The 109,588-nt window shown below is 44.4% G+C and overlaps 2 protein-coding genes across 4 annotated transcripts; one reads left to right on the forward strand and one right to left on the reverse strand.

Annotated features, from left to right (window-relative positions):
• Window positions 1–46,083: 46,083 nt before the first annotated feature.
• Window positions 46,084–98,345, forward strand: Lin9 (lin-9 DREAM MuvB core complex component). Of its 3 annotated transcripts, none has more exons than XM_006974188.4 (15): window positions 46,084–46,238; window positions 53,163–53,195; window positions 55,876–55,970; window positions 56,861–56,965; window positions 65,415–65,548; window positions 67,272–67,397; window positions 71,713–71,870; window positions 76,203–76,336; window positions 77,460–77,579; window positions 77,828–77,929; window positions 83,601–83,681; window positions 90,877–91,002; window positions 95,935–96,114; window positions 96,239–96,336; window positions 96,929–98,345. In XM_006974188.4, exons 1-15 carry the CDS (start codon window positions 46,160–46,162, stop codon window positions 97,032–97,034), a joined length of 1,677 nt encoding a protein of 558 aa, XP_006974250.1. In that variant the 5' UTR covers window positions 46,084–46,159; the 3' UTR covers window positions 97,035–98,345. The 3 variants fall into 3 exon arrangements, with proteins under 3 accessions (XP_006974250.1, XP_015848479.1, XP_042114655.1); XM_042258721.2 differs by lacking the exon at window positions 46,084–46,238 and adding an exon at window positions 46,866–46,944; XM_015992993.3 differs by lacking the exon at window positions 55,876–55,970 and having other exon boundaries at window positions 46,159–46,238.
• A 5,379-nt stretch (window positions 98,346–103,724) lies between these two features.
• Mixl1 (Mix paired-like homeobox) lies at window positions 103,725–106,398 on the reverse strand. Its single transcript, XM_006974187.2, has 2 exons — window positions 106,006–106,398; window positions 103,725–104,250 (listed from the first exon to the last, which is right to left on the reverse strand). The coding sequence occupies exons 1-2, from the start codon at window positions 106,396–106,398 to the stop codon at window positions 103,945–103,947; spliced, it is 699 nt and encodes a 232-aa protein (XP_006974249.1). The 3' UTR covers window positions 103,725–103,944.
• Window positions 106,399–109,588: the final 3,190 nt, after the last annotated feature.

The following is a 109,588-nucleotide window of genomic DNA, read 5'->3' on the forward strand; positions in this document are numbered from 1 at the left end:
GCCTGAATTGGGATTCTCATACTCGCACAACCCTGATGGGGCTGCACGCACCCGTAATCCCAGCACTGGGGTTTGGACATGAGGGATGGTAAATTAGGTTCAGTAAAAGACCCTGTCCAAAAAAATAAGGTGGGAAAGGGGATACCCAAAGTTGACCTCTGGTCTTGACACATGCGTACACAGGCACACCTGCATATACCACACAAAGGCTTTAATATATTATTGGAGAAGGGATAAGAGGATACATGATGGTGAATACAAAGTAGATTACATGTATAGAATGTCACCATGAAATCCATTACTTTGTGCAATGAATAGGTGCTAATACCCCCAAACGGTGATTTTATAGGGCTGGGGGTGTGGCTCAGTGATCAGCACTTGCCTAGCATGTACAAGGGTTCTATTGCCAGCACCGTTTAAAGGGGTAGAGAGCAGAACTGAAGCTGCAGCTCAAGAGAAACATTTGCTCTCGCAGAGGATCCAGGTTTGGATCGGCACCCGCATAGTGGTTCACAACCATTTAGATTTCCAGTTCCAGGGGATCCAACACCCTTTTCTGACTTCTGCTGGCCCCAGGCACACATGTGCACATACGTGCAGGCAGGCAAAAAGTACTCATACAGATAAAAAGTTTAAAAATCAAGTATGAGCTGGACCATGAAAGAGGAGGGGTAAGTACCAATTACAGAGGTAAGGCTGGGGCACCCACTCGGGGGCATCCACTGTGGTTCTTAGTCAAAGAGCGAAATACCAGAGGAGGCGTCCTGGTGACCAGTGACTATTGAGTATATATATAAAGAGAACTCTGCAGGATCCCGCTCCTCTCTGGTGGCAGAAATGGAGATGGGGGGCCGCCGGGGGCCTTCAACTCCACGGTCATCGGAGCCAGAGTCTCCGACGTGAACGTTACACTCTTCTAAGTCAGCCAGACCTGGCATCCATCTGAGTTGTCTTGAGAATATGAACACTGATCCCTGTGAAGTGTTCAACTCCTCATCTATGACAAGGACTGAACACTTAAAGACCATTACTGCCGAGGCCCAGAGAATGGTATTGTCCGTGTCTGAATGCAAACAGGAAGCTCCAGGTAAGAAAGAAACTAGAAAATAGGACCTGGATCTAGCTGCGCATTTCCAGTCTCCATGAACCCCACCATGACCCTGGCTTTCCTTCCAGAATTGCTGGCTGATCTGTCTCCCCTCTTGACCACGAAGCAGCAGGCCTCTGGCTCTTCCCCTGAGAGGCCCAGCCCCACATCCAGGCAGGCTCTCTGGGGCTTAGAATAGCCCAGCTGCTGTTTCAGCAGATGGCCAGGCTAATTTTAGCCATGTGCTGCTACTCACCCAGGGACCGGGCTGGGCTGTCTAGATTTGAATAAGCCAGCATGCAACTTTGGTTTACAGCCAGCAATAGAGCTTTGAGTTGTGATCTGTCTGCCTAGCAGTTGATAGGAATTTCAGAAACATCATTTTTCAGGATTTTGTTCTGAACTAAGAGTTCAAGCTATGAAGCCAGCAGATGGTCAGATCAGTAGAGTGCTAATGGATGGTAAGCAGCGGTGACCACCTGGTGCTGCCTTCCTGGTGGTATCAACATCCCAAGGACACCCGGTGCTCGTTGCTCTCCTGATGAAAATGAAAAAGGAGCCAGCCATCCTGAACTGTCCACTGGGCGGCTTCTGGATGAGCCACATCTGGAAGCTTCGGAAAGACTACCATCCCATAAGACATTGGAGCTCTCACAGGTGGTGCTTGTGGCAACCTAACATGGAGTTGGCAGATCCAGACGTTTAGACTTGGTAACAGGCTGGATCGGAAGAGTTAGTTGAGAACTTGTATTTCCCAAAGTGCTTTTTTTTTTTTTTTTTTTCATTCTTGTCACTATTTATCTTAGGGCTTCTGTTGCTGTGAAGAGACATTATAACCATGGCAACTTTATTTTGTTGGGGTTTTTTTGTTTGAGTTTTTTCTTTGTGTGTTTGTTTTCAAGACAGGGTTTCTCTATGTAACTGCCCTGGTTGTCCTGGAACTAGCTCTGTGGACCAGGCTGGCCTCAAACTCAGAGACCCACCTGCCTCTGCCTCCTGAGTGCTTGAGATGAAAGGCCTATGCCACAATGCTCTGTAACGGTAACTCTTACAAAGGAAAACATTTAACTGTGGCTCACTTACAGTTCAGAGGTTCAGTCCATTATCGTCATAGTGGGAAGCAAGGCAGCGTGCAGGCAGACACGGTGCTGGAGAAGGAACTGAGAGTTTTACATCTTGACCTGCAGGCAACAGGAAGTGGTCTAAGTAACACACTGAGCGAAGCTTGAGCAAAGGAGATCTCCAAGTCCACCCCACCCCCACCCCCGTGACACACTTCCTCCAACAAGGCCACACCTACCCCAACAAAGTCACACCTCCTAATAGTGCACTCCCTTTAGGGGACATTTTCTTTCAAACCACCACACCCCTGTCTTTCTTACTTTTCTTTACTGTGACAAAACATGCTGGTACCAGCAACTGGAGGGGGGCACGGGTGAGGAGTGAGTCAAACTTGGTTCCTCCACAAGAACCAGGACTCTTGTCTTGAACCATCTCGGCAGCCCCAGAAAGGGTTTATTTTAAGGTTCAGTCTGTCAAGGCAGCAGGAGCCTGAAGCAGCTGGCCACATTGCATCTGCAATCAGGAAGAAGAGATCAGTGAGTACCTGTGCTCAGCTCAGTTTTTGTACAGTTCAGGATCTTAGCCCAGGGAATGGTGCCATCCACGGTAGTCTTCCCAGCTCAGTTAACTTGTCAGGATAATCCCTAACAGGCATAACCAGAGGTCTGTCTTCTCAGTTATTCCAGATCAGTGGTTCTCAGTGTGTGAGTCGCAACCCACTGAGGTTGAAAGATCATTTCACAGGGGTCGCCTAAGACCACCAGAAAATAGATATTTACATTATGATTCATAACAGCAAAATTAGATGAAGCAGCAATGATAATTTTCTGGGGGGTCACCATAACATGAGGAACTGTATTAAGGGGTCTCAGCATTATGAAGGTTGAGAACCACAGGTCTACATCTATCTCATTAATTGTGGAGGCCCAAATTACTCAGGGTTCGAGAATCTGAGCTTGCTTTACCCAACAGGGCTGCATAAGGGGATGATTTGACCATGGGCATGGTTACCAGGTGTTTGGAAGGGTCTACATGTGGCTGTGCAGTATGCTTTGATCTAGCAAGGGAGAGGTCTTTTGCCCCTCCCCCTTGGCATTGTTATAAAAAAAAAAGCCCTTTTGAATAAACAGAAGAGGCTGTTGGGTATTGACTTGGACTGTTATACAGACTTCAGGGTGGCTAACAAGCCAGGCCCTGATCTTGGGCTGTCAGTTGAACTTTGGGACTGGTATTAGAACTGACTTTTTGAACTTTTGCAAACCTCAGAAATGGGACAGTTTTGATTTCACCTATGTATTCTATCAACTGTGATGAATTGTTTTGTGTATGCATATATGCTTTATTAACTGTTGTGGTTCATGAATTGTTTTGTGTAAAAAATGGTCCGGGTGGTGGTGGCACATGCCTTTAATCCCAGCACTCGGGAGGCAGAGGCAGGTGGATCTCTGTGAGTTTGAGGCCAGCCTGGTCTACAGAGTGAGTTCCAGGAAAGGTGCAAAGCTACACAGAGAAACCGTGTCTTGAAAATAAAATGGAACTGTTTTGTGTAGAAATGGAGAAGTTTGGGCTTTTTCTAACCAGGCTCAAGATGAACCTTAAAAAAATTATAAAGAAAAGGGAGAATTAATATTCATGTCTCTTTAAATTCTTTAAAAAGAAATATATTTTCTTGTCCCTTGAGTGGATTAATGTTAACTTGTGATAATGTACCTTAGGTTTTGTTAGTAAGAAATGCAAAAAGTTCTATTAAGAAATTGCTTTTGGATATTTGTTGAAGTTTATAAAGTGAAAATAGTTCTATTGAGAGTTTGCTTTGGGATGTAAGTTTGTAAGAATTGTAATTGTGTATAATAATATTCATGCTAAAATTATGTTAACCTGATGATATTGATAAACCATGGTTTGGTGATACTAAGGGAGTTTTTAGGTTTGACGCAGTTGCATCAGGAGTTTACTGATTTATTTGATGCAGTTGCATCAAGAGTTTATTGATTTAAAAAATAGCTTGGTGCAGCTGAGGCTGCTATAGACATCTTAGACTTATTCAAAAAGGACATTCCATCTTGGTCATCCTCTATTCCTTTACTGGGGGATGTGACAGCCATAGAGATTGCTGTGCTTGTTCCAGCTACTTGCAAGCTGATTCAGAGCTGCAGAGACTTAAGCTCTGTACTCCCACTTGAGATTTATATTATTAAGAAGGGGGAATTTGTGGAGGCCCAAATTATTCAGGGTCTGAGGATCTGAGCTTGCTTTACCCAGCAGGGCGGTATAAGGGGGTGATTTGACCACGGGCATGGTTACCAGGTGTTTGGAAGGGTCCTCACTTGGCTGTATGGTGTGCTTTGATCTTGCAAGGGGAGGTCTTTTGTCCCACCCCTTGGCATTGTTATAAAAAGCCCTTTTGAATAAACAGAAGAGGCCGTTGGTCCAGGTCCTCCTAAAGCTATCCCATGTTTCTTTCTTCTCATCGGCTAGATCTCTCTTTCTATCTAATACTGTCTTATCCCCCCTTTCCTTCTCCTAAGAACCCTAAAAAATGGGGGAAAGGTAGGAGCTGGACTCCCACAGTCCCCCATAATCAAGTTGACAACTGAGATTAGCTATCACACCCCCTGATCCATAACTTTTCCTGGGAAGGGTGTGAACAGACAACTATTCGTCCCAGATAGGGTACCATCAGTAGACCAAAGAAACCACCCACGCCTCGCTTAGTGAACAGCTTAGGTCACTCACAGTAGTATAAGGGGTTACTAAGGAGAAAAGGCAGCTGCATCACCAACCCCCACCCCCCACAGCATGGGCGACAGCCCATGACAGCTGCATCCCAGAAGCTCTACTCACAGCTTGCAGGCTGTTGGCCCTCATAGCAAAAAATTGCCACTTATAACCCTGGGGGTGGAAGGGGACTGGTGAATCTGACCACTTTCAGCAAGTTCTAGGTGTCATACGTTTCCTTCATTGCCTGAGTCTTATGGATCTGCCTCCAGGAAGGAATCTTTCAATTCAGAGGAAATAGGTATACAACATCGCACGCACGCACGCACGCACGCTAAAAGAAGACAGCAATTCACACAGTCCCTTCGCAGAAAAAGGGCAGCCCATCTTGGTTTGACCTGCTATTGGCATTTCTTTGCACTGATTGGTCATGAAGAGAAGCTCAGGACCAGAGAGAAGGCACAGTAAGGTACTTAGGCTTCCTAAAAAGAGTCTGTGAACCTTAGATGGTGCCTATGTGGCCTTCAGAGAGCCAACCTGTTAACTGTGCTACTTTCTGCTGCTGTCAGGAAGCCCAGCTAACACCTGCTTTAGCAGGACACATAGCCTCCCTCTGTCAAGGAGACAACTGCAGGACTTGTTAATGATGCTTCTCTGTGTTCCTCCCATCATGGCTGCAGACTCCCAGCACCACCATCCCGAGGCAGGTAGCTATCTACTAATCCACACACACCTCCTGGTCCCCTTGACTAAGGTTGGGACCACAGGCTGTGCTCCATCTATAGAGAGTGCCTAGCATTTCCAGCCTGATTAGAGGAGGTGGCTGTCTCAGCAAAAAGCCGGACGTGGAGAGGGGCAGCCTGTGCCATGCTCCGGGGAGAATGCAGAAGCTGAGCAATGCATGCTCTTCCCATGGGATCCTTAGCGCTCTGCCCGACCCTTGGTGTCCATGAGCTCAAGGACTTGACGGCCACAGCTGCAGATCATTGCTAAGCCTCCTTAGCCGCTCCACTCTTCTGTGACTTTGTGGAGAAAGATGTAAACCAGTACTGAAATAGAAGCTGTTGCCCAGAATAGTTTAAATGGCAGCTCTTAGTGCTAATCTCACAGGCCCGGTCACGCCTCCGTGACTGCAGAGGTCACGTTGGGCACACAGGACAGCCAAGCTTCTGCCTTCCTCTTCCTCTTGTGTTTCCACTGTGGATTTGTGTCTTTGTCCAAAGGTCGGTTCTAACCTTGCTTCTCTGGGGATAAATGACTTGTCTGGGCAGTTACAGGACTTCATTGATCCTGGCAGTGACCCCATGGCTTCTTCACGTGAGCAGCCACAGTGGCACTCAGGACCCGAGGACCTGCCACAACTGGTAGTGACGATCTGTGATGTGATTTCCCCACAGACAACAGCCAAGGTCACCTCTCAACGGGTCTGATTAGTGGAAATACATAAACTATCTCAACCAAAGAGACAGAGACCTGACAACATGTCCTGTCTGCGTTGTATTGAACAAGCACACATCTCACACCAGTCTTTAGAATTAGCAATTAAACTTTTGTCCTGCCACCAGAAGGAAACTAAAAGCCTTTAATTCTTCCCCTTGGTTCCCCACGGTGACCCTTCTAAGACTCAACTCAAGCCCAGTGTCACCCCCTCGACAATTTAAATGTTTATTCCAGAGAGCTTATCTATTTAATGGCTGTTGTGGTGGGGGTGAGCAGGATTTGATTGGTTGGATGGTTGGTTGGTTGGTTGGTTGGTTGGTTAGTTGGTTAGTTGGTTTGAGAAAGGGTCTAATACAGTGGTTCTCGACCTTCCTAATGCTGCTACTGTTTAATACAGCTCATGTTGTGGTGATTCCCCCCAGCATACAATTATTTCATTGCTACTTCAGAACTGTAGTGTTGCTATTGTTATGAATTGTGATGCCAATGTCTGATAGGCAGGATATCTGATATGTGACCCCCAGGTTTAGAACCACGAGTCTAATGTATCCCAGGATGACCCCAAACTCATTGTGCAGCCAATGACGACCTGAGGCCCCTGCTCCTCCTGCCTGTACCTCCCAAGTGCTGGGATTTCAGGCCCATTTGTGCCACGCTGGGAGTCAAACCCAGGGCCTCGTGCATGTGAGGCAGCCACTCGACACCCCATCTTCAGCACTCTGATTGGCATTGCCATCTCTCCCTTCACAGGCTAGATGCCAGAGTCACTGGCTTACCCAGGGTCCTGCCCTTCCCCACTGTTGGAAAAAGAGACAGTTTCCTTCTTTAATTCTCAGCCTCTCTTCCCGTGGTATTCAGCTTTCCATCCCCGTGACAAATTTCTGTGGCATAAAACCAAAATATTTTGCCTCACAGTTTTAAGGGTCTCAGACCCAATTTGAGTGACCTGTTTTTCTGAGCCTCTGGTGAAGGCCAGCACGGTCACGGCGTGTGGCACACCGCTTACTACATGGGCCCCAGAAAGCAAGAAAATGACAATGGGAAGAGCAAGAGCAGAGGCCTGCGGCCCCATGAAGGGCACGTCTTGCCATGACCTAAGGAACTCCCACTGTGCCACCACGCCTGGTGGAACCCACCTCTTAAGGATCCACAAGCTCCCAGCATCACCAGCTGGCGAGTGGGTCTTCCCTCTGGGAGCCTTTGGAGACGTGGTCCATGCTCTCACCATAGCACTAAGGCTGGAGAGCAGGCTCAGTGGTTGGGAGCACTGGCTGCTCTCCAGAAGACCTGGCTTTGATTCCCAGCACTGACTTGGCAGTTCTCAACTGTCTTAGTTAGGGTTTCTATTGCTTCGATGAAACGCCATGACCAAAGAACAAGCTGGGGAGGAAAGGGTTTATTAGGCTTACACTTCAGCATTTCTGTTCACCACTGAAGGAGTCAGGACAGGAACTCAAAACAGGGCAGGATCCTGGAGGCAGGAGCTGATGCAGAGGCCATGAATGGCTTGCTTTTTTTTTTTTTTTTTTTTTTGGTTTTTCGAGACAGGGTTTCTCTGTGTAGCTTTGGTGCCTGTCCTGGAACTCACTCTGTAGACCAGGCTGGCCTTGAACTCACAGAGATCTGCCTGTCTCTGCCTCCCGAGTGCTGGGATTAAAGGTGTGCGCCACCACCCTGCTCAGCCTGCTTTCTTATAAAACCCAGGACCAGCAGCTCAGAAATGGTACCACTCACAATGGGCTGGACCCTCCCCCATTGATCACTAATTGAGAAATTGCCTTACGGCTGGATCTCATGGAGGTATTTCCTCACCTGAAGCTCCTTCCTCTGATGACTCTAGCTTGTGTCAAGTTGACACACAAAACCAGCCAGTACAACAACCATCTGTAACTCTAGTTCCACAAGACCCAGTTCCCTTCCGTCGTCAACAGGCACCAGACACACATGTGGTTCATAGACACACATGCAGGCAAAATACTCATATCCATAAAATAACAAATATTTTTTAAAGGATTAAGGAAAAGCAGAAGAATGAGGTGTGTGGACAGCAGAGGGTGAACAAACAGAGGACTCTGCGTGGGGACAACAACCAGGTCAGGCTAGAGGTCACCACCGAGGAACCGCAAGCCCAAACGGGAAGATGAAAAGGTTCAGGCCTCTCAGTGATCCCAGCTGGAAGGTTGCTGGAGCGTGTTACAGTCTGAGGCCCAAGGAGGCCCTGGGAGGCCAGCTGGACGCAGTTCTTCCTGGAATGAGTATGGAGAGAGCAAGTCTCAGAAGCTGTGGGGCCCAGAGAACAGAAAACAGTCAATCCCTGAGTGAGAACAAATTCCACCTGCAGCCAGAGCTTGGAGCCCTGTGCTGGGCCCTCACTCGACCCCTCTCTACTCTCCTGCGGCTCGCTCACAGCTCACAGTGGTCTATAGGAGTGCTGTGGTTCTCGTGAGTGTACCCAGTGGGGGCACACTCATTACTTTGAGATGACATGCCCTTTAAGGGTAAGGTAAAGCCTTGTGGCACTTTGAATGACCCCCATAGATCTCATAGATTTAAATACTTGGTTACCAGGGAGTGGCACTATTTGAAAGGATTAGGGGGTGTGGCTTTGTTTGGAGGAAGGCTGTCACTAGGGGTGGGTTTTGAAGTTTCAAAAACTCCATTCCGGGCTGGAGAGGTGGCTCAGAGGTTAAGATCACTGGCTGTTCTTCCAGAGGTCCTGAGTTCAATTCCCAGCAACCATATGGTGGCTCACAACCATCTGTAATGAGATCTGGTGCCCTCTTCTGGCCTGAAGTCATACATGCTGCATACATAATAAATAAATAAATCTTTAAAAAAAAAAAAAAACTCCATTCCAAGCCCAGTCTCTGCCAGGCAGTGGTGGCGCACACCTTTAATCCCAGCACTTGGGAGGCAGAGGCAGGCAGATCTCTGTGAGTTTGAAGCCAGCCTGAGCTACAGAGTGAGTTCCAGAGCAGCCATAGCTACGCAGAGAAACCTTGTTAAAAGAACAAACAAACCAAGCCCAGACTCCTCCTCTTCCTGCTGCCTGGGGATCTGGCTGTAGAACGGTCAGCTCCTCCCCCAGCACCATGGCTGCCTGCATGCCGCCATTTTCCCCGATATAATGACAATGGACTAAACCTCTAAACTGTAAGCCAGCCCTAATGAAATGCTTTCCTTTATAAGAGTTGCCATGGTCATGGTGTCTCTTCACAATACTAGAACACAGACCAAGACAAGCCTAGATGAGAGAATTTAGACCACTGGAGACATGTCCTAGAAAGGCTATTGGGCCTTTTGGTACTACTCCCCAGAAACCCCAGCTTTCTCTCCATCTCTGCCACCCCGAGGTGAGCAGCTCCATGGCCACATTCTCTCATGGCAATACCCTGTTTTATCGCAGACCAAAAAACAATGAGGCCAATGGACTGAAACCAACGGCCAAAATAAACCTTTCTCTTTTTTTTAGCATTTATTTTTGTGTCTGTGTCTGTGTGGGGGCATATGCATACGTTTGCATGGGTGCCTGCAGAATCTAGAAGAGGGCATTGCATCCACTGGAGCTGAAGTTAAAGGCAGTTATGAGCTGTCTGATGTGGCTTCTGGGAATTGAACCCAGGTCCTCTGGAAGAGCCATAAGTGCTCTTAACCACCTCTCCAGCCCTGAAATTTCCGGATTATACTCCATTTCAGATATCTTGGTAATGGAAAGCTGGCTAGCACGTCTCTTGTCCTGGCCATCTCTGGGAGTTCCCACACCAGCGTGGCTCTGTTCTAACTTCTCCTTACAAAGCATGTTGACTGCCATGCCTTTGCCTGGGCCCCTGGATCACCAGCTGAGGTATCAAATGAATTGAATTAAATGTTTTAGATAGATGCAGCTTATTGAACAAATTATACTTCGATTAAGTTCATTGGGAGCGGGGGTAGGGGTACAACCCAAGACCTCAGACATGCTAAACACTTTCTACCAAGCTACATCTTGGCCTCAGTAAAGTGGTCTGGAGATAATACCTAAGCAAGGCTCTTCACATGCTAGGGAGGTGCTCTGCCCCTGAGCTACACCCCAGCTCCGAATGAAGTTAATTTTAAATGCCAATCAAAGCAGGAAGGAAGGAAGGGAGGAAGGAAGGAAGGAAAGAAAGAAACTTGCCTCTCGGTGATAAAAGCCAGAGCTACAATGTCCTGGAGACTGAGTTGGATTCTGAAAAGTGAGTTAACAGAAGTCTATTGGAGAAATTATTTTGGCCACTCCACGTAGTTAAAAGGATATTTATTTAATGGCGTAACTCACAAATTAAGTAATGGGTAGGTCGCAGGGTCTGGGGAAGGTGTTATGCAGTCCAGCGGTGTTCTCCGGAGCTCTGCACAGTCCACCTTCACCATTCAGCGTCCCAGCACCGAGAGAGCGCACAGAGAGAACGCTGGCCCATCCAGCACTCGGGTCCCCAGGCGCCTCCCCTCGCCCTGCCTCGTAGGCGTGACAGTTGCCAGAGTCTCAATGGGGGTTGGAACTTCCAGATCCAAGCTGGAATGGCTACCCACTACAGAAATCAGTCATTAAAAGAAAGGAACCCAGCAGGTTTCCAGGGAAGCCAAGAGAAGACTCTGCATGCCCTACTCCCTTCCAGGAAGAACAGGACAGATATTTTATCACCTGCCTTTTAGTTTGTTTACTTTTTCAAAATTACATTTGTTTGTGTGTGTGTGTGATGGGCACGCATGCCATGGCGCACAAGTGGAGGTCAGAGGTAACTTGCTGGAGTCCGTTCTCCCCTTCCACTGTGCGAGTGGAGGATCGGATTCAGGTCAGGACGGGCAGCAAGCGCCTTCACCTGCTGAGCCACCCCACAGACCCCAGCACTGGCCTTTCTGCTTCCCACAGAATCTGGCCTTTCCTGTTTCTTGTCTTTGGATTCCCAACATGTCTACAAGTTGGTCCTAAAACTTCCAGTCGCAGGGTGGTCTGATAACCAATCAAGAGCCCATCACAGCACGTGCGGCCTGAGGACCCACGTCATGCTCTCCATCTGAAATCCTGTCCCATTTCTGCTGGGTAGGAAGATGGATGTGCTGCTGGACCTTTGGGGACCCTGTGTATATGAGGGATCACTTGACAAGCTCACCTTCCACCCCTGCTCACTGGCTCCAGGAAAGGGACAGTGACCGATGGAATATATGATGACCGTCCGAGATCAGACCACAGCCTCTGCAGATAGGCGACTGCCTAGAGAAAAGCAATGGAGTACCCACAGATGAGCCTGAAGCGAGCACCTGATTCCACTCTGTGAATCCAGGCAAGTAGGACGGCCCCAGATGCCTCTGCCAAGCAAGCCCAGGGCTGGCACAAACTAAGAAGATCGCAGTGACTCTCCTTACTCCTTGCTGTAATTTGGATCCAGAGTGGTCCCCAAAGGCCCATATGCCAAAGATGTGAAGTGTAATCCCCTATTGGTGGGGCCGTGGGGGTGGGGGTGGAGCCTTAAGGAACTGGGACCTGCTGAAAGGAAGTATGTCACTGCAGGTACCCTTGAAAGAGGATCATGGTCCTTGGCATGCCTTGTGTGCCCTCATGCTCTCTCTGTCTCTGTCTCTATGTCTCTGACTCTCTGTCTCTGTCTCTCTCTGTCTCTGTGTCTCTCTCTGTGTATGTGTGTGTGTGTGTGTGTGTGTTAGTTTGAATGAGAATAACCCCCATAGGCTCATGTTTGAATGATTGGTCCTCAGTTGGTGGAACTGTTTGGGAAGATTTCAGAGGTATGGCCTTGTTGGAAGGGGTGTGTCATTGGTAGTGGTGGGCTGTTGTGGAATATTATTTTAACTAGGCAAAGATCTGTTCCATTTGTTTCTGCTGCATTTGTTTAATTGTGTAAAGGTGTATTGCATCTGTTTCATCTTGCCTGCCTAAGGCACCTGATTGGTCTAATAAAAAGCTGAATGGCCAATAGCTGAGCAGAGAAAGGATGGGCAGGGCTGGCAAGGAGAGAGGATAAATAGAAGGAGAAAGCTAGGGTCGGGAGAAGAAAGGAGGAGGAGAAACGAGAGAAGGAGGAGGAGAGAAGGAGGGAGATGCCCAGGGCCAGAAGCCAGGCAGCCGTCAGCCAACCAGATAGAGAGACAGCAAGAAAGTAAGAAAAGGTAAAAAGCCCTGAGGCAAAAGGTAGATAAAGAGAAACAGGTTAATTTAAGTTAAAAGAGCTAGCCAGAAACGTGCCTAAGCTAGGCCAAGCATTCAAAACTACTAAGTCTCCCTGTCATGATTTGGGAGCTGGCTGGTGGCCTAAAGAAAAAGCCTGGCACAGTGGGCTCTGAGGTTTAAAAATCACGGTTTCCGGTTATCTTGCTCCTTCTCTGCCGCATGCTTGTGAATCAGATGTGAGCTCTCGGCGACTGCTTCAGCCCCGTGCCTGCCTGCTGCCACGGCCCGCACCACGATCACCAACCCCCTGAACGGTAAGCCAACCCCCAATCAACGCTCTCTTCTCTAAGTTATGTGAAGAGACACCACCTCGGTTATGGTGTGGCTTCACAGCAGCAGGAAAGTACCTCAGGCCCTCACGCTCTCCTTCCTGGCTGCCGTGAAGTGAACCAGTGTCTGCCACATTCCCCAAGTACAGTTTCTCTGTCAGGGCTGAAAGCCTGAGGTATCTGGGAAGAGGGAACCCCCGTTGACAAAAATGCTTCCCTTAGACTGGCCTGTGGGGGTCTGTGGAGCGTTTTCCTGGTTAATGATTGATGGAGGAGGGCCCGGGCCACTGTGGGTAGTGTAAAGGAGCAGGCCGGGTGAGCCATGGAGAGCAAGCCAGTAGGCAGCATTATTCTCTGGTTCTGCTCCAGTTCTGGCCTCCAGGCTCTGCCTTGAGTTCCTGCCTTGGCTTTCTTCAAGATGAAATAAACCCTTCCTTCCTCCAGCTAATTTTGGTCAATGTTTTGTCAAAGCAACAGAAAGCAAACTAGGACCTTGCCTGTCGTTACTTTTACAGCAGCTGTGAGGAGAAAGACAGAGGGAAAGAAGGAAAAAGGAGGAGGGAAAAGGAAGAAAGATGTCGCCACAGCAGTGCCTGGCAGGAAGCCTAACAGTGAGCCAAATCAAACTCTCTTCCTCTTCCTCCCCTCCTCCTCTTCCTTCCTCTCCTCCTCCCCCTCCCCCTCTCCCTCTTCCTCCTCCTCCTTTTCTTCTTCCTCCCTCTCCTCCCTCTCTTCCTCCTCTTCCTCCTCTGCCCTCCTCACCCACCTCCTCCGTTTTCTTCATTTTCTTTTTTTTTTTTTTTCTGAGACAGGGCTTCTCTGTGTAGCCCTAGCTGTCCTGGAACTCACTCTGTAGATCAGGCTGGCCTCGAAATCAGAGATCCCCCTGCCTCTGCCTCTCAAGTGCTGGGATTGAAGGCGTGCGCCACCATGCCCAGCTCAAACTTTTCTTCTTTTTCAGTTGACTGTCTCAGGTATTTTGTTACAATAACAACAACAAAACCCTGTTTAATATTCTCCCTTGTAGTTTGAAGTTCAGGGACCCTGTATGGCTGGGAAAGTGAACAGGAGCCGGACTGCAGGGACATGCATAATGGCTTTTCCGATTGTGAAGCCTTGGACATCTTGCTGGACCTCTCTGTGTTTCATGGTCTCCATCTGTAAAATGGGAACAACAAATGGTACATGATTAGTAAGCAGCTCTGAATACTTAAAAGATAGAGTTTATCTTGGTGGGTTTCTTTTTTTCTTATTTAATAGATGTGAAGTACTTAGATTAGTTACTAACTTATTCTACCACAATGGCAAAGGTTCATGCCTTGGAAAGTCCGACCAGCAGCACTAAGATGTCCTCTGCCCCTTCCCAAACATTCAGCTTGTGCTGTTGTCCTGGCCAGCCTGACAAGCTCTCCCCTGAGCTGCCTCAAACTGGTTTAACCTTTAAGCTTTTATGTTTATTTATTTTGAAGCACTGGGAATTGAATCTAGAGTCTCACACATGAGTATTTTACTGCTGAGCTACACACCCAACCCCTTTTAAAGATTTATTTTTATTTCATATGTATGAGAGTGATTTGCGTGTGTGTGTGTGTGTGTGTGTGTGTGTGTGTGTGTGTGTACACATATATTCCACATGCATGCAGTGCCCAAGGAGGCCAGAAGAGGGCATCAGATGCCTTGGAATTGGAGTTACTGACAGTTATGAGCCACCATGTAGGTGCTCAGGACAGACCACGAAGAACAGCCACTAAGCGGCCATTCTCCAGCCCCAGCTCCCAGGTCACTTGGTTGCTGCTGTTTCACATGCATTACAAGACAGACTCTCACTAAGTGCACAGGCTGGCCTCGAAGTAAGCTTATAGCTCAGGCTGCCCTAACCTTTCAAACACTGCACTTAACAGTTAACAAACACTGTTACACAAACTGACCTGATTAAAATTGAAGGCTTAGAATCGGTTCAATAGAGTGTATTCTAAGAAAGTCTGGCACTGAGGAAGTGGCTTGGTGGTTAAAAGTATGTACTGTTCCTCAAGGGACACATGTGAGTTCAGTTTCCACCATCCACATCAGGCGGTTCACAACTGCCTGTAACTCCAGCTCCTGGGGGACCTCACTCCTCTGGTCTCTGAGGGTACCTGCACTCATATGCACAGATCTACACACACTTAAAACTAATCAAAATCATAAAAAAAAAAACCTGGAGCTAGATAGGATGATACACATGTATAATCTTAGCACATAGAAGGCTGAGACAAGGGGATTGCTATGAGGTCCAGTGCAGCCTGTCTAAAAAATAAATAACTAGATAGATAGATAGATAGATAGATAGATAGATAGATAGATAGATAGATAGATAGATAAATCCTGGGACCAGCAAGATGTCTCAGGTGCTTACCCACAAGTCTGGCAAGATGAGTTCAATCCCCAGGACCACATGGGAGAGGGAGAGAATGAACTCCAGAGAGTTGTTCTCAAATCTCTCTCTCTCCCTCTCTCTCTCTCTCTCTCTCTCTCTCTCTCTCTCTCTCTCTCTCTCGTAGATGTAACCAATCGTATTATTAAAATAAGAAACACAGAGCCAAGGTAAAAGAGAAAAGCCGAGAGGTCAGAGCTCAGAGATAAAATCTTACCTCCTGCAGTGCTCCTAGCTTCCCCGAGAGAGGGAGGTACTTCCTGTGTCCCTGTTTAAATAATCTTTCTGTTCTGCCTTCTCATTGGTTGTAAACCCAACCACATGACTGCTTCATCACTGCCTGTAAGTACCGCCCTCCAGGTCTTAAAGGCGTATGTCTCCAATACTGGCTGTATCCCTGAACACACAGAAATCTACCTAGCTCTTCTAACCACCACGCTCTCACTATGGCTCTAATAGCTCTGACCCCAGGGCAACTTTATTTATTAACATAAAATTAAAATAACATTTCAGTACAAATAAAATATCACCACATTTCCCCTTTTCTATTTTAATAAAAAGAAAAAAGGCAAAAGGTTATAACTAACAAAAGAAAAACTATATACAAAAGTACAATAACTATATACAATATATACAAGTAACAAATACCTAAACGATGTCTAGTCCATTTGTATTTGACAAATCAGAGAAAATAATTCCCTTATCTATCCTATTTTAGTAAGTCCAAAATGTATCTAATTCACTTTCTATCCTAATTAATCTTCAACTATAATTAACTAATCTTCAACTCCCTCAGAGACCCAAGAAGGAAATATTAGCTAACAAAAATAAAAACAGGAAGTGCACAAAAGCAACTTCCAAAAATTTTGTGAGTTGACAGAAACAGCCAGCTGCCTGGACAGTCACCTGAGGTTTCTCCACAGTGTTGGGGCATCATCTTCAGCCTATAGGCTTAGCGTATCTGACAGACTCATTTGTGAAGTAGGTTGTACACAAGGTCAACAGTTCAACCTCACACTGGGTGAGAGCAGTCCACGTACCAGAAACACCTGAATTCCACTAGTGTCCTGTCATGATTCAGGATTTTAAATTCTGGAAATTGTTGACAGTTTTTTAATTCAGCTGTCCATTCTTCTTGGCTGTGTATATATGGCTTCATCTAAGCATGCCCTTCTCCACATCCCTCTATTAAATGCCAGTCTACTATTGAGAGGCGTGAGCTTTCAGTTGCTGTTCCATTGCACAACAGAAGCCATCGGCCCACTGCCTGTTCAGCTGCCTTCAAAGAAAAGGGCACTGTACCTTTTCCAGATTGTGAAGGCCACTTCAGGGATGGTGCCATATTGTCCTGGCCTCAGAAGATGCCTTCTGATAAAGCCATAACCATACTTGTTTTGGCAGGAATCGGTAGTCCTTTGTTTCGTGTTCTGTCTGTCCATTTTGTCCTGTTGATTTGAGGATACTTTGTTGTCCAGTGGCTAACTTTTGCCACAATGAAAATTAACTCCATATGCAGTTTCTTCAATGCCCATATTTTCTCTGAAGTAGATTGGTACTGCCAGGAGCTGACATGTCTCAAAAAAGAAAAATTTCTAAGTTATTAAAATATTTTAAATGCCATATTCGTTAGATCTCTGAAGGGTTTGAAGATGACCTGTCTAAAATATATCTGCTCAATTTTTAAAACATATCTAATATGACTACAATTTCTATTGTAATGTCTAACTACTAACTTTCATTTCTTTATATCCTAATAGTTGGTAATAATGTAAAGTATTTAAAACTAGTAATTGTCTTTTTCTTTTCTTTCTTTTTTTTTTTTTTTAAACAAGAACCTTAAATCTAATCTCCTTTGCTTAGCCTTTTTCCTAACCCTTGACAACAACTTGTAACCAACCCCCCTAAACAATTGAAAATTATCCCAGACCCAAAACCCATTAAAAGAACCAAAAAACCACCCGCCCCACACCACTTCTTTGGCAATGTGGGTGTCATATTCTTAAAATTGCTTCCTGCTGGGTATGGGTGAAGTTATCTTTATCCTGAAAGAAAAATTTAGGTTAATTGTCAAATTCTAGGAAAGGTAACTATATCCTTCATTATTATCCAGTCTGTGTATAAAGCCAAAGTTCAGGGTTTATCTCAAGTCCTTATTCAAGTAGTCTTTGAGACTGGATCATCTCAGCTAGTCATCTCAAAATTGTTCTGAGCACCTTGTAGTTCAAAGCTGATCTGTAGATGATGTTTGTCAGCTTAGTGATATTATTATTGTCCACGTGGAATTGTTGTTGTTGTTGTTGTTGTGGGGCCCCATCTTCTTTCCGGAGACTTCAGTTGATGTTAGGCCTGGCCGTGATTTCCTGCAGAAAACTGATAAGAGACTCGAACACAAAGACATATATATGCAGCTAACTGAAGCCTTTTTTCTAGAATTAGTTAGTACTCTATATGACCATTCATATCTTAACAAAGTTTAAAATGTATATATATATTAATCTTGTAAATTTTGATATAAAATTTATACTTTAAGAAAAGTTTAAAGAATCAGAATAGAATCAAAGAGTTGAGATTAGTAATAGAATAGTCCCTTAATTAATTTGGCTTTTGTCCTGTCCCATAGCAGAAAATGGCTCTTTTATTCTGTCATGATACAGGGAGTTTGTATTTTCATTTTAACAACATGCTTGAGTTTAAAGAAGGAGAGAGCCATTCTCCAACTCCAAAGTCAGCTTTAAATTTTAATTGAACTGGGACTATTAGAAGACCAATAGTGTTAAATCTTTAGAGAAAAGCAGAAACAAACATTTAAGAAGACATAAAATTTTTTAGATAATATATACCCATATGCCATATACTCCCATATACTCTGTTTCCTGGGATAGATGATTTGTCCCTTTTCTTCAGTTGTCTCATTTGTCTTGTGTCCTTCAGATTCCTTAACCTTCATTCTCCTAAAAGACAAAAACAAAAACCTTTCCCCAAGACTAACTTTGGGGATGTTCCCTTTTGGCAAGTTATTATCTGATTAAATGAAAAGGCATGTGTTACTGTACAAGTTAGTTTAAATTGGATGTTCATGCTGATTGATGAACTATCACCTCCTCTAATTAAGAGGTTTTTCTTGTTCAAATCGAACCTTTATCAATTTTGATGGTATCCACAGCTTATCTTCTCCTATAGAAACAAAAGCAAAACCTCGTCCCCAACGTAATACATACCCTGGCTTCCATTCTGAGGTCAGCACATCCTTAAAGTATATAGGCTGATTTAATTCTGTAGTTTTTTCTATTACCCAATGTCTCTCTGCAGCTGTTGTTCCTTTCTCATTGGCATTCAGAAAATTCAAAGTTAATAGAGCATTATGCAGTCTATTTCTGGGGGTTTTTGTTACTCCTTTCTGTTTATTTAGCATATCCTTTAGAGTTCTGTTTGATCTTTCTATAACTGCTTGACCTGTAGGATTATGTGGTATACCTGTAATATGCTTTATATTGTAATAAGCAAAAAACTGTTTCATTTTAACAGAGACATATGATGGAGCATTGTCAGTTTTGATTTGTGCAGGTATACCCATAATGGCCATAACTTCTAGCAAATGAGTGATTACAGAATCAGCTTTTTCAGAACTCAAAGCAGTTGCCCATTGAAATCCTGAATAAGTATCGATAGTGTGGTGTACATATTTCAGTTTTCCAAATTCTGCAAAGTGAAACACGTCCATCTGCCAGATTTCATTCCTCTGAGTACCCTTTGGGTTACATCCTGCTGGTAATGGTGTTTGATTATAGAAGGAACAAGTAGGACATTTCTTTACTATTTCTTTGGCTTGTTGCCAGGTTATGGGAAAATCCTTTTTTAAACCTTTACTATTGACATGATGTTTTTTATGAAAGTCTGAGGCCTCCAGCACATTTCCTATCAATAATTTATCAATCTCATCATTGCCTTGTGCTAGAGGGCCTGGCAGACCAGTATGAGATCGGATGTGAGTTATATATAAAGGATGACTCCTTTTCCTGATTGTATCTTGTAATTGAATAAATAGTGAAGTTAATTCTGAAGCATCAGGGATAAATTCTGCAGTCTCAATATGTAACACCACTCTTTCAGCATACTGAGAGTCAGTTACTATGTTGAGAGGTTCTGAAAAATCCATTAATACCAACAGAATAGCATACAATTCTGATTTTTGCACTGAATTATAAGGACTTTGTACCACTTTACTTAAATTTTCTGATTTATAACCTGCCTTTCCTTGTTTGTTGGCATCTGTATAAAATGTACGAACTCCAGATATGGGTTTTTGCCGTACAATTCGAGGCAAGATCCAATCAGCTCTCTTTATAAAATCAATTCTGTTGCTTTTGGGATATTTGCTGTTAATTTCTCCCAAAAAATTACTGCAAGCTCTTTGCCAAGGTTCACTTTCTGTCCATAATTTTTCAATGTCCTCCTTAGTTAAAGGTACGACAATTTCTGCTGGGTCTATTCCTGCTAATTGACGAAGTCTCAATTTTCCTTTCCAAATCAAGTCAGAGATTTTTTCCCCATAAGTTTTTAATTTTTTATTTGGTTTATTTGGTAAAAATATCCATTCCAATATAATATCTTCCCTCTGCATTAATATTCCAGTAGGGGAATGCCTAGAGGGTAAAATAACCAAAATGCAATCCAGCTTTGGATCAATACGATCCACGTGCCCTTCATGTACTTTCTTTTCTACCAAGGCCAATTCTTTCTCAGCTTCAGGTGATAATTCTCTTGGACTATTTAAGTCCTTGTCACCTTCTAAGGTTTTGAACAAATTAGTCAGTTCATCATTTTTTACCCCAACAATAGTTCGTAGATGAGAAATATCTCCAAATAATCTTTGAAAGTCATTAAGAGTCTGTAGTCTATCTCTCCTAATTTGCACCTTTTGGGGTCTAATTTTTTGTAGCTCTATTTTATATCCTAAATAATTAATAGAATCTCCTCTTTGTATCTTTTCAGGAGCAATTTGTAATCCCCAGCAAGGCAAAATTTTCTTTACTTCTTCAAACATTCTTTCTAAAGTATCTGCATTTGAGTCAGCTAGTAAAATATCATCCATATAATGATAAATTATAGATTTAGGAAATTTTTTACGTATCACTTCCAATGGCTGTTGTACAAAATATTGACACAGAGTTGGGCTATTTAACATTCCCTGTGGGAGGACCCTCCATTGAAATCTTTTAACCGGTTGAGAATTATTATAAGTAGGCACTGTGAAAGCAAATCTTTCTTTGTCCTTTTCTTGTAAGGGTATTGAAAAGAAACAGTCTTTTAAATCAATAACTATGAGAGGCCATCCTTTTGGTAACAGAGTAGCAAAGGAATTCCAGATTGTAGAGAGCCCATCGGCTGAATTACTTTGTTAATTGCTCTAAGGTCTGTTACCATTCTCCATTTACCAGATTTCTTTTTAATAACAAATACAGGAGAATTCCAAGGGCTGGTTGACTGTTCAATATGCTGAGCATTTAACTGTTCTTCTACCAGCTCTTCTAAAGCCTGGAGTTTCTCTGTTGTTAAAGGCCATTGCTGAACCCATACAGGCTTGTCTGTTAACCATTTTAAAGGTAGAGCTGTTGGTATTTTTGGAGGATTATCAGTTGTTGTGCCCTGTTCTTGTATAATATGGATGGCTGGTGACCACTCAAAAGAATGCCTTCTAATATTTCTCTCAGAAACATGTGCTAGTTTATGATTTGTTTCTGAGATTGGAGGGATTTTAATCTGAGTATTCCATTGTTGCAACAAGTCTCGACCCCACAGGTTCATAGCTATGTTAGCGACATATGGTTTTAATTTTCCTCTCTGTCCTTCTGGACCTATACATTCCAGCCATCTTGCACTCTGTTTCACTCCAGATAATGTCCCAATTCCTAACAGTTGAACGTTTACCTCTTGAAGAGGCCAAGCTGGATGCCAAAATTCTGGTGCAATTATGGTAATGTCCGCACCTGTGTCTACCAGACCAGACAACAAAACACCATTTATTTTTATCGTTAATTTTGGTCTCTGTTCATTAATAGAAGTTTGCCAAAAAATTTTCTTTATGTTTTCTCCTGAATTTTCTATTCTCTCTTTTTCATCATCCTGACCAGCCTGATTTATTCCAATAGTCATTTGGTTATTTAATCGCTCAGAGCAGGGATTTCCTCTACAGCTGCAGGAAAGGTTTGAACTGGTTTTGCTATGGGGGCCTGCATGAGGCCCCTCCGGGAGTTTCCCGAAAACTGAGGCAAAGGATTACCCTGTCTGTCCTTTGTTGATCTACATTCGTTGGTCCAGTGTTTTCCCTTACCACACCTTCTGCATACTCCAGAAGGAAGGGGCATTCTGTTGCCATTGTTCCTTGAAGAAACATTGCTTCTAGGATTGACCTGTTTACAGTCCCTTTTAAAATGTCCTTGCTTTCCACACCCAAAACATCTAACACTCCTCAAACCTTTTGAAATTACTTCTCCTACCCACGTATCATGCTCATCAACCTCAACATTAATTGTTTCTCTAATCCAATCTTCCAAAGGTGCAGATCTTGCCCTTAACGGCCTGATTATTCTTTTGCATGCTGCATTCGCATTCTCAAATGCCAAAGCTTCAATTATTGCCTTACTAGCTTCTGATCCTGAGACCATTCTGTTTACTGCTGAAGCCAGTCTTTCTAAAAAATCTGTGAAAGATTCTTTAGGGCCTTGCATAACCTTTGTGAATGACTCATGTTTTTTTCCTGGTTCATCAACTCTGTCCCATGCATTCAAGGCTGCCATTCGACATAAAATTACGGTTTGAACATCATATAAACATTGTGTTTGTATTGAAGCATATTGGCCTTCTCCAATAAGCTGATCCTGACAAACTTGTATTCCTTTATCCCTCCATTGTGTTTCTACGTTTCTAGCTTCCTCCTTAAACCAAGTCAGAAATTGAATTCTCTGGCTGGGTTCCAGAACAGCTTGTGCAAGGTCCCGCCAGTCCTGTGGTATAATCCTATTATATGTTGACCAAGAGTTTAACATTTGCTTTACATATGGGGAATGCATGCCATAAGATACTATTGCCTCCTTAAACCTTTTAAAATCCATCAGTTCAATTGGAGCCCAGATATTTTGTGTAGCCATTTGATCAGGCATCTGCTGTACGGTTACAGGATAAATTAAGGATGATTGTGTGAAAACAGGCTTTCTTTCTGTAACCTTATGATCCAAACTTGAACCAACTTCACTGTTAAAATTAACAGGTTTTTCTAAAGCTGTTATCCTGGCACTTAAATCGACTATCTTTTTAAATAGTAAAATGAGAATAAGCATGGTGATAAACTGCATAATTCCCATAATACTAATCTTTTCATATAGTTGTTCCATTGTCAGACTGCCTAAAATTTCAAACAAAACCCAATTTTCTTCCAATGTACACAGGAAACCCATTTTTTTAAATGTGGAAAAAATTTGTCTTTTAAATAGTTTCCTTTATGACTTACCAAATCTGCGTAGAACAGTAGAAATCCGAGCGAATTTCAAAACAGCCACCTAGAGTCCTAGGTGTAAATCCAGAGAGAGAGAGAGAGAGAGAGAGAGAGAGAGAGAGAGAGAGAGAGAGAGAAACAGAGAGACAGAGAGAAAGCAAGAGAGAAAGCAAAAGCGAAAGTGAAAGTGAAAGTGAAAGCGAAGGGGTAGCCGGCTAAAGCTTAAAGCCAGCCACTTGTTCCCTCTGAGCCGAGTCAAGGCTTGGCTTTACAGCCAGGGGCCCTGTTTAGCAGGGCAGGCCTGAGCTGTTTGTAGCACTGGCTTTAAGCAAGCAGCTCACAGTCCGGCCTGAGCCCAAGCAGACCTGGGCTGGGGCTAGGGAGCCGGCTGCTCCGGCTAGGGAGCCGGCCCCAAGCAGTTTTTAATGGATTCTTGTCACGTTGGGCGCCAGATGTAGATGTAACCAATCGTATTATTAAAATAAGAAACACAGAGCCAAGGTAAAAGAGAAAAGCCGAGAGGTCAGAGCTCAGAGATAAAATCTTACCTCCTGCAGTGCTCCTAGCTTCCCCGAGAGAGGGAGGTACTTCCTGTGTCCCTGTTTAAATAATCTTTCTGTTCTGCCTTCTCATTGGTTGTAAACCCAACCACATGACTGCCTCATCACTGCCTGTAAGTACCGCCCTCCAGGTCTTAAAGGCGTATGTCTCCAATACTGGCTGTATCCCTGAACACACAGAAATCTACCTAGCTCTTCTAACCACCACGCTCTCACTATGGCTCTAATAGCTCTGACCCCAGGGCAACTTTATTTATTAACATAAAATTAAAATAACATTTCAGTACAAATAAAATATCACCACACTCTCTCTCTCTCTCTCTCTCTCACACACACACACACACACACACACACACACACACACAGAGTGACTAGATAGCTAGATAGAATTTTTAATTCTTGGGCTGGAAAGATTGATCAGTAGTTAAGAGCATGTACTGTTTTTTTCCAGAGGACCAGAGTTTGGTTTCTAGCACCCACACTGGGTGTCTCCAAACTGCCTAGAACTCCAGCTCCAGGAGGTGTGATGCCATCTTCTAGACTCCATCTGTGCTCACAGGTGCACAGACACTCCACCCCTGTGCCACATATATACAGAGTTAAAAAGAAAGCAAATCTTTGTTTTGTTTTTTTAAAAAAAGAGTCTATATTGGTACCGGGGATGTGGCTGGGTGCCGAGTGCTTTCCTAGCACGTGTGACACCCTGGTTTTTAATCCCAGTACAAAAAACAAAACAAACAAAACACCACCTCATCCATAATCCCAGCATTGGGGAGGCTGAGGTAGAAAGATGATCTATTCAAAACCAATTTAGGCTACATAATGGAAAAAACCTGTATTATATAGCACAATAAAAATCTGTGAGGAAAAGAAATTGAATATAAATGCACAAAAAGGAAGCCCCAAAATGTATGGCTGCAATCTCATCTCTAGGTTAACTGAAAAGGGATTATTCTTTTTTGTTTGTTTGTTTTTGAGACTGGGTCTTACTATGTAGCCCTGGCTATCCTGGAACTCCCTATGTAGACCAGGCTGGCCTCGAGTTCACAGAAATCCACTTGCCTCTGCCTCCCGAATGCTGGGATTAAAGGTGTGCACCACTAAGCCTGGCCAAGAACGTTATTGTTTAGTTGCTGGGATGAAGTCCACAGCCTTGGACTTGAAGGACACATACTTCCTCTCTGAGCTCCCCTCCCCCCACCCCACCCCCATCTTCTGAGTAATTCTCATTCTTTGGGTTTTCGTATTTTTCCACAATAAGCCCAAATAAGTGGGTGATGAAACAATAAATCTCTGTAGTACAACCGAGAGGCGTTTCCTGCCACACTCCCTGTGCTGGCACTACAGAAAAGCATCGGTCTTGGGTTCCTTCATTGCTTCCTTACTCTTGCCCGGTTACTCCCAGGAATAGGTATGTGTTGGGGAAAGGGCTCCTCGGTCGGGGCTGAGGTGGGCAAGCCTGGTGGGCCCCAATCATCCTCAGGAAGTTCAGAGGCTCTACGCAGAGACGTAGAACTCTTTGCCTGAGAGGATCCTGTTGGCCTCGGTTTCTAAGGACACTGCGTGTGCCTTGTTCCTGATCTGGTATAGTTACTTTTGTCGAGATAAAGGGATACTCGCTCTTCTGCCTGAATCACTTGCAGAAGACGGTATCCTTCCCGACTGGGAAGTTGTGTTTTATGGAGCGAAGTCCAGTTGGCCGGAGGTGGACTGCTAGGGCGGGACGGTGAGTCCTGTGGCTGATTAGAGATGAGGGCGGAGGAATCATGAAGGGCTGAAGAGGCTGCTGTGGCTTCCGGAATGCACAGGGAATGTTTGCTCCGACCTGGCTGCCTGCTCTCTGTGACAATTAGCGGGAAAAGCCTATTGATTTGCTTTTCATAGCAGAAAGAAAGCGGGAAGGGGGTGGGGGGAGCTGGACCTATTCCTCCATCTTCCAGGGGCAGCAGAGAAGGGCGGCCAGGCTCAGAAGCCTCTGCAGTACACAGAGGACTCGGCCTGAGCAGAGGAGCAGTCAGGAGAGTGCCCTTAGCACCACCTACTCATATTACAAATCTTTCATGAGCCCTGAGATGGTTCCCTTACGGCCCAGATCTTCCCTGGAGGCTGTTGTTAAACCCTGTTCACCTACCCTGGCCTGGCGCATGGCCCTGCCATCCCAGCCCTGGCCTTTTTCCAGAAGAAAACTGCAAGATGCCAGTAGGGTGAAAGGTCCGAACCCACTTCCGGGTTTGAAAACCTACCGGAAACCCACCAACCCCTGGGCTCGAAATACCACCGATCCCTGTGCTTGGCTTGAAATCTCACCAGTCTTCACCGTGGAACACACACACACACACACACACACACACACACACACACACACACACACACACACACACACACACACTCCGCCCCAAGAAACTCTACATAAGCCTGTCAGGGCTTAGTTCCATGCTGCTTGTCACCCAAGCAGAGGTAGCCACCCTCTTATCTTGACCAAATAAATCTCTCGTGTGAGGTTGTTCTGCAGTGTGACTGTCGTATGTGGTATTCCTTGGCTTTTTTTTTTTTTTTTTTTTTGAGCTGAGGCTTGAACCCAGGGCCTTGCTAGGCAAGCGCTCTACCGCTGAGCTAAATCCCCAGCCTTCCTTGGCTCTCTAATGCCAGGATACCTTTCCTCTCAGAGCTGTAACCCTTACAGTGCCTGCGCTGCATTTCAGGATTGGGGTGGGGAGGGGTTCACAGTTAATTCCCCACAGCGCCTTCCCGCCACAGGCACGGGCATCACCCCTTCTGAGACGTGGTCAGGAGGGAGGTCCTTAGGAAAGACTGACTGGTAGAGCACCCAGTAAATTCATACCTTGGAGAACAGCATTGACCCAGCCTCGAGGTCACCTGCCAGCCCCTTCTGCTTCCTAAGGTGATGAAAGGGCCCGGGGACTGGAGAGGAAACCTGGCTGGGATATGGCTAGCCCCCAGGTCCTGCCTTTAGAAGTCCTTTGCTCCACTGGTGTTTTGCCTCACAGGCTTGGCTGGGTCCTTGGAACATCGGGGAGTCGGATAAGTGAAGGCATTCTTTACCCCTTCCGTTTGACCAGAGCCCTGAGCTGGAAGCCACTTCACGTGCAGAAGCCTTCCATGCGTTTCCTCGTCTCTGTTGCCCAGGCTGGCCGCCAATTACAGTTCTTCCGATTCTGCCTCCTGAATGCTGTGACTGAAGTCATAGACCACCATGCCTGATCTCTCACTGTGTTTGTTTGTTGGTTGGTTTTCCTCGAGCTGTGCACCAAACCCAGGGCCTTGTTCTTACTTGGCAAGCTTTATGTCTCTGAACTAAATCCTTAAGCACCCCCACACACACTTTTTCTAAGTTTTGATTTGGTTTGGTTTTTTGAGACAGGGTTTCTATGTAACAACCCTGGCTGTCCTGGAACTGGCTCTGTGGCCTCTGTAGACCAGGCTGTCCTCTAACTCACAGAGATCCTCCTGCCCCTGCCTTCTGAGGGCTAGGATTAAAGGTGTGGGCCACCACAACCTACTTTGTTTTGCATGTGTTTCTGCATGGGCATCACATGCATGCAGGAGTACAAGAAGACCAGAAGAGAGCGTCAGATCCCCTAGAACTGGAGCTGCAGGTGGTTGTGAGCCTCCAGGTAGGTGCTGGGAACTGAACCCAGATCTTCTGCAAGAGCAGTAGTTACTCTTAAGCGTTGAGCCATGTCTTTCAGATCCTAGTTTTTCTTTTATATTTTATTTTTATTTATTTTTAATATGCATTGGTGTTTTGCCATGGTGTCCAGTCCCCTGGAACCGGAGTTACAGTCAGTTGTGAGCTGCTCTGTAGATGCTGGGAATTGAACCCAGGTTCTCTGGAAGAGTAGTCAGTGCTCTTAACCATTGAGCCATCTCTCCAGCCCTGTTTTTGTTTTGTTTTGAGACAGGATCTCATTATGTAGTTGTGGCTGTCCTGGAACTCACTATGTAGATCAGGCTGGCCTCAAACTCACAGAGATCCACCTGCTTCTGCTGGAATTAAAGGCATGTACCATTATACCCTGCCTGGACCCTCTCTTTTGTTTTATTTAGATTTATTTATGTGTATGAATGTTTGTGTGTGTGTGTGTGTGTGTGTGTGTGTGTGTGTGTGTGTGTACACCATATATGTGCCCCGTGTCAAGTGAAGGTCAGAAGAGGCCATCAAGCTGGGAGGTGGTGGCACATACCTTTAATCCCAGCACTTGGGAGGCAGAGGCAGGCGGACCTCTGAGAGTTTGAGGCCAGCCTGGTCTACAGAGTGAGTTTCAGGACAGCCAGGGCTACATAGAGAAACCCTGTCTCAGAGGGAAAAAAAAAAAATCTTGGGCCCAATGTCACTGACAAACAAAAACCCAGCTTCTCCTTTTCTTTCTTTCTTTCTCTTTGGTTCTTGGCAAGGTCTTGTGTAGTCCAGGCCGGCTGCAAACTTGTTACGTAGCTGAAAATGACCTTAAGCTCCCGATCCTCTCGGCTCCACCTCCCAAGTTCGGGGTTTACAGGTGTGTTCCACCACACTGAGGTTTTCATTGCTAGTGACTGAACCTAGGGACTCATGCGTGCTAGGCAGGAGCCCAGCTCACGGAGTTAGATCCCTGGCTGGCCCTCAGTGTACTTTCCTTGCCCCCACCCCACCCCCATGCCTCTGTTTCCACAAGTACTAAACAGAACGTCACTGTTTTTCGCTAGCTGACACTTTCAGAGCATCTGACAATCAGCTCTGTCAGGCCCCAGCTCTCGCTCACCCCTCTCTCCCCAAATTCTCAGAGGTCACAAACATGCTTGAAAAGAGTTCTACCTAGTGGTGTTATTGGGAGGTACTGGGCCCTTCAGGGGGATCCAAAGCCCAATTCTACTGCACAGACATACATGCAGGCAATAAACTCAAACACATAAAAGATTTTTTTTTTTTCTGAGACAGGGTTTCTCTGTGTAGCCCTGGCTGTCCTGAACTCACTCTGTAGACCAGGGTGGCCCCAAACTCAGATCTGCCTGCTTCTCTCTCCCTAGTGCTAAGATTAAACCATATTTAAACAAACATATAATTAAAAAAAAAAAAGTTTGAGAGCCTCTGGGGCCAGAGAGATGGTTCAGCGGTTAAGAGCACTGGCTGCTCTTCCGGAGAACCTGGGTTCAATTCCCAGCAATCACATGACCGCTCACAACTGTAACTCCAGTTCCAGGGGATCTGACACCCTCATACAGACATACATACAGGCAAAACACCAATGCACATAAAATAAATAAATTATATTTTTAGGAAGGATGAAAAAGAGGAAGAGAAGCAGAAGAGAAGAAGTTGCTTTAGTAGTGGGACCTCCTGAAAGGCTCTTAGACCACCGAGGGACATGCCCAGAGGGGATCTGGGACCCTGGTCTTTCTGCTCTGGTTGTGAACAGTGTGCTCTGATACTTTCCCATTGCGCCATTGCAAACCTCAGCAGGAACCCAAACTAACAGAACCATCTGACCTTGGATTTGAACCTCTGAACTATGAGCCCAGTGATCTCCTCTTTACTTCCTGAACAGCCTTTGTCAGGTATTTTGTTATAGTGACAGAAAGCCAACACACTGAGGCTAAAGAAATGTTTAGGATTTCCTTCATGGAGTTAGAGGAGTTCCACCCATCCTCATGGACCAGTTCCTTGAAAGGCTCTTCCGTCCCTGCTAAAATCCAGCATCTTTTCATTGTTTCTGGAAACAGGCCCAGCTGTATTCCTTCTAAAGCTAGCCATTGTAGGTCATAACTACTTGCCAGAAACAAATTTTAAAAAATGCAAAAGGAGGACCGCAAAGTGTGGAACCGTCGTCTTTGGCAGAACTTCGCCAAGGAGCATGAACGAAATACTGATTGGCTGTGAAGTCTGTCCCATAGGAGACCCTGTGTGTGCCCATTGACTGGATAGCATTGCTGCTCTTGTTCGCTGAGGATGTGTGTACTAGCTGCACTGTGGGAAGGGGGTAAAGAAAGTTCTTTAACTACTATGAAGAATTAACTGTATATTTAAATTGTTCTTTAATTTTTTTTTAAGATTTATTTATTTATTGTGTATACAATGTTCTGGCATGTATGACTGCAGGCCAGAAGAGGGCGCCAGATCTCATTACAGATGGTTGTGAGCCACCATATGGTTGGTGGGAATTGAACTCAGGAACTCTAGAAGAGCAGCCGATCTCTTAACCTCTGAGCTATCTCTCTCCAGCCCTTAAATTTTTCTTGAATTATATTTGTGTGTATGTGTGTGTACACTCATGTGCCACAGCATGTAGAAATGGTTCTCTATTAGGTGGGTCTCTGGGATCAAGCAGGTCATCAGGCTTGACAGGCAGCGGGAGCTTTTACCCACCAAGTCATCTCACTGGCCAAAAAAAAAAAAAAAAAAAAAATTGTGTAATTTCTTAAAATATATGTTTAGAAGCTGGGAGGTGGTGGCGCACGCCTTTAATCCCAGCACTTGGGAGGCAGAGGCAAGTGGATCTCTGTGAGTTCAAGGCCAGTCTGGTCTACCAAGTGAGTTCCAGGAAAGGCTCAAAAGCTACACAGAGAAACCCTGTCTTGAAAAAAACAAAAAGTTTAGAAACAACCTTATAGATTATCACTATGCTGAATGCCAATATATGAGAGTGTGTATATAATTTGCTCATTTGGTTTGAACATAACTACCAAAATAAAACTATTTGTTTTTTGTCTTCTAAAAAATGATAAAAAGTAATTTTCACAGTTAGGTTTCTATTTCCGTGATAAAACTCCACGACCAAAAGCACCTTGGGGAGGAAAGGGTTTATTTGCCTTACATATCCCAGTCACAGTCTGCTGAAGGAAGTAATTCGGGAACCGAAGCGGAGCCATGGAGGAACGCTGCTTGCTGGCTGGCCCCCATGGGCTTCCACAGCCTGGTTTGTGCATGCCATGCAGGACCACCTGCTCATGGGTGGCACCACCTACGGGAGGCTGGGCCCTTACATCAATCGTTAACCAACGAACTGCCCTACAGGCTTTCCTATAGGCCAATCTGATAGAGGCGTTTTCTCAGTTAATGTTCCCTCTTCCCAGCTATGTCTAGGCTGTGTCAAGGTGACCAAGACCAACCAGGACAGTAATCTAGTGATATAACTTGTCTGTGAGTGTTACCCTTACAACGGGTTTTAAACATCCAAAAATAGTTGTGCAGTTCTTTGTCATTCTTTTGTCCTTTGTTCAGAGTATAACATCCTGACAGGCACAATCCTGTCTATTTTTAAATTCCTCCAGCTTCTGTGTCCACTTAATGAATTCGTGCATTGCAAAATAATGTCCAGCCAAGGGCCAAAATCTGGCTGGCCCCTCCCAAGTCATGCCCTGGGCCTGGCTGCGGTGTGGGATTTCCCTATTTTATCTCAACTATGAAGCTCCGTTTTTCCCTCTTGTTCCCATCTGGACACTGTGGAACCCCACACATTTTTTTTTCAAGGCACCATTTCTCTGCATAGTCTTGACTATCCTGGAACTTGCTCTGGAGCCCAGGCTGGCCTCGGACTCAGAGATCTGCCTGCCTCTGCCTCCCGAGTGCTGGGATTGAAGGTGTGCACCCCAGAATAATGTTCTGATTTTATCTCTGTTGCTGGGATAAAATATCCTGACATGCCCACAGGCCAACTTGATCTAGATAATACTTTTATAGAGACCTCTTCAAGGAGATTCTAGGTTGTGTTAAGTTGATGATTAAAACTAACCAACCTGGGGCTGGAGAGATGGCTCAGTGGTTGGGAGTGCTGGCTGCTCTTCCACAGGATCCGGGTTCAAGTCCCAGCACCCACATGGCAGCTCACGACTATCTATAATTCCTGTTTCTGGGGATCTGATACCCTCCCACAGCCATACATGCAGGCAGAACACCATTGTACATAAAGTACAAATAAATAATTTTAAAAAGTTAGAAAACAAACTAACCAACACAAATACGTGTGACTGATTGCATGATTTTACAAGTGGTAAGAAACTTGTGTATATAGCTAGGCGGTGGTGGCACATGCCTTTAGTCCCAGCCCTCCAGAGGCAGAGGCAGGCAGATCTCTCTGAGTTGGAGGCCAGCCTGGTCTACAGAAGGAGTTCTAGGACAGCCAGGGTTATACAGGGAAACACTGTCTCAAAAAAACAAAAACAAACAAAAAAAAAATCCTAGAGGAGAACATCTTTTGTTTTTTTTTTTGTTTTGTTTCGAGACAGGGTTTCTCTGTGTAGTTTTGGTGCCTGTCCTGGATCTCACTCTGTAGACCAGGCTGGCCTCAAACTCACAGAGATCCACCTGCCTCTGCCTCCTGAGTGCTGGGATGAAAATAACATCTTGTAGGTTTATTTTTTAGATTATTTATTATGTAGACAGTGTTCTGCATGCATATAGGCCTGCATGCCAGAAGAGGGCACCAGATCTCATTATAGATGGATGGGAGCCATCCTGTGGTTGCTGGGAATTGAACTCGGGACCTCTGGAAGGGCAGTCAGTGCTCTTAACCCCTGAGCCATCTCTCCAGCCCCATCTTGTAGATCTTTAATGGCAGCTCTCATCTTCCTTTCAAATATGATTTGATCTTGTTTTTTATTTCTTGTTTTTCTTGTTCAAGGCCTTGGTATCTAACCCAGGCTGAGTTCCAGCTCATGAGTCTCCTGCCCCTGCCTCCCGAGTGGGATTACAGGCATGCATCCCCATGCTCAGCTCTTGCTCTTTGTGTGTGTCTCTGGGGGACAAAGGAAAGTTCCAGTGACTTCATTTGCCCTTTAACCTTCTTATAATCGCTCTAACCCACGGGCCCTTGAAGGAAATTACTCCAACTGCTGAGTTCCACCTGAGGGAATCAGGAAGTGGCCAGCAAGTGTGTCAACAGACCCACAGTGAACCAGACTTTGGTCAAGATTCGAATCATTGTCTTCTTCCTCCACTCCACTCACCCCAGAGCTAATGGGAACTTGTGATGGCTCCAGGTTCATGACTCTTGGTGTCAACTCAGACCTGTGTCCAGCGGTTCTTGAAACATCTTAGGTTTCCCTTTGCTCTAAGTGGGTCCCTCTGGGGAATAACCAGGAATCATTCCAGTGTACGCTGTCACAATGTCACCACAGTCTTTCCTTCTTGGGTCCTGGCTAGCTCTTCAGTGAGTTCCAGATCTGAAAGTTGGCTCAGGTCCCAGAACTGGACACGGGATCATGACTTTTTATTGGGGTGACTGCCCTCGGCCTACTGTTTCTCCACTTTTGCCTCCCCTTGGCGACAGATGTGACAACAGCCTTGCGGCTTCTCCTGTTTCCCCCAGAGACGTCCTGTTCTACTAACCATTTCTGTTTCAAATGTTTCTGTGGATCAATTTCCACTGGCTTTCTCTAAAAGCCTGCAGGCAGATCTCTGTGAGTTCGAGGCCAGCCTCATCTACATAGTAAGTTCCAGGACAGCCAGAGCTACATAGTGAGACCCTGTCTCAAAAAACAACATTATTGTTGTTATTATCATGGCTATGTTTCTGCTGTGCCATACAAGCAGAAGTCAGAGCAGAATCTTTGTGACATCCAAATAGCATATCTTGTGATCCTCCACAGGTAACAAGTTAGCACCCTCTCCTTTAGGAAATCTTCTGTATTACAGAATATGTCCACAACAGCCTGTCCATCTCCCAGAGGCTTTTTATCTTTTCCTTTATCACCTGCACAGAAATTCAAGAATTTCCACTTAGCTTAGCACTGTGGCTCCCACCTGTGATTTTAGCACTTGGGAGTCTGAGGCAGGAGAACTGCCTCAAGTTCAAGGCTAACCTTGAAACCTTGTCTTAAAATTTTTTTTCCCAACTTTATCCATTGGCTGTGGCTTCCTCCAAGCTTTGCGGATTCCCTTGAGATCCTTGTCGGGGCACAGACTCCTATACCCCAAAGAAAGAGTGCAAGCCGGGGGATTCATCCAGTGTTATACTCTTGTCTTTTTGATCAAAAGCCCTGAAGATCTAATCCCAAGTGTACTCTCCTGGTCCTGCCAGTGTTGGCTAGGGGTGTGTGTGTGTGTGCATGCGCGCGTGCACATGTGTACACTTGTATAGGGACAGAGGCCAACCTAGAGCATTGTTCCTCACGTCCTCAGGTGCTTTCTACCTTTCTTTTGAGACAGGGTCTCTCCTGGCCTGGAGTTCACCACCTGGGGAAGGTGGGCTGACCAGTGAGCCCAGGAATTCACTCATCTCTGCCTCCATTGTGCTAGGACTCTGTGGGCACTGGGGTTGGATTCAGGTTCTCATACTTGCATGGGAAACATTTTTATCAGCCGAGCAAACTCCTTAGCCCTCCTAGGGAATTCTTTTTATATGTCCATTTATTTTTAATTATAGTAAGTGTACATGTTTATGGTGTACCTGGTGACATTTCAATGCATGGAATACAGTGTGCAATGGTTGACTCAGGGTCCTTGGCATATCTGTCACCTCAGATATTATCATTTCTTTGTGTTAGGAGTTGTTAACTCTCCTAGTGCTGTGATAAAATACCATGACCCATGAAGCTTCTAGAAGGAAAGACTTGTGAGGGGCTTACAGTCCTCGAGGAACGGGAGTCCATCACCATCATGGGGGGGCGGAGCGTGCCAGCAGGCAGGCATGGCTCTGGAACAGCCACTGAGAGCTCACAAGCAGGAGGCCAAGAGAGTGCACTGGGGATGGTGGGAGGCTTTTGAAGCCTCAAAGCCCACCCCTGTGGTTCACTTCCCCTAATAAGGCCATGCCTCCTAATCCTTCCCAGGCAGTTCTACTCATGGGGACCAAGTATTTAAAAATAGGACCCTACGAGGGGACATTTTCATTTAAACCACCATAGGAATGTTTGAGATCCCCTCTACTAGTCAACTGTTATCAACCACAGATACGGTCTATGGATCTGCACCCTGATCCCATTAGCCAACCCCCTTCCTCCTGATTTTCCTTGTACCCTTCCTTGACTTTGATGACAACTATTCTCTTCTATGAGACCAACTTTTTGTTCTTACATATAAGTGAGAACATGTGGCATTTATCTGTTTGTGCCCAACTACTTCATGTAACGCCAAGTCCAATTCTTTAGGTTTTGCTTTGAGATGGTGTCTTGTTTTGTAGCTTGGGCTATCCTGGAACTCTTTGTGTAGCCTCAGATTCAACTGAGATTACATGTATGCTTCGCATCACTAGGCTATAAGGTAATTCTTGAAGCTGCAGGTCTTATTTATCAGGCCCAACACATCTTCCAGGCAGGTCATGCTGGGATGTAATCCTGGCCATCAGTCTAGTAGCCAAGAGAAGAAGGAGGAGATGCTCCTGAAGGGGACCCCTGCCATTTGTCAGAGCCCCCTTGCAGGGGAAAATATTGGACTTTACACCAACCTCCAGTTCTGCAGGGCTGGATCTATCGGGGGATTTCCCACCCCAGACACTTCCCTCTTCATGAGTCAAGGTCGTAGGGCTTCTAAGCAGGACTCAGCATAGCACACTTGTCTTGACTGAGTACTTACTCAGTTTCTAGATCTCAGTCCTGAGTTTGCTGCTCAGTGGGGACCACTCTTCATGGGGGCAGTAAAGGCCTCCTCATAAAGCTAACAAAGGGATCTTGGCTCTGCGTTCAGGTGCCTTCCTTGTTTCCACATAGGATGCAGATGCTGCTCAGAATGACCTGCTCACCCCTCTGTCCTTTCATTATTATCGTTGTTGTTGTTGTTATTATTATTATTATTATTACTATTATTATTATTATTTTAGGAAAGGATTTCTCTGTGCAATCCTGGAACTCACCCTGTAGACCAGGCTGGTCTTGAATTCAGGGATCTGTCTGCCCCTCCTCCCAGCCCCCAGTGCTGGGATTAAAGGCGTGTGTCACTGGGCCCTGCTATTTTTCTTAATTTCTTTTTTTTTTCTTTTCTTTTTCTTTTCTTTTCTTTCTTTTTTTTTTTTTTTTTTTTTTTTTTTGGTTTTTCAAGACAGGGTTTCTCTGTGTAGCTTTGCGCCTTTCCTGGAACTCACTTTGGAGAACAGGCTGGCCTCGAACTCACAGAGATCCGCCTGCCTCTGCCTCCCGAGTGCTGGGATTAAAGGCGTGTGCCACCACCGCCCGGGCCTTAATTTCTTAATCTTATTATTTTAATGTAAATAAATGTCCTGCCTTGCATGTCTGCCTGTGCGCCATGTGCATGGCTGGTACCTATGGAGGTCAGAAGAAAGTGTTAGATCCTCCTTGACTAGAGTTACAGACGATCATGAGCCTCCCTGTGGGTGCTGGGAATCAAACCCAGGTCCTCTACAAGAGCAGCAAGTGCTTTTAACCACAGACTAAGCTCTCCAGCCCTCTCCATTGTCCTTTGAAGCACTGTTTCTCTATCTTGCAATGCCTTCCCCTCCCAGGACACCACTATGGAGTATTAGGCAGTCTGTACCAAGCATCCTTGGTCCCCATGTCCTTGCTGGCCAGTATGGAGGTATCAATCCTTTTGGGTCAGTTTCTCTGAGGTGCAGACGGTGAAGGAAACAGACATATAGACAAGTGGAGGTAACACTTCTGGAGGACAGAGCAGATGACAGTCAGACTAGGAAGCAGGCCTGACGCCCGCAGAGGCGATAGGAAGAGGGGCAGAGGGCACCGGCAATGAGGTGCTTCCCAAGGAAGTCCTGCCAGGCAGCTGAGGCTGTTAATCACTCCTTGCTCACCTTTTGTGTTATGCCAAAAGAGCTCACTGGTTTAAATTCCCAGTTCACCTTTTACAGGCGGAGAATCCAGCAGTGATAGCAGAGATTCAGTAATAAAGAGACTGAGGTCTCGGGTACAGGCTCCGCAGTCTCCCTGTGACTGGGTTCCACAGGGAGCATAGTAGTGGCAGATCTTGAACCATCATGGGTGCACATTTGATTCCTGTTTGTCTCCCTTAGGCTGAGCTATGGAATGCGTGGGCATATTCCATCTCCTGAGAGAAGCCTTGCTTGTTGACTGCTTCTGGGCGTCACCAAAGAAACATGTGTTAAACAGTGCTAACAGGCAGATTCATCCTGACCCCAAATGATCCACAGAGTGATGGCCATAGAGCATCATTTGATGTATTCCATAGGGATGGCCCAGGGAGCCATAGATTAGTGTGTAGCCGGTCCAGGTCATGCCGTACAGAAGTCCCGGAGCACAGACTGCCTATCACAACTGTCACTAGAGGCAGGCCTGACTCCATTAGTGTGCTGCTCAGTTACTGGCTCCAGGCAGCCAGGAAGAACATGGCAGGGAGCAGACGGACACTGTGGCAGATTTGACCAGGGTGGGGCATTGGGAGGTGGGCAGCAGTTGGAAGCTAGCAGCTAAATGCATCCCTCACAGCTGGAAATCTCCATGGCTATGGAAACCTATTTCAGCAAAAGCTTTTTAAAAGACCTGCCTCCCATGCTGGGCATGGTGGTGGCTCATGCCTGGTAATCCCAGCTCTTGGAGGAGTAGAAGAGGAGGCTCAGGCATTCAAGGCCACGCCTGAGCTACCTGAGACCCTGCCTCAGAAACAAATAATATACAGCCCGGGGAGAGGGCTCTGTCACTTAAGTGCCTGCTTCACAAGCATAAGGACCTGAGTTTGATTCCCGGAACCCACTGTAAAAAAGAAAAAAAAGATGGGTTCGAGAGACAGCTCAGCTTAAGAGCACTGGCTGCTCTTCCAGAGGTCCTGAGTTCAATTCCCAGCAACCACATGGTGGCTCACAGCCATTTCTAGTGGGATCTGATGTCCTCTTCTGACATGCAGGCATATATGCAGGCAGAGCAAAAGAAAAAGAAAGAGAGAAAGAAGGAAGGAAGGAAAGGAGGAAGGAAGGAAGGAAGGAAGGAAGGAAGGAAGAAAGGAAGGAAGGAAGGAAGGAAAGAAAGAAAAGAAAAGAAAGAAAAAAAAGCTGGGCGTAGTGCCACTCACTTATTCCTGGGGACCTGTGGCCAGCCAGTCTTGCCTAATCATTGAGGTGCAGTCCAATGAGAGGCCGTCTCAAAAAAGAAAATAAATCCACCAAGGTAGATGGCGCCCATGAAGAAAGGACATCACAAGTGGTCCTCCACACACACATGCATATAAGAACATGCACATATGTGTACACACACACATAAAACACCTTGTGGACTTGTGTGGATCTTGTTGCTCCTTCTCGTCTTACCTCTTGCCAGTCCTCGTTTTCAGCTCTCTAGCCACACTCAAGCACTTAAAGTGCCTGGAATGGAAGCCGTGGCCTTCTCACTGCTGGGCCTTGGCATTTGACCCTCTGCCAGTAACATTTCTTTGTCTGCTTCCTCCTGGTCCTTTCTACTTGTCCTTTGTGGTTCAGCTTGAGACCGCTCTCTGGAAAGTCTTACTTGCCCATCCCCCACCACTAATGGAGGTCAGGTCATGTTACCCTCAAATAGGACACCTTTGGCATTGGAGAGCATCGCAGAAACCCTCCCCCCTCTCCCAACCCTTCACCCCAAAGCAGATGACAAGACTTCCATTCTCGAAAGGCTTTTGCTGTCCTCACAGGAAAGGTGTATTCTCATCTCTGAGGATAGGGGACCCAGAGGGAATCAGAACATGGTAGCTTCGAGAGTCCCCTGCCTAGAGTACCACTGGGTCGTGACTGTTTAATCCAATCTTATTTCTTCTCCATCAAACCTCACTTAAAATCCGCACAGGCTACCTGTTTCCTTGGGTCTTCATTTCCTTATGAAGACTTCTATTTATATAAAACTTCAGTGAATTTCTCTTTTGTCTTATTATTCTATTCTTCTCATAGAAGGGACTCTTGTGTTACAGGGGGCCTCGGCCAGGGACCCTGAGAAATGGGAGAAAAAGTTCTTATTTCCACTCCCTGGTGACTGGACTTGAACTACCACTTTGTACATGCCAAGCACATACTCTACTGCTGAGCCATGCTTACAGACCCAGAGAGATACGTTTTCTTCCCTTACATCACCCATTCTATGCTAGTACGGCATCTAGTCCTCAGCCCGGGGCAGTACTGCAATTGCCCGTAGAGTGTGCCTGTCTCAATTGGGCTACGAAGGGCAGGCACTATTTCACACGGTATTCTACAGCCCTAGTACCTGCTGCATGGTAGGTTTTTAACGAGCACTTGCCAACCAACTACTGGGTAATTACATTGAATACTGGGGTTAAAAAGGGACTAAAATTCATGGCTATCCAACTCTTTTTTTTTATTACTTCTGTGAATGTGTACGTGTGTGGATAGCACAGCACACATGTGGAGGTCAGAGGACAACTTTGGAAGTCAATTCTCTTCTTCTTCCATGTGGGTCCCAGGGATTGAACTCGCGTCATCAGGATGGGTAGCAAGCACCTTTACAGGCTGAATCTTCTTGCTGGCCCCATGACTGTCCAACTTTCTTTTTTCTGTTTTTGTTTGTTTGTTGTAAGATTTGAGCTTTTCTGAATGCTTTTTTACATTCCTACCCCTCTTCCCGCCCAGTTGCTCCCTCTGTCTCCTGGTCCATCAAGGTGTGAGACGTCTGAAGCCACACACTCCTGCTGCCATGATTGGCAAGAATTTTGCCATGACTTACCAGCCATGATGGCCTGTACCCTCAAATCCTTCCTGCCTTAGGTTTTATGTGGCCCTGGCTGTCCTGGGACTCACTCTGTAGACCAGGCTAGCCTCAACTCACAGAGATCCTCCTGCTTTCTGCCTCCAGAGTGCTGGGATCAAAGGTCTGCACCACCGTGCGCAGAGATTATCCAGCTCTTAACGATATCTTCTAGGATACTTTCCTCATTGTTGTGACCAAATTTCTGGCAAGGATCAGTTTAAGCAGGAAGGCGTTGAGGGTACAGTCCACACTGGCTGGGAAGCCATGGCAAAATTCTTGCCAGTCCTGGCAGCAGGAGCAGTGTGTGGCTTCAGATGTCCCACGTCTTGGTGGACCAGGAGACCGAGGGAGAGACTGGGCTGGAAGTGAAGCAGGAATGTGAGAACAAAGACCGTTCTTTGGGAATCCACTTCCTCCAGCTCAGCCTTACCTCCTGAAGGTTCCAGTCTCCCAACATGACACAGTCAGCCAGGGCCACGTGTTCAAATACACGAGCCTTACATATCCTGGAGGGAATACCTTGGTGGGTTCAAGTCTACTGTGCTGAACTGTCCAGTCTTTCATTTGGATGAAGACTCTGCCTTGGGTATCTCTCCTGGTATCCTGTCTTCATTAATATACTTTTTTTCTTTTCTTTCTTTCTTTCTTTTTTTTTCTGAGACAGGTTTTCTCTGTGTAGTTTTGGTGTCTGTCCTGGATCTCGCTTTGTAGACCAGCCTGGCCTCGAACTCAGAGATCCACCTGGCTCTGCCTCCTGAGTGCTGGGATTAAAGGTATGTGACACCACCACCCAGCTCACTGATATTCTTTGATGCATTTAGAAATTGACTCAGTGTTGTTTGTGTGTGGCGAGGCTGTCCCTCCACATTCTTTCATACAGAATACCTATCTAACTTTTCACAGTCTATTTATTACCCAGAGTGTATTACCCTGAAGAAAGAGGTTGTGGCTATTCCATGTCTTGGATCCATCATGAAGACAGAAAAACATCCATAATTAACCAAGATGCACCAATGCTAAGAATAATGTTTTTAGAAGCAGTGTCTTGGAAAATGGTACTTCTTCCCTTCTGGGCGCAAGTTAAGAAAGCAGGACATAGGAAAGAGTGGGAGGGAGCTGGGTTGTGAGCCAAGCGTTTTAGATCTCATTTAATTCTCACTCTAGCCCTAGGAGATAGGCTAACACACACTCTCTCTCCGTGTGTGTGTGTGTGTGTGTGTGTGTGTGTGTGTGTGTGTGTATGTACACACACACACACACATCTATTTGATGATCTAGAGTCACTTTTTAAATGACATGAATTCCTATATACCTGTGCTCCTGTGCCACAGCATTCCATGGGGATGAGAGGACAACTTGTGGGATTTGGTTCTCGCCTCCCACCATATGGGTCCTAGGGATTGACTTCGGTTACCAGGTTTGGAGGCAAGTGCCTTTACCTGATGAGTCATCTCACCAGCATTCCTGGAGTCCCAATCATTAAAAAAAAAAAATAGATGTTACGAATCCAGTTTGCCTTCTCCTGTAGCCACTTGGGTCCAACAGGAAAAGCAGCGTCTCATTCCAGCGGGGTTTCCAGACGAGTAAGTGAGGTGTTAGACAGGAGAGACAGGCGGAAAGGAGCAGTTCGATGTCAGCCTTCTGCTGAGCCGTCATCCCACACGGCCCTGGGGAGCGTCTCTTTCGTCTATTATCTTTGCTTTTGGAGAAGACATTTGGTACAACTGACTACCAGAGATTTGAAATTGAGATGCATCCTCAGGTCTGGGCCACTGGATCTTGAGTATTTCCCAAAGAAAGGTCCATTTTGTTAAAGGCTCGATCCTCAGAGTTGCAATACAGCAGTGGTTCTCAATCTGTGGGTCGCGACCCCTTGGCATGTCAAATGACAGAAAGCTGATTAACATGGTGTAGGGGGGGAAGTTTTCCAGTAATAGTTTCATTACTATATAATTCACATAGCATACAATTCACCTACTTAAATAGTCTACCAAATGGTTTTTAGTAGATGTGTGGTTCTGCAGCCATCACAATTTTGGAACTTTTCATCACCTCCAAAGAAATCCTATACCTTTTACTGGTTACTCATTTCCCACTCAGCCCTAGCAGCTGCTGGCCTCTTCTAATCTGCTTTTCTCTTTTTATAGATTTGCCTATTCTGGACATTTCCCACTGATAGAACCACACAATTCATTCTTTTGAGACAGGCTTCTTTCGTTTAGTATATTTTTAATGTTCGTGCACATTGTGGTATTTATCAGTACGTTTCTTTTATAGCTGAACATTATTCCATTTTATAGATATACTGTTGGGGATTTAGCTCAGTGGTAGAGTGCTTGCCTAGTAAGTACAAGGCCCTGGGTTCGGTCCTCAGCTCTGACAAAGAAAAAAAAAAAAAGCCTTTCTTCATAGTTATACTTTTTTTTTTTTTTTGAGATAGATTTTTTTGGAGGGGTCTTATTATGTAGCCCTGCCTTGCCTGGAGCTTACTATGTAGACCAGGCTATCCTAAAACTCAAGAGGTCTGCCTGCCTCTGCCTCCACTCCCATTCCCAATGCTGGGAAGGTGTGAACTACAATGCCCAGCATTGTCTCCTTTTTAAAAATGGTTTTTATTTTTAATTATGTGTATGTGTGAGGGGAAGGATGTGCATGAGTACAGTTGCCCTTGAGGTTAGGAGAGTGTCAAAGTCTCCATAACTGGAGGTACAGGTGATTGTGAGTTGATCGGGGTGCTGGGACATGAACTCAGGTTTTCTGCAAGGGTTCTATGTACTTTTTAACCTTGGAGCTATTTCTCTGGCCCCTTTTGCTCTTGTTCCAGAGGGTCTCAAGTAGCCCAGTAACCTTGAACTTGCTGTGAAGATTGGCCTTGAGCTTTTGATACACTTTCAAGTGTTAGGATTACAGGTGTATGCCACCACCCCTCACCAAGAGACTGTCATCATGCTTGCTTATATTTTAAAGATTTTTTTTTTCTGTAGAAAGGCTGCATATACAGATATAAAGAAAATAAAAACTACTATCTAAAGGTAGCTACTATCTAGAAGCAGCCACTATTATTAACATGCGTGTCTCTTCATTCTGGATATAATCTATGCATATATGCTTGGCAAATGGAATTTTACTTTATGTGAAGGATAGAGGACAATTTGTGGGGGTCAGTTCTCTTTTCCACCATGTGGGTTCTAGGGAACTGATTCAAGTCATTAGTTTTGGCAGCAAGCACGTTTACCTGATGAGCCATCCTGTCAGTTCTATGGTATATTCTTGTGTGTGTATGTGAGTGAGTATGTGTTCATGTTTGTTTTTTTGTAATCCTGGGGATAGAAGCCAGGGACTCACCTATAATTCCCCAGCTTTATCTCGGTGTTTTTGTTTTTTAACGATTTAGTGTGTCACCCCCCCACCCCCCCCACCCCCCCCACCCCCCGCCACATGGGATTAAAGGCATGCGCCACCACCACCCGGCCGATTTAGTGTTCTTATCCAAACTTTACTGGTTTTGTTGTTGTTTGAGACAGGGTCTCACTATGTAGTCATGGCTGGCCTGGAACTCACTATATAGTCCAGATTGGCCTCAAACTCACAAAGATCTGCCTGCCTTTGCCTCCCAAGTGTTGGTGGCAGACTTCTGGGAAGACATGAACAAATCTCTCTTCACCCTAAATAGGGAATAAATGACAGACCAAAGCATGATACCACCAAAGTCCAACTTGGTGAACAACTATGTTTCATTGGAGTTACTTACAGGGGCTTAAATGACTCTGCACACTGATTGTGGAATATTCCTTTACACTATGTGAAGATGTGTCACTGTGGTTGGTTTAATAAAAAGCTAAATGGTCAATAGCTAGGCAGGAGGTATAGACAAGACTTCTGGACAGACAGAGCTCTGGGAAGAAAAAAGCGGTGTCACCAGCCAGACATTGAGGAAGCAGGATGGGCAGTGCCGAGTAAAGGTAACTGAGCCACATAAAAGAATGTAGATGAAGCCGGGCAGTGGTGGCGCACGCCTTTAATCCCAGCACTCGGGAGGCAGAGCCAGGCAGATCTCTGTGAGTTCGAGGCCAGCCTGGGCTACCAAGTGAGTTCCAGGAAAGGTGCAAAGCTACACAGAGAAACCCTGCCTCGAAAAAACCAAAAAAAAAAAAAAAAAAAGATATGGGTTAATTGTTAATTCAAGTTACAAGAGCTAGTGGGACAAACCTAAGCTAAATCCAAGCTTTCATAATTAATAAATCTGTGTCATTTTTTTTTTGTGTGTGTGTGTGTGAGCTGGTGGCCCAAAGAAAAGTCCATGTATAGCACACTGCTCTCTGCAGGCAACCCAACAGGTTGCAGAATCCTTTCCAAGTGGCTCAGTTGGTCTGAGCCTCTTCCAGGCAGCTCAGCTGTCTTTGTTTCTTGTATGCAGTTCATCGGGTCTCTTCCTCCAGGCTGCTCTGGCTGCTCTGTGTCTGCTGGACTTGACTCTGCTTCTTTAAGGCAGCTGGACTTAGCTGAAAGTGACCCTCACAAGTCTTGACTCTTCAGATGCTTTAGGGGAGGGAGCAGTCTAGTGAAGCTAGTCAGTTTCAGGGACTTCCTGAAACTTGTTTTGGTTTTTTGAGACAAGGTTTCTCTGTGTAGCCTTGGCTGTCCTGGATCTCACTCTGTAGACCAGGCTGGCCTGAAACTCAGTGATCCACCTACCTCTGCCTCTCTAGTGCTGGGATTAAAGGTGTGCGCCACCACTATTCAGCTCTGGAACTATTTTGAGTTGGTAACTTCCTTAAGGAGCTTTCCTGCAGTATTTCATCTCCCTGTGGAATCTCCTGTTGTTTCACCTCCCTGAAGACATTTCCCTCTAACGTGGAAGGTCTTACTCTCAGGTAACTGCTACACACAATGGAGTGCTGGGATTAAAGGAGTACACAATCAAGCCCAACGTGTGTGTGTGTGTGTGTGTGTGTGTGTGTATTAAACAACTTATAAAGTCATGTTATTTAAGTTGTAATACACAATTGAAGGCAATTTATCATATGGTTCATGTTCTATGGGTAGAATGATGGTGTCCCCTTCAAAACTCATCAAAATCTAATCCCTCATGCAACACTATTAAGAAGCTCTGGCCCAAGAATGAGATTTGCACCCTTACAGAGTTCGGTGTTGAAGGGGTACTCTTGTTCTCCTGTCTCAGAAAGAGAACACATCCTGCACTCCTGGAGATGTAACAGCAAGGTGGGCATCCTGGAAGGAGAAAGCAGCCCTCACCAATATTAGTACAACCACCTTGAAATTTCCAGAATCCAGAAACACGGGAAATGAATTCCCTTTTTTTTGTTTGTTTGTTTGTTTCTGAGACAGGGTTTCTCTGTGTAGTTTTGGTGCCTGTCCTGGATCTCACTCTGTAAACCAGGCTAACCTCAAACTCAGAGATCTGCCTGGCTCTGCCTCCTGAGTGCTGGGATTAAAGGCATGGGCCACCACTGCCCAGCTGTGAAATAAATTTCTGTTAGAAATTACCAAGTCACAGCCAGGACTGCTTCACAGAGAAGCCCTGTCTCAAAAAACCAAAAAAAAAAAAACCAAAAAAAAAAAAAAAAAAAAAAAAAAAGAAAAGAAAAAGAAAAAAGAAAAAAAAAAAGTTACCAAGCCACAGGCACTTTGTCATAGCAGCATAAACGGATTAAGCTTGACCTCATTTTCAAATTGATGAAGACACCCATGTCCCAAGAAGGACCGGTTTATTCCACCTGTTAGAAACCGACATTCAGAAGGTCAGGTGGGGTCAGGCGACCTAGAAGGCAAGGCTACTTTGTTAAAGCTGGTCTTTTACTTTCTGCCCACCTCCTCTCTCAGTCACCCATGATGCTTCCTCTTCTTCTTCCCAAGTCGTCTTTTCCCTCACTTCTGGAGAGGTGGACTCCAGGATTCCCCTCTCTCCACCCACATTGGTAGTCGGTACCATCCAAAGTGGTGGCCTTAGCAGCTAGCATAACTGTTGGGTGAATGAGCCCTTGTAAGGGCTTTCGACTCATTAAAACAGTTGTTTTTGCCCGCATCTTACAGCGGAGAATTTGAAGTACAAGAAGTAAGCTTGCCTGGGAGGATACAAACAGCAGCCCGAGTTCCACCCTCAACTTCCACAGCCAGCAGAGCAGACACCTGCTGCCCCTTTCCTGACCCAGAAGTCTCCTCTCCATTGGTTCTTTCTCCAGCCTGCCTCTCACGTTTTTGTTCTAGAACAGAAATGAAAATCGGCCATCCCTACTCCCTAAAACCCCACTTTCTGGCTCTTGCCAAGTCCAACTGAGCCTGGGCAGGCCTGTCTAGATCTGTTCTCACCTCACCGCACCATCCTGTAACTTTTCAGTTCTTGGAATTCACCCATCCACCCGGTTTTCCTTGAAATGCTTGCCTGCTCCATTCTCCGAGCACCCCCACCCCTCCTCAGAAAGTCCTGGAGAGCAGCCCCGGGAGCTGGACCACGCTCGTTAAAGGAACTGGCGGAAAAGCAGCCGTGGTTTTAATACTGTCAAGTGTTACAGATGGGAACCGTGGCATCTGAGCCCCGGGCGTCTCCCAGGATGGGAGGAATTCTCCACTTTGATTACATGTGGCTAGTGTCACTCGGATCTTCCCCAAGCATCCTTAGTCACCGTGAGGCTCCCGGCTCGCTCCCGGTCCCGGGGGGTGGACAGGCACCCAAGAGAGGACGCAGGACACTTGGCTAGCCGTCACTTGGCCTACACCAACTTGGTGACCTCTCAAGGTCTCCTCCCGGCCGCTCGCGGCTCGGGGTCCCCGCAAGGATCGCCCGGGACCCCGCGCGGGTCCGGGAGCGGCAGGCGAAGGAAGAAGCGGGCGCCGCGGCCTGGGTGCTTGCGGGGTGGGGCGGGAGGGACGGAGGCGCCCGAGAAACGGCGGCCCGGGGAGCCGCGTGCACACGTTACTTCGGGCAGAGCCCCCTCCGTGCACAGCCACCAGGACACCCGGGTCCCGTCCGCTCACCCGCCCGCCCGTCCGGGCCTCCCTCCCGCTCCCCCCCAGGAAACAAAAACAGCCTGCAGTTCCCGCAGCCGCAGCGCGGGCCGCGCGCCGGGAGCGAGCGCCGGCGAGCGGGCGATCCGGGCTGGCGCCGCGCCCCCCGCGCTCGGCCCTCCGGGGCCTCTCGGCGCGGCCTCCCCTGCCCTCCTCGCAGCCCGGCCCCGGGTGGAGGAGCCGCCCAGCCCCGGAGGGCCCCCCTCCGGGGCAGGCTCGGGCGGAGCCGGGGCGGCCTGGCGGGAGCAGGCGCCGCGGGCCGCGAGCTCCTCATTCGAACCTCCCTCGCAGCCAGTCTCCGCCCCACAATGCACCGGGGCGGGCAGCCTTTGAAAAAGCGGCGCGGCTCGTTCAAGATGGCGGAGCTCGACCAGTTGCCTGACGAGAGTAAGTAGCGCCGCGGAGCAGCCCTCCTTCCCGCCGGCGGCCCGTCCCGAGGTCGCGCCGGCCGCCGGCTCCGGTGGCCGGGCAGGTGGGGTGGTGGATGCCAGCCCACCGCGGTCCCCCCCTCCACCCCCACCCCCCTCCACGGTCTTCCTCCTCGGGCGCTGCTGCTGCCGCCGCCGCGTCGCCGCCTTTGTTATGGTGTCTGTTTCTTGGGGTTGTGCGAGCGCCAGCGCCGGAAACCGAAAGCCCGGGAGTCCAGCCTGTCCCGACGGAGTCGCGGCTGCTCGCCCGGAGCGACTGCGGTCCCCGGCTGAGGTGGGCCCCCCGGTTGCGGGGCGCCGTCCTCACTGCCCGCCCGGTTATGTAACTCGCCGGTCGGGGGCCGGGAGGGCTCGGGCTGGGCACCTGGGACACAGCCCCTCTCCGTGCCCGGGCCTCTGGTCGGATCCTGTGACAGCTCCTGCTTCGGCTGGCACTTGGCGATCGCTCCCCGCACCCCCCGGGTCCATCCTGGAAGTGTTTCCTTCCGTGTCACACCGGGTTGGCCCCTTCCCTTGGGACTACAGGTGGCCGTGGACCTTTCCGGAGATGATCCAGCTTGGCTCCAGGCTTTGAGGTCGCTCCGTTCCCAGACTTGCTTCTTAGTGGATGTGTCTTAAGAGTGTGGGCTGTCTTGACGCGAGGATGTGAGGACCGCGGCATACATGTATGTTCCTCTGCCCGATCCTCACTCCCGTGCTTTGCCTCACTTAACCTTCTTTACTCCACCCCGAAAACAGGATGTTCACCTGTGTGCAGTCAGCAAAAAGCACCAGTTCTGCAACCTAAGGTCAAGGGGAACAATTTTGTAATTTTCATATTGCACAAACTATTAAAAAGACAGATGTTTTATTTACAAAATGCTCTCGAAATCAACACGCTCTATGTGGTGTGTATTTGTAGCACTTGGTCAGAGTATACGACAAAAGATTTGCGGGCGGGGTGGTGCACACCTTTGATCCCAGCATCAGGAGGCAGAGGCAGGTGGATCTCCGAGTTCGAGGCTGGCCTGGTTTAGAGAGCTAGTTCCAGGACAGCCAGGGCTACACAGAGAACCCTTCTCAGAAAAACAAAACAAAACAAAAACAAAACTGAGCAGTCTGTATTTAGAATGACTGTATTATTTTTATAACATAGGATTATTTTGTTTTTAACCGTTTGGAGTTCCCCAACAGGAAGTCAGGACAGAGAAACCCTATCTCAAAAAGCCAAGTAAAAGCTCGATCTCTGTTCAGCGTATCCGTGCACAAGGCAAATACACTTCTAAAGGGGGATCCAAGGTACTCCTGATTTTGTTTTCTTTGAGCTCATGCCTTCCTTAGTATATTGTTGTCAAAAGTTGAGGTTGCCAAGCTGATGAAGACTTGTATTCAAAGTGTTTCTGTTTTAACTTTGGTTTGGACCAGTGCTAAGTCTCAAAAGAACTTTCTCAGTGATGGAATACTCACACTCCTGGTGTCCAGCAGGGTAACCACTGGTCACATGTAGCTATGGAACACTCCACATGTGACCAGAGTGGCAGAGGTGCTGGTTTTTTATTTTTACTTTTTTTTTTTTGTTTGTTTGTTTTTTTGTTTTTTTGAGACAGGGTTTCTCTGTATAGCTTTGCGCCTTTCCCTGGAACTCACTTGGTAGCCCAGGCTGGCCTCGAACTCACAGAGATCCGCCTGGCTCTGCCTCCCGAGTGCTGGGATTAAAGGCGTGCTCCACAACCGCCCGGCTTATTTTTACTTAATCTTGACTTATATTCAAATAGCTGGTGATTACTGTGTTGATAGGCCGTATCTATAGACCATCTAGGAGTTTTATTGTTCTTGTTTGGAGAATATGGTTAATTGTTACTTAGGATGCTTGCAAATCAAGATAAGCCTAATAAGCAGAATGTCACCTTCCATCTGAAGAAATGTTTCTAAGCTGGGCACAGTGACATGTGTGTTACTCTCACACATGTGTGCTGAGACAAAAGGATAGCTCCAAGTTGGAGGCCAGCCTGGGCTGTATTGTCAGGTTTTTCATCTTCAGTGACAAGTGTGATTCCATACCACTGTGTACCTTCTCAGGGACTGTCTCACTTGCAGTCACACATTTGTTGGTGTGATTATTTGGTCAGCAGCCCACCGGAGCAGAGCCACTTAGGTTTTTGTCTCAGGCCTGCTGCGATGGTTAATTTTGATAGCTTGACTGGATTGAGAAATACCTTGGAGACTAGTAAAGCACACTCTAGGTGTGTCTGTGCGCATACCTTCAGGAGAAAAGTTTTCCTATTGTTGTTCTTTGTGCACACTTGAGGCTTATATCGAGGTTCAGATATCAGCTACACAGTTAGACTATGTATAACCTAATCATTTATAGTACCATATAATGTCTGTGGTACTTCGTTGGGGGAGGTGTGTGCACGTGTGTTGTCTTTAGCTAAACTACAGCTTTGTCAAAAGCAGGAATTGCATATTTGATTTGTTATACAATGACACAAACAGACTTAAAGACTTGGCTAAAATGGAACTGAATGAGGAATAATATTATTAACTAAAATAGAGCATGATCTTGGAAAGTGAAAGTAATTTCAGTTTGCTATGAAAAACACAAAGTTGTTTTTTTTTTAAATCCAATTTAGTTAAGAGAGCTATATAGTACATTAGTTAATAGCCCCAGTAACATCAATAATAAAAGCTATCATTTTCTGAGTACTTACTGTGACCAGGTGTTTAAAAAAAAAACCTCTAGCGCTCCTTCTCTCCCTCCCTCCATCCCTCTCTCCTTCCCTCCCTCTCTCCCTCCCTCCCTCTCTTTCCCTCTCCTCTCCCTCTCATATATATATATATACACACACACACACACACACGCGCGCGCGCGCGCGCGTGTGTGTTTGCTTTCTGCTCATTTGATCTTTCTTTCAGTTGATGTAAGTACATGATTTTTACATGTGGGCATAATCTTTGCTGGAAGCTTCTGTTCTTGAACTCTTGCTGTTTCACATCTCCTCTTAGATGTTGCAGAGGGATCATCAGACTTAAAGAGATTCAAAATGTATCTCAGAATTCCACCCTAGCACATAGGTGCTTCCGGTAGCTCCTGTCTTAGAGGATGTCTTAGAAGATGGTTACATTGTGTATTTGTTCCTGTGACTGAGCAGAAACCTAGTTATCTTTTCACTTTTCTTCTCACTTCCCATATTTAAGCATTTACCAAGTCTTGGAGCTTTTACCTCCTGTATGTGTCTCAATTGTTACTTTTTGCCATCGCCTAGCCCAGGCTGTCACCATTTCAGTAACCCACTCCCTCCCCATATATGGAGGTCAGAGGGATCCCTTCAGAGCAGAAGCCTCTTTCTCCTATTATCTTGCATTTTAATCCTGAGGCAGAGTCTCCATATATATTATCTCAGGCTGGCCTGATTCAGTTTGTAGACCATGCTGATCTTGAACTTGGAGCAGTCCTACTTCTGCGTCCTGATTGCTAGGATTGCAGGTCTGTGCCATCATTCCCAGCCATCCTCTTGTTTAAAACTTGTTAGTGGCCAGCTCTAAGACCCCATGTTTCCTGGCTGCTTCCACTTCCCCGTCTATTTTATGCCTCTTATTCTATCTCTGAGTTAGTTGGGCAGTTTTCATCCCTGTGCCGCCAAGCTCCCTTTTCCTCTGGGTCTTTGCATGTGCCCTTCTCCAGACTGCTCCCCTCCCTCCACTCCCAGTTCATTTCTGCTTACTCTTTAGAATGCCTTGTTGAGGTTTTAAACATATATTTATTTTTGTTATTTTTTATTATGTGTATATGTGTGTCTGCATGAGGGTATGTGCACGTGTATGGGATGCATGTAGAAGCCAGAGGCATTGGATGCCCCTGGAGTTGGGGTTTATAAGCATTTGTGGGCCGGCCGCCCAGCGTGGTTGCTAGGAACCAAACTCCAGTCCTCTGAAGAGCAGAAAGTACTCCTAACTGCTGAGCCGTCTCCTCTCCAGCCCCCAATTTAAGATTTTGTGGTTATTTTTTGTCGTCTGTGACAAGTATGTCTTCTTGAAGTGTTTCCATACCACTGTGTAACTTCTCGGGCCCGCTCACTTGCAGTCACACATTTGTTGGTGTGATGATTATTTGGTCAGCAGCCCACCGGAGCAGAGCCACTTAATGCTTTTTCCTCAAGCCTGCTGTGATGGTTAATTTTGATAGCTTGATTGGATTGAGAAATACCTAGGAGCTCAGTAAAGCACACCTGTGTGTCTGTGCGCATACCTTCAAAACCAATTAGATCATGAGGCTCTGACCTAATAAATGGACTCCTCTCTTGGTGGAGTCATATGATAGCATTATTGTAGGTGGGGAAAGGTAGGAGGTGGGGCCTAGTTGGAGAAAGTAGGTGTGTGTGGGGGGTCTGCCTTTGGTAGTTATGTGTTACCCTGGCATCTTCCTGTCTTCCCTTTTCTTCCTGGCCATCACATCAGTCCTCTGCTTTTCCATACCCTCTATACTATGATGAAGTGAACGAACCTTCGGGAACCTCGAGCAAAATCAACCTTCCCAACTTTAAGTTGTTCAGTCAGATATTGCTGTCACAGTAATTGAGAATAACTAGGAATACACCTGCATCCCCCCTCTAAGCAAACCTTGCTTTCCTCTTTCTATTCAACTCCCCTCCCCCAGCACAGTGGCCATTTTCTCCATCAGATACTCAATCTAAACTAATTTCTCTGGGCCTTTTTTTTGGGGGGGGGGGGCTAGGTTTCTTCTGCTTGGCCTCCCATGTTGTGACCTGCTTTTTGGGGTGGTGTGGGGGTTCTTCCTGATTTTATGGCTAGTTCTTTTCAGATGTTGTCCCCCTGGAAGCCTTCCCTAACTCCTGTTTCAGTTCTTTATAGTAACTGTCCTAAGTGTAATTGTTGTTGTATGTAGTTACTTGTTGTGTGTCTCTCTCTACCACAATTCAGACTCGTGCGAGTGGAGGCTTTCGGTGGTGGCCTCAGCTCTCAAACTGCCCATGGCAAGCATTCAGTAAATAGTGGGTGAACGTTGAATAAATGGAACTGGTTAGAGCAGGATTCTAACAGCCATATTCACCTGTAAAATTCATGTTTTTAAACTGATGAGTAATTTGGTCAGTTAATGTAATGTGAGCCCATCTGAAAATTAGCCATATGTTGTATACATTGTCCTAAGCACTTTTGCTTATATTTACTTGTTTTCTCTCTGAAGAAAGAACAGCACAGTGAGCTGAGAACCTTTTGGAAAATAATATAGCAAGGGAATAGCAGAGCTAAGATCTACACAGTAGTCAGACTCAATGTTCTAGACTTAGGCTCTCTGCTTAAAAGATTATTTTTACCTATCTATCGTTCGCTCGTTCATTTGTTTTCTGAAACAGGGTTTCTCTGTGTAGCCCGGGCTGTCCTGGAACTCAGTCTGTTGTCCAGGCTGGCCTCGAATTCACAGAGATCCTCCTGCCTCTGCCTCCTGAGTGCTGGGATTGAAGGCGCGCACCACCATGCCAGGCATAAGATTTATTTTTAAGCGTGGGTTGGGGGAGTACATGCATGTGAATGTAGGTGCTCACAGAAGCCGGAGGCTTCAGATCCCCCTGGAGCTGGAGTCACAGATGACGATGAGCTGCCCAGCCCAGGTGCGGAAACTGAACTCGGTTCCTGTGCGAGAGCAGCGCAGACAGACTCTTAGCTGCACAGCCATCTGCTGTTGCTGCTGTCATACCGCCTCTTAGAACAGTGTAGAGGAAGTCCGAATCCTCAAGGTAGGGTTCCCACCTTTGGGGAAGGAAATGGGTGCCCGTGTGACTTAGACCTCCTTCTCAGGACCTGTTCAAACCCTTTCAGAGGAGCTAGTTCATACAGTTTGTCCTCCCACGCTCCTCCTCCGGTCACCTGCTTCCCTTTGTCTGTGGCTCATTGTCTCCTGGCTGGTACTTGTTTGTCCCCTAACTTCCAGAAGGCGGGGATTTTGACTTAGTTCCTTGCTGTGGTGTCTACTGCCTGAGCAGGAGGCTCAGCACGTTTTATATATATATGTATGTATGTATATATATATCTCCATGTTTTCCTGGCATGGACTGTATTTTCCTTGATGTCTGTCCACCTTACTGTTTCTTGGGTGTATTTCATTTGATGCTTGCTAGTAAAATTTGTATTTGTTTATTTGTGTTACTAGGGATTGAACGTAGTAGGCAAGTACTCACCCCAGCTGTGCCCCCTGCACTTCTAGGGAAGTTTATGGCTTTCTCCCTCTACTCCCTTACCCATGATTAATGGCCTTTGAACATAAATGAGGATGCAAAACCACGCCTGCTCCTACTCCTTTCTTCCTTCCTTCCTTCCTTCCTTTTTTCCCCAGAGCTGGGGACTGAACCCAGGGCCTTGTGCTTGCTAGGCAAGCGCTCTACCACTGAGCTAAGTCCCCAACCCCCTTTTTTTTCTTCTTTTTCTACATTTTTCTCTCATAGAATGACTTCCAGCCGCTGCCACAGTTTCCACAGGCTGGCCGTGTCTCTGAAGCTCTTAGCTGGAGTGCCAGGCTTCTTACTCCTTCTTTTCCCAGATAGGGCCAGGCTGTCCTCTGCCCTCATGGGCTGGGATTTCAGACCTGAGCCCACCCCCAGGCTGGCTTGGCTGCTGGCTTTGCATATCCAGCCATCATGTCGAGCTCAAGATTGCTCAGACCAAGTGGAGCACTCTTATACCTAAACCAAGTTCTTCAACTTTGATTATGAAATATTTATTGATTTGGTTTAGTTTGCTTGTTTTATTGTTGAGACAAGGTCTCACTGTGTAGCCTTGGCTGGCCTGGAACTCACCATATAGACCAGGGTGGCCTGAAATTCACAGAGTTCTACCTTTGAAGGATACATCACCATGCCCAGCTGATTTGTTTTATTTTTAATTTCAGGCTCTTCAGCAAAAGCCCTTGTCAGTTTAAAAGGTAAGAACTATGCTTTTCTAGATATGTGTAACAATTTGGATATATTTTTCTTTTCCTTCTGTTATATGTGACTCATTGCATTGCAAAAGTATTAACTTTTCACTGATAATTTTAAATTCATTTGCTTTTAGAAAATTTATCTTTATTTGCTAGTAATTAAGAAAAATTTTCTACCTGGGCAGTGGTGGAGCACGCCTTTAATCCCAGCACTCAGGAGGCAGAGCCAGGCGGATCTCTGTGAGTTCAAGGCCAGCCTGGGCTACCAAGTGAGTTCCAGGAAAGGCACAAAGCTACACAGACAAACCTTGTCTGGGGGGGGGGGTGCAAAGAAATTTTTCCTAAAAATTTTATTTCCTAAAATTATTGCTTAAAGAATATCTTCTTTTGTGTTTTTTGTTTGTTTGTTTGTTTAGATGCCTTGGCACTCACTATGTAGACCAGGCTGGCCTAGAACTCACAGAGATCCACCTGCCTCTTCTTCCTTTTTAAAGTGACTTGCTTAAAGAATCTCTTAATTAGAGCTGGGTGAAGCTCAGCTGTAGGGTGCTTGTCTGAGCTCTTTGGTATTACTACTGTAAAAACATTCAAGAAACCTGTGCTGAGCCTACGTGAATGTTGATCCCCCCTTCCCCCCCTTTCCTTCCTCCCTTTCTTTTAAGAGTGTTACATGTTCTCTGAACTAAAAGAATGAGATTTTCTGCAAAGGGAGGAGGAGGTGGTGCTGGCAACCTGGACCTTAAGGACCTCCTGCCTCAGCCTCCATCTGACTTACATTTTTGTGGTTTGTTTTTATTTATTTTTGTGGGTTTGTTTTTTGAGACAGGGTCTCACTATATATAGCCCTGACTGACCTAGAACTCAGTATATAGACCAGATTAGCCTCAAACTTGGGTAATCTTGCGTCTGCCTCTCAAGTACTAGGATTATAAGAATGTACCACAATAGCAGGCCTCCTTAGTTAATTTTGTCTTTTGAAACAGGATCTCATAGCCTAGGTTGACCTGAAGATCCTTATGTAGCTGAGGCTGGCCTTGAACTACTAATCCTCCTGCCCCAGGCTTCCTAGCGCTAGGATTACAGAACACCACCACACCTGCTCCAACTAACATATTTCTTAGGGAAAAATTAGAGAAGGCTGGTAAGCAACTATAGGAAAATAAGAACCATTCTATATATATTAATCTCAGTTTTATTGTATCTATATTTAAACATATGTCTGCATCTAAACCTGATTCTTTACAAAAATTAAACTCATTCTTCTTTATTTAATATATCTAATAATTTAATTGATAGGGCTTTTTCTGATTTTTGCACAACTCTAAAGACATTTCTTTGAATTAAGAACAGCCAAGCATAGTAGCTCATGCCTGTAATCCCAGCTATTTTGGAAGCTAAGGCAGGAGGATTGCTGTGACTGAGGTCATTCTGGGCCATAGGAATGTACCATACCATACTAGATTAATTTTTCTATGTCGTGTTTCACATATTGAAGCAAAAATCATTTATAAAAGTCCCCTAGGTGTGTAGCCCATGCTGCAGTCTCAGTGTTGGGACACACAGAGCAAAAGGATCTCTGCAGGTTCAAGGACAACCTTGCTCCACAGTGAATTCCAGGCCACCCAGGGAAACACAGTAAGAGCTTGTCTCAAACAAAACAAACAGAATTAGAAGGTTTTTATTCTTTATTTTCCACTGTCCTACTTTTGGTTAGAATTTTATAAAAAACAATATGAAATTGTTCTTAATAGAGTAAAAGAATTATTAAAAACAAAGCTAAAACCAAATCCTGTATGTTTCATATAGAAATGTAATACTTTTAAGACGCATTGTTTTATCATATTGTTAAAAGAATAGACAGAAAACACAGGTGAGGTTTTTGGTATTGTTTTTTAATTTTGTTTTTAAAAATGTAATTGTATATGGCTGGAGAGATGGCTCAGTGATCAGGAGAACTGGCTGTTTTTCCAGAGGACCCCAGCTTAGCTCCTAGCACCTACATGAGAGCTCAGCAGTCGACTGTAATTCCAGTTCTGAAGGATCTGACGGCCGCCTTTGGCCTCTGCAGGCGCCAGGCATTCTTGTGGTGCATAGAAGTACAGGCAGGCAAAACACCATGCACATCAAAGAATAGGATTTTTAAAAAATGTATGTGTGAGTGTGTCTGTGAGTGTGGATGTGTGCTCCAGAGTGTTGAATGGAGGTCAGAGGACAACTTTCAGGAGTCAGTTGTCTCCTTCCACTGTGGGTTCTAGGGATCGAACTCAGACTCAGGTCGTCAGGTAGCTCTCTGCAAGTGCCTTTCCCCTAAGCGTCTCTCTGGCCTGAGATGTTTCTTTTGTTTCTAGTAAACCAAGATTATTACAGTCACATTGTAACTTTTTCACATTAATATATACTTCATGTAGTTAATTATTTTTCTTTTATTTTATTTGCATTGGTATTTTGCTTACTTGGAGGTCTGTGTGAGGGTGTCAGATCCCCTGGAACTGGAGTTACAGACAGTTGTGAGCTGCCATGTGGGTGTTGGGAATTGAACCCGGGTCTTCTGGAAGAGCAGCCAGTGCTCCATCTCTCCAGCCCCCCATATATTTACTACTACTACTGCTAAAGGGTAGTGTTCATGATAGAAAGTCCTTTGAACTAACCTTAAATTTTTATTAGTATTAATTATTCATTACAGAGGGAAGTTTATCTAACACATGGAATGAAAAGTACAGTTCTTTACAGAAAACGCCTGTTTGGAAAGGCAGGAATGCGGGCCCTGCTGTAGAAATGGTAAGGAGAGCTTTCCTGTAAGCTAGAGGAATTCTCACTGAATTGTATGGTTGTGGTCTATAAGTTCACATTGTACAAAAATATTTTTGCAAGTCCCCCCCCCCAACTATAGGTATTTTCATTTCAACCTGTCATAAGCAGTATCCGATTTGATTTAGATAAATTATTCTGTAACCAGATTATCTGGTCACCGTTAAGCATTTGTAGCACACACGCATGCATACACACATTTTATTTATTATCATCATTATTATATTTTTTTTTACAGACAGTCTGACTATGAGGCCCTGACTGACCCAGTACTCACTATGTAGACCAGATTGGCCTCAGACTCAAGAGAACTGCCTGCCTCTGCCCCTGGCTCCTGAATGCTGGGATAGTATTATATACTTTTGCTACTTAGGGGTTTTTAGTTCTAAAGGTAGTTATCAGTTATCTCATATGTATCATGGATTTTTATTTACAGTTAGAAATCTGATAAACTTTTGACACCAGATCTAGTGTGATACCAAAACCATTTAGGCATGTGCTTCTCAAGTGGTTTAATGCCCTTGTCTAACCCTCTGCAGCAGACATCATGTAATAGCAACTTAATATTAACCAACATAATTTGAGTTGGAATTCCAGAACATACTTTCCTGTCTTCACCATGCAAGGTTGCCAGTGTGCAACAGAGATGTGGGTTCTAGTTTTAGATTTATCATTATTGTAGAAATGTATATTTAAGTACTTTGCTAATTTAAGATGTTTATTTTAGCTTTGTATGCTTTGTGCTACTCATTTATAGTCCTATACTGCTGATAATCTATAGAGTTAGCTGTGTTTTCCAGATCTAATTTGCATTTGAAACAAAAACAAGAAGCATTCATTAAACTAAAATTTTATCATAGCCTTTCAGAAATTCAAAAAGAAGTCGACTCTTTTCTGATGAGGATGACAGACAAATAAATACAAAGTCACCTAAAAGAAACCAGAGAGTCGCAATGATTCCACAGGTATGTGTGTGTTGATGTTTGTTTCATGGGAAGGATGTGAATAATTGTGCAGTGTGATAAAGTTCGTATTTATCTGTTACATATTGAATAGCATTCTTTAAGTCAGTATTGCTTCTCAGCAATTATTTTTACTAACCTAGAAGAGTTAGTGTTTTATTGATTTACTTAAACTGGATGGGAAGCCAGTTGTGATTCTATAAACATGAAGACAGTGGACAGTGACTAAAATAGACTCAGTAATATGCATTCAGTTTTGAGTTTTCTACCACAATAAATGAGAGGGAAATGTCCAACTTTATTAAGAGAGATATGTTGAAGACTTTCCAGAAGAGGAAACAATGTATGAAATAGGATTTCCTTTCTGTATTTTTTATTTATTATTTTTGGGGAGGGGTGCTGTGGATCAAACCTAGGGTGTCTCATATGCTAGGCAAATACTCTTCCACTGAGTTATTTTATTTTGTTTTATTTATCCTGTTTTATTTTTGATGCTTAAAAAGTTCTGGCTGGTGAGATGCTCAGGGTAAAGACTCTTGCCACCAAGCCCGAGAACCTGAGTTCTGTCACTGGAGCTCAGCATGGCAGAAGAAGAGAGCCGACACCTGCAGGTTGTCCTCTGACCTCCATGTGCACAATGGCGCAGCGCACACACTCTCTCTCAAAAAGTAAACAAATGTAATCCAAAAAAATCTAAAGTCACGATGGGCATGTAATAAAGGAATGAGACTTAGCTAAGAAAATGTGACCTTTAGTAGTAATGTGGTTTTTCCCAGACCAGCTTTATAACTTCTGATATAACTCCTGTTATTCTCTCATTATTTCCCCTAAAGTGTTATAAAACAAGATTTCAATACAATGCTTAGAACTCAGCATTTAGCCTAGGCTGGCCTCAGCCTCAATCTTTTTTGCTTCAGACTCCCAAGTACTGGGATTACAGGAGTGTACCACTATGACCAACTTCTTTATGATGATTATAATGATAAAATATCTGTTTTATAGAATGAACAAAATGCATCTTGAACTTTTAAAACTTAAGGACAAATATACATAAGTACCTGATAAGCAAATAAAACATGATTTCATTGAAAGTAAAATGCAATGTGTTGGTTTGGTAGGTGTTAGACACATGTCAATTGGATTAAAAAAAAAAAAAAAGTTAAGGGGGCTCAGTGGTTAAGAGCACTGACTTCTTCCAGAGGACCGATTTCAATTCCCAGCACCCACATGGCAGCTCATACCTATCTGTAACTCCAAGATCTGAGCCTTCACACAGACATACATACAGGCAAAACATCAATGCACATAAAATGAAAATAGTTTGTTTAAAAAAATAGCTAAATATCAGTTGTTAGGCTTTGTTAAAGCTGTGTTACTGTAATGGTCTGGATGAGTCACAAATATTAACAAAAAGTTTGGTCTTTATGATGGAGCTGTCCTGACCCAGCTCTAACCATGCCTGCTTTCCAGGCACATCTTTTTAGGACTGATTTACATCTTTTCCACTTCTGAGCAATTAGAACAAAGAACACTGGACAAATAAAAGATGTGACATCCTTAAATATGTAGAAAGGTTTTATGCCCAAGTTTTCTTCCTTAGTGCTAACAGCCTTAGTGTATCATTGTCATTTATGTGATAAAGCTTATCTCGTTCCCTTTCTAGTCATTGCCTCTAAATCTTCATCTTGTCTGTCTGGTTTTGTTGTTTGGGGCGGGGTGGGGGGTGGGGGGCGTGCCTTTTGTTTTTCTGGTGCTGAGGACTGAACCCAGCAGGGCTTTGTATTCCTAGGCAAGTGCTCTATCACCAAGCTTAGTTTGTCTATGTGTTTACTTAAAGAACACAGTCCACAGCTGAAAAAGTATTAAGATCCAACATTTATTGAGTATTTACTATGTATCAGGTGCTGTCCTAAGCGTTTCATGTGTATGACTTAGATGTAATTTTTAACCTTCATGAAATAGATACAATTATATTACTCCCCATTTTACAGATGAAGGAACAGATATGGAGAAGTTAAATTATCTTGCTCAAAGTCACAGAGCTAGTAAGTACGGCTGACATTTAAATGGTAGGCAGCCTGTCTCCAGTGTCTTGCTTTCTTGAAAAAAGCAGCTTTATTGAGACATAATTTATTTATCTAATTAGCATGTACATTTTAAAAGGCTGGGGGCACAGCTCAGTGGTGGGGCTCTTGCATAGTCTTTTCAAGGCCCTGGGTTGGATCCCCAGCATTATAACAACATAAAACAAAAGTATATACTTCAGTGTTTTGTAATATTTTGTAGTTATATATATGTTCATCACCACAAATTTAGAAGGTTTTTTATTGCTCCTAATTTTGGAATAAACCCTTAGAGGTATAATTGATACAACATAAATATTTACATATAAAATTTAGAACATGCAGCTGGGCAGTGGTGGCACACGCTTTTAATCCTAGCACTTGGGAGGCAGAGGCAAGCAGATCTCTGTGAGTTCAAGACCAGCCTGGTCTACAATGCGAGTTCCAGGCCAGCCTGGACTGTTACACAGAGAAACCCTGTGGAGGGCGGGGAGGAGAAATTGGAACATGCTATATAATCTGTAGGTAAGATTTGTAATAATTTATATTTCCATTAACAGTCTGAATATATTTTTCTCACACTCAAAGAGATTTGTTTTTTTAGATTTATTTTATGTATATGAGCATTCTATCTGCATGGATGCCTTCATGGTAGAAAAGGGCATCAGATCCCACTATAGATGGTTGTGAGCCACCATGTGGTTGTGGGAATTGCAGTCAGGACCTCAGGACAACAGCCAGCGCTCTTGACTTCTGAGCCACCTCTCCAGCCCAAGATCCACCCCCCAAAGAAACAGCAGTTTGTAGTTGGACTTTCTTTTGTGGGACCATCAGCTCCCCAATAATGACATGGAGACTTATTATTAATCATGAAAGCTTGGCCTTTAGCTTAGACTTATTCCCAACTAGCTCTTAAAACGTAAATTAACCTGTTTCTATTCATCTGTGTTCTGCCACATGGCTTTTTAACCTCTCTTCCACTCTGTCATGTCTCGCTGTCATCTTGTGCACTCATATTCTTCTCCAGTTCTCCTCTCTCCCCTGGAAGTCCTGCCCATTCTCTCCTGCCTAAGTATTGGCATTTAGCTCTTTATTAAACCAACCAGAAGGCACCTTGCACACAGTGTGGTCTAATGTCTCACAACAGCAGTTTTTATGATTATTCTTAGGCCAGTGAGATGGCTCAGCAGGTAAATAGTCCAAGTTCAGTCCTTGGATCCCACAGTGGAAAGAGAACCTGACTACTGAGAATGGCCCTCTGGCTTCCATGAACATGCTGTGGCACACGTGCCCACGCTGACATACACAGTGAACATGCTGCGGCACATGTGCCCACGCTGACACACACAATGAACATGCTGCGGCACATGTGCCCACGCTGACATACACAGTGAACATGCTGTGGCACACGTGCCCACGCTGACATACACTGTAGGCATGTGCACAATACAAATGAGTAAATAGCCTTTAAAACATTTTTACATTTGCATTAAAAAATTAATTTTCTCAGGTTAGTATGCTTACATATGCCTGTAATCCCAACACTAGGGAGGCCACAGTAGGAAGTTTGCCACAGGTTCAAGGCCAGCCAGGGCTTTAGAGGTAGATTATTTTCTCCCTCTCTCTCTTAAAAAAAAAAAAAGTTGCGGGGTGGTGGTGGCTCACGCCTTTAATCCCAGCACTCGGGAGGCAGGAGGATCTCTGAGTTCGAGGCCAGCCTGGGTTACCAAGTGAGTTCCAGGAAAAGGCGCAAAGCTACACAAAGAAACCCTGTCTCGAAAAACCAAAAAAAAAGTTAACTTTCTACAGTATTTTATCTTAAATTCTAGAACATAAGAGGATACTAATGAAAAAACTAGTGAAATCCAAAGTCTCTGAGAACCGGTACTGTATTGATTTTGACAAGTACATCTTGGATACCTAAGATGAACTCATCAGGGAAAGCTGGATGAAGAGCATTTGCATTCTTTACTATCTTTGCAACTAGTCTATGGATACATACTTTTTCTAAAATAGAGAGTTTATAGTAGTGCGGTGGCACATGTCTTTAATCTCAACACCTGGGGAGGAGAGGCAAATAGATCTCTGTGGGTTCAAGACCAGCCTCATCTACATAGCAATTTTTAGGTTAGCCATAGTTACATTGAGACTCTCTCTCTCTCTCTCTCTCTCTCTCTCTCTCTCTCTCTCTCTCTCTCTCTCTCTCTCATACACACACACACACACACACACACACACACGCACGCACGCGCACACGCACATGCACACACACATGCACACACACACACACACACACACACACACACACACAGAATTTATAATGAAAAATCTATTTTCACCTTAACTCACTAGTCTACTTTTCTCATCCAGTTAGGGAGACACTATGATTTGTTTGATCATCCTTTTAAAATAGACTTAAAACTTGACATGTGAGATGGCCGAGGAGGTAAGACACCTACTGCCAAGTCTGCCTCCTTGAGTTCAATCCTTAGGACTGATGTAGTGGAGCCAGCTCCCTCAAGGGGACTTCTGAGGGGACTTCTGAGCTCTACACATGTGCCCTTCCCACACATGATAAGTGATTAAGTATAATTTTAAAAGTTAAGAAAATTAACAAATTTATATATTTCATGCCTGCTACCCAAGGACTTGGGAGGCACAGGCAGAAAGATTGCCTTAAGATCAGGGCCAGCCTGATCTCTATACACCAGTTCTAGGCCGCCTGGGACCACATAGCAAGATCCTGTCTCAGAAACAATTCAAAACAGAACTTTAAATGTGTTTATAGAAATAGATAATTTATTAGTGTGGGCTTTTTTCTTTTTACAAGTTTGTGTGTGTTGCTGGGCAGTGGTGGTGCATGCCTTTAATCTCAGCACTTGAGAGGCAGAGGCAGATGAATCTGTCAGGCCAGCCTGGGCTACAGAGTGAGATCCAGGACAGGCTCCAAAAGCTATACATAGAAACACTGTCTTGAAAAACCAAAAAAAGAAGGAAGAAAGAGAGAGAGAGAGAGAGAGAGAGAGAGAGAGAGAGAGAGAGAGAGAGAGAGAGAGAGAGAAAGTAAGTTTGTGTGTGTGGTGTGCTATTGTTACTGGCTAATTAATTTGCTGTGTGTAGTGGTGTGTGCCTTTATTCCTAGGACTCAGGTTGCAGACGGAGGTGGACCTCTTGAGTTCGAGGCCAGTCTTGTCTACATAGTGAGTGCCAGGACAGCCAGAGCTACTTAAATTCCCTTATGTTTATGGTTTTCTCTCTGTGTCTTGTGTGTGTATGTGTGTGTGTTGATCAGAGAACAGTTTGTACACATGGGTTCCCTCCTTCCACCATGTGGGTCCTAGGGATTGAACTCAGGTTGTAAGGCTTGGCAACAGGTTCCTTTACCCAGTGAGCCATCTTGCTAGTTCTTTTCTTTTCAAATAAAGGATACTTAAAGACTCAAATTGGGGGGCACGGTGAGGAGATGGCTCAGTGGGTAAAGCATGAGGACCTCAGTTCAGATCCTCAGCACCTACATAAAAGCCTGGGTATGGCAATGTGTACCTGACCAGCCAGTCTAGCCAGTCATGGTTCCGAGTTCAGTGAGAGACCCTGCCTGAACAACAGAAGAACCTGACATCCATCTCCGTGCACACAAGCATGGGTGCTGGCATATACATACAAAGCCTGTGAATTTTACCCTCAGTACTACATTAACTGTGGTTTAACTTTTAGTGGTTTTGTTTCCCTAGTCATTCATTTGTCCTTTCTTTCTATTCTGTTAAGAGTTGGGGGGGGGTAGGGGGGTGCTGGTCCTCCTGCTGACCAACTCAGCTACCACCAAGGACCAGATCCAGGGTTGAGTTGGTCCACCCCGATATCTATTCCGTCAGTGAATTCTGGAGCACAGGAAGGGGGTGGCCCTGTAGAACCAGAGCCACAAGATCTCCATAACTCTGGGCAACAGCAGGACACCTGAGAGGAGTCTTGGCAAGGGTCCAGTGTTGACGGTGTGACAGAAGCCAGAGCCCTTGAGCCAGACCAACGGCTGGTTGCACTCATTGCCATGAACATTTGCATGGAGAGCTGTTTGGACAAAAGGTGTACCGTGTGACGCACTGCAGCTTCCATTGCCACTAAGGTGAATGAATATGTGATGGAGATGCGGGAACGATGAAGAGCAGAGCGGCGCATGCTCAGGACTGGAGACTCGACAGCTGTGATGGGTAGGAGAGAAGCTGCGGCTGACGGAGGAACAGGTTGTCACCCAGTAGGGTTGACAGGATGGTGTGCAGCAGCCTGGAGCTTGGGCGGACTCGGCCACTGAACAAGCTGCCCCGCTGCATAACTGCCTGGCTCTGAACAGTTACAGGATGTCTAAGGTGAAGAATGGTCCATTTACTGGATTGGACCTCCTCAAAAGACCTCCATGGTCCGTACTTCTCCCAGGGGCCATGCTGGTCCATGACCCGTGTTTCAGCAGGAGGCTGTGTTGACATCCATGGGCTGTGCTCCACCAGAGACCAAGCAGAGGTCCTTGGCATGTGCGGATGCTGAAGACTGCATGGATATTCCTGATCCGTGCTGTTGCTAGAAACCATGTAGAAGCCCAGCATCCATGCTCCCACTGACTGTCAAGGGCAAGGAAGGAACTCTTGCAGTGGCGTCGATGATAGCACACACACAGTGGAGAAAGAAGAACACAGGAGACAACCCCTGTCTCCAGCCAACCCCCCACCCCCAAAAAGAAATTAACAGCCTAAAAAGGAAGCCATTAAAAAGAACTCTTAAAATTTGTGATAGGGAGCCAATCAGTGGTGGCACAGACTTTTAATCCTTGCACTCGGGAAGCAAAGGCAAGTGCATCTCTGTGAGTTCAAGGCCAGCCTGGTCTACAGATTGAGTTCCAGGACTGCTCGGGGTGTCAGAGAGAAACCCTGTCTCAAAAATAAATAAATATTACAATAGAGATGCTGAGGTGTGGCTCTGCACAATTGCTGCCTTCTAGCTGGGGTGCAGGAGGCCTCGGCTTTCCTTAGGGGCTAGCCACTGGGGGTGTGACCATGCTCCAGTGAGTATGTGGACAACACAAAATGAACTGGTGTTTTCTTTCCTTTTTTCCTCTTCTTTTTCTTTGGGGGCAGGGCTCAAAAGGGATGGAGAACAGACATGGGAAATGAGCTTGTTGGGGTATAGGATGTGAAATTCTCAAATAATCAATAAAAATATTAATATTGGGGGAAAAAGAGTTGTAGTGGTTTGTGGTTTTTTTTTTTTGTTTTTTGTTTTTGTTATTTCTGGTAGGCAGGGTATCACTATGTAACTGTGGCTGCCCTGGAACTCACTATGTTGAGAAGTCTGGCCTTGACTCATGCACCTCACCTGACTTTGTTTTGTTCTTAATGGTTATTGTTCTGACTTCTTGCCATCAGCAGAGGCAATCACATGACTTTCCTTGCTGTTCTGGTCATCATGGAGTTATGTTAATAGTCTCCTGGGGGCTGGAGAGATGGCTCAGAGGTTAAGAGCACTGACTGCTCTTCCAGAGGTCCTGAGTTCAATTCCCAGCAACCACATGATGGCTCACAACCATCTGTAACAAGATCTGATGCCCTCTTCTGGCCTGCAGTCATACATGCTGTATACATAATAAATAAATAAATCTTTAAAAAAAAAATAAGGCCGGGCGGTGGTGGCGCACGCCTTTAATCCCAGCACTCGGGAGGCAGAGCCAGGTGGATCTCTGTGAGTTCAAGGCTAGCCTGGGCTACCAAGTGAGTTCCAGGAAAGGCACAAAGCTACACAGAGAAACCCTGTCTCGAAAAAACAAAAAAAAAAAAAAATAATAAAAAAATAAAAAAAAATAAAAATAGATAGTCTCCCAACTCTGGCCCTTTTTGGCTTTCCTACTATGACTTCTGCTGTGTTGTGTTTGACTCTTTCTTTTCTTCCTTCCTTCCTTCCTTCCTTCCTTCCTTCCTTTCTTTCTTTCTTTCACTTGCGTCTGTTTTTCCTCATAACTAAACTGCAATTATATTATAGTTCAAATACAGTAGAGGCAAGTATTTCACTTCCTTCTCAGAATGTAAAACTTGCGGCTTTAACTTTTTTAAGTGTGTGTGTGTGTGTTTGTACACAACTTGTGAGAATCAGTTCTTTCCTTCCACCACCTGCTGACCCATGAGCTCAGGTCACCAGGCTTAGCAGCAAGTGTCTTAACCTGGTGAGCCTCGTTGCCAGACTGAGGTTTTAACTTTGCTATCAGGAGGTTTGATTGTTAACAGATTCCATGTTGAATATTATTGGATCTTTTTGAGTACTTAAATATGCTCTGTCTTTTTATAAATGCATTCAGTATTGCAAATGTTTATTTAATGAAGCTATAATTCAATCTTTTTTTTTTAATGTAGAAATTTACAGCAACAATGTCAACACCAGATAAGAAAGCATCACAGAAGATTGGTTTTCGATTACGGAACCTACTCAAGCTTCCCAAAGCACACAAATGGTGCATATATGAGTGGTTCTATTCAAATATAGACAAGTATGTATCATTGCTCATATCATTAATGTTGCTTGAACTAAAAATTCCCAGTTATAAGCTATCACCTCTTCTGCAAGTCTACTTTGCTCTTTTAAAAAAATATATTTTTATTTACTATGTATATGTATGCGTGCCTGCATGACTTTATGTACTTCATATGTGTATAGGTGCCCACAGAAGTCAGAGGATGTAGGATCCCCTAGAACTGGAGTAATAGGCAGTTGTGAGCGGCCATGTGTGGGAACTGAACCTAGGCCCTCTGCAAGAGCAGTACACGCTCTGAACTGCTGAGCCAGCCTCTAGCCACAGCACCCCACTACCCCTATTTCCTTCCTTTAAATCTTTTGTTGTTTTAGGGATAAGGACAAGGTCTTGGGTTGTTCAGGCTTGTCTTGAACTCTCAGGTTCAAGTCTTTTTTGTTTTGTTTTTTTAAAGCTCTGGCTGGCCTGGGAGAGCAGGCTGGAGATCTGCCCGCCTCCCATCATCCTCTTCCTCAGTCTCCCAAGTAGCTGACACGGGTGTATGCCACCATACCCAATGTAGAGTCCATTCCTCTATTCCTTATTCCAGTTTAATTAATTTCTATTTTTATTACAGTTTTTCTCTCCTTTTCCTGCCCCTGTAAGAAGTTACACATTTTGTGAGTTTTAAATAAAAGCATAATTTCCATATTATAACTAGCAATTACTATAGAATGAAGATACCCTAAATCAAAGCACCACTATTTGCAGCAAATGATATTTGTTTTATAAATCTGGAGAAATAGACAAATCATTTGTAGGAGAGTTATCTTTTCATTTACAGCTAGTATTTAGGCACTTTATACAGGAATTTTGAATAGCACCTGGAGATCGGCTGAAATCCAGTTACTACACAATAGGCTTATTGAAGAGCATCTCTGATTCTAATCTCTTTCCTGTGCCTGGTATTGGCAGTTGCTTGGTTGGCTATTGATCTGTACTTCCCTTCTATCCTCCAAAACCAGTGGGTTGCTCAGAAGCTTGTGAAGTTCATGGATATTCACATTTATGTGTTATTGTTAAAACTGGACCTTTCATTTCTCAAACTCATGAGTAGAATTTTTTGATAGTTTTAGAATTTCTTGGTGTCTTGGTATGATTATTTTGGGAGTCACCAAAACCACCTCAACCCCCTAGAGTGCTCCAGTGTTCTAAGACTTGGTTAATCCCAAGGAGGAGAGGACTCCTAGGTGATGGCTTTTCCTTTGGGGGCAAAGATACTTTGTAGCTAATATTGTTTGTCTTTATCGGATGTAATGCCAGAGCCAGAGGATAGTCCCAGATGGAGATCTGAGCTTTCCATGGTCGTCTGGAGTCTCCCATCTAGACTGCTTTCCTGGGTGACTTAACATTTTAGATATTTTATCTACCAAGTACCCTTTTCAGCCCTTGGAATTCCACCTGCACGATTTAGAAGCAGAAGTTTGGTGCATTGTGACTGGTGTGACTGTGTATTTGGTTTCGGAGGCAGGGTGTCCTGTTATCCGGGTTTTTTCTCAGACTCGCTTAGTCACTCTGTAGCCACAAATAGTGATCTGGCTGAGGCTGGCCTTGCGCTTCTGATTCTCCTGCCTCCTCTGCCCAAGTGCGGGAATTACAGGTGTGGACCACTGTACCCAACTTTGAAAGATGTATTTTAGATTTGATGAGAAAGTAGCACATTAAGTATTAACCAATGGAATAAAATCGTTCTGTTTTATAGGCCACTTTTTGAAGGAGATAATGACTTCTGTGTATGCCTAAAGGAATCTTTTCCTAATTTGAAAACAAGAAAATTAACAAGAGTAGAATGGGGAAAAATCAGGCGACTAATGGGAAAACCACGGAGGTAAAAATAACTTTTCTGTTTAAAGTTAATAAATAGTTGATAGTATCATTACTACTTTGACTCTTTTTTCTTTTTCTTCTTCTTCTTTTTTTTTTTTCTCTTTTTGAGACAGTTCTCACTATGTATCTCTGGCTTGCCTGGAACTCACTATACAGACTAGACTAGCCTTTGAACATACAAAGATCCACCTGCTGTTGCCTCCCAAGTGCTGGGATTGAAAACATACTCAACCACATGCAGTACCTTAACTCTTTAAAGCTTCAAATGACTAGTACCAAAACATAACTTTTCAGAATAATTGACTCAATGTTAAATATATCATATTATTGAACTGTAACATGTGTAAGCTTTGTACACTTAGAATAAAATACACAATTTCATTTTTTCCGATCACAGATTTTTACCATATTACTGTTATAAAGGTTTCTTTTTTTTTTCTTTTTGAAGATTTATTTATTATGTATACACTGTTCTGCCTGCATGCGTGCCTGCACACCAGAAGAGGGCACCAGATCTCATTACAGATGGTTGTGAGCCACCATGTGGTTGCTGGGAATTGAACTCAGGACCTCTGGAAGAGCAGCCAGTGCTCTTAACCACTGAGCCATCTCTCCAGCCTCAAGATTTCTTATTTTAATGTGTATTTTTATTTTTTCTCTCTAGTCCCAATGTTACTGTATTAAATTACCTCTTTCCTTTGTGTCTGTTCCCTCTATTTTATCTATCCATCCAGCCATCCATCTTTCCATCTATTCATCCATCCATCCATCTTTCTGCAGAAAGATATCTTTCTGTATCCCACCCTGGCCTCAGACTCAAACTGGTGTGTATAAGCAAAGGTGACCTTAGACTTCTCATCCTCCTGCCTCTGCCTTCCAAGTGTTGGGATTAGAGGTGTGAAATATTATGCCCAGTTTTGTTAATTCAAGAATTTGTACATGCTGGTCAGGCCCTGTACTAATCGAGCTGTGTTCCCAGTCCACCCCCAAAATACTGTTTACTTGTCCTGGAAAATATTTAAGGAAGCTATAAGGTCTTATGCATATTTTTCACATGTATTAACTTTGTGTCTGTGTACCCACCACACAAGGATGCTATGGTACACTTGTGAAGGTTGGGATAATATGTGGGAGTTGGTTTCAGTTATCTTCTACCATGTAGACCCTGGGGATGAAACTCAAGTGGTCAGACTTGATGGCAAACTCCTTTATTGGCTGAGCCATCTCATCTCATATATTTTTTTATTCTTTGAGAATTTCATACATGTATATAACATGAAGTCTTTGTACATAAAAGTTTGTAAGGTTTTTTTTTCCTTAAGGAAGTCAAATTATAGTACAACTTAGTAATACAGTAAACTTTCAGAAATACCCTAATTTCAAAACTCAACTGAGGGTCTGGAGAGATGGTTCAGTGTGAAGACACAAGACACAGATTTGGTTCTCAGCACTAAATGGTGGCTTATAACAGTCTGTAACTCCAATTCCAGAGGACATGATACCTTCTCTTCTAGATTCCTTGGACACACACTATAATAAATGCATGCATATATGTGTTTATACATATGTACACACACACACACACACACACACACACACACACACTCTCTTAAGGAAAAAAATCAATTGGTATAAACCAGGAAGATGGCTCAGCAGGTAAGGGACTGGCTGCCCGTCCTGACAACCTGACTTCAGTCATGGGGACCCGGATGGTGAAATCTCGAAAATTATTAAGGACCAGCCTTAATAGTCTTCTTCCCAGGGACTCAGAAGAGAAGCTACGAACAGTGAGAATTATTTTTGGGAAAAGAATCTAAGTACACCATGTTCTTTTGTCCGTCTACTTTTATTCCTCTGGGATAAAATTCTGTCTGCACAGCTTCAGTTCTGCTCTCACGCTTAGCTCCTTTCTTGCCTGATTTCTCTCTACATTTATCTGCTGTCCCCTCTAAATTTTATCTTAATTCTCTCATCCTAGCTCTGCCCCATCTAGGTTCTCATCCATCTAGTTCTTTCCCATATCAGCTCCTCTCCCATCTCATTCTTTCTCACCTTGTTCTTTCCCATCTGGCTCTTCCTCCTCTTCTATCTTATTCCTCTAATATTCTCTTCTAGCCCTTCAATCTAGTTCTTTCCCATGTAGTTCTTTCCCCTCCAGTTCTTACTCATCTAGTTCCTCCATTCTCTTTTCTCTTCTCTGTCTAGTCCTCCCAAGACTCTGAGGATTACAGTTATATACCCATGCAATAGCAATGCTCTGGTTAAAGTAAGGTCACCAGGCTTGACTTCCCTCAGGGTCAAAAAGAAGGGGCAATACAATCCACACAAAAGAGCAGTAATTGCCAGCCATGATCTGCAGCCCAAAAGGGAAGTGACTAATGGGGAATAGAATCAACTGAGGGCTAAATTCAGTTAATATCTGAGCAAGGGGGATTTTATGTGCTCAACTGTATTCTTAGAAGTGGTTAGGTAAAGTGTTAGGAGTCTATCAGTGACAAGTGAAAATAAAACTGCCTTGTTTTCCTGTGGCCCCTTATCTGTCCAAGCTATCTTGGCTGCTGCTTTCTGGCAGGGCAGGGGAGTGCCCTTGGTGGCTGGGCAGCCTGAGTCAGCTCGATGTACCTGTAAGTAGAAACCCTTTAGTTGTGAGTTAATAGTTAAAGGTGGATCTAAAACTAGAGATAAGACTTTGGAAAGGGAGAAAGTTAAGCTTAATTAGCACATCCGCTAGGCCTTCTCAAACAGTCTGGACACTTAAGTCTGTTCTGATAAGATACTTTTGTCAGTCCTGGATGGTCCTGTCTGGGATGGTCCTGGCTGGATGCTGCTAATGAGGATAATGACAGAAGGGCCTGAAATTAGGAATCCTAGCTGCATTACTGCACAGAAGGTTATCTAAATATTCCTTTAGTAGAGGGGAAATTGTGCCCAATGAACGATGGAAAGGCTACAATAGCACACAAGAAGTTCATAGTAGGAAACGGCTAATAATCAAAAGCCAATATCACCAAGACTTCTTGAGCCTCAGTTTGACCTCTGGAAGGCCCTTGGCTTCTTCCAGGTATTAGCTTGTCATAATCAGCTGAAATCCTACTTCATATATTTTTGTGGCTTGCAGCAGTGAAAAGTAAGAACAGACCTCATAAGTTATGCTCTGATTTCCACTTGCACACCATACCGTATCTGTGCGTGTGCATGCATACACACTCAAATAAATAAATGTAAACATTTTAAAAATTCCATTTAGTCATAATATAAAAAGGAAGGAAACAAGTGAAACTACCAGGAAGGAACATGACACATGAACAAATATGAAGAAGACATGATCTTGGAAAGGAAAATTCAATATCTTAAATTAATCTATAAATTAAAACAGCACTGAGCCGGGCGGTTGTGGTGCACGCCTTTAATCCCAGCACTCGGGAGGCAGAGCCAGGTGGATCTTTGTGAGTTCGAGGCCAGCCTGGGCTACCAAGTGAGTTCCAGGAAAGGCACAAAGCTACACAGAGAAACCCTGTCTCAAAAAACCAAAAAAATAAAAAAATAAAACAGCACTGTAAAAGTATCAGACCCCCTTTCAGCCTCTATGCTGGAGATCAAACTTAGGTCTTAGAACATATCAGACAAATACAAGATGTTCTGCATCAGTATACATACCAAGCCCCTCCTCATGTTTGTTTTTACAATGAGTTCATCCTAAATTTTATATTTGCATAAAGGTGTGGTGGCAGATCTCTAAGCTCCAGGCTAGCATGGGTCATATAGTGAGCCCCAGGTCAGAGAGTGACACAGTGAGAACTGTCTCCCGCCCTCTGGTCGCCTCCCCCAAGTTTTATTTGCTAGGGGAGAAGTCAAGTAAAGAGAGTCTGAAAAAAACAAAGAAATGAAGGACAACATTTATCAGGTATCAACTGAAGTATTAAAATAGTAAGATTGACAGTACCTGCCTTGAACCCACAGAGATCCACCTGCCTCTGCCTCAGCATGCTGGCATTCAAGGCGTGCGCCACTGCATCCAGCCTCACCTTATTCTTTGAGACTCCAGCTAGTTCGATCCCATCTCAGCCTTTCTAGCTTACAATTCAAGGCAGGCTTCTGTGCCCAACTAGCATTTACACAGGTTCTGGGGGTCCAGACTTCAGTCTTGCTTGCATAGCAAGTACCCTAACACTGAGCCTTCTCACCAGCTCCTCAAAATTCGTCTGATTATACACTTAAACAGTTTATTACATTTATACACCTACTATAAATACAATAGGTGTGTACTATAACAGTTGGCCTGGCTTGGTTTATATGATGTGTGTAATTTATTCTAGATGTTCTTCTGCATTTTTTGAGGAAGAGAGATCAGCATTAAAACAGAAACGGCAGAAAATCCGGCTCTTACAACAAAGGAAAGTTGCAGATGTTTCACAATTCAAAGATCTCCCAGATGAAATTCCTCTACCCTTGGTCATTGGAACCAAAGTTACAGGTAAGTGAAAACAGGTTATTATGAGTCACTTCCACGTTGTAGCCAAGATTGCATCTATTAGAAATTTAGGAAGTGTAGCTCTGGTTCTCTAGCAGTTCACTATAGTGAAGAAATACTAGTGGGCTGAAGCGCTGCCTCAGTGGTTAAAAGCACTTGCAGCTTTTGCAGAGATCTTGGCTTCCGTTCCCAGCACCTGCACAGCAGCTTACAACCTGTTCCAGTGGGATCTGATGCCCACTTCTGGCCTCTGAGGGTACCAGTCATGCATGTGATACACATACAGGCATGTGGGCACACACTCATTTACAGAAAATAAAAGTAAGTACATTAAAGATATGTATATTACTTCAATAGTATCTACTACAGTATGAACTAAAGTAGCCAGGCATAGTGGCAAATGCCCATTATCCCTGCTCCATGGAAAGCTGAGGTCACCCTGGCCTACCTACATAGCAAGACCTTGTCTCAAAATAGAAAAGGGTTAGGGATGTAGCTTACTCGAAAGTGCTTCTCTAGCACAAGTAATAATTTAATCCCCAGAACCTCAAAAAAAAGAAAGAAAGAAGTAAAAAATAAAGCAAACTGCTATAAAGATGAAATATGTTTCATTGGAATAAATATAGCTTATATACATTTAAATTTTTAAAATTATTCTGTCTTGCTTCTACACTATCTGTTTCCTAACCAGCCTTATCTAGTTAATTCACAAGCAGCATTGTTCTTGTTATATTTGGGTCTAGAAATAATCGATTTCTAATAATTGAATAAAACTAAGTTATTCAGTAGGCTGTTTGTTCAAAACTATAAGGTGGAGGCAGTGTGTGGTGGCACACACCTGAAGACTTAGCTGTGCTGGAATCCAGAGCAGGATGCTTGCATCAGTGCCAGCTAGAGGTAACATAGAGCACTACCTACCTCACTTCACACAGTTAAGCAGGTGGTGATGATGACACACACCTGCTTTAACTCTAATACTCAGAGGCAGACAGGTCTTGAGTTCTAAGACAGGCAGGGTTACATAGACCTTGTTTAAAAAAAAAAAAAAAAAGCCCCTCAAAATTTTTTTTGTAAGATACAAGATTTGTTGATTTTATAGGTGAGATTCTGCATACTCACCTCAGTTATAGCAAAGAGGAAAATAAGATGAAAATGTCACATTTCGGGCTATAATATGTGGTAGAGCACTTGTCTAGCATGCATAAGGCCCTAGCTTCAAAGACCAGAACTGTAGCTGGCATGGTGACACACGCCTTTAATCCCAGCAGAGGCAGGTAAATCTCTGAGTTTGAGGCCAGCCTAGTCTAGATGAGTTCTAGGACAGCCACACAGAAAAGCCCCCGTCTTGGGAGGAAAAAATAAGACCAGAACTGCAAATTTTATTATGTGTGTATGCATGTTTTGTCTGCATGTATGTCTGTGTCTAGTGTCCTCAGAGTGCTGTGGGATAATGTGCTTGTGCACTGTAAAGGTTTGTCACTGGAACTGGTTTAATAAAATGCTGACTGACCAGTAGCCAGGCAGAAAGTATAGGCGGGGCAGGCAAACTAAGAATGCCGGGAAGAGGAAGGGTAGAGTCAGGAGGTGCTTTGAGCCACCACCATGAGAAGCAAGATGTGAAAGAACCAGTAAGCCATGAAGCCAGATGGCAGTGCATAGATTAATAGAAATGGGTTAAGTTGTAAGAGCTAGCTAGCAAGAAACCTGAGCCAGTAGGCCATAGCATTTGCAGTTAGTAGCAAGCCTGTGAATGATTATTCTATAAGCAGCTGCGGCCTGCAGGGCTGGGCAGGACTGGAGAGATCTTCCAGCTCCATCAGCGTCTAGAAGAGAACGTTGGATCACTTGAGACTAGAGTTATAGACAGTTGTTAGCCACGATGTAGGTGCTGGGAACCAAACCTGGGTCTTCTGCAGGAGCAGCAAGTACTCTTAAGCACTGAGCCATCTCTCCAGCCCCACTATATATACACTTTTATTTTTGTTCTCTGAGAATTTTATACATACGTACAGTATATTTTTATTATATTCACATATATTCACTGCTCCTTCCTTGCTATATATTTTTTCCTGAGTTAGAATCATATTTCCTAGTTAATATATCTCTTAGTTTTTGGTTGAAGACATGATACTATGGTAACTCTATTGTTGTCTTACAGTGTGGTTAAATTTGCTATAGTGGCTTGCCTTTGCGACTACTGGTCTGTCTTCTCCATTTTCTTTCTTTCATTATGATTTAATGTGTGTGATTCTTTTGCCCACATGTATGTCTGTGTACCAAGTGTGTGCGATGTCCTCAGAAGTAGAAGAGGGCATCAGATCCCCTAGAACTGGAGTGAAGGATGGCTGTGAGCAACCACGTGGGGTACTGGCAACCAAACTTGAGTCCTCTAGAATCCGTGCTTTCAACCATTGAGCCATCTCTCTAGTATTGTGTCTTCTCCGTTTTTATGCTTATTTTAATCTGGATTCCCAAGGTGGGACCCCTATGTCTATATAGTTCAGTGGTGAGCCTACAATGTGTGCAGAGATTTGAAAGACCTCACACTGATTTGTGCAAAGTTGCTGTTGGTTTTCAAGTCTTCTTTAACTTCTACTTTCTGCAGGCTCTCTAGGTTCTTTCCTGCTCATTTGCATCATTTCCCAGTTAGCTAGAGATGAATGAGAACTTATTTCAGCCTTTACATCTCCCTAGTTTCTGGATTCTCCCTGCCACATGCTAGCTAGCTGGCCACTCATCTCCACAAGGACAACATGCTGAGCTTAGAAAACTGTGGTGTTCTCCTGTTCTTCCCTGACTGAGTCTGCCACTGACTGCTAGAGTCTCATCGGGGTCCTTCCCTTTCGGTAGAAACCCTGATGGGTTCTATGACCTGGCTGCACTAATAAACCGTTCTTTCCAGTCACATTGATGGCAGTGGTGGGAGTGTAGGCTAGCCTCATTCATGCGGAAAGGCCGCTGACCTCCTGTCCTACTACACTCAACTCTAGAACTCTTTGAACAAGACAAGGCTTGCTGTGTAGCTCAGGCTGGCCTCACAGACTTTATGCCTCAGTCTCTTGGGTACAGGTATTATAGATATGTACCACAGTACTTGGCTCCAAGGCTATTTCTTTTCTGCATTTGGTCCATTTCCATCACACTGAATAGTTATTTTTGTCAGTCTTGTCCAGGTTACAGTTGTCTTATGTGGAAAAGAAATCCCAGCTTCTCTGCCGCCATTACTAGAAGTCCTTCTCTGCGCATGCGTGTTAGGTTGGCTTTCCTACAGTCTCCTCTGTGTTCCTGTTTACCGTTCTCTTCATTGGTCTGCCAGACAGAACAATGTCTCTGTCTCCTGCAATTGTGTTTCTGTCAAGCAATCCTTTTTATTTTAAATAGCTTAACTTGTTTATTTATGTGTTTTATTAAATATTATATATATAAGCCAGTATAAACTTTAAATTTTGCCTACTGTAAAAACTTCAGTGCCATTGTCCTCATGATTTTCACATATGCTAAAGAATTTATGTGGACGCCCTGGTGTCACTTCAGACTGGACTTAAGTGTCAGTGACATAAAAGTAGAGGCGGGAGGATCAGTCAAGGTTATCCTTGGCTGTCTTGTAGTTCAGTGTTGCCTGGGATATACACAAGACCCTATTTAAAGTTGAGAATAAGGGCTGGAGAGCTGGCTCAGTGGTTAAGAGCACTGGCTGCTCTTCCAGAGGACCCAAGTCTCTAATTTCCAGAACCCACATGGCAGCTCACAATTGTCTGTAACCCTCACACAGACATACATGCAGGCAAACAGCAATGTACATAAAATAAAAATAAATTATAAAATAAAGTTGAAAATAAACTACTCCTAATGTGTCACTTAAAAGTCTGATATCCAGCCAGGGGTGGTGGCACAACTCTTTAATCCTAGCACTCCAGAAGCAGAGGCAGGTGGATATCTGTGAATGCAAGGCCAGCCTAGTCTATAGAATGAGTTCCAGACAACCAGAGCTACATAGAGAAATCCTGTCTCAAAAAAACAAACAAAAAGTATGATATCCAGAGTCCTTTTGTTAGTTTTTTAGGTATTCAATATTCTAAATGGTGGTCTTTATTTAATCTGTTTGGTAGCTATATGATTTCATTTATATGTCAAATTAAGAATCATTTCAATTTATTTTTTTCTAAAAAGCTTTGTTAATTCTCTAATCCTAAAATAAAGTACACAGTCATGTTAAAATTAGTAGACAGTGACACTGTATTTTTAATGGTTTAAACTACATGCTTAGAACAGTTTATTTGGCAATTAATTCTTTGCATGTACTAAATATGATAATGCCTTTGTTTCTTTTCTCAGCACGGTTACGTGGTGTTCATGATGGTCTGTTCACTGGTCAGATAGATGCTGTGGACACTCTAAATGCTACTTACAGAGTGACTTTCGATAGGACAGGGCTTGGGACTCACACCATTCCTGACTATGAAGTTCTTGTGAGTGATATTTTATTAAACTTAATTAAAATGTTTTGTAGTATATTTGTATTTTGTGCCTTTTAATTATTTTAGTATCATCTTATACATTGTCTTTTATTAGAGAATCAAGGTTTCAATTCAAAGAGATGCTTAGGATTTCCCAACCCTGTGTACTACATGTCTGGAGGAGAACTGTATTAAGTCTCATTTCCAAAGCTAGGGTCCCTCCCTGTGCTTTACCCACACAGTACTTTACTGTAACAGAATGATTGTTTCTGACTAAGTAATCTGGGAATTTACACATTTTCATTCTAGCCATGAAGTTAAGGTATAGTCAGTCCTAAATTTAAAATATGAAGTAACCCCTTGGACTTTCAGTATTTTTCTCCTGTTTTATTCTACATTTATGTAGAATCAATACCTTCGCTTTTTAAAATTACACTTTTATTTATTTTGTGTGTGTGTGATGTGTGTGTGATGCTTGTGCTCGGGCTCACACATAGCACAACACTTGTTTGGAAGTCAAAGTACAACTTGTGGGAGTCAGTGATCTCCTTCTACCATTTTGGTCCCAGGAATTTAACTCAGGTCATTAGGCTTGGTGGTAGGTACCTGTACCCACTGACTAGCCCAATACCTTCACTTATTGCATGATAAATTGCCGTAATTCATCAACTTATTCAGGGCCCTGAATCTGGGTTTTGTTTGTCAGTCAAATGGAGACTAGAATCTAGGTCTTTTGATGTTATAATACACATTAACCTGCTGATGTACTTATCAGTCTTGATTTTGTAATGTGGAAATTGTGTGTGTGTGTGTGTGTGTGTGTGTGTGTGTATGTGTATTCGTGTTCACATTCTCAAGTGTACTTTGGATCGAATCCAGGGCTTAGTGATCACTATACTACTGAACTACATCCCCAGCCTTACATGCTTTTTTAATAAATAAAATAACTGCTGGAGATACAGCCCAGTGATAGTACTTGCCTAGCATGTGAAAGGCCCTAAAAACTGCTAAATAAAGAAATAAATTAATTTTAAAACTGTAACTGCAATCTGGACTGGTGAGATGCTGTATTTCAAGTTGATATACAGTGTTTACAAATTCTCCAAATTTTATGCATTATTCTCTTTTCCCAAAGAGTAATGAACCTCATGAGACAATGCCAATTGCTGCCTTTGGACAAAAACAGCGGCCTTCTCGGTTTTTTATGACTCCTCCACGGTTACATTATACCCCTCCTCTCCAGTCACCAATTACAGTAAGTAATACAGGAATGCCCTCAGTAGTGCGACCATTGCAAATATCAACTGTGTTCTCATGAAGACACATGGCAACTACTTCAGGACTTGAGCTACTGATGTCTATATTATTTTAACTGATATTTAAATAAGTAAATAGTTGCTGGAAATATTTTCTTTGTTATTGATTTAATGTAATTTTAATTAAACAACTTTCACTTTCTCTAAAGATGCTGGCATTGATTAGATGATTCCTTCTGTCCCACAGGATAGTGATCCTTTATTAGGACAGTCACCTTGGAGAAGTAAAATCTCTGGCTCTGACACGGAGACATTAGGAGGCTTTCCAGTAGAATTCCTCATCCAGGTGGTGAGTCAAGACTTGTCCCTTGCAACAGTCTGAAGGAAATACCCAGGAGGATGGGAGCCCAGGGAGCCCCGTGCATCGCCCCCCATCTGCTGCACTGACGTGGTTATTGGTGCTTGTGTATTGGATTTTTGTGGGTGCTTTCGTTTTGTCTTGGGGGTTTTTTCTGGGAGGGTGCAGAAAAACGTTGAGAGGACTATAAAGATTTTTCACATAATCCTCCTGCCTCACACATGTGTAATGTCCTTCACCAGAGTGGTGCGTTTGTTACAGCCAGTGAGCCTATATTGTTTCATTGTCGCCCGAAACTAGAGTGTAGCAAGGTTCACTGTTGCTTCTGAGTATTTTAGGGGTTTGGACAAACTCTGTTTGTTGTGGTTAACTGCTGACCTCTGCCTAGATTCTCTATTGAAAAAAGGAAAAGGAATGGACTGATGAAGGAGCACACATGGGTTTGTTTATACTTTGGGCAAACCTGGGAAAGACTCCTCCTTTCTTTGTGCCCTTTCTGAAGCGGTGGTACTGTTCTGTAGAAAAGGTGAAACTAGCTGAGCGGTAGAGCACTCAGGAGGCAGAGGCAGGGCATCTCTGTGAGTTCGAGGACAGCCAGAGCTACACAGAGAAACCCTATCTTGGAAAAAAAAAAGAAGGAAGGAAAGTAAAGAGGAAACTAAAGCCAGGGGAAATGTGTATGGTAATGTTACTGTGAGATCAGTCATCAGAGCTGTGGAGAATTCTTCCCCTGCATAGCCCGCTGGCTCCGGGTCTTCTTAGGCTTTCCCTTTCTCAGCATGCTGAATCCTGTGGAAGTTTTGATTCTCCGCTGTTGTTGTTTGTTTGTTTGTTTTTTGGGGTTATTTTGTTGGTTTGTTTGGTTGGTTGGTTTGGTTTTTCAAGACAGGGTTTCTCTGTGTGCTTTTGGTGCCTGTTCTGGATCTCGCTCTGTAGCCCAGGCTGGCCTCGAACTCACAGAGATCCACCTGGCTCTGCCTCCTGAGTGCTGAGATTAAAGGTGTGCGCCACTGCCGGCCAGCTCCACTGTTTTATGGTCTCTGGTTCAGTAGTCTGGTAGGCAGAGGGAGGGCTGCAAGTATCTCCCTAGAATACATGAAACTGCCAGGGCTTCACCTCCCGGGCTCAGCACTGGAGGACAGTGCTAACCCCTCTCCCCTTCTAACAGCTCAGTCTTAAGGGATTTGGGGTGTTAGGTCGTCTATTTAGTGCTGGGGTTGTGTTTCATTTCCTGAAATATGCCTGTGCCTGAGAGAAAGGGTGGGCAGAATATGCACTTATGTTTCTTCTGTGTCTTCTGATGCCTTGACATCTCATCTCCTTGTAGCACTGAATAATAGTGTATTGTGTGGATGTGCTGCCATGGATCTATCCATTCACTCACTGAAAATGTCTTGATTGCTTCCAGGTTTTGGCAATTGTAAATTCTGATTCTACCCTAAAGATGTATGTGCAGGTTTTTGTGTAGCAGGGTTTTGTGTCTGAGTAAGTTGATAATGGAATCTAGAGGTTTGGTTAGGTTTGTGGCTCCCCCACACATACATACACCCTTTGGCTGATTTTTATATAAATGCTGTTCTCTCTCCCCTCTCCCTCTCTCTCTCCCTCTCCCTCTCCCTCTCCCTCTCCCTCTCCCTCTCCCTCTCCCTCTCCCCCTCTCCCTCTCCCTCTCCCTTTCTTTCCTTTTTTTTGTTTTTTGTTTGTTTTGAGATGAAGTCCACATGTATCTTAGGCTGGGCTGGAATTTGCTGTGTAGCCAAGGATGACCTTGATCTTCCTGTCTCCACTTCCAAACTGCTGGGGTCGCAGACTACAGTGCCTGATGTATGTGATGCTGGAATTTAACCCACAAACACTAGGAAAGCACTGTACCTGTTGAACAACATCCCCAGCTCCTGGGTGTTGTACTTTCCATAAGTCTGTGACATTTCACTGGCTGGCTGTCACTGATGAGTTATTCATTCATTCAATATATTGCTGTTAGGTCTCAAACCCCAGGACAAATGGCTGAGATGCCCATTAACATCAGAGCGAACCTGGCTATCAGGTTCTCTCAGCACCCCTCAACCCTTACCTGTTGTGGGGTATACCAGCCAGAAGGACTCGGTAACATGTAGGAACTGTGGGATGCAGGGAGAACCTGGTGGCCAGTGTCCACTTTGATATGTTAAATTGGCACCTCAGCCATTTGCCCCAGGGGTTGAGACTTAACAATTGCAAAAATGGGGTCCAGAGAGAGGGTTCAGTGGTTAAGAACGCTCCCTGCTTCTGCAGAGGACCACAGTGTAGCACCAATCTTAAAGGGTCTTATTAATAATACCTCGAGAGCCAGATATTGGAGTGCATGCTGAATGATCAGAGAAACAGAACAAGCCATACTAACCTCACTTTGCCAATTCCTCATATGATCTTGTTTCCTCAGACTGAAAGCCTCTGAATCCTCATCGAATTAATCTCAGCTGAACGGCTGCTAAAAGCTAAAAGCTTAACCAGGCTCTAGTTCCTGGTCCTCACACCTTATACACCTTTCTGCTTCCTGCCATCACTTCCTGGGATTAAAGGCGTGTGTCACCATGCCTGGCTGTTTCCAGTGTGGCTTTGAACTCATAGAGATCCAGATGGATCTTTGCCTCCAGAATGCTAGGATTAAAGGCGTGTGCTACCACTGCCTAAACCTATAGTGGCTGTTCTGTTCTCTGACCCCTGTGCACAGCATATTGGGGAGCACAATATCACCACACCAAGGTTCAGTTTCCAGTACCTACATGGAGACTCATAGTCATGTGTAACTCCAGTTCCAGGGCTTCCAACATCCTCTTCTGGCCTCTGCAGGTGCTGCACACATGTGGGACATAGACATACATATAGACAAAACACTGACACACATAAAATAATAAAAAATTTAAATTAAAAATAAATCATTAGGTTTTTATTTTAAAAGGTTCTTGAGATGCTCATTTCATTCTGTTGTCTTTCTTTGCTCATTAGCTGAAATAATTGTATAAGAAAAGCATCACCAGGCATGGAGGTGCATGCCTGCAATTCCTGGCACTCAGGAGCCAGAGGCAGGAGCACCACTGAATTTTAAGCCAGTCTGGTTTACCGAACAAGTCCAGGCCAGCCTGGGCTACATGGCAAGACCATCCTTGAGGGATAGAATAAAGTGTTTCCCTAATATGTTATTTGGTTACTTAATGGTGTAAATTGCTTAGAAATACAGGATAAATGTTTGATGCTTTCTCTTTGCTTCCTGGTTCACAAACTGAGTTTGGTGACTAAAGTCATCTTGTTCCATGGGATCTGACACCCTCTTCTGACCTTCCTGGGCTCCAGGCATGCTCATGGTGCACAGACTTACATGCCAGTAGTAGAGCAACCGATGACCATAGTACTGCTTACTTAAGCTGCTTAATGTTTTTAAAAATATCACTATGAACTTAAGGGTCTTTAACTTTAGGCCAGGTGGTGGTGGCGCAGGCCTTTAATCCCAGCACTCGGGAGGCAGAGCCAGGTGGATCTCTGTGAGTTCGAGGACAGCCTGGTCTACAGAGCGAGATCCAGGACAGGCACCAAAACTACACAGAGAAACTTTGTCTTGAAAAACAAACAAACAAAAAAGGATTTTAAGAACTTTTGTGTTTCTCTTCTCAGCAGTTTTTGATCCTATTGGTCTGCAAATTGTTCATTTTGAGCTGTGAACGCTATTCAGATTGATTTTTTGTTTGTTTGTTTGTTTGTTTGTTTGGTTTTTTGAGACAGGGTTTCTCTGTGTAGTCCTGGATGTCCTGGAACTCACTCTGTAGACCAGGCTGGCCTCAAACTCACTGAGATCCGACTGCCTCTGCCTCCCGAGTGCCGGGATTAAAGGTGTGCGCCACCACCGCCCGGCTCAGATTGACTTTTTATAAAACTGTTATACTATTTTATGTTTTCTGCCAGTGCATAAACTAGTCACTTCTGTGAAGTAGAAACCCATGCAAATACAGAGAAGTAGCAAATGTCAAGGGTTGCAGAAGTGGAGGTTGTTACAGGGAGCCTTGTACAGGCTTCGTATGCAGTTCTCTTGAATACTTTCTGGTTCAGGCAAAGAAGCTTGGGAAATGTCTGCAAGGTTTGACTGCAGAAAGAAATAGACTTTGTGTCTGAAGGGATTTGTACTTATTTACTGTTGTCCTGGAGTCATGAGAACCTTCTGCAGACCGATTATTTCAAGTCTTCATCTTGCCTGGGAAACTTGCACAGTTGAGCCTAGCAGCTGGAGTTAGTTGTTCAACTGCCTTCACTGGGGCAGGGACACTAGGAACCAGAGAGGCACACGTCCAGAGCCTGACCACCGGTGGGTGTGTCCGACGTGGGCAGGTGCTGGTCCACAGAACCAGAGAGACGGGAGTATACGAGTAGGGCTCCGAACTTTGTCCCTGAGTTTCCCAGGTGGACTCCTTAATCCTTTTAACATATCCTAATTACAGTAGATTTTAAATGATTTATCATCACATTTTTATTTATTTCATGTGGACTAGAGATGGGTAGATGAGTACACCGTGTGTCATAGTGCAAATAACTTTGGGAAGTCTGTTCTCTCATTTCGACATGTGGGTTCCAGGGATTGAACTCTGGTCCCTAGGTTTCATAGCAGGCATCTTTACCCACTGAGCCATCTCAGTGGCCCAATTATTTTAACTCTGAAAGTAGCCACATGGCTATATACATGTGCAGAAGTCACTGTATGTGACAGAGCTCATCCACATTTTGTATTTGTATTTGTTTTAGTAGTAGTAGTAGTAGTAGTAGTAGTTCTTTCTTCCCTCCCCTTTTTCCTTTAACAAAGACATTTTTGTACAAATTCATTTATTTTACTCAGGGAGTTGGCACATACACCATGTTGTGCTTTTAGGGATCAGAAGACAACTTTGGAGGGTTAGGGTTTTTTGCTTGTTTGTTTGTTTGTTTGTTTTTTGAGACAGGGTTTCACTGTGTGGTTTTGGTGCCTGTCCTGGATCTCACTCTGTAGACCAGGCTGGCCTCCAACTCACAAGAGATCTGCCTGGCTCTGCCTCCCGAGTGGTGGGATTAAAGGCGTACGCCACTGCCCACTGAGGGGTTAGTTTTTTGTCCGGTGGTGACACACACCTTTAATCCCAGCACTCAAGAGGCAGAGCCAGGTAGATCTTTGAGTTTGAGGCCAGCCTGGTCTACATAATGAGTTCTAGGACAGCCAGGGCTACACAGAGAAACCCTGTCTTGAAAACAAAAACAAAAACGTTAGTTCTCACCTTCCCCCATGTGGGTACAGGGAATCAAGCTTAGGTGGTCAGGCATGGTAGCACATCTCACCACCTCTAGTTACAGTAGATTTTAAAGTAATATTTTCTTTCCCAAGTCAGCATCTCATTATGTAGACGAGGCTGTACTGGAACTTGTTTTATAACCTCAGGTGGCCTAAATTTGTGGTCCTCCTTCCTCAGTATCCTGAGTATATGTTCTATACTGAGTTTCAACTATTACTTTTACTTACTATTCACGTGTGTAAAATAAGATGCTTTGCGATAATTATATTGAAACTAAAATGTACCATCAGAACATATTAGTGAAAACTGAAAATATATATTCAGATATACCTGAATGTCTTATTTACTCCAAAACATTTCTCTTTTGTCTACAGACTAAATTATCAAAAATTCTCATGATTAAAAAAGAACACATCAAGAAATTAAGGGAAATGAATACAGAAGCAGAAAAACTGGTAAGGATTTGAGGATTTGTCTCCCTTTGTTTATACTTGTCTAATTTTAAAATGGTAGGGTCTTCTAATCTCTCTCTCTCTCTCTTTTTTTTTTTTTAAATACCTTCTGGAAAAACCTTTGAGGCCTCTTTGTTTTTGTTCTGAAACCAGGTCTTGCTGTGTTTCCCTGGCTGGCCTGAAGTGTACTGTATAGAGCAGGCTGGCTTCCAGCTTCTGGAAGGCCTCCTGCATTTGCCTCCTGGTGCTAGGACTGCAGGCCTGTGCCGCCACACCTGGCTTGCAATAAATATTACTTTAAGTCATTACTTGATTTCACTTTTCCTAACTATAGTCAGTACACTCCAGTAAATCACAGTGTGATAAGTCCTTACCCCTTAGGCCAGTGGCTACCCAGTTGCATAGGGTTCATGGATGGATTAGCTTCGTGGATGATTTATATGAGTGTAGAATCATATATGCTAATCAATGCATCTTACTAAAGAAGATTTAATGACAGCTTTTTTTTTTTTTTTTTTTTTGGTTTTTCTACACAGGGTTTCTCTGTGTAGTTTTGCGCCTTTCCTGGAGCTCACTTGGTAGCCCAGGCTGGCCTCGAACTCACAGAGATCCGCCTGCCTCTGCCTCCCGAGTGCTGGGATTAACCACCGCCCGGCTTAATGACAGCTTTTTAAAGGTGCTTCAGAATAAGGTAACTAAGTCATCATATTTACGTTAACTTGACAAAGATTTTATTAATCAGATAAGTCCAAAACATTGAGTGAATTTTATTTGTAAGAAAGAATTAGTAGAGGTGTTGGGTTTTCTGAGATTGTCTGTATCTGTGTGAGTCTATGCCTTATGCATACTGATACCCTGGAGTCCAGCGCAGGTTGTCAGATCTCCTTGGGCTGCAATCACAGGTAGTTGTGAGCTGCCCAACACAGGTGCTCAGAACTGAACTCAGGTAAACTATTTACATAAAAATACTCTTTAAAAGTAACTCTCAGACAGGGCGGTGGTGGCACACGCCTTTAATCCCAGCACTCGGGAGGCAGAGGCGGGCGGATCTCTGTGAGTTCGAGGCCAGCCTGGGCTACCAAGTGAGTTCTAGGAAAGGCGCAAAGCTATGCAGTGAAATCCTGTCTCCAAAAAAAAAAAAGTAACTCTCCTCATAGACTAGGCTGGCCTCAAACTCACAGATATTCATCTGCCTCTGCCTCCCAAGTGCTGGAATTAAAGATATGAGCAACCACAGCCAGCAAGATATTTTCTTATCAAGGCATTGAAAATAAAACCTGGGGTTGGGGTATATAGCTCAGTGAGACCTGGGTTCAAACCATAACAGAAATGAGTGGGTGGGTGGGTGGGTGGATGGGAGGATGGGTGAGTAGATGGATGTTCAGTTACTATCATGTATACATAAATAAATAAACCCACAAACTTAGATTCAGATAAAAGAAAGCAAGAGGTATTAAATTTTTTTTTTTTTTTTTTTTTTTTTGGTTTTTCGAGACAGGGTTTCTCTGCGTAGCTTTGCGCCTTTCCTGGAGCTCACTTGGTAGCCCAGGCTGGCCTCGAACTCACAGAGATCCGCCTGGCTCTGCCTCCCGAGTGCTGGGATTAAAGGCGTGCGCCACCACCGCCCGGCGAGGTATTAAATTTTTATGGAATAGTATATGTTTCCAAAAAAAGAAAATCCTTATTCACCCTCATATGTAATGAAAGAGCTAACATCTGAATTGTTCAATACTCTGCTAATTGTACTGATTTTTTTTTTTTTTTTAGGCAGTGCACACTAAAAGTATCAAAGGTATATTCTAGTGTTTTTCTTTCCTTTTCTGTAAAGGAACTTCAGGTAGAAAACACTAGACTAGCTGGACTGTGGTGACACAGGCCTTTAATCTCAGCTCTTGGGAGACAGAGGCAGGCAGATCTCTGAGTTCAAAGCCAGCCTGGTCTACAGTGTGAGTTCCAGGACTCCACAGAGAAACTCTGTCTCGGAAGACCAAAAACACAAACGAAACAAAACCCCACTAAATGTCAGTTATTTCTAACCAGGTGTTGTAATACTAACTAGTAGTGATTTTTATCTACCCTGTCCTCATCTAGCCTCTACAACTCACAAATATTTAATCTTTTTTCAGTAATTTAAGTTAAAAGTTGGTTTATTTTTAATTTTACCAAGTAATTTGAGTATTTCACTATTTTTCACCTCAAAAGGATTGGACATAGTACTTTGTTCAAAGTATATGTTCTTACAAAGAAAATCTGTTCAAGTTTTCTTTTCACTCAGCAAAAACAAAAATTGTTTTGGACTGTGTGTAGGTATGTGTTGTATGTCTATTCATGTCCACATGTATGTGCACATACATATACATGAACGTTTGGAGACCAAAGTCCAATGTGAGGTATCTTCCTCAGTCACTCTCCACAGTATTGTCTGTCTGAAGATAGGGTCTGGTCTTTCAGTGAATCTGGAGCTTATGGATTCACGTAGGCTGGCTAATCCCAGGGACCTGCCTGTCTTTGCCTACCCAGTGCTGGTATTGCAAGGCAGTGTGTGTGCTGGGGATACACTTTCAGGCCCTTAGGCTTGTGCAGCAAGCCTTGTACCAACCCCCCAAAAAATTTGGTGAAGTTTTTCAGAGTATAGCTTTGAACTAGATTTTTTGGATCAAATTATATAGTAATGGTGAGTTAGTGAAAGTTTGAGCTCGTTAACTTCAATGTCTTTTCTGTTTTAGATTATTCAAATATGTCTTAAACATATTAAAATGATATGGGGCTGGAGAAATTGCTCAGTGGTTAAGAGCACTGGCTGTTCTTCCAGAGGGTCTGGATTTGATTCCTGTCACCTACATGGTGCTTCAGAACCATCTGTAACTCTTCGGACCTTCCCGGACACTAGGCAGACATGGTACAGAGACGTACATGCCACGGTAGTAGAGCAAGTGGACCCCATAGTACCTGGAAAGACTGAACATCGTGACAGTACTGGAGTAACTGACCGTGACAGTGCTGGGAGACGGACAGACTGACAGACAGCATGCAGACACATGACTTCATGACAGGTGGTTGACACAGTAGGGAAAGGCGTCTTTGGAACAGTGGCAGTGAGTTAACTGGCTGTCTGAACAGGATTGGGGGGTTGGGGGTTCAGCCATTACTGTGTCCTAGAGATGAAATGGCTGGGGGTTTAAATCTAGAAATGGAAAGTGGAGCTATGAAAATTTAAGAGACTGTAAGCGATTATATTTATGACTTTAGAGTAAGGACTCCTTAGACTAAATCAATACAGAAAACAGTCGCCATAAAGGAAAAGATTGATAAGTTAACCTACATTGAAATTAAGTATCTTTGAACAGAAGACACAAGAACAGAAACTAAAAGGCAAACCACGGGGTCAGAGGAAACATTTACAGCTGTGCACAGTAAGAAAAAGATGTGCAGCCCAGTGGACAACAGGAGTTTTTACACAGAAAGATATTCAAACATACCTCCAGAATGTCTGTACAATACTCAACTTGGCAACGAGGTGTGGTAGCACACACCTATAATGATAGCACAGAGGCGAAGGCAGGAGGATTGGGGTTGATAAGTGAGACTTTTTCAAAAACTGATGCTCAACTATGTTAATGCTCAGAGTAATGTGAGTACACAGACACCATTCATGCTCTTTTAAAGATTTCATTTATTTTATTTTAAAACTTTGTTTTTATTTCATGTGTATGGGTGTTTTGTCAACATGTATGTCTATTAAAGACTTAATACTAAAGATGGGTGAAAATTTGACAAGTTAAAATTTCCTAACCCACGACTCCGGATCATTTTATCCATTAAAACTAGCCATATGTAGCCGGGCGGTGGTGGGCACGCCTTTAATCCCAGCACTCGGGAGGCAGAGCCAGGTGGATCTCTGTGAGTTCGAGGCCAGCCTGGGCTACCAAGTGAGCTCCAGGAAAGGCGCAAAGCTACGCAGAGAAACCCTGTCTCGAAAAACCAAAAAAAAAAAAAAAAAACTAGCCATATGTATGGAAAGTGTTCACAACAGTAGTGCTGATAGTGGCTTATATTTGAAGCAGCCCAGATACAAGCAAGTAGAGCCCAGCATGCTGTACTGTATAGCAGCAGATGAACTAATATGCATATTTGCAGTGGGAGATGAATCTCACCAGTGGGGGCTCAGCCCTGTTTCTAGTGCTTAAGAGGGAGAGGGAGGAGGTTCACTGACGATCCCAGGACCCCTGCTTTCTATGATGAGCTCTGACTACCTACAGCTGCATATCATGATGCTTTCGCAAAAAGAGCAAAAAGCAAATGATATATCCTGTTTTGCCATAGTTTATGAAATAAAGATAATACAAAACTAACTTTATGGTAATGTGGTAATGGCGGCAGAGAGAAAATGGAAATAACAGCACAGGTAGGATATAGGATGTTGGTGTTCTCCTCATTGGCCTAGGTGGGTTTCCTTATCATTCGTTTCCCTAATTTTTGTTTGTTGTTTCGGTTTTTTTGTTTGTTTGTTTTGTTTTTTGAGACAGTGTTTCTTTGTATAGCCTTGGCTATCCTGGAACTCACTCTGTAGACCAGGCTGGCCTCGAACTAACAGAGATCTTCCTGCCTCTGCCTCCCGAGTGCTGGGATTAAAGGCGTGCACCACCACTACCTGGCTGTTGTGTCTAATTTTACTGAGATAGAATTGATGCTCAGTCAGCTGTACTTGCTTGAAATTACAATGTGATCATATGCCTGTGAACCCATTACCATATGCACTGCTAAAAAAGAAAATTGTTTATTGCTACTCTAAAATTTCCTTTGGTAATCTCTCCTTGATTTCTAGGCAGCCATTGATATGCTACCTGTCATCATGGGTTAAGATTAGTTTATATTTTCTAGAATTCTGTATAAATAGGATCGTGCAGTCTGCCTGAGCTCTTTCATACCTGGTTTTGGCATGCAACTTTGAGATACACATACTTAGTGACGGGATTCAGAATACACACTTGCTTTTTTCCTTCAGTGCCAGTGATCAAACCCAGGGCATTACACTCGTACCACTGAGCTGCCCCTCCCAAGTTCCTGTTCTAACTACTGAGTAGCACCTCACTTCATGAGCATGCCACAGTTTATCCATTCCTCTACAGAGGAGCACTTGGATTTTTTCCCATTTCTAACTTCTCTCAGATTGCTGTGGATATTTGTGTATAAGTCTTTGCATAGATAGGTGTTTTTATTTCTCTGGACATGTTTTTACACAGGTGTGATTACTTTGCAGTAATCCATTTAATTGTATATGTTTGGGCAATTTTATATTTAAACTTCAGTTAAAACAAAAACATTAGGGGCTGGAGAGATGGCTCAGGGGTTACGAGCACTGACTGCTCTCCCAGAGGACCCAGGTTCAATTCTTAGCACCCACATGGCCACTCACAACTGTCAGTAACTCCAGTTCCAGAGGATCTGACACAGATACACATCCAGGCAAAACACCAATGCTTATGAAATTAAAAAAAAAAAAAAAAAAAAAAAAAACATTAAAAAACAAGATGATAATGTCAGGCATGGTAGCACATTCCTTTAAATCCAGCCCTCAGGAGGCAGAGGCAGGCAGATTTCTTGAGTTCAAGATCAGCCTGGAGTACGTAGCATATTCTGGGACAGCCAAAGGTACAATTCCCCCCTGTCCTGGGGATTCAGACCCACGTCCTCACATTTGCTAGCCAGAACTCTGTTGTTGAGCTGTACCCCAGCCCTATGACATGTAATTTCCAGCGGGAAATTACACCTGTGTGACTTCATTCTAGCACGTAGGAAGTTCATTCGTGTCTGACAGAACTCTTCCCACTCCCGAAAAAGCATGCCCGGTCAGTTGACACGTTCCGTTAACAGCGGAGCCCCCTTATTCCTTTGGTCCCCTTTTCTGGCTTCCATGGGGACTGCCACATGTAGTGCAGAGACATGACACCAGAGTCAAAACACCATACACATAAAAATAAAAATATCTTTAAAAAGTTGCAGTGTGTGAAGACTAACCATATCACTCCATCTTCAGGTATAGCGAGCTGGTTAGTGTGCAAGGAAATGTTCACACATTCTTCAGCGAGAAGATAGGCTGCTGGAAGGCTACTTGCCATATTGATAGCCAAAATCCTACTTCTGGATTATTTGTGTTAGTGCTTTTCAGTTACTGTGATAAAGCATGGTGACCAAGGAAACCTACAGAAGAAGTTGTTTATTTCAGCGTATGGTTCTGGAGGGCTAAGAGTCCTTGGTGGCTGGAGCGTGAAGCCGAGTGCTCACATCCTCAACCATAAGCACAGAGTAGAGAAGGTGAACTGGAAGTGGCATGGAGTTCTGAACTCTCAAAGCCCACCTCTAGTGTCACACTTCTTTATCAAACTTCCCTAATCAGTGCCAACAACTAGGGCCTGTGGGGGTCATCCTCATTCAAACTGCTACCTTCCTTTCTCCCCACCCAAGTAGTTTATGGCCATATCACATACAAAATGAATTTACTTCAAAAGTCTCCATAGTCTTCTCTCAACACTGTTTCAAAGTCCAAAGTCTCTTCTGAAACTCAAGACAATCTCTTAATTGTAACCCTTTGTAAAATCAAAAAGCAAATGATGTATTTCCAACTTAGTGTTCCTAAAGGGAAGAACTGGAGTATGATATGGAAATACCGGACCAGAGCAAGACTGGAGCCATGGGCAACACCAAATCCTGGAGCCCCGTCTCTGGTGTCAAAGGGGCGTTTGCTTCTTTAAAGTTCTCTGTATATAAACTCCCCATTAAAAGAAGTAAATGGGCAGGAGAGATGGCTGAGTGGTCAAGAGTGCATACTACTCTTACAGAAGACCCGAGTGCAATTCCTGGCATTCACATTGAGCAGCTTACAACCGCCCACAACTCCAGCACCAGGGGGATCCTATACTTCTGGCCTCTATGGGCAGTGGCATTTACATGTACAAACACACACTCACATAATTTAAAGCAACCAAATAAATATGAAAGAACAGAGTAAATGACAGACATGCATTCCTAAGGACAAGGACAGTTTCCTGATAACACTTAACACCGTTACCACGTAAGAACAGTATCACTGACTACAGGCTAATGTAATGACCTGCTGGGTGTTACATCTCATTTAAATGATTGAAATTGCATTGTTAACAAGACAAAACTGTAATAAGATCTGTTTTTTTCTTCTTAGAAATCATATTCCATGCCCATTGGTATTGAATTTCAACGGAGATATGCAACAATTGTTCTGGAGCTTGAGCAGTTGAACAAGGACCTGAACAAAGTCTTGCATAAAGTTCAGCAGTATTGCTATGAGGTGAGTGGTTTGTATTGCTTTCTTTTTGTGTTTTTGAAACAGGTTCTCACTTTATAGCTATGGCTGTCCTGGAACTCTCTGTAGACCAGGCTGGCCTCAAACACACAGATCCGCCTGGCTCTGCCTCCCAAGCTGGGATTAAAGGCGTGCGCCACCATGCCCACCTGATAAGAATTACTTTCCCTCCACGTTTTATTGTTTGAAGTTTAATGCTTTTCCCTTCACCTCTTACAGGCTCTAAGATAAGCCAGGATCTTTAAAAGGTCTTTTAGATCATTTGTTGGGCCCAGGGACTGATGGGTAGTCAGTTTCAGGCGTCATTCCTCAGGTACTCTCTACCTTGTTTTATCAAACAGGATCTCACTGGGCCCCAGGGCGTGCTAATCAGGCATCTCTCTGCCTCCCCAACACTGGATTACAAGCATACACTGTCACGCCTGCTTTTTACATGGGTCTGAGGATCCAACTCAGGTGTTGTATTTGAGCTGCTAGAACGTCGTGACTGTGCTATCTCCACAGTCCCTTGTTTGTTTTTGAGACAGTATCTTGCTGCCTAGTCTAGGTTAGCCTTGGACTCAGAATTGTTCTGCCTCAGCCTCCTCTAGCCAAGTGCTAGAGTTACAGACAGCACCACCATGCCTGTCAGAACAATTACTCTTAATTCCACTATCCCAGAAACCGCATTTTTGTTTACTATGATTTTTTTTAAATGTGTGGGTATTTGGCCTGTGACTGTGCTTCTGCACCATGTGTGTGCCTGGTGCCATTGGAGGCCAGAGAGGGTGTCAGATCCTCTAGAACTGGAGTTACACACTGTTTTTAGCCACCACAGGATGCTGGGAACTGAAATTGGGTTCTCTGCAAGAGCAACAAGTGCCCTTAACCACTGAACTATCTCCCCAGCCTCCTCCCTTAGGTTTATTTATTTCCTTTATGAGTATTTTGTCTGTGTGTATATATGTGCATCACATGCATGCCCAGTGCCTCCAGAAGTCAGAAGAGGGCTTTGGATTCCCTGGAGCTGGAGTTACAGGTGGTTGTGAGTCACCGTGTGCGTGCTGGGAACCAAACCTGAAAATCTGCAAAAATAATGCTGTATTTGTTTAAAATTTTTTATTATTATTATTTTTATTTCTTGGTTTTTCAAGGCAGGGTCTCTGTGCAGTCTTGACTGTTCTGGAACTCTCCCTTTTTGAAACAGCATGCATCATCTCAGCAGTCGTACCCTGTATTGTTTTGTCTCCTCCTTCTCTCAACTGTCTTAGAACTGTGAATCTTAGATTTCAGGGACACAGGTCACAGGAGTTTGGGGAATTTTTCATTCACATGTAATTATAAATAGTAGGGTAGTTCAATCATCACCTAAAATTTAAAGCTCTTACTCTGAAGTATTAAATTATTGTGATGATTTTAGCATGTTCCTGCCTTTGCATTCTTTGAACCTGTGTTTCTAGTAAAAAGTGATAGGAGATTCTCGTCACCATATTGGTAAGACCCAAAAATCTGCCGTAGATGATGATGTCAAGCTGCTTGAGCTGAACTGAGAGAGTGAGTCGGGGTCACCTCAGCTGTTCTTTTAGCCATGCATTCTCATTCACACCCCCACTTCCTGCCCCCCTTTGTATGTCCAGTCATGGCATAACCAGGGCTTTGCATATTCTAGGTAAGTTCTTTGCCACTCAGCTATATTCCTAGTCCCTTGGTTTTAATAATACCATATTACTCTACAGCCCAGGCTGGACTTGAACTCCCAAACCTCCTACCTCCACTTTCTAAGTGCTAGGATCACAGCTGTATGCCACTGTGCTAGGCTGCATCGTTATTTGTTTCTAATTTCATGATAGCTGTCTGCTACCTGTCTATCAGTGACCTGTTCGAGTAAATAGATTTCCTGCCCTAACTAGCAACTATCCAGAAGTATAGACCACGGGGTTTAAGAGACTTCTTCACAAAATGGCACATAAAGATAGATGGGGCTTACACCTCAGTTTCTGTAATCTCCAAGGGCATTTGCGGTAGGCTTCCTTCCCACTCAAGTGAAATGAGTTGATTTCCACAAAGCTCGTCAAGTAGAGCATTGATTTAAGAAATCATAAACCAGAGCTCTCTGACTTGGCAGTTTTACTCCTTAGTATACACAGACAGTTGAACACGTATTTACCAAAAGGAATATACTAGAATGTTCAATCCTTATTTCCACCCAGAATCAGAAACTGGATGCCAGAATAAATAAATAGATAAAATTTAAAAATCAGAAACTTGGGGCCGCAGTGATGGTTCAGTAGTTACAAGCACTCTCTGCTCTTCTAGAGGACCCAGTTTGTTTCTCCAGAACACACATGTAGGTGCACAACCATCTATAACACCAGTTCCAAGGGACCTGACACTCGGATCTGTATCAGGTACACATGTGATGTACATAAACACATGTAGCCAAAATATGCACATAAATTACAATACTAAATTTTGTTTGTTTGTTTTCTTTTTTGACACAGTTCTCTCTGTGTAGCTTTGGAGCCTGTCCTGGAACTCGCTCTGTAGACCAGGCTGGCCTAGAACTCACAGAGATCCACCTGCCTCTGCCTCCCAAGTGTTGGGACTAAAGGCGTGCGCCACCACTGCCTGGCCATAAAATAATTTAAAAAAAAAGAAGAAGCAGCTGGGTGGTGGTGGTGGAGGAGGAGGAGGAGGAGGTGGAGGTGGAGGTGGTGGTGGTGATGGTGGAGGAGGAGGAGGAGGAGGAGGAGGAGGAGGAGGAGGAGGAGGAGGTGGTGGTGGTGGTGGTGCATCATCTCATAGTAGAGTGCTGCCCGCAATGAGAATTAAAGAATTCAGTTACTGTGCAACTCTTTGAACAATGTCAGATGCAGTAGAATAAAAAAATATATGATTCCATTTTGCAGTATTCAAACACCAGCACAAGCTAGCCTATGAGGCTGGAAGTCGGGCTGGGGCTACCCTCTGCCAGGCAGCCCTGGAAGTTGCTGGTCACCAATCACTCGTTTCTCAGGCATGTTTAACTTGGAAGAACTCAATAATTTTCATATTTTATGATTTGATACTTTTCTGTATTTATATATATTTCAACTACAAATGTTTAAGGCGTTAGAGAATAGGATCATTACAGCAATATTAGTAACTGCACACATTTTAAAAACACTTACATTCCAACTCTTAGGAAGTTGACCAAATAATTTATGGGACCTTTCACACAGAGCTATGTTGCTATGGGACCAAAGAAGAGCTGGCGTGCTCCTGACTCAGTGGTTAAGTACACTTATTGCAGCCGGGCAGTTGCGGTGCACACCTTTAATCCCAGCACTCCGGAGGCAGAGGCAGGTGCATCTTTGTGAGTTCGAGGCCAGCCTGGTCTACAAAACGAGTTCCAAGATAGCCAGAGCTAAAACAGTGAAACCGCCGGGCGGTGGTGGCGCACGCCTTTAATCCCAGCACTCGGGAGGCAGAGGCAGGCGGATCTCTGTGAGTTCGAGGCCAGCCTGGGCTACCAAGTGAGTTCCAGGAAAGGCGCAAAGCTACACAGAGAAACCCTGTCTCAAAAAACCAAAAAAAAAAAAAAAAAAAAAAAAAAAAAAAAAAAAAGTTGGCTAAAACAGTGAAACCCTGTCTCAAAAATAAATAAATAAATAAATAAATAAATAAATAAATAAATGTAGAGAATGATCAAGAAAAGACACATGGGGCTGGAGATATGGCTTGGTGGTTAAAAGCACTTACTGCTCTTGGAGAGGACCTGGGTTCAGTGCTCAGCACCCAGCTCAGCAGCTCACAACTCCCTGTTACTCCAGGTGCAGGGAAGCTGATGCCTCTGGTCTCTTTGGGCCCCTGTATGCACATGATGCATAAAACACACACACACACACATACTCATATAGTAATGATAACAATAAATTTAAAAGTATGGGGCTGGAGAGATGGCTCAGCAGTTAAGTACACTGACTGCTCTTCCAGAGAACCTGGGTTCAGTTCCTAACACCCACATGGCAGCTCACAACTGTCTGTAACTTCAGAGTCCAACATCCTCACACAGACATAACATGCAGGCAAAATACCAATGCATGTAAAAATAAATAAATTATTAAAAATAAAGAAATAAACATCAGGCAATGGTGGTATACATCTTTAATCCTAGCACTTAGTACACAGAGGCAGGCGGGTCTCGGTGAGTTTGGGGCCAGCCTGGTCTACAGAGTTCCAGGACAGCCAGGGCTACACAGAGAAACCCTGTCTCCAAAAAAAAAAAATAGGACTGGAGAGATGGCTCAGAGGTTAAGAGCACCGACTTCCAGAGGACCCGGGTTCAATTCCCAGCACCCACATGGCAGCTCACAACTGTCTATAATGCCAGTTTCAGAGGTCTCAACACCCATGTCAAAAACACCAATGCACATTAAAATAAAAATAAATAAAAAAAAAAACAAAATAAATACATAAACAAACATAACATTTGACAACAGCCATAGTAATGATTGACACAAACAAGGCTCATCATTAGATGCTCAAACTGGTAAAGTATGATGCCATATAGGAGCTTTATGTAGCCTCAAAGTCTTCATGAATATTAATTACAAAGGGGAAATCTTTACTATGTGGAGTTCTGGCAGATACTTCACTACTTAACAGCAGAGAACTACATCTCACTAGTAATGAAACAGATGCACACTGGGTGCCTTCCAGTAATGATGCAGAGGAGGACTCTGCATCACACTGTGCTACTCCAGCTAGAAACGTCCAAGTCCAGTCTAAGGACAGCTCACACAGCTGTGTGGGCAGGGTTACCCAGCTCCCAGGTGGTAGGAGGAGAGAACTGAGTCCCCAGTGGTCCTTTGGCCTCCATGTGTGTGCCATGCTACATCTGGGTCCCCACATGCAGTCTTGTCAGAGTGTGTCTCATGTTGACTCCTTCATGTGCAGCTTGCACCAGACCAGGGACTCCAGCCTGCTGATCAGCCAACAGACTTGAGACGCAGGTGTGAGGAAGAAGCCCAGGACATTGTTCGGCAAGCCAACTCCTCCTCAGGACAGCCCTGCGTTGAAAACGAAAACCTGACAGACTTAATCGCCAGGCTTACAGCTATTTTATTACAAATTAAGGTAAATTTCAGAGAAAATAGGTTTATGTTTTTTTATACTAAGCAAACTATATTAATTTGTTCCTATTTATGTCTATATTTAAGGTAAAATTTAATTAAATTTTGAAACATTTTTTTCCCTGTAGTGTCTAGCAGAGGGAGGAGACCTGAATTCCTTTGAATTCAAATCACTCACAGACTCATTAAATGACATCAAGAATACAATAGATGCTTCTAATATCAGGTAATTGCTCAGGCATACAATAATCATTATATGTTACATTCATAGTGATTTCTTAGTAGAAGTTTTAAGAATTTTGCATATTTGTGTATACTTTAAATATATTTAAAAGAGTTTTTCACTTAGGATCATTCTGTTGACAGAACAGACATTTCACACAGTGTTTGGTTTTTGGTTTGTTGTAGAGCTTCCCAGTGTCTCCTCACTGCAGTGTCCTCACCCTTTGCTCCTAAGTGTGCTTTCCCATAATCACTGACACAGATCTGTGCCTTCCCTGAAGGCATCTTCTTAGCTGTTTTCTAAGAATGAGCTGTTTACTAACTAAAATTAAGCCTCCCTTAGAAGAAAAAAAACTTTCCTTGAGGTCATGAGATATCTCAGCAGGTCAGGGTACTTGCCTTGCTCGCCTGGCCACCTAAGTTCAATCTCCAGAACCCACATAAAGGTGGATGAAGAAAACCAGTTTAACAGAGTTGTCTGCTGATCTCGGCATGTGTACTGGCGCTTGCATGCACACACGCAATAATAATAATACATTTAATTTTTTTGTTTTTCTTAATTTTGTGATAGTTAACCTTATTTCTTCTTTCTTTAGTTGTTTTCAGAACAATGTAGAAATCCATGTTGCACATATCCAGAGTGGCCTGAGCCAGATGGGAAACTTACATGCCTTTGCAGCCAACAACACCAACAGAGACTGAGCACAGGAAACCTGGTACCCAACTGCACAAGACCTTGGTCTCAGGAGTCCTTTTCCTCAACCTATCTGCTGGGAAACAAGGGAACTGTACATCTCCAGATACAGCTTTCAATACAGTGTACTGCTTCTTCAGCCAGCATTGTGCTGACCAGCATTTATTTATTGTTCTTTTAGTATCCAGATGCAGTAGTGTTGCTTATATTTCATGTTTCTCAGCAAATATTTTTAACCTGGAACTATCTGAACATACTATTTCATGGAGGAGCGTGCTCACTGTTTTTTATACATGCATGAATTCTGCTCAGCACATGCAAACAACTCCTGTGACAGAGAAGGCAAAGAAGCATGGTCTTTTCCGTGCATGATGGAATCCGTCTGAAAATCACCAGTCCAGTGGATTTAGTTGATCCTTATATCTCAGGCTTCAGAATATACATCGTGAGTGTGGGAAGTCGTCCTAGTCTTAAGGAAGCCACTGGAATATGGATGGGAAACACAGACTTAAGTATATGTTCCATATACTGACAGTATGACATGGTTCTATAGATCAGTTTATAATAATAAATATTTTAATTTATCATAATTTATAAAAACTTCGTTGTTTATCAGTAGAAGAAAATGAAGGAGCAGGAAGAACTGTATTGTGGAATGCTGGATTTCAGCGAGTGGACTTGGCAAGCCTTTCCATGATTCAGGGCAAAAAGTGCTATTGTTAGATTTATTTTAAAAAAAAGACTGATAATACACTATTTTCATATTTTTTGTTTATTTGCACAACTTTAAACCAGATAACTGGTTAAAATCCAACAGTACACAATTTCTAAAATAAAAAGATTTTATAAGGAAAGCATATCACCGGTGTGGATTACAGACGGAGGTGTGTTTTAGGTTTTTCTTGTTTGGTTTTGTTTTTCTTTCTTTCTTTTTTTTTTTTTTTTAAGAAAAACCCTGCCTAAAATAATCTTGTAAAAAGTATGTATTTTAAAAATTTTGTTTTAATATAGAATATTATAAAGCCAAAATATAATTGTTTTCAGATTTGGAGTTTATAACTATAGAAGTGATTCTGATTCTTTGACGTCTCATAAAATGAGACCTTTTGTATATTAATGTATAATAAAACTGAAAAAGATTATTTTCCATTTGAAATGTTTGTATAGTTTAAAAGCGCTTCCGTGTTCTTGTTGGTATCGGGCCACTGCGGATCTGTAGTCCAGAGTTTATATTTAGCTAAGCTGTTATGTTAATTAAATGCATAAATCTTTTATTCTTAATATTTGTAATTCTAAATAAATCAATCTATGAAATTTAATATCTGCATCCTCATTTTATTAATACAAGTTGATAGTTGATTTTATTTAAAATGCTTCAGAGGGCTGGTGAGATAGCTCAGCAGGGGAGAACGCTTGGTGCCAGCGTGTCGAGCTGAGGTTCACCCCAGACCCACGTGGTGCAGGAAGAACTGACTTCTGGCGGTTGTCCTCCGACTGGAGCACACACAAATAAATAAAAGGTTTTTGTTTGTTTGTATATCCAGGTATGGTGCACTCTGTTAATCCGAGCACTTTGGGCCCAGCAGATTTCTGTGAGTTCAAGGCCACCCTGTTCTATAGAGAGAGAAACCGTCTCAAAATACAATTTTTTAAAAAATGTTTTCAAGAATTACAGTTTCTACTATGTTTTTAGGAGATACATTACAGAACAGTTACCAGGCCTTTTATGTTGTTGTTATTTTAAGACAAATTCTTGCTATGTTGCTCAAGCACACTTTGCAGCTGGGACTTCAGACACACACCACCATGCCCAGCTCTAATCATCGTGAAAAGATCACCACCCAGTATTGTTCTAGGGAGAGGCAGGGGGTTTGTTTTGGTTTTGATCTGTTAGTAAATCACTGTGGAAACACTAAGCAAGTAAATTATTCCTCCTAGTGTGGACCTAGCAGAAGGCTGAATTGAGTGTATTCTGCCTAGAAGCAGGTAAATGTTTTCAAATTGTTTCTTTTATTGCTTAAAGTTCACTTGTCCCACTCAGACCTCATTTGATAGCACTGTATGTCCTTCAGTGCTGGGGCGTTGACAGCAGAGCCTGTGTGGAGAATATAGCTGAGTTCATTTTGTCCAACTTCTGTGGTGGTATTGTGTTCCCCAAAATATTGTGTACCTTAATAAACTTATCTGGGGTCAGAGAACAGAAAAGCCACTAGTTAGGCAGTGATAGCACATGCCTTTAATCCTAGCATTCCAGAGGCAGAGATCCATCTGGGATCTCTGAGTTCGAGGCCACATTGGAAACAGCCAGGCATGGTGACTCACGCCTTTAATCCCAGAAAGCGAGCCTTTAATCCTAGGGAGTGATGGTAGAAAGCAGAAAGTTATATAAAGCGTGAGGACCATTTAGCTGGTTAAGCTTTCAGGCTTTTAAGCAGCAGTTCAGCTGAGAGCCATTGGGATGAGGACACAGAAGCTTCCAGTTTGAGGAAACAGGATCAGCTGAGGAATTGGCAAGGTGAGATAGCTGTGGCTTGTTCTGTCTCTCTGATCTACCAGCATTGACCCCAATAACTGGCCTCGGGTTTGATTTCATTAATAAGAACTTTTAAGATTCCTGCTACAAACTCCAGTAGTGGCTTTGAGTCAGCTGCACCTTGAATGATACTGTCCCTGCTGACACGTGTTTGCAGCTCGACAGAATGCTCCCAGGGCCAGAGGAATTCCTCAACAATAGCTCTGAAAGTCAAACTCACCAGTCACTGAGGATGTAAAACCAGATATGCCTATTAAGTTTTCTTTATTGAGCTGGCCTGGTGAGGGTCGACCCATAATCCCAGCTGCTTGGGAGGCTAAGGCAGAAGGATCACAAGTTCATGGCCAGCCTGGGCTACAGAGTGAATTCAAGACCAGCCTGTGAACTTGGTGAGACCCTGTCTCTAAGAGTTTAAAAAGGGGCCTAGGGATCGCTTGGAGACAGCCCAGCATGTATGAGGCCCGAGGCTCAGACACAGAGTGCTTGCCTGGCATTTATGAGGCCCACGGTACCAGCACCACACATGAAACAAGTGTCTTCCTCCCTAGCTCTCATGTAGCCAGGCTGGCCCCGAAAATGGTCTTGAACTTTTGAGCCTCCTGCTTCCACACCCCAAGTGCTGGGGTACAGACATGGCTCCCACACCGCTTTCCGTTCTCCGAATTCACCACTGCTCCTCCGCTGGCACTGTCTACAGCCGGCACATCACAGCCACCGCTCCACTTGGCTCTCGGCACCTACTCAGCGTCCCCAAATCCAGAAGTCTGGGAAGACCTGCAAAGCGGTGCCCAGTCCACTCCACTGCTTCTCCATCTGGCCCCTTAGACCACTGCTGGGGCCTGTGGTCCCCATCTTTGTAACTTCCAACCGGTCCTGACTGATCCCACTGCAGCAGCGCTTTCCCGAGGGGCAGCTCCGTGGCCACAACACATCAACACGTCCAGAGGTGCTTCCGACAACCTCCCTCTCCTATCGTGGGCTGTAGTTCTGATTTTATATCTCACGGCAGATATCTAGATACAGATACGGATATTTGCCTCTGCCCCATAGAGGGAGCACTGTTTTGGGCCTTGCTGTCTATTTGATTTCTAAGTCCTTAGGAAACCATGAGTTCTTGCCTGCTCACAGGCACTAAATAGTATTTGTGATGAATTAGTCAGTGAGTGTCTTGTCACTGGGATGAACATATGTTTTTCCATGATAGCTTTGAAAGATAATAGCTTGCATGTGGAAATCCTCCTGAGTAGGGGCCTTCTTTTTTTTTTTTTTTTTTTTTTTTTTTTTTGGTTTTTTGAGACAGGGTTTCTCTGTGTAGCTTTGCGCCTTTCCTGGAACTCGCTTTGGAGACCAGGCTGGCCTTGAACTCACAGAGATCCGCCTGCCTCTGCCTCCCAAGTGCTGGGATTAAAGGCATGCGCCACCACCGCCCGGCTTAAGGGGCCTTCTTTTAAATGGGTTCCATTTCTCAGTCCTAACTAAAAGGGTCTGTGTGACAGGAGATGTGAAGGTTAACTAAGTGGACTGAAGTCATCCTACCTTTGAGTCATGGTCATTACTGTGTCTGTGAACCATTGAACCATGAACCATTGACCATGAACCATGACCGTGAACCATTCTTACATTTCCTTTTTTTTATATGTATGGGTGTTCTGCCTGTGTGTGTTCATATGTGTACCATCTATCTGGGTGCCTGGTGCCCAGGGAGGCCAGAAGAGGACATCAGATCTGGAACTGGAATTGAGGACAGTTAGCCACCACGAGTGTGCTGGGAACCAAACCTGGGTCCTCTGCAATAGCAACAAGTGTTCTTAACTGCTGAGCCATCTCTCTAGCCCCCAATTACATGATTTTTTTTGTGACAGTGATTCTGAACGTACCATTAGCTTTAAGGTGTTCTGAGAGCTTTTCTGTCTTGTCATTGATTTGTGGCCTCTTAATCGGCCTAAACTGTCATCTAAATTGTCACCAGTTTTAAGTGTGGGGCTCTGATGGGGAGACCTCAAACTATCAGTATTTAAACAGATCTTAAGTTAACTTAGTCATTTACATATACTAGGAATGCAAACATAGAAAGAAATCTGAAGCCAGAATATTCATGAGTGTTACCTACTTTGAACAAGCAAAGGTAAGTGTGGTGGTCTGGATGAGAATGGCCGCCATAGCTCATCTCTTTGGATACTTGGTTGGTGGAGCTGTTTGGGAAGGATTAGGAGGTGTGGTCTTGTGGAGGAGGTGTGTTACTGGCTTTGAGGCCATTCCCCCCACCCCACTCAACCTCCTTCCTTTCAGATGTGAGCACTTCCAGCCATCATGCCTCCCCTTCTCCATCATGGCCAAAAACCTCTGAAACGGAAAGCCCAGCTGAACACTTGGTTTCATTAAGTTGCCCTGCTTGTGGTATTTTATCATAGCAATAGAAAAGTAGCTAATACTATAAGCTTTTTAAAAATGTTTCTTACAGGGACTGGAGAGATGGTTTAGCGGTTAAGAGCACTGACTGCTCTTCCAGAGGACCCGGGTTCAATCCCCAGCACCCACATGGCAGCTCACAACTGTCTGTAACTCCAGTTCCAGGGGATCTGATATCCTCACAGAGACATACACACAGGCAAAACACCAATGCACATAAAATAAGAATACATCAATTACTTAAAAAGAAAAAAATGTTTCTTACATTTATTGATTGATTTGGTATATGTGCGTGGGGGGAACACACCACAGCACTCACATGGAAATCAGAAGCCAACTTGAAATCACTTCCCTCCATCCACCATGGGGATCCTGGGGATCAAACTCAGGCTTGGTGGCGAACATGTTTACCCCCAATGAGCCATCTCAACAGCCCAGCAAATAAGCTAACTCAAGTTCTCAATGCACGGTATTTGCAGAAACCTCCCTTCGAAACGTTTTCACAGCCATTCAGTACATGCTCAGCAACTGTATGCTGATTAAGAGCCACCTAAAACCAGGATTGATTTTGGTGGGATTTGCATGAGGGCCCCAGTGGGAAACATTTAGTAATCCAATAATGTTGCACAGAAAACACAGTAACAAGTGCTAAGAAAAATGGCCATCAAAGTACTGGGTCCAAAAATTAAGGTTAGTTAGAAAAAGTTAGGTGTGGGTATCTGAGATGCTTTGAAAAAGGAACTTTTTCACTGAGTCCCAACCAGGAAGGAATGAGTGAGAAAGAGAAGCACATTGTGGATCATGATCTTAAGGTTTTCATAAGCTAAAGATGATGTCATTTATTGGGAGCATGCTTGAAAGGATTTTATAATTTGATAACTGGAGCTTAACCTCAGTTAACCACAGATTTCCAAAGGGAGTAACTTGTCTTTTGAGTAAGTGGGGAAAGAGGCATGGGGCTCCTGAAAGAACTTGAATGTAGTGTCTTTACTGACTGAGTGTAAAGATAACAGGCCAGACATAAAACCAGTCAGGTGAGGGGCAGGGGAGAGGTGGCTAGGACACATGGTTCCAGTTAGGAAAAAGAAGCTGAAGAAATCTATGATAATGACTATAATTAATAACAACATATCATATACTTGAAAATTACTAAAATAACAGAGTCTGAGTGTCATCACAGAAAAAAGAGACAACTATGTGAGGTCATACATGTGTTAAACAGCTTGATCTGGATATATCATATGATTTTAAACAAAAATAGTAACATCCAGTCATGGTGGCACATATTAGTAATCCCTGCACCCAGAAGATAAAGGTCGGACGACAGGAGTTCAAAGCCATCCTTAGCTACATCGCAAGGGCAAGAACAAAGCAAAAAAGACTCAGTAAAAAGAGTAACAAGCCGGGCGGTGGTGGCACACGCCTTTAATCCCAGCACTCGGGAGGCAGAGGCAGGCGGATCTCTGAGTTCGAGGCCAGCCTGGCCTATAGAGCAAGATTCAGGAAAAGGCACCAAAACTACACAGAGAAACCCTGTCTTGAAACCTCCCCCCCAAAAAAATCTTGGTGATAAGGTTAGAGTTGAGGATGTGGGTTACAGCAAGTGACTAGATTGTAGGTCCTGGAGGCACCATGAGAAGACAGCAGCTGCCAAGAAAAGGGGGAAACTGAGTCAAGCTGAAGGTTTCTTAGGAAGAAAACAAATTCTCAACAATCAGTCTGAAAAATAATAATAGTCCAAGGGGTATGGACCAGATGGAATGTGCAGACTCGGAGAGTCCCGGGAACTCCTGGGTGGATGGATAGCTACAGAAAACGCCTCAGGTAAAGGCTCAGTGGCGAAGAAGAGAAACCTTCACGTGAGAAATGATCCAGGACCACCATCCCACAACAAGGCCACGGACAGTCAGGAGTCAGGGTAGTGTTCTGGTTCGCATCTCCCAGACCCCTCTGCATCCTGAACACTCCCAGAATCCTCAAAAACTACCTAGGGCAGAAAAGATGTACTCCTCCCATGAGTCCAACTTTGAGCCGGCATCTTCGGAGAGAGGTGAATAGGTTTCAAAATTCTGACCTTGAGGACCAGATGCACAGATGCCTCCGCCAGCCCTGCTGGGATCAGGAGGGCAGTTCACACCTGCCTCCAGAGGCAGGTCGGGCTTCAAACATCTCGCTTCAGTCCCAGGAGCAGAGCGATGGAGGAAAACTTCCCGCCTTGATAAGGGCTGAAATGACTTCCCACTCTGGCGCCTGGACTTGGCCCTTCTGTTCTGGAACCACACCTGGGAGACAGGAGGAAAGCATTACTCAGCTGCTTTGAGTTTTTGCTGTTGGTTTTTTGGGGAGTTTTACTTAGGTTGTAGCTAAGGATGACCCTGACCTTGAACTTCTGATTCTCCTTCCTCCACTTAACCAGAGCTGGGGTTACAGGCATGCACCATCATCTGGTTTATGTGGTGCTGAGATCGTACCATTCATGCTAGGCAAGTGAGCTGTATTCCCTGGAATTTTTGCGCTATCGCTTCGTTCACAGCTAACAATATAAATTAGTTATTATCAGCCATGGCTCTCTGCTTAGAGCCTGTGGTTTACGGAAAGCACTTGAGCTGGTGATTTGATGGTCAGAGAGCCAGACCTTCTCGGCCATTCTCAGATGCAAAAGCTGGAATGGTGCCTGGTTCTGTCCACACTTGCTATATTTGGTTTGTCCGTTTTTCATTTTACACATTAAAAAACAAACAAACAAACAAAAAACCAGGGTCTTATGGAGCCCAGGCTAGCCTCAAACTGGATATACAGGCAAGGATAACATTTAGTCCCTTGATCCTTCTGCCTCTAGCTCCTAACTGCTGCTTGGGATTTCAGGCATGTGCTACCACACTTAGCTTCTGTCTACACTTTATATGGGACATTTGTAATGAGAAAAGAGGTCACAGAAGTGAAGGCACCCGAAGCCCTTAGGTAACAAAGAAACAAGCGTCTCTGCTTTGGTGACAGACATTCGAATTATGTAGAGTCCAGTTTTGAATGTCTGGACTCCCTTATCAAAGCAAGTAGGTATTTTTCCTTAGTGAACCTCATTTCTGTGTGTAAATTTCTTCACTATTTCTCTGTGAATACTGAAGGTGTCCTGCTTAGGAAGCCTCTGGTGACAGACACAGCTGGAGATGGGTGGTGGTGGCCGCAGGGCGGCTGCGGCTGCAGCGGCGCACACCTTTAACCCCAGGACTCATGGGAAGCAGAGGCGGATGGATCTCTGAGAGACAGTTGAATAACCACAGTACTGAGAAAAAAAGGGGGGGGGGGGAGTCCACACTCTCCTGGGATTAAACGAGGCCTCCTACATAAAACTGCACTTGGGCACAGACTAATAATAGGAAGGCAAGCTTCTAATCTGGTGTGAAGAGGACACACCTGTAATCCAAGCACCCAAGAAGCTGAGACAGGAGGATTGTAAATTCAAGTCCAGCCTACCCAGCGAGACCCTGTCTCAAATACACACACACACACACACACACACACACACACACACACACACACGCACGCACGCACGCACACGGGGAGGGGGTGGCAGCTTCTCCCAGCAACTCCAGGATTCTGATCTAAATGACTTCGGACAATAAATTCACTTTGTATTCGATTTTTCAAAGTTACAAGAAGTCCCTTGCTTGTCATAAAGGTATCTGGTGATCCAACCCTGCTCTACGACTTGAAATCAAAGCCAGAGGAAGGCTCATGAGACAGCACCCCGTCCTTTACTTACTGGACACTGGAAAAATGCCCGACTACTTCCCATCGCCTTCCTGCGGGAACCTTTCCAGGGGGGTCAGCAAGCCTCCTAGCACGGTAACAGGCCGTTACCGACATCCCTAATTAGTAGTCTAGAATCATGACGCTCAAAGAGAGTAACTTATCCACCACCACCACCACCACCAAAAAAAAAAAAAAAAAAAAAAAAATTGACCCAACAAGCCGGTGACTCCCCAGGATCTCCACTCTAGCACGCACTTGCAAATGCGACTCACCAAACGACTCACCTGGATCCTGGACTCGGGGAGCAGCGTGAGCGCCGCCAGGCGCTCCCGCAAGTGGATGTCGGGGTACATGGTCTGGCGGAAGACGAGCTCCAGCAGCTGCAGCTGCTCCGAGCTGAACGACGTGCGCTTGCGGCGCTGCGGCGCCGACGGGGCGGCCGCGCCTTTAGGGGGCCCGGGCGGATCCAGGCCAGCCGGGGTCTGAGCTGCGGGTCCAGGACTTGGGCTTGGGAAGCACGGCGTGGCCGCTGGGGCGCGGGGGTCCGGGGGCGCAGAGGGCAGCCCGGCGGCGGGGCGCGCGGCCGGGAGCAGCGGCCCTCCGGGGTGCGCGGCCGGGAAGGTGGGGAAAGCAGCGCCCTCCGCGAACTGGAGCTGCTGGGACCCTGCTGCGGCCATGGCTCCCGGACACCGCCCGCGACCCCCGCGCGCCTGCAGTTATAGCCGCCTGGGGCTGGGGAGGGGGCGGCGGCGCCATCAAAGGCATGGGCCACGTCTCCTTGGGGTGCGAGCCCGCCCCAGCCCTGCCAGACGCCGCGGGAATAATCGCTTCCGCTGACCTGGGGACGGAGGGAGGGAGGCGCGAACTTGAGCCGGACCGCTCCGTCCCTTCCCCGCCCATCCGCCGGCCAGCCCGACCACCAATCCACATACCTAGAACCGATCTGCTCCAGAGGGGCCCCCCCAAGTGCGGGCCAGACTTGAGCAGAGCACCCTCTTCTGGGTCGGAAGGCCCCTCAAGAGCGCCCGGATCTCTCCAGGGGCCGGCTTCTCAGGTCCCCGCACTGAGCCTGGTCTGCTGTCCGCCTGTCACCATCAAAGGCGCTGTTTACCACCCCCGCTATGTGCTAGACCTTACTCCAGGTTGGTCAAACAGCCCAGCCCTGCCCTCCTCCAAACCACCCTGACACATCCTGAATCCGAGGGGGGTGAAGATAAAGGGACCTCAAAGGGGACAGGCACACATCCTGAGCAGGGATGATGCTCCTGCCTGGAATATCTGTGACATGTCAAAAGGATGCTGGAGGCCGCGCGGTGGAAAGTTGTACCGGGTCAGCGCTCCTAGAGTCCCATCCGTGCTCAGAAGCCGAGGAAATCAAACCACGTCTTGAAGTTTCTGCTCCCTCTGATGCCAACACGATTTCTTTGGTCCCCTGTTCATTTGAGGTTCCCATTTTGTTTTATGCTGATTTGTAGCTGAATTGTGACTTTTGTATCTGTTTTCCCTCATGTATACATGCATTCATTTATTCATATAAGTCCCCCCCCTCCGACCCCCACCCTCTGGTCCTAGGGATAGAACCTAGAACCTGGAATACCCTACACAAGTCCTCCACTGAGCTATATCCTCTGACTTCTTTTGGCTTTTGTTTTGCTGTGTGTGTGTGTGTGTGTGTGTCTGTCTGTCTGTCTGTCTGTCTGTCTCTGTGTGTGTGTGTGTATCTGTCTCTGTCTTTCTGTGTGTGTGTATCTGTCTCTGTCTCTGTGTGTGTGTGTATCTGTCTCTGTGTGTGTGTGTCTCTGTGTGTGTGTGTGTGTGTGTATCTGTTTCTCTTTCTGTGTGTATGTGTGTGTGTGTGTAAGTATCTGTCTCTGTCTGTGTGTGTCTATGTGTGTGTGTGAAATGTTGCTAGGCAGTGCTCTCCCACCCTGAACATCTACCACATACAACACTCTGCAAAATCTTCGCCAGACCCTCAGTGAACATATATTGAACCAAAAACCAAGTTGCTTAGTAGAGAAATCAGAGACCTGTATGCTATCACAGAAGGGCACACAGAGGCACCCGAGCGCTGCGTCTACATTCTCACAGGGCTCTCTGCTGAGGGAGGAGCGTTCCACAGCCCACCCAGCTCAGGACTGTTCCTGCTGTTTCCACAATGCTAACAGGAGGTCGTGAGCGTACATCAGGTTGGCTTACATGCGTGTGGTTCCCCGAGGAGGCCAAAAGAGGACGATGGGTCCACTGTAACTGGATGTGACCTGCCTGACATGGTGCTGAGAACTGAACCCCTGTCTTCTGGAAGAGCAGCAAGTGGGATATCTTCACAATGGGTGATCTGGGAGCTGCTGAAAGTTCTAGGCTTCAGTTGTCTAGCAGTCGGAAAGTCTCCTGGCCTCCTGCATTTCATAGATTCTGAGAACCCATCTCGTCCAGTGGCTCTCAATCTTCTTTTTTTAATGGTTTTTTTGAGACAGGGTTTCTCTGGGTAGCCTTGGCTGTCCTGGAATGCACTCAGAGATCTGTCTGCCTCTCCCTCCTGGGTGCTGAGATTAAAGGTGTGTGCTATCACCGCCCTGCTGACTCTCAACCTTCTTAATGCTGCGACCCTTTATACAGTTCCTCATGTTGTGGTGACCCCAACCAAAAAATTATTTTTGTTGCGACTTCATAACTGTAATTTTACTACTGATATGAATCATAATGTAAACATCTGATATTCAGGGTATCTGATATGTGACCCTTGTGAAAAAGTCATTCGACACCCAAAGTGGTTGAGATCCACAGGTTGAGAACCACTAATTTAATCCTTTCCCTCAAACACATGTATGCCCCCCTCTCTCTTTCCTTCTCTCTCTCTCTCTCTCTCTCTCTCTCTCTCTCTCTCTCTCTCTCTCTCTCTCTCTCTCTCTCTAACACACACACACACACACACACACACACAACACCTCTCCTTTTCTCTCTTCTTTTATTTCTTTGCCAGATTTTCAGACTCGGAGTTTGGAATGGGAAGTCAGAATTTTATTGTTCTATGCCTCCCTCTACCCCATGCGTAGATCAGGGTCTTGTGTATTCCAGGCTAGCTGGCCTCAAACTCTCCATGTAACCAAGGATGACTTTGAACTTCTGATCTCCCCACCTCCACCACTCAAAGCTTTAATTACAGGCATTCCACACAATGCCTGATTTCATGCAGTGTTGGAGATCAGACACAGGGCTGTGTGTGCCAGGCAAGCACAGTAACAACTAGGCTACATCTTCCAGCATTTGTTCATTTCTTTAGAAACTGGATCTCACTATGTAGCCTAGGCCGGCCTTGAACTTGAGATCCACCTGCCACAGCCTCCTAAACATGAAATTTCATATCTACTTTTGTTCTTTTTTTCCCCCTGTGATTCTGAGGATCAAATCCAGGGCTTTGCACATGCCAACAAGGTCTTTACCACTGAATTACACACCCAGCCCATCACTCACTTTTAATCCATTATTTAAAATGAATTATTTAAGAGCAAAAATGTTTATGGCTGTGCTAGGCTGTGCTTATGTGTGTTCTTATATAGTAGGCATGTGTATTCCCATCTTACTCTTCAAGAAATACACTACAATCCAGATCAAAGCCCAGAGACCTGAAGAGATGGTGTGCCAAGCTGACCTCCAGGTGTGGCTATGGTAACACTGGACGCCAGTCATCTTGGGAGGTGAGAGACACCCGGTCTCTGCCACCCAGGAGCTGCTGCCCTTCAGCCACAGTGATGACTGCACTGCTGATGAAGAGACCCAGAGGTTAGCCTCAAGAGAAGACCAGAGGGCGGCAGCTGGTGCTCCCAGTGGGAGCTTCCCAGCAACAGCGGAGTTTTGCAGAGACTC

Source organism: Peromyscus maniculatus, chromosome 11, assembly GCF_049852395.1.
Source record: "Peromyscus maniculatus bairdii isolate BWxNUB_F1_BW_parent chromosome 11, HU_Pman_BW_mat_3.1, whole genome shotgun sequence".
NCBI lineage: Eukaryota > Metazoa > Chordata > Mammalia > Rodentia > Cricetidae > Peromyscus > Peromyscus maniculatus.

Excerpts from the sequence above, each read along its gene's own strand:
- Lin9 (XM_006974188.4), top strand. The coding sequence starts at position 46,160 with ATGCACCGGGGCGGGCAGCCTTTGAAAAAGCGGCGCGGCTCGTTCAAG. Across the intron at positions 53,196-55,875 it reads AGCCCTTGTCAGTTTAAAAG|AGGGAAGTTTATCTAACACA; the intron begins GTAAGAACTATG and ends TATTCATTACAG. Across the intron at positions 77,930-83,600 it reads TAGAATTCCTCATCCAGGTG|ACTAAATTATCAAAAATTCT; the intron begins GTGAGTCAAGAC and ends TTTTGTCTACAG.
- Mixl1 (XM_006974187.2), bottom strand. The coding sequence starts at position 106,398 with ATGGCCGCAGCAGGGTCCCAGCAGCTCCAGTTCGCGGAGGGCGCTGCT. Across the intron at positions 104,251-106,005 it reads TCCCCGAGTCCAGGATCCAG|GTGTGGTTCCAGAACAGAAG; the intron begins GTGAGTCGTTTG and ends CCTGTCTCCCAG.